The sequence below is a fragment of the Anser brachyrhynchus genome (assembly GCF_964034855.1).
Source record: "Anser brachyrhynchus genome assembly, chromosome: 33".
Taxonomy (NCBI): Eukaryota; Metazoa; Chordata; class Aves; order Anseriformes; family Anatidae; genus Anser; species Anser brachyrhynchus.
In genome coordinates this window covers 171648-309940 of record NC_137726.1, presented here as the reverse complement: position 1 = coordinate 309940, position 138293 = coordinate 171648, and the positions used below count along the sequence as shown (strand labels likewise).

General features: G+C 47.3%; 9 protein-coding genes and 1 long non-coding RNA gene across 16 annotated transcripts in view; 7 read left to right on the top strand and 3 right to left on the bottom strand.

Moving 5' to 3' along the window:
• Window positions 1-10584, top strand: part of LOC308184439 (scavenger receptor cysteine-rich domain-containing protein DMBT1-like) — a 22669-nt gene extending 12085 nt beyond the window's left edge. For both annotated transcript variants that reach the window (XM_080571534.1, XM_080571535.1), the window contains exons 11-19: window positions 1-36; window positions 586-909; window positions 1593-1922; window positions 2750-3088; window positions 4102-4431; window positions 5804-6133; window positions 6418-6747; window positions 7174-7290; window positions 7466-10584. The exon at window positions 1-36 is cut by the window's left edge and continues 294 nt beyond it. In XM_080571534.1, the coding sequence (XP_080427660.1) occupies window positions 1-36; window positions 586-909; window positions 1593-1922; window positions 2750-3088; window positions 4102-4431; window positions 5804-6133; window positions 6418-6747; window positions 7174-7290; window positions 7466-7608 (2279 nt within the window). In that variant the 3' untranslated portion in view covers window positions 7609-10584. The remainder of the gene's footprint in view (window positions 37-585; window positions 910-1592; window positions 1923-2749; window positions 3089-4101; window positions 4432-5803; window positions 6134-6417; window positions 6748-7173; window positions 7291-7465) is intronic.
• On the bottom strand, window positions 9979-17925 carry LOC308184443 (uncharacterized protein). 4 transcript variants are annotated; one of them, XM_080571540.1, is made up of 3 exons: window positions 17699-17855; window positions 15583-15682; window positions 9979-13589 (listed from the first exon to the last, which is right to left on the bottom strand). In XM_080571540.1, the coding sequence occupies exon 3, from the start codon at window positions 13550-13552 to the stop codon at window positions 11864-11866; it is 1689 nt and encodes a 562-aa protein (XP_080427666.1). In that variant the 5' UTR covers window positions 13553-13589; window positions 15583-15682; window positions 17699-17855; the 3' UTR covers window positions 9979-11863. The 4 variants fall into 4 exon arrangements, with proteins under 4 accessions (XP_080427666.1, XP_080427667.1, XP_080427668.1 ...); XM_080571541.1 differs by having other exon boundaries at window positions 15583-15921; window positions 17699-17825; XM_080571542.1 differs by lacking the exon at window positions 17699-17855 and adding an exon at window positions 17169-17355.
• A 1832-nt stretch (window positions 17926-19757) lies between these two features.
• Window positions 19758-23038, bottom strand: LOC308184449 (uncharacterized protein). Of its 3 annotated transcripts, none has more exons than XM_080571550.1 (3): window positions 22885-23038; window positions 22191-22331; window positions 19758-20660 (listed from the first exon to the last, which is right to left on the bottom strand). In XM_080571550.1, exons 2-3 carry the CDS (start codon window positions 22295-22297, stop codon window positions 20150-20152), a joined length of 618 nt encoding a protein of 205 aa, XP_080427676.1. In that variant the 5' UTR covers window positions 22298-22331; window positions 22885-23038; the 3' UTR covers window positions 19758-20149. The 3 variants fall into 3 exon arrangements, with proteins under 3 accessions (XP_080427676.1, XP_080427677.1, XP_080427678.1); XM_080571551.1 differs by having other exon boundaries at window positions 22895-23033; XM_080571552.1 differs by having other exon boundaries at window positions 22191-22349; window positions 22885-23021.
• Window positions 23039-23223: 185 nt separating this feature from the next.
• LOC308184451 lies at window positions 23224-30641 on the top strand. Its single transcript, XR_013942652.1, has 3 exons — window positions 23224-23447; window positions 24374-25125; window positions 25583-30641. It is a non-coding gene; the product is annotated as an uncharacterized lncRNA (long non-coding RNA).
• A 161-nt stretch (window positions 30642-30802) lies between these two features.
• Window positions 30803-34339, top strand: LOC308184446 (sulfotransferase 2B1-like). Its single transcript, XM_080571547.1, has 7 exons — window positions 30803-31284; window positions 31576-31755; window positions 32517-32725; window positions 33119-33245; window positions 33585-33679; window positions 33767-33947; window positions 34200-34339. The coding sequence occupies exons 2-7, from the start codon at window positions 31620-31622 to the stop codon at window positions 34313-34315; spliced, it is 864 nt and encodes a 287-aa protein (XP_080427673.1). The 5' UTR covers window positions 30803-31284; window positions 31576-31619; the 3' UTR covers window positions 34316-34339.
• A 4571-nt stretch (window positions 34340-38910) lies between these two features.
• Window positions 38911-45459, top strand: LOC308184445 (soluble scavenger receptor cysteine-rich domain-containing protein SSC5D-like). The gene is made up of 7 exons (XM_080571546.1): window positions 38911-39083; window positions 40712-40738; window positions 41487-41813; window positions 42254-42583; window positions 42943-43272; window positions 43894-44223; window positions 45162-45459. The coding sequence occupies exons 1-7, from the start codon at window positions 38951-38953 to the stop codon at window positions 45194-45196; spliced, it is 1512 nt and encodes a 503-aa protein (XP_080427672.1). The 5' UTR covers window positions 38911-38950; the 3' UTR covers window positions 45197-45459.
• On the bottom strand, window positions 45153-61824 carry LOC308184441 (scavenger receptor cysteine-rich domain-containing protein DMBT1-like). Its single transcript, XM_080571537.1, has 11 exons — window positions 61453-61824; window positions 60559-60882; window positions 58802-59125; window positions 56794-57117; window positions 56148-56471; window positions 55143-55466; window positions 52765-53088; window positions 50481-50804; window positions 49373-49696; window positions 47884-48207; window positions 45153-47524 (listed from the first exon to the last, which is right to left on the bottom strand). The coding sequence occupies exons 1-11, from the start codon at window positions 61562-61564 to the stop codon at window positions 47514-47516; spliced, it is 3039 nt and encodes a 1012-aa protein (XP_080427663.1). The 5' UTR covers window positions 61565-61824; the 3' UTR covers window positions 45153-47513.
• A 12987-nt stretch (window positions 61825-74811) lies between these two features.
• On the top strand, window positions 74812-87041 carry LOC308184437 (butyrophilin subfamily 3 member A3-like). The gene is made up of 12 exons (XM_080571531.1): window positions 74812-74906; window positions 77294-77368; window positions 78335-78607; window positions 79691-79789; window positions 80455-80481; window positions 81516-81542; window positions 83016-83042; window positions 83636-83662; window positions 84570-84596; window positions 85378-85398; window positions 85688-85714; window positions 86281-87041. The coding sequence occupies exons 1-12, from the start codon at window positions 74864-74866 to the stop codon at window positions 86799-86801; spliced, it is 1194 nt and encodes a 397-aa protein (XP_080427657.1). The 5' UTR covers window positions 74812-74863; the 3' UTR covers window positions 86802-87041.
• Window positions 87042-97227: 10186 nt separating this feature from the next.
• On the top strand, window positions 97228-120564 carry LOC308184462 (uncharacterized protein). The gene is made up of 13 exons (XM_080571571.1): window positions 97228-97248; window positions 100245-100417; window positions 101567-101908; window positions 102901-103164; window positions 103433-103693; window positions 106134-106193; window positions 107434-107487; window positions 111473-111811; window positions 114537-114875; window positions 117544-117588; window positions 117766-117786; window positions 118985-119011; window positions 119758-120564. The coding sequence occupies exons 2-13, from the start codon at window positions 100351-100353 to the stop codon at window positions 120315-120317; spliced, it is 2379 nt and encodes a 792-aa protein (XP_080427697.1). The 5' UTR covers window positions 97228-97248; window positions 100245-100350; the 3' UTR covers window positions 120318-120564.
• An 8867-nt stretch (window positions 120565-129431) lies between these two features.
• On the top strand, window positions 129432-137994 carry LOC308184459 (uncharacterized protein; the record flags this gene model as incomplete). Its single annotated transcript, XM_080571569.1, has 7 exons — window positions 129432-129450; window positions 129547-129609; window positions 130462-130785; window positions 132321-132659; window positions 134870-134914; window positions 135094-135114; window positions 137234-137994. The coding sequence occupies 7 exons, from the start codon at window positions 129432-129434 to the stop codon at window positions 137992-137994; spliced, it is 1572 nt and encodes a 523-aa protein (XP_080427695.1).
• Window positions 137995-138293: the final 299 nt, after the last annotated feature.

Sequence of the window (138293 nt, the reverse complement as noted above, 5' to 3'; positions counted from 1 at the left end):
GCCACCACGGGGAAGATGCTGGCGTGGTGTGCTCAGGTGAGACTTTGGGCTGGGGTGGGCGGGAGGCAGGCTCGCAGCCGGCCCCGTGACCAGAGCTCCTGCACGCCTGGGACAGGGAGCAGGGCTTATAAGAAAGACGGAGAAAGATTTTTCACCAGGGCTTTGGGCGACCTGCTCCAGTGAAAGATGTCCCTGCCCATGTCAGGGCGTTGGAGTGGATGATGTTTAAGGGTCTCCTCTAACCCAAGCCATTCTATGGGTCTGTGACTCTCCCCAGAGGAGATGCTGGGGGTGCAGTGGAGGCAGGTTTAGGCTCCTTTTGCAGATCTCTCCCATTTGCATCTCCTGGATCCTGCGTGCAGCACCCCGAAGCCAAATTTCACACCTGGTGTTTATTCCTTTGGTTATTCCTCAGTGCCTAGCCATAGAAATATTTTTTATATCCTGAACGTTATTTGCGTCCTAACGGAGGTCCTACCCTGCTCTTCATGTAGGATGCAGTCGGTGGATGAGATGGGGGGGGACAGAGGGAGGTGCTCTGCAATTATGCTTGCCTGAGTTCCCCCGGCATCTCTACAAACGCAGGAAACTCGAGCTCAGCTGAACTGCGGCTCGTGAACGGCCCCAGCCGCTGCACCGGGAGAGTGGAGGTGCTGCACGACGGGCAGTGGGGGACGGTGTGCGACGACGGCTGGGACCTGAACGACGGCAGAGTGGTGTGCCGGCAGCTGGGCTGCGGGGCGGTGCTGTCAGCCCCCGGCAGGGCTCGCTTCGGGCAAGGCACCGGGCGCATCTGGCTGGATGACGTGAGCTGTGTCGGGACGGAGGACACCCTTTCCCACTGCCGAGCCAGCCCGTGGGGACGGACTAACTGCAACCACAGAGAAGACGCCAGCGTGGTGTGCTCAGGTAAGTCGCGGTCCCGCAGCGTGGCACATCGTGGGGGCCAGCGCCACGGTTGGGTGTCCCGGAGCTGATCCATGAACCCGGCGCTCTTGGAGTCAACGTAAGGGCGTTCTCCTTCTGAGCTCACTCCACTGGATTCCTGGCAACGGATTTGGACCGAGAGGGTAGATGTAAATGCCATAAAAGAAGGAAATTTTTCATGATGGGGGTGATAAGAAACGGGAACGGGTTGCCCGGAGGAGCTGCGGATGCTCCATTGTTGGAAGTGTTCAAAGCCAGGTTGGATGGGGCTTTAAGCAACCTGCTCCGGCGAAATATGCTCCTGTCTACAGCAGGGAGGGGTGGACCAGATGATGTTTAAGGGCCCCTTCCAACCCAAACCATTCTACAATTCTGTGATCCCACATCTATGACTCTGACCAGCTCTAAGCCTGGGGAATAACTAGCCCGAAGCAGAACGTCCCTGTTCCTAAAGGACAGATCCACCCTAAAGGACGGGTCGTATTATTCCCAGCTGAGCAGCACTGACTGCAGCCCAGAGACAGCTCCATCGGCTGTCCTGGAGCAAACTGCACGACAAGAGAAACTTTATCTGCCTGAAAAAAAAAAAAAACTAGGGTAGGAATAACAGAGGTATGAACTGGCATGAATTTCTCCAAGGGCTTAAACCCTGATTGTGTCTTCAGAGCCGGACACCTCAAAATCCTCCTTACTGCGCCTGGTGGACGGCCCCAACCGCTGCACCGGGAGAGTGGAGGTGCTGCACGACGGGCAGTGGGGGACGGTGTGCGACGACGGCTGGGACCTGCGGGCTGCCACCGTGGTGTGCCGGCAGCTGGGCTGCGGCAGGGCCCAGTCGGCCCCCAGTGGGGCTCGATTTGGGCAAGGCACCGGGCGCATCTGGCTGGACGACGTGAACTGCGCCGGGACGGAGGAGACCCTTGCCCACTGCCGAGCCAGACCCTGGGGACAGAATAATTGCAACCACGCGGAAGACGCCAGCGTGGTGTGCTCAGGTCAGTAAAAATCTGCAACGAGAGGCATCGCCGGGGTCGGGGTGGGGGTAGGGGGGTCTGTTCTGCATCTTATTGCCATTACGGTGATGCTGCAGTGGGCTGGCACTGGATTTCTCTGGCTTCGGGCTTACTTCAGCCGAGGGGCTGATTCCGTCTGGCTGAACAGAGCGGCCTGCGCCAGGACAGAAAATGTCCTGGTCCGAATCCCTGGTGAATGATTCCATTCGGCATCGCCAGGCGCAGCCACCTGCACGATGCCGGTGCGGCGTGCTCGGGCGAGCTGCGGCTGCCCTGTTGCTGGAGGCCAGAGGGTGTGGGACTTGCCCGGGAAGGGCTGGAGCAGGATGGTGTCGGGAGGGTGCAGTCCCTTTGCAGCAGGAAGGGCTCTTTCCCCTCTGACACCCATAATAATGGAAAAAGGGAGCGTCTAAGAGAATTCCCCCCTCTAAGTGGTCCTTGCACACCCTACAAGACAGCAGGATCTCAGGGGGTCACCGAATCACAGAATCATACAAAATAGCTAGGGTTGCATGGGACCTGTGGAGGTCATCTGGCCCAACCTGCCCACCCAAACTGAGCCCCTCAGAACAGGCTGCCCAGGACCAAGTCAGGAGGCTTCTGAAGATCCCCAAGGCGGGAGGCTCCACAGCCTCTCCGGGAAACCTGCTCCAGCGCATGGGATCCCAAAGGATCGCCCTTTTAATGCGAGGGCACCTGGATCCTACGGACCTTGGTCCTGCGGGCGCAGGTGTCGGTAAAACCCTTCCCAGGAGACCCTTCCAGCCCTCAGCACTGCTGACACACGGTCTCCCCGCCGCGTTTTGCAGTGTTGTCGAACGCTGGCACCGCCAACAAGTCAACCGTTCGGCTGGCGGACGGCCCTCACCGCTGTGCCGGCAGAGTCGAGGTGTTTCACAGCCAGCAGTGGGGCACCGTGTGCGACGACGGCTGGGACCTGAACGATGCCGCGGTGGTGTGCCGGCAGCTGGGCTGCGGGGCGGCCGTGTCGGCCACAGCACATGCTTCCTTTGGGCGAGGGATGGACCCCATCTGGCTGGACAGAGTTTCTTGCTCCGGAAGAGAAAACGCCCTCACTGAATGCAGGGCCAGGCCCTGGGGAATCAATAGCTGCACTCATGAAGAAGACGCCGGTGTCGTGTGCTCAGGTGACGCTCATGCCCCAAAACGCAGGGATCTGGAAAAAGCACGGGTTGGAGTCCCCCTGCCCAAAAGCCTTCTCCTCTCCGAACCGACCCCTTCGCTCAGTGGGAGGCAGATTTTCTGGGCGTGGGGGCTCTTCCCTTTACAGACACCCCCCACCCCTTCATCCCCACATCCCCGTAGCCCAGGGCTACCTGATCTCATACAATCATAGAATATTCTGAGTTGGAAGGGACCCATGAGGACCATCAATTCCAGCTTCTGGCTCCACACAAGGAGCTGACCAAACGCTCCTTGGATGGAGAATCTCAGGGCCGTGGTCACTTCCCTGAGGAGCCTGTTCCAGTGCCCGACCCCCCTCCCAACGAAGAACCTTCTCCTCATATCCAACCTGAACTTTCCCTGATGCAGCCTTAAGCCATCCCAGTGAGTCCCATCGCTGATCGCCAGAGGGAAGAGATCACCTCCCCTCCGCTTCCCACGCGGGCCACACCAAGGTCACCACTCAGCCTCCTGTCCTCTAAGCCGAGCAAACCAAGTGACCCCATCCGCTCACAGATCAGGCCCTCTAGTCCTTTCCCCTTCTTTGTTGCCCCTGCTTTGATCACATTCTGGTATTTTTACACCTGTCCTGATTCGATTTCACTTTACGTGGCTGAATGGGACGTTGAAGCTCATTTGTGATTTGGGCTGCGCTGAGACTGTGTAAGACCTGTAGGGGGGTCTTACCAGGGGAAGGGTAAGGCGCCGAGAAAGGGATTCCTTCACCTTCCTGCAAGGCACTGAGCCAGGAGGCTAAATATAGGGATCTTGTGGTGTTTAAGAAGCCCCCAAGTACCATGTGGGCACGCAGCTCCCTGCAGGCATGCCCGGCGAGGGTCTGCTCGCATGTCTCACCACGGCCAGGCATCTCTCCTAGGTTTATGCCCTGGCCACTGCTCACCAAGCCCTGACCTGCTATAAAGTTCCCCACGGGACACATTGCTCTAAGTACTGCATCACCCACCTCTGCTTGCAGACACGGGCACGGCGGCGGAGGCACAGGTCCGCCTGGTGGACGGCCCCAACCGCTGCACCGGGAGAGTGGAGGTGCTGCACGACGGGCAGTGGGGGACGGTGTGCGACGACGGCTGGGACCTGCGGGCTGCCACCGTGGTGTGCCGGCAGCTGGGCTGCGGCAGGGCCCAGTCGGCCCCCGGCACGGCTCACTTCGGGCAAGGCACCGGGCGCATCTGGCTGGACGACGTGAGCTGCGCCGGGACGGAGGAGACCCTTGCCCACTGCCGAGCCAGACCCTGGGGACAGAATAATTGCAACCACGCGGAAGACGCCAGCGTGGTGTGCTCAGGTCAGCAAAATTCTGCAACCAGCGGCATCGCTGGGGTCGGGGGGGTGTGGGTCTGTCTGGCAGGAGTGAGGTGCAAGGCAGAAGCTGAGCCCTGTGCCAGGCCGAAGAAGCCGAGCACCCGCAGATGCTCCGCACATAACCAAAAACCCGTAGGAATCCCCCACGGCACCACGTGGAAGCCAGCCTGAGCGTGGCCATTCCTCTCCATGTGCTCCCTGGAGGGACGCACTCACCCTTCTGAACGGCCAGGTCTGCATTGAAAGGGCTGGGACTTCTGCCTGGTTCGCATACACTCCTGGAAAAACCACCAACATTTTAGGGTCTGACTCTGAAACCGAGTCACCTCCGCAGGCAGGAGAAATGAATTCCTCAGTAAGAGCTGGGAGTTGCACCTCCTGCCAAGGGAGCTTTAGCAGCTCTGCATTTGCTCTCTCCTTTTCCTTCCCTTCCCTTCCCCTTCCATTTCCTTTTTCCCTTTCCCTTTCCCTTCCCTTTCCTTCCTTTCCTTTCCTTCCCTTTCCTTTCTCCTTTCCTTCGCTTTCCTTCCCCTTCCCCTTCCCTTTCCCCTTCCTTCCCCTTCCATTTCCTTTTTCCCTTTCCCTTTCCCTTCCTTTCCCTTCCATTTCCTTTTTCCCTTTCCCTTTCCCTTCCTTTCCCTTCCATTTCCTTTTTCCCTTTCCCTTCCTTTCCCTTCCTTTCCCTTCCTTCCCCTTCCATTTCCTTTTTCCCTTTCCCTTTCCCTTCCCTTTCCTTCCTTTCCTTTCCTTCCCTTTCCTTTCTCCTTTCCTTCCCTTTCCTTCCCCTTCCTTCCCCTTCCATTTCCTTTTTCCCTTTCCCTTTCCCTTCCTTTCCCTTCCCTTCCTTTCCTTTCTTTTCCTTCCCCTTCCATTTCCTTTTTCCCTTCCCCTTCCATTTCCTTTTTCCCTTTCCCTTCCTTTCCCTTCCTTTCCTTTCCCCCTTCCTTCCCCTTCCATTTCCTTTTTCCCTTTCCCTTCCTTTCCTTTCCCCCTTCCTTCCCCTTCCATTTCCTTTTTCCCTTTCCCTTCCTTTCCTTTCCATTCCCTTCCTTTCCTTCCCCTTCCATTTCCTTTTTCCCTTTCCCTTCCTTTCCCTTCCCTTCCTTTCTTTTCCTTCCCCTTCCCCTTCCATTTCCTTTTTCCCTTTCCCTTCCTTTCCCTTCTCCCTTCCCTTTCCTTCCCCTTCCATTTCCTTTCCCCTTCCCTTTCCCTCTTTTCCTTTTCCTTTTTTTTCCTTTTCCTTTTCCTTTTCTTTTTTCTTTTTTTCTTTTTCTGTCGCCGTTTTTCTGTAATGCCACGAGACGACGGTTCCCCCCTTCTCTCCTGAACAACGGGCCACGTATCTCTCCTTGCAGACTCCAACACCACAGAGGGAGCGCGGGTCCGGCTGGTGAACGGACCCAGCCGCTGCGCCGGGAGGGTGGAGGTGTTTCACAACAAGCAGTGGGGGACCGTGTGTGACGACGGCTGGGACCTGAGCGACGCCAAGGTGGTGTGCCAGCACCTGGGCTGCGGGACAGCCGTGTCGGCCCCGGGCAAGGCTCACTTTGGGCAAGGGGCTGACCCCATCTGGCTGGACGACGTGGAATGCACGGGCGCCGAAGCCAACTTCTCCCATTGCAACCTGAACGGCTGGGGGCTGCACAACTGCAACCACGAGGAAGACGCAGGAGTCGTGTGCTCAGGTGACCCCCAAAAAAACGCTCAGAAATCCCTGGCGTCGTTCTGCTGCGCCGGGACGGAGCCGGCTCTGGCTCGGTTTCACAGCAGCACGCGCAGAAGTGTGAGATGATGGGGGGGGTGTTCCTGTAAGGGGGCAGGGGAAAGGCACAGCGGGCACGGGCAGCGTATCGCACGTACACCCGGAGCACGCGGGCATGCACAGCCCGTGTCTCCGTGTCTCCCTGTCCCTGCCCTGCGCGTGGCGAAGCGAAGGAGCCCACCTCACCCCCTCCGCTCCCCGCCGCAGGCACCAACCCCTTGCAGCTGCGGGTCAAGGACGGTCGGAGTCCCTGCGCCGGGCGCGTGGAGGTGCAGTACAACGCCACCTGGTACGGCGTCTGCAGCAACGGATGGGGCTTGCCGGAGGCGGAGGTGGCCTGCAAGCAGCTGGGCTGCGGGGCAGCGCGGTCCGTGCCCACGGGAGCCCGTTTGGGCCGGGAGCACCGCCGCGCCTTCCTGGAGGGGCTGAGCTGCCGGGGCACGGAGTCGCTCCTCCTGGAGTGCCAGCGGAGCAAGATCAGCCCGGGGCTGTGCAGGAACGGGGAGGCAGCCGGCGTGGTGTGCTCGGAGCCGGAAGGTGAGAGCCCAGAACTTCCTACGGCAACCGGCAGCGCAGTGCCTGCGCCGGGGGGTGAGAGGTTTCTCAAACCCCGCAGCTTATCATATACCTACGGACGTGATTATTGGTGGGGTATAAACCCCATTAAGGATTTGCAGCGTCTCACCGTCCTCACACAGCACCGCAGAGACCACAGCACCGCGGGGCAGTGCAAACTGGTTCCAAACTGGTTCAGAAAGGGATCGGTTGCACTCGTGGTGGGAAGGAGGGAACACTTAGCCCTGGCCATTAAAACACAGGTCTTAAATATCAAACATAATTAAGGAAAGCCCTGCTCTGTCACCAGCTGAGATGCTGGAGGGACTGGGTCAAGTTCGGTTTGATTTTCTTCTGTCTGTTACCGGCTGGAAGCAGGATCCTGATCCGGGGGTGCTCTCCCCACAGGCTCTCCGTCATCCTGCTCCGCGCTGGTGGCGCTGCTTGCCCTGGTGATGACGGCGAGCGGAGTCCTGCTGTGGCTCTACCTGAAAAGGAGGTGCATCGGCGCAGACCTAGCTGCAGGTGAGTCCCCGCACCTCATCCCAAGGTCCCCGTCCCCGTACATCAGCCATCCTGAGACCCAGAGACCCGAGATGATGCAGCACCCGGAGACGGGGTCAGCTCAGCTGAGCTTGGGGGATTCCATCACCCCCAGGCCAGTAAATCTTGCGTGTCCCTGTCCCCATCTGCTTTGCAGACCGTGGGCGCCCCAGGCAGCACGGTGCCTCCGCGACGCCTTTCCAGGCTGCAGGGGCCATCTACTACCCGGCCAAGGGGGAGTCTCCCGAGGACGCCGACACGGAGATGGCTCAGCTAATGAAGGAAGACGCTGCCCCGTGATGCCGCCACGATTCCTGGTGCAGGAGTGGCCCCCGCGGCACCATCAGCCAAGCCCTCCAGAGATGGCACAGGCCTCCCCCCTCTCCCCTTCTCCTCATGTACCTCGTTCTTCTGTGCAGGACCTTTCTCCCCCGAGCTCCTGTAGACACGCAGGAAGCCCTGCCGCGCTTTTCCAGGAGGCTGCAAAGCAGCAGCTGATGGGCTGGGTATTTATAAGTTATCCTTTACCAATGACTCATACAGCCCTAAAACAGCTGCCCAAAGGGATGCCAGCCCTCTGAAGGTTATTTAATCCACCTCGGCACTCTCCAGTCAGCCTAAGGGGTTCTCTGGCGGCAGGAGCCAGGCAGAGCAGGACAGTCCGGCGGCCTTGCAGCCCGGCACAGTAGCACCGAACCTAAAACAGGAGGAAAACTGCTAACGAATTAAAGGAGAAGTGTCCCCATCCGTCCCAGGTGTGACGAGTGTGAATGCCATGAGGGATACGTGGTGCTTCGTGCCCATCTGCCACGGAGCCAGCAAGGGCTGCCCGGTGCTTCCTGCAGACCTTGCAGATACAGGCAACCCCCCCCTTTATCGCCCATCCCAGGTGCAAGAGCTACAAAGCTAACCATTCTTGGCTGCATCAGGCAAAGGGAGCACCTCTCCTACGAGGAGAGGCCGAGAGCCTGGAGAAGAGAAGGCTCAGAGGGGATCTTATCCATGCCCATACATCCCTGAAGGAAGGGTGCAAAGAAGACGGAGCCGGGCTCTTTGCAGGGGTGCCCAGACACAGAGGGGCAAACGGGACAAAATTCGCCTTCAGAGACCATTTGGGAAAACAATCTGAGGAATGAATTAACTCAAGGTTAAGCCCAGAATAGATCAGATAAGTACTTCCAAGCATTGGTCTGCTGGCTGAGTAGACCAGAGCACTGTCACGGGTGCGGACAGCCTCCAACGCAGACATTTACAGCACAAACACTTGAACTAATGCAGACAGAGCCTTTCGTGCAGCCCTTGGTGACTTCTGCACCTCTCGAGATGTTCGATGGGGTGGAGACACCAAGTGGGACTGGGCACAGAGAGGCAGAACGCACGGCAACGCCCTGCCTTTTTCAGTCTTGCCAGTCCGTGGGTTTGTTGTGCCAGAACACGTCCAAGTCCTGCCTCCAGCTTCCTGGGGGTGAATGACGCCCCAAAACCAGGAAACGCATAAAATCGAATCGATGGAAGGTGAAAATTCTGTTTTGCTTCCCTAGTTCCCCATGTTTCTCCTTTTCCCCTTGCCACTTCAGAGGGGCTGCTTTCTTTTTAACGTTCATCTGTGCTAGTCTGCCTAGCAGCTCCGTTCATTATTTGCAACAGGTTACAAAACATTTGTAGCAAAATAAAAATCCACTGCCTTCATTACTTGGCCATATGACGAAAAACGGTGGTGATACATGATATCATCGTATATGAATATATTCCATATATACTCAAAGATATACGAATATATATGAAATATATGAAAAACATACAACGCCATATATGAAAAACATGATGAAAACCAGTTTGCACCGGTGTGCAAACGCCAGCCAGCTACACAGACACGTCTGCAGAGGTAAAACGTGGCACAGAGGAGACCTGGAGTGGCACAAATGACACCGTACCTTCTACACCTCCTGCCACCAGTGTCATCGTCTGTCCTCCAAATCCCGGCCCTCAAGTTCTTGTTCATCCAGAGCGCCTCCATCTCCCTAAGGTTAGGGGCAAAGGGCCAACACTGCTGTAACATGCATCAAGCAGGTGCTTTGCGGCTAATGCAGCAGCCTCGGCGTCCCACCGAGCTTTAAATGGTGACACCACCGAGTCCTTCACCTCCCTCACTGGGCAGAGCTACCGTTACCTCTCCCCTTCCCCAGAGACCCGCAGGCTTCAGATGCCGGGCTGGGAGCCCGTTAGGACAAGGACGTGTCCACCGCCAGCTGGGGACAGTTTGCCCAGCAAACAGAGGAGCTGCCCAGACACAACCCTTGAGGCCAAGTCGCAACCCCCTGACCACAGCCCTCCTTACAGCGCATCCTCAGAAGCGCAAACCCAAAACGGAGCTTGCTGGAAAGTTTTTGCGCTGAGTATCTGCGGGCCGCGGGCTTTGCGGCGAGTAGTGAAACCCAGACCTGAGCCGTACGCTAGTAGTGAGGGCTGTGAGTTAGATAGGCCAGCTCCCGAGACAGTTAATGAGACCAAAATAAACCAGTTAACGAGACAAAAAAAAATTAATGAGAAAGACGAAAAAAACCCTCCCCACCCGCAAGGTCGCCAGGCTCACGCCAAAAGCCCGGAGGCAAGCAGGGGCTCAGCCAGACGCAGCAGCGGGCTCGAAGAAGCAACGAGGCAAAGACATCGTTAAATAACTGTCCTGTAATTAGTGTGCAGAGCGCTGAGGAGCACACCCCCCCTCCCGCCCCCAGCGCCACAGGAACCCTACAAAAAAGGGGGACGGGGTGGGACCAGGATCGCCAGGAGTCCGAGGGTTGGCACCTCTGGTCCCACAGCCCGCGACACCGGGCCCCTGCGAGGCGGCTCGGATCGGAGGACAGGGCTGGCCTTCGCAAGGAAAGGTCCGCACGCCGCCCCCCGCCCAGCAGCAGGGGCAGCCATCAGTCAGAGAGAACAAACCCAGGCTTCGGGGGCGGCGGCAGCGCGGGTGGCTCCAGAGCTGGTGCTGCCCTCGGACGTGCCGGGCACGCGCGGCACGGGAGCGAGGAGGATCCAGCGCTGGTTTAGCGTGCTCGCCCCTTCCTCGTCCGGGTCCCACGAGCGGCTAGACACAGCTTACAGCACGGGCTGTCCCTTGACAAGGCTCCCAAGGCAGATCACAGCACGTGCACCCTGCTCTTCTGCTCCCTACCTGCCTTACCGGCACCCTGGGGCGGAAATGAGGGTTAGTGTTTCCAATCCACGACGGGCTCCTTCCTCCGGACGGGCTGGGAGAGGCAAGACGGTGGCTCCGCACCTCTCCCCCACCATCTCCCCAAAAGATACCCCACCGCCAGCGCCAACCGGGCAGCGCCTTTCCCCTCCTCGCTCCGGCTCTCCCAGGGTCGCCCTTCCACTCCCACCCCTTCCCCTGCGCCTCGAGGCCGAGTTTTAACTGAGGACACCAGGGATCTGCAGCCGACGCAACCCCCGCCTCTGCTCCCTGCCCGGGGGGGGGGGCTGAACAGAGGCAGCCTGCGCGGTGCTGTACCCAGCAGAGCGCCCGTGTGGCCCCTGCACAGCAGGGCGGAGGGCACTGCTTTCGTTATTAACCTGATCATCACCAGCAGCAGCGTGAAACGTGGACGGGACGCTTCAAATTCGTCAGAAGGAAAGGGAGGTGCCTGCACGCTGCTGTTCCCCACCGTGCTTTTCACTGGTATACACCCCCCCCCCCAAAAAAAAACACCAAAAAACGGACGGGGCTCCTGCTGCAGGGCTCGGTCACAGGCAGCGGCGGCGCACCCCTACTTCGAGGGGCTCCCCAGGAGCACCCAGCCCACACCTGGCGCTCAAGGAAGGCAGCGGCGTGGCCGCGGGGCACCAGGCAGACACGCTGATGGAGCCGGTGGCGTGGCCAGGCTGAGCTACGCTCACCGGGGCGACTAAATAAGCCCTCCTTGCAGCACTGGGGGGGAGAAGCAGCATCCCTTAGCATCAGCCGAACAAAGGGCTTGCCACGGCCCGGCTGATGCTGCTCTTCAGAGCTCTGGACACCGGCTCTCAGCCGCACCGCAGCCTCGGCCAGCCCAGCTCGCCTCCGGAAGCCACCACGGCCTCCCAGCAGGGCTTGCAGCTGCCCATGGGCGGCGCGCCGCGAGCTACAGCCCGCTGCCACCGGCCAGCCTGCGGCCAGCAGCGCTGACGGACGGCGCGCCACCTCCCCGCGGGCGGCACCGGGCGGGAGGCAGGAGCCCCAGCCTCAGAGCGCAGTTAGGAACCCCCGCGGGATCGCCTCTCCGGGAGGAGGACGGAGAGAACGGCACGCGCCAGGGTTTGGCAGAGAAAAGCCACGCAGCAGAAGCCCCGCCGGGTTCAGGCTCAGGAGAAGAGCTGCAGCAGCACCCGCTTCTCGGGCTCCCCCCTCCAGGGACGCTGCAGCAGCCCCCCGCGCACCTACGGGAAGGCGTGCTGCGGCGGGCTGCCCTGGGGCTCGTCCGTTGCTGCGGGCACGCTGGCAGCACGCTCGCTTATTTATGGCTGCGGGCTTCCCGGGCTCAAAACGCTCGCACCGCGCGCGCCGCTCCGGGGCTCAGCCGTCGCGGTGCACGCGCTGGTGCTGCAGCAGGTTGGAGGGGTGAGCGAAGCCTTTGTCGCAGACGCTGCACTTGTAGGGGGTCTCGCCCGTGTGCACCTTCTCGTGGACGGCCAGGTAGGCCAGGTCCTTGAAGAACTTGTGGCAGAAGCTGCATTTGTAGGGCCGCTCCTGGCTGTGCACGCGGTGGTGCTGCAGCAGCAAGGAGGGCCGGGCGAAGGCCTTACCGCACGCCTCGCACTTGTAGGGTCGCTCCCCGGTGTGCGCCCGCTCGTGGATCACCAGGTAGGAGGACTGCTTGAAGGCCTTCCCGCAGGTTTTGCAGACAAAGGGGCGCTCGCCCGTGTGCACGCGCTCGTGGGAGGAGAGGGCGTTGGACTGCTTGAAGCCCTTGCCGCAGAGCGGGCAGACGAAGGGGCGGTCGCCCGTGTGCACGCGCTCGTGCACCTTGAGGCTGTGCCCGTAGGTGAACTTCTTGCCGCAGACGCCGCAGACGTGGGGCTTGTCGTCGCAGTGCTGCCGCTGGTGCAGGAGGAGGGCGTTGGAGGTGGGGAAGTCCTTCCCGCAGTCGGCGCACTTGAAGGGCTTCTCGGTGCAGTGGGTGAGCGTGTGGCGCTGCAGCTCGTAGGGCGTCTTGAAGCTCTTGTCGCAGCAGGCGCAGTGGAAGGGCCGCTCGCCCGTGTGGATGCGCCGGTGCTCCTGGAGGTTGGAGGAGCGCTTGAAGCGCTTGCCGCAGAGCTCGCAGCGGAAGGGCCGCTCCTCCGTGTGCACCAGCCGGTGGCTCTTGAAGTCCGAGTGGCGCTTGAAGGAGGCCTCGCAGAGGTCGCAGCGGAACGGGCGCTCCTCGTTGTGCACCACCTCGTGGCTGAAGAGCTCCCAGGCCCGCTTGAAGGCCTTCTCGCACACGCCGCACTGGAAGGGCTTCTCGTCCACGATCACCTCGCGGATCTCAAACTCGGCCCCGCCGCCGGCCACGCTGGCGCCCCGCTTCAGGTGGGGCGGCAGCACCACCGCCGCCTCCTCCAGCTCGCCCGCCGCGCCGCCCAGCACGAGTTTGGCGGTGGAGTAGATGCCGCGCTCGTCGATCAGCTGCACAAAGTCCGGCTTGGGACGGGCATCTCCGGGATGAGGCGGCTCGGGGGAGCAGGATCGGGAACCTTTTCCCTCCTCCTCTTCTTCGCTGCTCTGGGGCGCAAGGGGGGCCTCCTCCAGTCCGTTCTCCGAGCGGTTTTTCTTCCGTCGGAAGTCGCCGGCCTGCCCCCAGATCAAGCGCAGCCTCTTTCCCCGGGAGGGCCCCGGCTCTTCGGCTCTCTCCCCGGGTCCTGGAGATGCCGGGGCCGGGCTCGACTTGGGCTTCAGGTAGAGCCGGTGCTTCCGCCGGAACGGCCTGCGCGGCTGCAGCTCCCCCGGCGCCTTGGGCTCAAGGCACAGGGCACCCCCCTCGCCCTCTCCTGCCTTCTGGCCAGGGCCGTCCACGTCCCGAGGGGCGAGGGAACCGTGCCCTTGCCAGCAGCGTCCTGAACGGCGAGGAGAAACCTGCCCGTGCCTCCCTGGGTGTTGCGCCCCGGTGGCGCCCTTCTCTGGAGCCTCCTCCTGCTCTTCACCTTCAGGCCCATCTTCGGGAACGCAGACGCGCCGTGGGGAGAAGGGGGGCTCGCAGGCTGGAGAACCTGGCCGCTCTTCCATGGCTCCGGGCGCCGGCTGCCAAGCCAGACAGGACCCCCTGCAAAAATCAGGAAGGGGAGAACGTGAGAGAGGCGACCCATCGCTGGGCGGGGCCGTACGACAAGGGGCAGGAAGGCAAAGCCACGGGCCGAACGGCACGCAGGGAGGTGTGCCAGACGAGCAGGGACTGCAGGGCTTGCAAAGCCTGCTGCCAGCGACTCCTCTTCACCTTAGGGGGAATCGAGTCGGCTGGGTGGTGCTGGAGGGGCAACGCGGATCGATACCTCTTCGAAACCTTTTTACCGATCAACCTGTTACCAGCAACTGAATCGCGCTGCCGGTAGCTATCCACCCGCGCAGCCACAGCTCGCTCAGCCACAGCTCCCCGGCTGGAGCAGTGGTTAAGCCAGCCTCGGCCCCTCTACCCAGGAGCCAGGGGCCGTACCAGCTCGCCAGCAGCTCCCCGGCAGGGGGTTTGGGAGCTGGACGTCATGCAGAGGAGGGCGTTTCTGCCGGCCTAACGCCGACGCAGAGCAGAAACTGCCGCGAAGCTAAGCGTGAAACCGTCCCACAGGGTCCCTTCCACCTGAGAATGGGCTCTACAGGCTTGAACAGAGAAATAGCTGCCAGGAAGCAACAAGCGGAAGAGGAGCAAGATAGACGCTGGGAAGGCACTCGGTGAAAGCTTCCCCAGGCCCGATGAAGTTGCAGAGACAGCTGGTGCTGCTGAATTTGCAAGAACCGATACACTCCGGACACAAAGACAGCTGAATCCGTCCCAAGGCCATCAACACGCACTGGAACCAACGGCAGGTTGTGAAAGTCAGGCCACATCCCAGAGGGATGCGCCCCCAGCGCCCCTAACGCTGCTGGGGACGGGGCTTCAGCCAGGCGACCGTAAGGGAAGGCAAAGGGCTGAGACGTTAGCCGGCAGGCTGTGCGCCGTGTGAGGTTAAATGCTATTAACAACAGCTCGATTCCATTAACAGTTAGGGCTTAATGAATAAAAGGGTGTTCCAAGAAGCGTTGCTTATTATCTGTGCCTCCCACCCCCACTCAATCTCAAGTTACAAAAAAATAAAAATAAAAATAAAAAATACCGCAACAAAACCACGTGGGTTTCAGCGCGAGATTTGGTTTCATTGCCACGGAGAAAATTCAATCGCACCACAGCTCTGCCAGCCCCTCGCTCACAGCTGCAAACAAGGGTGGGCCTCAAAAGGGCAGCTTCTCCAGTTCAAGAAGGCAGCAAGTTGAAAAGAGGGGCGAAGGAGGCGGCTGTTAAACGCATGGCAAGCAGCAAAGGGTGAAAGGGACGGGAACGTGAATGAATCAGAAGGTTAGAAGCAAAGAAAGCCAGCGAAGGATGAAACCAGCAGAAACCTGTACCTAAGCGAGCACTTTTTGTCTCCTGATGAGATGGGTACGCGCTAGTTGCTTCCCTCACCGCCCAGGGAGCCCGTCCCTCAGTCTGCCACACACAAACGAGGCTGGGAGCAGGGACGAGGGCTCGGGATCGCCCTGCTCCTGAGCACGCTCACCTGGGACGGATCCGGACCTCCCTTTCGAGCCCACAGCCCCTGCTCTTGCATGAAGGCTTCAGAGCCCTCCCGCAAGACTTGGGTTGAGCCCTCAGGGCAACCAGACTCCGAGCCCCACAGCCAACACCTACACTTACCTCCAGGTATCTAAAAAACAACAAAAAAAAAGAAGGAATCGCTTGCCTGTGGGAGAAGAGATGGCGCAGAGGCAGCCGATGCAAGCCTGGCTGCTGCTAAGGGAGGACATGGTGCAGGAGGGCGAGGACAGGTCCCAACGCCTGTGGAAACTCGCTCTAGGGAAAGCCCAAATATTAGGGCTGCCTTTGCTGCCTCTCAGGGAAAAGACGGCAGGCTGGACAGAGACGCCCGCCTGCCGGCTCGTGCAGGCCGCTCCGACACCATAACCTCACGCAGGACAAGGAACCCAGGTCTTCTTGCCCGGCGCTGACGGGAGGCGAAGCGCAGGGGGGCCGTAACGGGGAAAAGGAACCCAGCGAGACACCGACTTACCCCGCGCTGCCAGGGATCCGCCACCAGCGGTCGGGTCGAGCCACGCGGCGCTGGAGAGGTCCGCTCTCGGTGAGACACGCGCATGGTCACAGCGGGAAACCTGGGGGGGGGGTCCACACCAGGCAAGAGGTCACACGCGGGCGTTTCGCGCGCGGAGACGACCGGATTCGCCGCGGTTTTACTGCCCGCCCCGAGCCCTGCCACCCCGGAGCCTGCAGGGGGTGCGGGGAAAGGACCGAGGGGCTGCACCAGGGCTCAGCCCGGCCCAGAACCGGGGGGAGAGCTGAGGAAACCACTCGTAATGCAGGGAAGGACGAAAATGCCTGCTGCCCTCACGAGCTGCGGAGACAGGAAGGGGTGAAACAGAAACGGCAAGGTGAGAAACAGGAGTCTGCCGAGAGGGAGCTTCTGTGTGCCGAAGCAGAGAAGATCTGGGGGGGTTAAAAGTGACCAAAAGCATCAAAACGCCGCGGGAGAGGCGTTCCCAGCGCAGGCAGCGCCGACACCAAGCGAAGTCCTGGTGAAAAGCACTTGGGAGGAGACGGCGCAAAGCTGGTTTTCCAGTCAACGAGCTGGAGAAGCAGCAGAGAGAGTCCTGGGCCCGGCCGGGGGAACCTGTCCTACCCACGGCTACCTAACGTCACCAAGCTGGAGGAAGAGCTAACTGCGGCCGGTAAACGTAACCAAAGATAAAGCCAGAGAGGAAAAACAATAACTTCAGTTGAAGGATGGTGCTGGCGTTAAGAGCAAAGGGGCACAACGCAGCAACGGGTCAAATAATCGGGATGAATTAGCTCCAGTTCAGTAGGAACGGCTGAGCAAAAAAAAATATATATATATTCCTTTTTTCCCCCCCCTCCCCAAGGCAGCTGGAGCGTTTCACTGCTCGGGCTGGGACCAAGGTGCGCTGCCGGGCCCACGGCACCACCTGAGGGAAGGGGCAGGGTTAATTAAGGTAGGGAGAGGACGGTTTTTCCACCTCACGGAGCCAGGAGAAGCGCACAGAGCGCTCTGGCTTGCCCTGGGCGAGCTCGGCAGTCCCTGCGGTGGCCTTTCCTCAGGACCTCGCCCCTCCCCAGCCCACCCCCTCTCCCTTTTCCCACCCCCTCACCACCGCAAACTCTCCTGGTGCGTCCCCCTTTCCCCCTCGTACCTGTGAGGATCCTCTCGCCCCCCCCCCACCGTTACAGCCAGGCCCTCCCGGCACCCCCCCAGTCGCTCCCACGACAACCAGCCCCCTCCCCAGCACACCCCAACCCCCTGATCTCACCCCCTTCCCCACCCCCGTGACAGCCGGACACCCCCGGTACGCAGCCCCCGTCCCTCAGTATCGACGCGGGCACCCCCCAACCCGCTCCACAACCCCTGCCACCCCCCCCCCAGCTGTCCCAGTCCCTCCCAGTCCCTCCCAGTCCCCCCCAGTTTCAACACGGGCCCTGCCAGCTCGCTGCCTCCCCCCTGGCATCACGATCAGGCCCTCCCTGTTATCGCCCCCCGTACCAACGCGGCCCCACAGGACGCTTTGGGACGGAAGGGACCTTAACGATCATTTAATTTCACCCCCCTGCCCTGGGCACGCCTCTCACCCGCCCGGGCTGCTCACAGCCCCAGCCAGCCCAGCCTCGAACACCTCCGGGGACCGGGCGGCCACAGAAATCTCCGGGCAGCCTCCTCCGGCGCCCCGCCACCCTCTGAGGGAAGTTTTTTTTTCCTTACACCTAACCTAAACCTGGGTTTTTTTAGCTTAAAACCATTCCCCTTGTCCTCCCCCCCCCCCCAGCCCCCCTCCCAGCTCCCCCCGGAGCCTTCCCATCTCCAGGCCCAACGCCCCCAGCTTCGGCGGAGCGGGGCCGCGGCCCCCTGCCCACCACCGTGGGCCCCCCCCGGTACACCCCAATCCCCCCCGGTACACCCCAATCCCCCCGGTATACCCCCAGCCCCCCCAGTACACCCCCAGACCCCCCCGGTTCCCACACGGGCCCCCTCAGCCCAGCCCCCCCCGGATCCTCCCGGCCCCCCCCCCCCGACGGGGAAGGCCCCGCTCGGCCCCTCCGCCGCCGCCACCCCCGCGCTCGGCGGCTGCTCCTCGCCCCGTTCCCCGCCCCCCGGTGCTCACCCCGGGGCCGCCCCCGCCGGGCCCCGCCGCCGTCCCCTCACATCCGGCCGGCGCCGCCGGTGCCGCCTCGCGGCGCCTCCCCCGCCGCCGCTTCCGGCCGCGCGCCGCGCCGCGGGTAACGTCACTTCCGGCGGCGGCGGCGGCGGCGGCGGCGCGGGGGCGGGAACAGAGGGGAAGGGGGAGGTGGGAGGGGGGCGGGGAGCGGGGAGCATGCGCAGAAGGCGCAGCAGGCGGGGGAGAGGCAGCGCATGCGCAGAACGCGCAGCAGAAAGGGGAGAGGGAGCGCATGCGCAGAGCGCGGGGGGGCGCATGCGCTGTTAGCGGGGCGCGCAGTGGGGGGGGTGCGCAGGGAAGCGCGGAGTGACAGGGCCGTGTAGGTCGGAGGAGAGCTCCGAGATCACCACGTCCAACCTCTGACCTAACACCAACAAGTCCTACATTAAAACATGTCACTGAGCTCTACACCTAAACGCCTTTTAAAGACCTCCAGGGATGGTGACTCGCCCACCTCCCTGGGCAGCCCATCGCAATGCCTAACAACCCCTTCAGTAAAGAAGTTTTTCCTAATATCCAACCTCAACCTCCCCTGGCGCGACTTTAGCCCATTCCCCCTCGTCCTATCCTTGGGCATGTGGGGGAATAGACCAGCCCCCACCTCGCTACAGCCTCCTGTAACGTATCTATTGAAGCCAGGGATAAAAGAATGGGAGCTCGCTTATCAGATTAATGATTTCTGAATAAAACAATCGTAATTATCAAAGCCAGGAATGAAAAAACGGGGGCTTGCTTAATTGCGCTAAAATAGTTACTGCTGAGTGTCTTTGCTTGCTACTGTGCAAATTAACCGCAACAAGGAGTCTCGGGGGCCCCTCGCGGAGGATAGTTGTTGTAGGAGTTGTAGAGTTGTAGAGGTAGGAGTTGTAGAGTTCTTCCACAAATCACTGTCACCAGGCACGTGGGGGAACAGACCAACCCCTGCCTCGCTACAGCCTCCTTTAAGGTACCTGTAGAGAGCGATGAGGTCACCCCTGAGCCTCCTCTTCTCCAGGCTGAACAAGCCCAGCTCCCTCAGCCGCTCCTCGTAAGACTTGTTCTCCAGACCCCTCACCAGCTTGGTCGCCCTTCCCTGGACTCGCTCGAGCACCTCCACGTCCTTCTTGTAGCGAGGGGCCCAGAACTGAACACAGCACTCGAGGTGCGGCCTCACCAGAGCCGAGTACAGGGGGACAATCACTTCCCTAGACCTGCTGGCCACACTGCTTCTGATACAAGCCAGGACGCTGTTGGCCTTCTTGGCCACCTGGGCACACCGCTGGCTCATGTTCAGCCAACTATCAACCAGTGCTCCCAGGCATGCGCCGTCAGACACGTGGGGGGGGACACTGGGGACGTGTGTGGGGGTGGGACATACGTGGGGGGGACATGTGTGTGTGGGACACGCGTGTGCATGGCAGGGACATGCTTGGAGCACGTGTGCGTGCAAGGCACGGATGTGCCTGGAGCACACGCGTGTGTGCCTCTGCAATTCCTGGTGCTCGGGGATTTCCAGGCAAGCCCATGTTCGTTCCACGCGGAAGCTCTGCGAGCTGTTTTAATCCCCGGCGAGGCACTTTACCCTCCCGTCATGGCCTCAAAAGCCACCAAAACACACGGAAGATGGAGTAAAAAAATACAGAAGTGAGCGGTTGCAGGGAGCGCGTGCCAGCTGCCTGGCGGCCAGCCTTGAAACCACAACAAATCGCCCCAAATTCCTGCAACCCGCCCCCGCTGCAGCCCCGGCAGCAGCTCCCGGGGCAGCTGGGTGCTGAGTTTGTCGGCTGTGACTCACCGTCGGAAAAGCTGGTTTCGGATGTCACCAGGGCAGAATTAACAGGAAAAAATATGCATCGAAAAAAATTTATTTTCCCATACTTCCCCCTCCTCCCCTCCTTTTTCTGAAGGTTGTGCCAAGCAAGACGGGTGCGCCGAGCCGAGGAGCCACGATCCCAGCAGGATGAGCAAGTGCCAGTGCACGTTATCAGGGGGGAATTCAGAACCGAAAAAAAGCCATTGTTCTCCCTCAGTCTGGACAAAAGATTTTATTTCAGGAAATGGAAATTGTGACGGCTGAGAACTTGAGATGCTGGAGCCCTCACCACCTTCTTCCTTCTGCCTTGGTTATTATCAGCCCCAAAAGCACGAGGGGCAGCTCTCAGAGAAACGCGTTGCTTTATTTTTCTTCAGTATTTCTTAATTTCTCAGCTTTGGAGGATGGAGATCTTCTGCAAAACTTCAGAGCGAAATCTGAAAGGGATTTGTTTCTCGGGTTGCTTGCCCAGTTTGGCAGCAGGCTTGGCGAAAAGGGCGTGAAATCGGAGGAAACACAAAATTAAAACCGAACCTGTACGCTTTGTGCAGAAACTGCTGGCTTTCCAACGTGGGGACGAAATCCCAGGACATGGAGCTTTGTCACTATTTTGGCAAGTAGGAGAAAGCCTGGGGGTGCCTCTCCTTGGAGGTGTCCTTGGGGGGAGGAAAGCAGCTGGCTGTGTACTTCGGCGGAGACCCCCGCGTCTCCTCCACCAGTATCTTCAGGACGGCCTTGCTGTGGTTGGACATGGTGGCTGAGATGCTGTAGGTCCCATCGGACACAACGACGGAGGAGGTTTTTTTGTCCAGCACCTCCTTCCTGTAGGTTTGGGACTGGGGTCGGTCCCCGCGCATGGACCAGTAGAGGCTCTCCAGGCTCCCGGAGATGGTTGCCCCCTGGAAGATCTCCACCGCGTACTGGTGGGCAAATATCGTGTTGTTCCTGGGGTTGTAGAACATCACCGCGAAGGAGAAGGGCTCCGAGACGTACAAGAGGGCTCCGGATACGCCCCAGGCGCTCAGGTTGCGTTTCACAAAGACGCACGTCTCCCGGGACTGGGGGCTGATGGATGGTGACGGGGGCGTGAAGATTTCGCCGCTTTGGCAGAAATAGCTGCGGGGAGGGCGGAAAGAGAGCCGTAACGTCAGGCTGGAAGGTTTCCACGTCGCTCTCCAGTTGCCTGAAGGGAGGCTACAGCGAGGTGGGATCGGTCCCTTCTCCCAGGCACCAGGTGATAAAAGAGGAAATGGCCTCAAGTGGCACCAGGGGAGGTTTTAGGTTGGATATTAGGAAAAAATTGTTCACTGAAAGGGTTGTGAGGCGTTGGAACTGGCTGCCCGGGGAAGCGGTGGAGTCACCATCCCCAGAGGTCTTCAAATAACCTGCAGACCTAGAACTTAACAGCGAGGTTTAGCGGTGGACTTTAGTACTAGGTTAAGGGCTGGACTAGATGATCTTAGAGACATTTTCCAACCTGATTCCCTGATCCTGTGTTTTATGATTCCCCGTGCACGGGGCACTGCTGAGAAGCACCTCTGGTATCTCCCAGGACAAGGGGATGCGGCTGCAGGCGCAGGCACAGGTTGCAGACACCCTTGTCCCCATCCCACCCCCCCAGGCACTCCAGCAGGGGCTCGGCGCTGGAGCACGAAGGGGTGCAGGGCAGGAGGGAAGCCAAGGAGTGACATCCCGTGGGGACCAGGCTCAAGGGGTGGTGGATCGGTGGTTGCGAAGTCCAGCCGGAGGCCAGGAACTAGCGGCATACCCAAGGGGTCAGTACTGGGTCCGATCCTGATCAGCATCTTCGTTAATGATCTGGATGATGGGGCAGATTACAGCAAGTTTGCTGATGACGCAAAAGCCCAGGGGGTGGTGGATACACCGGAGGGTCCCACTGCCATCCAGAGAGACTTGGGCAGGCTGGAGACGTGGGTGTCAGGAACCTCATGAAGTTCAACAAGGAGAAGTGCAAGGTCCTGAAGCTGGGGGAAACAACCCCAGGCACCAGGAGGCACCCGGCTGGGAAGCAGCTTGGCCGAAAAGGCTCTTTCCAGTGGCGCCCGGTGACAGGACAAGAGACAAGGGGCACAAGCTGAAACAGGAGAGGTTCCCTCCAAACATCTCAACATCATTTATGGTGACAGAGCACTGGCATGGGTTGCCCAGAGAGGTGGTGGAGGCTCCTTGGAGGTATCCAAAAGCTGTCGGGACGTGGTCCTGAGCAGCCTCCTGTAGGTGCCCCTGCTTGAGGTGGACAAAACGACCTCCAGAGGTCCCTCCCAACCTCAGCCCTTCCTTCGTGTTGTGATCCCAGACCCCGCAGCAAACGGAGGGGTGGGAGTTGATGGGGTTCCCCTTTACCTCGGATAAACAAGCCCCAGGGAACCCGGGCGTTTGTCCAGCCCTGTGTTTTCTCAGGGCTGAGCATTTTCTTTGCAAGGTGTGTGCTACGAGGCTGTGGCACTCCCCTCGTCCCCTTGGCACCAGCCCAGGCCCTGGGCGCCTCTACCTGCCGTCTGCTTCCTTCTTCCCCCTGCAGCTTTTATGCAGCGCCCTCGTGCACACCGAGTTTTGCTGCTCTCAGACTTGTGCCCAAGCTTCGGGGGCCTTGTAAATCTGGGGGCCGGTGGGCGCCGTACAAACCTGGGATTGCGGAGGGTCACGCTTGTCTTGTTGGTGATCTCAATTCCCACGCTGCGGGACTGGGGCGTGCTGAGGAGGATCTCCTCGAGGTCCCTGCGCTTCTCCATGGGGTCGGGCTGCTGGCGCACGGAGAAGGACAGCCTAGAGACGTCGGAGATCCTTAAGTGAGAAGTGCAGCGGGGTCTGTGGGGCGCAATCTGCCTTTGGGCAGGGTCCAGCCCGGAGCCAAGCCCCACCGAAGCAAGCTGACACATCTGTCTTAAAAATAATGGCAGAGGGGACAGGCTTGGGGCGGGCAGCAGAAGCAGGGAGCCTCTGATTTCTTTGCTCTGATTTCTCGTCCTTTTTTTGTGCTCTGATTTCTCATCCGAGCAGCGGGAGCGGGAGAGGAGAGGATCCGACCCTTTGGTGTGGGGATGAGGCAGCACGGAGGTGCCCTAGGGAGCTCGATCCTGCAAGTCCACATCACGTCCCGCTGATGTGCTGGGATATCCCGAGGGCGTCTCGGAAGAAAAAAGGGGCTGGTGTGGGCTGGGCGAATGAGGCAAAACAGAAAACCCCACCGAGACACCCCGGAATGAGATGTCTGGGACGGGAGCTGGGCTCTGACAGCGGAGGTTGAGTGAGAGGGAGAAAAAGCAAGCACAGAAATCACTCTTGGACCCCCAGACAGAGCGGCCAAGAGGCCCCTTACCTGGTGCTGCCCAAGTTGTGGAGATGGGGGGAAGAAACCCGCCGTCTCTTGGGCTCCCGGGGCCGCGGATGGAGCCCTCTGGGCTGCTCTGCTCCTCCCTCGGAGCCCGCTCTCACCCGGGGCAGGGTGGCTGGCGGGAGGCAGGGTGAAGCGGGGGTGTTGCCCTGGGAGATGCACTCCTCTGCCGGTTCTGGCGGGGGCAGAGCTAATTTCCTTCCTAGCACCGGGTACGTTGCCGTGTCTTGGATCTGTGACGAGAACGGCAACGACACGCCGACGTTTTAGTTGTTATACAGGGCCAAGGACTTTCCTGCTTCCGATGCTGCCCTGCCTGCGGGGAGGCTGGGGGTGCACAAGGAGCCGGGACGGGACGGAAGCGGGACAGCTGTCCCCAAACAGCCGAAGGGGTGTCCCATGCCACAGGGTGTCACGCTCAGCAATGTAAGGTCAAGGAAAGGAGGAGAAATCAGGGACATTTGGAGTGACGGAGCTGGTCTTCCCAAGTAATCCTGATGCAGGATGGAGCCCTGCTGTCCTGGAAGCACCCGAACACCTGCCTGCCGGTGGGAAGGAGTAAATGAATTTGTGTTTTGCCTTGCTTGCAGACGCAGCTTTGGCTTTACCAATTAAACTCTCTTTACCTCAACCCATCCCACTCTGGGGGATTCTTTTTCTCTCCCCCGTCCCCATCCTGGGGACAGTGAGCCAGTAGCTGAGCCCGCTGGTGCTCACCCGTGGCAACCCACCCAAAACGCGGGGGCCACCTCTGCCCCCTCCCCATCACACCGATGCTTTCGGGCGGCAGGAACCGGGTGCATCCCTGGAGGGGCTCAGCCCTTCCCTTGCTCAGGGGTAAAAAAAAACCACAACAGGGTGGCCACAGCTACCCAGGTGAGGAAGGACGGGTTTCGAAGTCCAGGGGCAGCGTTTCTGACCGCTAGCCCACGAGGCTGCAGCGCTGCAGGCGCTTGTTTCCCTTGCAAGAAGCGGGTGAGGAAACCAGCCCTCGTGTTTGCTTGCAAACAAGGAGCCGGTGTTTGCCTTCCAGATCGCGTGGCTCTGGTGTAGCTGCTCAGGCAACTCTCGGCTGTCCTGAGGAAGGAAAGGTGGTGGTTTGTAAGGACGGCTGAGAGCGTTTTAGCTGTTCTTTGCATTTATGAACACCCATTTGCGCTCCTTTTATTTGCCCTCCTTTATTTTATTTTTCATTTTTGCATTTCTTGAGTATTTTCCCTTTGCCTTCTTGCTTCCCAAATTCGGGAGTCACTGCAGCCCTTGCTGCACTGTAGGAAACAGGGGCTTCCCCATCGTTTTTTATTGACCTGGGGCACAAACCTGCTTCCAGCCGAAAACCTCCCACCTGGAGGTCAGATGATGGTTGGGGTGGAGGGGAAGGGATCGGAGCCCCGCTGCTCCAGCCACTTGTTTTGCCCCTTTTCTGCTTGGTTTCTGCTGTCGGGAATCCAACACATTTCCTGTAATCGCACAGCTCAGCGCCCGAAGCGTTCAACCGGGAACCCCAAGGTGATCTCTGCTGTGTGGGGGCTGGGATGGACCTTAAGCCGTACCAGGCAGCTTCCTAAAGCTGTCAGAGTCTTGGCTCAAGCCCTGGGTAAATGGTCACGTCTAAGGAGGCGTTATTAAGCCCGGGGCTTTGTCTCAGCACCCACCCCTTCCAGCTCAGGTTCGCCCTTGAAGGTGAGCTGTTTCGGTTTTGCTGTTTGCTGATGTGACCCAGGAACACTTCCAGCCCCTCCATCTCCTCCCTACGGAGCTGGGCAATCAGCTGGGGCTGCCTTCAGGGCGTGTTTTGCTTCACGTCCCTTGTACTCCCAGCACGGGGACAATGAAATGAAAAATATTAACTCAGCAGCTCTCCCTCGAGGTGCAGGGGAGCTATTTTGATCCGGCAGCCCGTGGGCAGAAAGGCGTTGCTGGGGCAAGGCAGAGGGGTCGTGTCCGCAGGGGATGTGGCTTCGTCTCTGAGCCTGAGCTTTGCTGGAGGCTACACCAGCAAATCCCGCCCGTAGGATTTCCCGGTGGGATTTCCTCCCGCTGTGCCCTACGGCCCTCGCTGCTGGAGCCAAGGTACATGGAGACAGCACGGGAGGATGCCTGGTGGCAGCGCAGCTATTGCCCTTGCTGAGGGAGGGTTTCCTGAAGCCAGCGCTTTGAGGAAAGGATGAATTTGAAGCCTTTCGGAGGAGATGAAAAGTAAAAAAAAAAAATCCGAGGTCCGAGGTCAGTGCTGGCCCATTTTCTCACCAAAACCGTCATCCAGGGGTTGCAGGCAAGACTCATGTGAAATAGGGATGTGACTGCTAACCAGATTTACCTTGAAAGTAGAACACCCAAGCTCAAGGGAAAGGACTTAGAGCAGACAAATCAGGTGCAGTTCAGATGCTTAATGCAGCTGTTTGCTCTTCTGCGAAGCTTCTTGTTTTTAAAAACCGGTTTAAGCTGCAATATGCTTTTAAAACACAGTGAGCTGCGCTTGGGAGGAAAAAGATGTATCTGATACGTAGTCCTGGGTTCCTACTATTTTTCCCAGGCAGAGCAATGAGCGTTTTGGAGGCACAAGGGTGACAGTATCAGGGGAGCGGCAGGCACAGGATGTTTCCGTAGGATAGACCACAGGAATCGGACAGCTGCTACGTTGCTGACTGGTCCTAGCATTTGATCCAAATTCTCTTTGCAGTCATCTGGGAAAAAACGTACGCCTCCAGGACTCACCTGATCTCACCTTAAGGAGACATCGGCATCAATTGTGTTGAGTCAGGACTTCTGGTACGTGTTTCTGCACGGTGACAACAAGGGTATCCGCTGCGGCTGGCTTGGCTGAGGCCATCTGCACTCCTCCAGCCATGTGAATTTGGGTAAATTAACCCTGTTCTGAGCTAAAGCTGGTTTTAGCTCTGCCGTGTTCGGTTCATTTACTGCCCCTGCTCCCCATGGCGCTCTCCAGTTTTACAGGACGTTGTCTCCTCGGCAAAACACAAATCCGTACAGATTTGTCTTTAGATCTGTAAGTTCTGCTAATTTAGATAATAAATAACAGCACCTGTTTGGCTGACCTGGCCTCCCGGTGCCGTGCAACGCAGGTCCCTGCACCACGCTCTTTAAGTATGGAGATCTGCTTCGTATCAGCCTTTGTGTCATGTTCCTATGAGTTAAGAAGTAATCCATGTTGTGCCTAGGTCAAAAGTACTGATAATATCGTAAAGTTCTGTGCTTTTCTTATCTCGTAAGTCTGGTGCGGTTATTTACGTGCTGGAGTACTTTCATCTATGTCTTATCTCATATACTAAGGTTGCTGAGAGGTTACAAATTGTTTTCTAAAGAAACACCTCGGGCTGCGTTATCACAGCTTTTTTAATGTTGTTGAATATACTTTGGCTTCTGGCTTTATGACCAAAAGGTCAAGAACAGGGAAAAAAAAAAAATCCTTAACTTCCCCTTTTAGTAGCTTTTCCGCATCAAGGTGAACCTTGGCATGCTGCAGGAAAGAGGCACTAGACTTGCATGAGTTTATGGCACATTGCTTTTTCTTTAAAAGCCTTTTTTTTTCATAAATAAATAAATAAAAATTGCAGCTGCAGCCAGATCCAAAAGTACCCTCCGAAAACAGACTGAAGAAGGGAAATAGGGCGAGAAGCCTTAAAATCCCTAAAAACGCGTGAAGCCAAAAAAATCTGCCCCGCTCTCATCCCTGAACAGACAAACACCTGTGACCTGCTGGGAGCGGGGGGCATCTTGTCTCAGCACAGCTCTTGCTCCTTCTCCACTGTTTATCCTCCAACCCTGAGCTGACAAACAGGGAGAAATGAGCCCAGATCCTTGGGAATTTGGCCTTGGAGAGCTGCCTGGGATCATCCTCTAAAGGGAAAAGACTCACTTCAGCCTCTTCTTTGGAGCTCCTTTCTGCTGCACCTGCTACCCACAAAGCACCAACCCCTTGGTAACCCCCGTCCGCGGCCACATTTATTCAGTAGCAGTGAAGGAGAAAGCCCAGGAGAGAGAAAAAAAAATCTTTTCCCTGCCCCACATTTAGAAGTGATTTTGATTAAGCTCCTCGTCCAACAGCTCTGGAGGAAATTAGAGCCGGGGAATCAAATGGAGAAGCAGGGGGAACCATAGCCTGGTTTGCATCAATCCGTGAAGGCTCATGGAAGGATCATGGAAAGTGTTTTTGGGGGATATGGGAGATATGACGGCGCGTGACTGGAGGTACACGGGGTGGTGCTGGTGGGGAGTATGGGGGCTGTGATCACGAAGACCTTGCAGGCGCAGAAATTTTCACTTCAGCTACAGAGAAAAAAGTCAAAGGTGATGTTGAGATGGATGCATGCGTTGCCACCTCTGCTAGTCTTTAATACCTCCATGGCTACCTTTTCTCTTTCTGTACCACCTGTATGAGGTCTGGGCGATTCCGGAGGTTGTTGAAGGACATTAAGGGGCAAATTAAAATTCCTGCGTACGAGTCCCAGGACCGAAGTTACCGAAAGGGGCAAGACCCCTCACGGTGCTTGTGACTCTGGGGGCCCTGAGCACTGGAAGCAGCGTCTCAGCTCCACTGCAGGGTTATGAAGACGGTTTTCCATCAGCAAGACTGGCAGATGGCTCATCCTCTGTGAAGATGTGATTTGCGCAGTCAGTGTGAATTGCCCGTTCCAGCAGAGCAGCCAACAGTTTTTAGAAATTACGCTTAAATAAGCAAAATAGCTCCAAATAGGTGCAAAAGGTGTGGTTTTTTTGTACAAAAAGGACAGCTTCTTAGGATTATCCTCTGGGCAGTGTCACAGGAATAGCACCTGTGTGCTTTTTTAAGGAGCAGCCAGCCCCGGTCCCTTGGAAGGACAGCCTGTCACACGCCACCTGAAGTCCCCGAAGCCATTTTGTAGGGTCATGACTCTGCTAACCAGACCTGTCCTTCGGCATTCGCTTTGGGGAATCTCTGAGAGGCTTCTGCCGCCTTTTATCCTCATGCCAAAGTTTCGGTACAAGAGGGCTTAGGATAAACCGATAGCACGGACAGTCACCATCAGGATTTCCGTAAACCTTTTCAAAGAGCTCAAATACAAAACTACCCGCGTTGCGTAACATAGCCTCTTAAACCAATCTCCCCGGTACAAGAACAAGGCAGGGAAATGTAAGCCTAATTGTTTGCAAGGGCTGCAAGTGATTCCAAGGACCCACGGATAATCCAGCTCTTTGAATTAAGCTTGCCAAGAGGCAGGGCAAACAAAGAGATACAGAGCTGCATGGAGCTGCCCCAGGCAGGGAATAAAAGAAATGCAGGAGCTGTTTGAAAAGCCACGCCAAAACCAAACAGGTTTGCAAACAGGCACAGTCAGAGGAGGTGAAGGGGTCTTCAAACGTTCAAAATGGGATTTTTCCTTCACGTCTCCCCAAGCTGCTTGGCCTCTGACAACACCTCGGCGCTGCAACGCGCTTTGTTGCCTTCTTGGGAGCTGGGGAACGGCTTGGTTTGGGGCGGCTGGTGTACATGGGGACACGGTGACGTGGTGACACGGACTTCCTTGTGGCTTATCCCAACGGGGACCGCCGTGCTCAGCAGCCTGGAGGACTGCGTTTATAAGCGCCTGATAATTAGCCATGTCAATTTCTTTATGCGTCCCTTTATGTTCGGTGGGGAAGGGCAGAGTATCAGGTCTCAAAGCAGCAGGCATTTGGTGTTCCTCATGATCCCATCCGGACGTGTTGCTGCTCAGCATCACTTATCGCAGGACCTCCAGAGGAGACCCAGAAGCCTGCCTCATGCTGCGACAAATCACCCTTCTGCGGTCTACACCTAATTAACAGCTCATTAGGCACCCAGAGAGGGTAGTGCATTACCACTGTGTCACCTTTAGGTGAGATCTGTGAAAAAAAAAAAGTCTCCTTTCCTTTCAGTTCCAAACCTGACATTGACGTTTTGGGGCTTTATTTATATTTTTAATTTCCACCCAGCTAGGGACTCGGTCTTTTCGGACCCGGAGCAACAGGGTAATTGCACAGGCTGCTCGGAAGTGTGGTGTTTGACTTCTGTTCCCCTTTGGCATGAATGTTTTTTCTTTAATGAGACTTCACTCTGCTATCATAACCTTAATTAGGTTAACTTAAAGTAATAATTTCAATTAACGACTTTAATTGATTTAAACTAATTCTATTTTCCCTTGAATTCGGGTTTCATTGGATATGTTTGGGGCTTCTTTCTTGGTGCTCAAAAATGAATTTATTATTCATACATCCTAATTATATTTTAAAAGACAAGCATGCCTTAATTCTTTCTTAGCTTTTTGTCCTGGTTTTGGCTAGGATAGAGTTATTTTCTCCTCCTAGTAGCTGGTATGGCTCTGTGTTTTGGATTTCGGACGAGAATAGTCTCTATCCTAGCCACAACCAGGACACTTTTAAATACTTCTTACTTTCTATTAATTGTGCTGTAACAAGTATAATTTGAAATTGTTGCATATTAGTATTTTTACTTGACAATCTCGAAAATTACAGGTTTTTCCTTAAAGTTTAACTTAAAACACTTGGTTACATTTTAAAATCCTTGTCCTATCTCTCTCTCTTTTTTTTTTTTTTTCCAGTAGCATGGATGGTTCTATTAAATAAAAATAATTCAACATATCTAAAACTTAGTATCATATTTTTCATTTTTGTCTCTATCTTAACTAACCAAACATTTTATAGTGTTTTACTGCCTTCTAAATAGGATGAGATATATATTTCTAGAATACAGATTATGACCGTATTTTTTAAATAACTATACATCTAAAATAGGGTGTTTACAAACTTATTAATTGCCCATTTTTAAATGATCATTTAGGCTAGTATATTTACTTACTGGAGTCAGGCAAGTCTAGTTATTTATTAACTACTGATTTATTAACTGCTGATTATAAAAAGACAGCTAAATTCTCTTTAGCTCTGTTCTGAAGAATGTAGATTCTACGCTGGATTGCAAGGAAAAAATAAAATTTTGTAATTCTGGGGGGGCTTTCCTTGAAGCTTTTAGTTTTGTTTAACTTGTTTCTTAGCTCAAAGCTAATTTAATTAATTGCATTTCTTGCTTCTACTGTTAATTGATTGCCTGTGTTCGGTTAACATTCCTCTTTGAAGTGTTTAAACATTTCTTAATCCCCTTTTCTCTCCTGTTTGCTTTGAAAACAAGACATGATCAAAAGGGAAACTGCTGTTTAAGTTGTTTGTCTTAAAAACAACTGTCCTATGCACTCAAAGCCAATATTTACTACTGCTCGAACACTTTTCACACACATCATGTACTTCACTTATTTTTTCAGTCTACTTAATCAGAACATTGTGTTACATTAAATTTTCGAAATACCTGTGTTTTTTTTCTTTTCTTTTCAAAAAGCTTCAAGAAAAAGCTTATTGTATTCATCCTTAGTGTGGCATTTAGAAAATACCTCCTTGAATTTCACATCTGACTATGTGGCTGCCTTATTTACTGAAAATATTGTTTGGGGTTTGCTTGCTTCTAATTAATGGCATTAAACATCCCTGTCCTTGGAGTGGAGCACCATATAATGCCTCACCGGAGGAAGAATTTCCCCTATTCCTCTCCCTGTAGTTCAGTTATGAAGGTTTTTCATGAAGAAGAGGAAGAGTAACCAAGAATTACCCCATCCCTTATTGCTGCAGAGGCATCTCTTCTTTTCCCGGCAGGTTATTTTTTAATGTCACAGGTGGATTTGCTAAATCGCTTTTATTTTTTTTTCCCCTTTTCCTTTCCCTGAGCAGCACTGAGGTCTGTTCCCCTTCTTTCGGAGGATACAGCGCTTTTGAGATGCAATCTCAACGTAGTTTGACGTAAGGGAAAGGACCTTCAGCTCATGGGAATAGAATGGGTTTTTCAAAGCAGCTGTGGGAAATGTAAATGGTAAGAAACGCAGGCACTGCAGGAGGACTCCTTGGGTCTTTCTGGAGGCTTTAAATAGTACATTTGGAGGAAAATGGAGCGTTACATGGGAAAACAAAGGGGCATGGGAGAAAAGTGGGATTCTTGCAGGGGGTCTGGGTTCAGGGCAGAGGACGTGGGGGACCAGCTTAGATCCCCGCTGTGTTCCCAAAGCACCTGCCCCCTCTACCCACCCCCTTCCCCCCTGCAAGAAAGGGAGGGCTGCTGGACTTCGGAGCTTGTTAATCATTGCTCCAGAACGGCAGCACAAGGGTAGGAAACCTTTTCCTCTGCTGTTTATTCTCTCTCCAGCTCCTGGAAGCCCCGAGGTCCTTTAGCTCCTGCAGCAGGGTAAAGCTGTGTTTTAGGTACCGGACAGGGAATTTTTGGCTTCCAGCTGCCTCCAGTTCCCCTGGCTGGCCCAAGATCCTGCTAAGATAACTGCTACACACCCATCCAAGCTGTGAGGGCAGGTAAACACCTGGGGCAGCACGGGAGGAAGAAGAGACATTGGTTCATTAGCAGGAATTTAGCCCTAGGGTTTCTTAAATGCCCTATGAGCCAGCAGTTCCCCATCTGGACAACCTGCTGTTGATGTACGATCCCCAAGAGGAAGGATCAGAGAGTATCAGTGTGTGTCACTGCATAATACACCCCTCCCCTGATGTTTGGGAAATGGGATGGATGGGGTCCTCTTTGGGACCTGCTATGTGGGAAGATGTTTCCTGGCTGGGAGTCAGCGCCCTGTCTCTCTCCCTCCCCAGTGCAGGGCTGCAGAGCTGCAGTGCCCCGTCCCTATCCGGGCACAATGTCGGTTCACTACGTGACGTACAAAGGGATTAAATTCCCCCCTGCCTACAACTCTGAGCACAGCTTGAGTTTTGCCCACAACGAGTTCTTGGTGCGGGACGATGATGTCTTCAACGTCACCTACCCCAAGTCTGGTACAGCAGGGGTGGCTGGGGGGGGGAGACTGGGGGAGTGCTCTGTAGGTACTGGGGCAGAAAATGGGTGGGATTGTGGAATCATCTCCAGGTGCTGTTTGGAGGGTGAGTCTTCTCTTGTGGTGGGGAACAAGAATGTTTTGGGTGAGATTTCTCTTCTCTTCTCTTCTCTTCTCTTCTCTTCTCTTCTCTTCTCTTCTCTTCTCTTCTCTTCTCTTCTCTTCTCTTCTCTTCTCTTCTCTTCTCTTCTCTTCTCTTCTCTTCTCTTCTCTTCTCTTCTCTTCTCTTCTCTTCTCTTCTCTTCTCTTCTCTTCTCTTCTCTTCTCTTCTCTTCTCTCTCTTCTCTTCTCTTCTCTTCTCTTCTCTTCTCTTCTCTTCTCTTCTCTTCTCTTCTCTTCTCTTCTCTTCTCTTCTCTTCTCTTCTCTTCTCTTCTCTTCTCTTCTCTTCTCTTCTCTTCTCTTTTCTCCTCTCTTCTCCTCTCTTCTCCTCTCTTCTCCTCTCTTCTCCTCTCTTCTCCTCTCTTCTCCTCTCTTCTCCTCTCTTCTCCTCTCTTCTCCTCTCTTCTCCTCTCTTCTCCTCTCTTCTCCTCTCTTCTCTTCCTCTTCTCTTCCTCTTCTCTTCCTCATTTCACTACAGTGGTTTTGCATGGGCAAGGGAGAGCCTTCTCTTGGAGGGCACAGCCTTGGTGGTGAGGGTGCTGGTGAGGTCCACCCATCCCAACCCCCTGGGCAAGTCCCTGCATCTCTGCTATTCCTGGCAGGCACTGTGTGGATGACCGAGATCTTGAGCCTCATTCGCAGCCGTGGCCACCCCAGCTGGAGCCAAACCGTCCTCAATTCTGACCGTATGCCTTGGTTCTCCACCCGTCTGGGCCTGGAGGCAACCCTCAGCTACCCTTCACCTCGTCTGCTGACTTGCCACCTCCCCAGGCACATCTTCCCCAAGTCCTTCTCCCATTCCACTGCCAAGGTGCGACAGGCACCCACGCAGAGCTTGAAGGGGACTGGGAGGCTGGGAGGGCCACTGCCCGTGATCTGGGAAATCTTAAGTGTTAAGAGTAAAGAGGCCTTGGTGAGTGAGGACTTTGGTGTTGGCCTAGGGTGGGAGTCCTACACCCCCCCCAGATGGAAATATGCAGCCCCCTATCTCACATCTCGCATCCTTGGATATTCTGGGGAAGCTCCTATGGCTCTGTGGAACCTGTGTGTTCACGAACCCCTGCCCAAGGTCTGTGTGATGGGGTCCAGCACAGCGTTGATCCTTCTGTGCCAGACCCCTCAATTTACACAGAGCCAGCGACAGTGCCAACAATTTGCCTTCCCTTGGCATGAGTGTCTCCATCCTATATGCACTCTACCCTAGGTTATTTACACCCTACGGGATCCTCGGGATGTCGTTGTCTCCTACTACTACTTCTCCAAGATGTGCAGCAGCTATGAGGACCCCATGTCCTTTGAGCAGTTCCTGAGGGACTTTCTCAGTGGAGAGTGTGAGTGTGGTTTGTGGCTTGCTCAGAGCATTTGTGGAGGGGGTCTCTCATCACCTCTGACTCAGGGCTTTTTTCCTGTGGTCCACTGATGATGGCTGTGAAGCCAAGCTTCCCCCAGCAGAAGGGTGAATGGCTCAAGAAGAAAAAAAAATAAAAAATACTTCTGGAGAGACACACACAGGCCTGCAAAGCCCTGCTGGGCTCAGCAGCAGACGGAAATTCCATTTCCCTGCCTTCTTCTACAGAGTTCAGATGTCTTCAGGAAGTCGTGGTCAGCAAACCCTATAAAACCCTGGCAGGATCTGACCCATGCCCCTGCTGCCTTTTGTCTCTCATCAGTGCCCCATGGCTCCTGGTTTGAACACGTCCAAGGCTGGATGGAGATGAAGGACCAGGAAAATTTCTTCTTCATCACCTATGAAGAGCTGAAACAGGTAGAGACCTTGGCAGACCCACCAGCTCCAGACGTGCTGATGTGTCACAAGCCCCCGAGCGCTAACAGGCTTCATCTCTTCCCCCAGGACCTGCAGGGCAGCGTGAGGCGCATCTGCCAGTTCTTGGGACAGGATTTAGATGACGACGCTGTCTCCTCGGTAGTTCGAAATGCCTCCTTCTCAGCCATGAGGGAGAACCCCATGTGCAGCTCCGTCCTGCTCCCCGCGGACATCATGGACCAGACGAAGGGCCGGTTCCTGAGGAAGGGTGAGCGGGGAGGGGGGCCATGGTGGGTGAAGCAGTGGGGCTTTGGTGTCCCCAAGGGGCCAGCCAGAGAGAGGGTGTCTGGAGGGCAGCAACATCTGCATTTGGGAGTGTAGAACGGGGTCCATGGGGAAGGTATCTCGTTTTGGACAGCCCCTCAGGGTGGTAACTGTACCCAAGAGCTGAGCCTGTGCCTTTGCGCAGAAAGGGGGCTGCGCGCTGGGGTGTGCTGAGGCAGAAATGTTCCTTCCTCAGACATCTGCGGGGACTGGAAGAACCATTTCACAGTGGCACAGAGTGAGACCTTCGACAGGATCTATCAGGACAGGATGCGGGGCCTGAACATGGCCTTTCCTTGGGACAGACGTTAGGATCCAGACCTAGCTGAAGCCGGCTGAGCACTGGGTATAAACCAGCTATTGGTACCAGGGGTACCTGTGTGCTTTCCTGCCACTCCCTTGGACCCAGGGATACAAACGTCTCAAAACCTCAGTGTGCAAGCAGTCAGTTTGCACCCTTTCTGCTTGGGGATTGAACCTCCTGAGTTGTACATCTCTTGTCTCTTCCATCCCTCAACCCTTTTTGGCCTTGAGATAAGCTCTGGGCACCCTCCAGGGTAGGACACGTCTCCCTGCCCTCCAGCACGTTACTCTCCTGCTGCTAGAGGAGGGTAGCACACCCCTGAGAGCACACAGGTGAAACATGTCCTATCCACAGAGCGCAGCCCAGGTCAGCTTGTTCAGCAGCTGCAGCCAGCTGAGATGTTTCCCTGGGACTTCTCACTGAACGCGCTGTGTTCGCTTCCAGGCTCAGTTACTCAAACTCCTTTTCCAGCAGGAGAAGAGCCCGAAGAAAACAGAGCAAATAGAGCTGTTCTAGCAAAAAATGTTCAGTTCACGGTTACCCTTTCTCCCCCCAACTCATTCCTACATGCAGGGCCCTCACTAACAGGTAGGAACTGAAATCTATGCTCAGGGCGAGTGCTAGGTGCTTTTATAGCCTCCAGAGGGAGAATGCAAACGGAGTACACTTCACTTGTCTTAGCATGCATCTCCTCAGACACACGGAGAGCATCCTTCACGTTTTTATACCCTTACATCTCACCTCAGACCAACCAGCTGCAGTTATTAATCCTACCTTGCAACGGGGCACGGATATCAGGTCCCAAATGAGATATCTCTTTTTACAGTTGTTTCAGTTCAGGCCTGTTCCCTCTGTCTTAAAAATACATGCACACTAATCCTGCCCAACCCTCTCTGCTAGACTGACCCACTTGTTTTCCCCAGGGAAAACCAGAGCACAGCTTTGCTCGCACCAGAGCCCGTCCCAGATGCGCTATGCAGAGTTGTAGCAAACTGCTTTTGCCTCTCAAAGATCTAGCACTATTCCGGCCAGCTCTGCCTCCCTGTGCACACACTTCCCTGTCGCTCCCCAGTACACCCAACACATCTGATCTTCTGATGTGATAAAATATATCTTCTGATATATATCTTCTGATATATCGTCTGATATATATCTTCTGATATAAAATAACACTGTCAGGCTTCAAAAAAATACCCTTTTATCTCAAATATTTCGGTCTGAAAAACACAGCACGTCTATCCTTACCCGTAAAAAAGGCAAAGAGCGTCTCCTGGAGAAGCACTGTGAAAAACACCCAACACAGTAGGTCTGATGACAAAAGGACAAATGGCTGAGTTCTTACTGTAAGAATGACAATGATACTGAAGCTTGATCCTGGCATGTCTGAGAAAGCGATGATATTATTGAAAGACAGCATGAGCACTGATGATCAGGATGATCAAGTCAAACTGCCAAGGCACTTCATGGTAAACTAAATGTTAAAACATACCATTAACGGCACTATCCAAACACCTCCTGCCATGGTTTTGGCTGACACAGAGATAATTTATTTACATAGAGACTCGCATGGTACTGGGTTTTGGATTTTTGATGAAGATAGTGGTGATAACACACCGGTGTTTTAGTTGTCACAGAGCAGTGCCAAGGACATTTCAGCTTCTCATGCTGCCCTGCCAGCAGGGAGGCTGGGGGTGCACAAGGAGCTGGGAGGGGACAGACCCAGGACAGCTGACCCAAACTGGCCAAAGGGGTATTCCATACCATCTGGCGTCATGCTGAACAATTAATATGGGGGGCTGGCCGGGGTGGTGGGGGGCTGCTGCTCGGGGATAGGCTGACAGGAGTGATAGTGATGTAATGTTTGATGAAAAATCATCCCGAAGGACAAAATCATACCAAATTACTAAGGAGAGAATATGACAGAGTGGCTTATTGGGTCATAATTATGAAGTCAACGGTGCAAAATGAAATAAATAAATCAAAGGTTATAGCAGGTAACAAGAATCCATTGCGTAACCACATTTGCAGCAAGGGAAAGAGTAGGGAAAGAGTTTATCAGCAATGCAGGGGGGAAGAGAAGCTAGTGAAAGTGTACGCAAACCACGCTGAAGTGTTTATTTTTTTTCCACTTTCTTCCGTTCTTACTAAAATGTTTATTATTTTGACAGGGCTAAAATAATTACAAGTAACAATAAAGATGGAAGTCGGGTTGAAATACTGAGTGTACACATAGGAAAGACAGATATTTTGCTCTTAATTTGAAATCCCAATCCTTTCAAAAATCACCTTTTAATATTTTCGTGAAATGGCAATGATCACCGTTAACAATGCTTGTAAGATGGGGGAGATTCCAGGTAACTGGCTGGTTTGACCTGGTGTGTATGTTTAGGAAGGAATGAACGAATAAATGGATGAATGAGAGAAGAAGTATGATCATGATGGGAAAGAAGAAAGGGTGGAAGGAAGGGAGGGAGGGAAGAAAGGAAGGAAGCAACCCCAGTATATTTTAGAAGATTCAGTCCAAGTTCAGTTCCTGGAAAAGTATGGAGCAGAAAGCCAATACTTCTATTTGTAGTCACCTAGTAGATAACATGCTAGGAGTTATCAGTGAACACAGGTTTGTTGAGCTTAGCTATCAAGCGAGCAATCAACTGTACAAATACAAATCGGGAACTACTGGCCAACACAGACAGACAGAACCTAAGGATCAGTATCAAAGCACAACGGGCTGCAGATCAATAACATATGGGCGTTGCGAAAAAAAAGCAAACCTCCTCTGAGACATCTATAACGGGGGTTCTCATTTATGGGTAACGTGTGTGACACTCTTATCTTCCCATGGGCTCTGGGGTCCCTGCCACACATCAACGTCTGGGTGTGGGCATCAGCCTTTGATAAAGGTGTTGGCCAGATGCTGGCCTGTTTGAGATAGACCACGAGTGGGGCAGCAACCGCTATCAGAACACAGAAAACAGGGCAAAGATGGAGAGGGTAAAAAGTCTGCTCGATGGACAAACCCTGAAAATAAGCAGATGGATGGGAACAGTCTTCAAACACTAGGATACGAAGCTCAGCTGCTCTGAATTGGATGCAATGCTCTCCTTCACCACACACGGCTTTGATATTAAATTTAACAATAAAATCTGAATAAAATTTGTACTGATGCATGTCTGCAACTGAGAGAGCCATGACCTAGGTAGCTTGATATTTATACTAGTTCAGGTCTGCTTTTCTGGCCTATTACCTTCACCTTTCATCCTCTGGACATGCTGTTGCAATGAAAGGATTTGCTAGCTCTACGTTCATTTGCATTCCCTGTGAGTTGTCACCCGTTCCTACACTCCATCTCTGCCAGAGGTTTTCTCTCCTTGTCTGTCATCTCCAGAGACTGTCTCAGCTTCGCTCTCTTCCTTGGCTTGGGGAAGACAGAGGGGTGTTGCAAATAGCCCCTGGGTTGCACAGTCTAAGCGGAGGAATACATCAAAGATGCTCAAAATCTGCAGCTTTTTCACCAAGCTTTTTCACTGGGGTGAAAGACATCCCTATGTGCTTTCAGCAGTAATATTTTCTATGTGTTCAGCTGAGCTGTTTTGTACCCACCTCTGGGCTTCCTAGGGATGATGCTGAGCAATGGTCGTACTGGTCAACCACACACGTGTTGCTAGTCCAAATGCAAGGAGTATTTTCTGAGCCCCTCTTGTACAGCAGTGGAGGGTGCAGTGTGATTCTCCTAGCATTATATCACTCTCCTTTTAGGATATCCACCTCCTCAGCCAGCCTGGTGGCATTTCCCTGCTTAGACATCTCCGGTACTGGTGTCTGAGTCCAATAAATGAACGCAATCACCTCCTAGGAGTGCTTGATGAGCTCTGCTGAGCATGCAAGATATCTGAGTGCAAGAAGCTGGCACGAGGTAGATCCCACCCATGACAGCAGCAGCATCATATCCCTGCAGCATCATTTCTGTCCTTGGGCATGTGATTATCTGGGTGATCCAGCCTCACAGGGGACCTGGGAGCTTGGCTTTCATTGCCAGCGACAGAGCATCCTGCTGCTTCTGTGTCTGGCATTGTCAAGACTAGGAGAAGTAATCACACTGACAGAAAAATTAACTAAACTGTGAACACAGACAAGTATCAAAACAATATTTCACAAAATTTTCCTTCCCCTTGGAACAAACATAGGAGAAAAAGGGAAAAAAAAATCTCTTCTTAGGATAAAGCCACTGCTTTCAGCACTGGGAGACTTTTTTTTTTCAGACTCCCTTGCTGAATTAATGCCAAGGGATCAAATTAGTTTTCCCATATATTTCCCTATATATTTTCCCATATATTTTCCCTATATTTCCATTAGTACCCTATTCCTGCCTGAAGCCAGTCCTGGAAGGTGAGTTGCAAAACACCAGGTGCCCCCATCCTTGCAAAAAATGGTCCAGAATGATCTGAACTGAAAGGACTTTTTTTTTTTTTGCTCAACAAATTCCTGAAACAGCCCAGTTTCACAATCCTATGGTTTACGGCTTACGTGACACTTATGGCACAAGGGTCACTTCCCAGCAGAGCCCCTTGGCTTCTCGCACTTTGCTGAACACCTGCCATGGGGCACAGAGGGAGGTTTTGGGATGGAGGGGAGGAGCCAGGGCCATGGGGACTTCTCAAATACCCTGTCCCTTGGGTGCATGTCCTGCCTCTTCCCTGCCCTCCTCTCCCGTGGAGACAGAGCACACGTTGCTCCCTGCTGCCGACATGAGGTTTGTCCTCCTGGCATGCCTCTGGGGTAAGTGAGGTGGGATTCTTTTCTCTTCGCTTTTGGCTTGGCATAACTTTACCAACAGTCCTTCCCTTCCATCGTTGCTTCCTCCGTAGCCCATAGCACAAAACAGATGTGACATTGCAGGGAAGTGAAATGCAATTGGTGGTGTCTGCTTTGCAGCGAGCTGAGTCCCTCTCTAGACTACCAGGGCTGCAGTTGGTGACTCGGATCCCCTCTGGCATCCCAGACAGCCACAGGCGGATGATGCCCCATCTAACACCAATACCTAGACACCTTAAGAAGTGTCTGGTTCAGGAACTGAATCCCAACCCTTATGAGATAAGACAGCACTGCACAAAGTGGGTGCCCTTGTTTCTCCCCTGTGGGTCCCCAGGCTTTGTGGGTTTCCATGTGTCAGGGACGGGACCAGACCTGGTGGCGGTGGGCAGCGGATGCTCTGTGGTTGCAGTACGTGGGTAGGCACTGCAGATGAGAAGCTGTCTGAACGTAACTGGAATTTACAGAGAGAAGGAGGTAATTATGAATTTTAAAAGTAGCTAAAAAGAAAGTGAGTGGTAAAAACACCTACCCGGGCAATAGCCCTAATGCCGCTTCTGGTGTCAACAAGTCTGCCCTTGCCTGAAGTTGTTGGCCAGTGCTTGGGACCTTGCCAGACTGTTACATGTAGGAGCATAAACTGTTGTTTGTGTTGAGCTCTTGTTTGCTTCTGACCTTCTACAGTGAGTACAAAGTCTTCTCCTGAGTTTCCAGAACAAACAGATCCTGGCAAGCTTTCCCTTCCCAACTTTGCCTCAGCCTCTAATTAATCCCCAGAGGAAGCCTCTGGGCAGCGATACCACTCATCACAGATTTCCACCTTGAAGACGCTTTTTTGCACAGCCCTATTATTTGGCCCATAACTGTCCCCATTGCATTTCATTCCTACCATTAATGCCTACAGGCCTGGCAGTAGCCCTGGAGTTAGTTTCGTCCAGTGTCTGCCTGAAGTTCAGAAGCAGCAATGCCTCTTCATTGGGTCTGGTCCTGACAAAAAAAAGGAAACAATGCTGCGGCACTTGCAGCTTATCAGATTTTCAGCAGTTTCATCCAGATGTGCACCTCTCGCCCAGCTGTTGCTAAGATCTGCATGTCACATCCAGAGCCTCTATGGAGAGACAAACACATCCAGATGCAGTTCGACCCACTGCTCTGGACACCAGGCTTAGGATGGGCTGTCTGTGCTTCAGCCACAACTCAGGTCTTTCTGCTGACTATTACAGGAGCCTAGGTAATTTAATCAGTCTGCACAAAGAATTTCAGATCACTGAGTATGGACAAGATGAGTCTCAACTGATCTCTTATGATATTTTCACAATATCTGCCCAATTAATTTTTTCCCAGTACACACACACATATATATGTATTTTTTTCTCTCCACATTTTCTCTCCTTATCTGAACTCTGTCACAAATGTCACATGCACTAAGATGGGCAAAACCCGTTGACAGCAGGATTTGGGAAGCTGAGAACAATGATGGGCTTTAGCAGAGCTCACAGGGTCTTGCCTCCTGCCTGGTGTTTTGCTGTCCTGAATCTCTGCACTTTGCAGAGCTGATTCAGACTAACATCCCGTATTTCTTTCTTCTATTTCAGCTTCCCTCACAGGAGTCCTGCTGGCAGGTCAGTATTTGTAGTAGAGTGGATCATGGGTCATAAATACCAGAGTCTGATCTCAGTCACGTGAATGCCTGGTGTCCCCTTGACCTCTATGAGCCAATATGAAGGTGTTTCAGATTTCAGACCCTGGTACTTTCCAGCCACTGAATTATTCCCACTGGAGTTCCCCAGATCCATGCAAAGGGGTGATGGTGTCTAGAGATATTCAGTTCTTGGTATAGGGGTGGCAGGTATTGTGATTAGAGGACTGGTAACTGGGGATGGGTTTTGAGACAGATTTTGTGGCCTTGTGCGTTTAATAACTGGACCAGGACTGAGTCACTGAGACAATCCTTTCCGGTCCTGAGAGCTTCCCTGGGGAAAGGGTGAAAACTTCTCAATTCTCTCTTCCCTTCTACTATCCCAGTGCCTTGCAGCAGTGTTTGTTGGGAGACATTGGCCTTAACCATGGGCAGACTCAGACAGAAAAAGAATGCTGGGGTAGTTTTGGGGTGGCCACACTTCTCCCGTTACGGTTGAAAAATGAACCCTGCAATTTGTTTCTCAAAATGGACTTTTGGTCACAAAGGCACCTGCAGCATTTGGCCATTCCCAACTGGAAACCAGGTTCCCAGACACCAAAGATCTCGGATGCTAGGATACACCGGGCTTTTGTTCCTCCTGGTCTGGCAATAAGGACAGCCTCCTGGGGAGGAACAGCCCTCTTTCTCATTCCCTATCCTCACCCTGGGGTGTTTGTTCTTCCCTGAAGATGCAGACACAACCAAGCTCGAGATCCGTCTGGCGGATGGCCCAAACCGCTGCTCTGGGAGAGTCGAGGTGCTTCACAAGGATACCTGGGGGACTGTGTGTGATGATGGCTGGGATTTACGAGAGGCCAGGGTGGTGTGCAGGCATCTGGGCTGCGGAACAGCGCTGTCAGCCCCCCACGAGTCAAAATACGGGGAAGGGAAGGGCCAGATCTGGCTGAGTGACATGAACTGCAAAGGGACGGAAGGGTCCCTCACCGAATGCAAGGCAAAACCATGGGGAGAGAACGCCTGCAACCATGTGGAAGATGCCAGCGTGGAGTGCTCAGGTAAATTCCAGATGTCTTCTACTTTGTGCCACGTTGTCCCTTCTGCCTCTTGTAAGCTATGGTGCAATTTCCGACTCGTCCAACTAGGAGGTTAGGGATGCAGAGTGACTTTGTTGAGCTCCATCTTCCTATCCACTTTGACCCAGAGAAGCTGCATCACAAGTCCAGCAGAGCTGGGATTAAACACAGACAGTCTGCTCCCTCTCCTAACACCTTCCATGCTGTCTTTTCTTTTCTTTCTTTTTTTTTTTTTTTTCCTTCCATCAACCTTTCTTCCTAAGCCAGAAGGTAGGAAGGGAGCTGTTAATAGGTGTTAGGGATGAGTAGGGCATTTTGGTGTATCATGGGAGATTCTGTTTTCTCCAGGTGATCAAGGACACAGACACTTCTCTAAAACTTCTCCCTGTTTTTTTTTTTTTTTTTTTTCTGTTGATTTTTAGGAACTGACATACCTGAGCCAGGACCTGTTCGTCTGGTGGGAGGCCCAGACCGATGTGCTGGGAGAGTTGAGGTGCTTCATGAAGAGCAGTGGGGCAGCGTGTGCCACGATGACTGGGACATAAAAGATGCCCAGGTTGTGTGCAAACAGCTGGGTTGTGGGGACGCGGTGCTGGCCCCCATTGGAGCCAAATTTGGACGAGGCTTTGACACCATCTGGCTGGACGATGTGAACTGCACGGGGGTAGAAGCTGATCTCTCTGAATGTCAGGCGAGGCCATGGGGGGATCACAACTGTTACCACGGGGAAGATGCCAGTGCAATCTGTTCAGGTAATCCTTGCATCCTCCCCCTTTTGTCAGCTATGTGTTGGGGTGCACTCACAATAACTGCGGGTACAATCATGGGCAGGAACTAGGACTTAACACAAAGCACTCACTAAGGACTTGGGGTCCTTACACCACAGAAGAGGGCTTCAGTCTGCAAGGTTTTGTCCTGTCTGCTCACTGGGGTGTCCTGTGGTCATTTATCTCCAGTTCAGGCTTGAGGTTAAGACCATGAACAAGACCACGGACCATGTCCATGAGCATGGGAGGGAGAGGTTATGCAGGAGGGGTCGGGGGGGGCTACCAAGGTAAAAGTGCACAGCCTTCTGCCTTCCTGAGCATGCTGTCTCTGGATGTCTCTGCAGAATCAGGGATTACCATCTCCACCTCAGTCCGCCTGGTGGATGGCCCAAACCGCTGCACTGGGAGAGTCGAGGTTCTTCACAATGATGTCTGGGGGACCGTGTGTGACGACGGCTGGGATTTAAGGGAAGCGAAGGTTGTGTGCAAGCAGCTGGGCTGTGGGACGGCGCTATCAGCCCTCCCAGAGTCAAAATACGGAGAAGGGAAGGGCCAGATATGGCTGAGTGATGTGAACTGCACAGGAACAGAAGGGTCCCTCACTGAATGTGAATACAAGCCATGGGGAGAGAACATCTGCAACCACGTGGAAGATGCCAGCGTGGTGTGCTCAGGTAACCACCTCTGAGCCCACCCCTGCGCGTGCTGGGCAGTAGGATGAGCAGATCCCACCATGCACAAACCTGAATCAGGTATCATCCCGAGCCCCTGTGAAAGGGGCAGTGCAGCTCTGTGTACGTTTTCTAGTGGAAACAGAGGGACACAGCTGAGGAACTCATCCTACCACTGGGTGCCAGCCCTGTGATGCAGAGCGGGGTTGACCCAGTGGTGACACATGGATGTAGCTGTGCCAGGGTAGCGTTAAATTCTCTCCTACACTGTGGTCCCTTGTCCCACCTCTGTCCTGCAGGGTGGTTATGATCAACAGACTCCTTGAACCAGGTACCCAGTAGAGCCTGAAGCTGTCCATAAAGACCAGGAAAACTTCATCTTGCCCTTTTCCTACAGCCTCTTTTCTCTTTTTGTTGGTTGCCTTTTTTTTCTTCTTTTTTTTTTTTTTTTCTTTCCTTCCTTCCCACCCCAGAAAAGCCCAGGTGTCATTAGGAGGAAGCTGATGGCATATCTTCATTGTGCTCAGGGGCACCTGAGCCCCTGTTGAGCAGGCATGCTTTCCCCAGGTGATGGGGCACATAGGATGCTCCCTTAACATTATTTTTTTTTTGGCATTTGTGCAGAGGTAGATGTTCCTGAGACAGGGCCAATCCGGCTCGTGGATGGCCCAAACAAGTGTGCTGGAAGAGTTGAGGTACTCCATGAGAATCGGTGGGGCAGCGTGTGTGACGACCACTGGGACATGGAGGATGCCAAGGTGGTGTGCAAGCAGGTGGGCTGCGGGTCACCACTGTCAGCCCTGGGAGGTGCCCGCTACGGCCGAGGGCCGGACGTCATCTGGCTGGACGATGTGAACTGCACGGGGACAGAAGAAAGCATCTTTGACTGTCAGGCCAGGCCATGGGGTGAACACGACTGCTATCATGGAGAGGATGCTGATGTTGTCTGTGCAGGTAAGCCACCCCCTGCTGTGGCACCTGAATTGATGCGGGGACAGGGTGAAGCAGTTGTGGCAAAGCCAGCAGGCTGGACTGGATGGGACAAAAGGGAAATCACAAGGCAGGAAGGCTCTTGCTCTCAGGAAGATGCTGTTGGAGGCAGGGAAACGAGTGAAGCAGGGAGCCCTAAGGAATATGGAACATCTGATTAGGGTGGATGTGGTGGGTTAGATGTCATCAGCAGGGCACAGACAAACACACCAGCGACAGTCTGACTACGGGATGGGTTCTGATGGAGAGATGCTTGCAAGGGAGTTTTCTACGGGGCAAGGTTCCTAATGGGCAGCAAAAGGGTAGGTAGAAGAGTTTTTGGAATAGGAAGCAATGACAAACATCTGTGGAAGGCAGGAGGAGGACAGCTGGAACCATGTCTAGGGAGAGACACCTCTCTACCATCTATAATCAAGAAATATCTAAGTTTAACTCTCTGAATCCTCTGTGAGCTTAACTCCTTACTTCTCATGCTCTGTTTCCTGGGAGAGAAGCTTGGACAGGCCCTGCATAGGTGAAGGAAGGAATCCTTGAGTGTCTTTGGTTGGTTTTGTTATGGAGGAAAAGGGCTGTAGGGTCTTGGCAGACCTGCAGGCTTTCACCTGGGGGGCTGCACAAAGTTGTTCTATCAGGACTACATGCTGCAGTCCTCTGGATCAAGCAGTGCATTTTGCATCAGGGTGAGAGTCCGGTCTTCACGCAGCCATATCCTGGCTTCCAGAGGGACCTGTCCAACACTCTGGTGTCCACAGTATTCTTCACCAATAGACCCAAATATATCAGTATAACCTAACATGCAGACCTTCTTCTAGAGCAGAATCCATGTCACTTCTGGGTGTAAATTCTGGTGCAGAAGAATTCCTGAGAGCAGATTTCATTTTACCCGTTCCCTTTCTCTGCAGTTAACAAGAATCTGGAGGAGCTGGAAACATCGTGAGTGCCGTGCTGGCCCCACCAGACCGTGCTCACCTTGCCACAGGAGAAGGGCCAGTAGGATTCAGCTGAGAAGGGGAATGGTAGGGATGCTAAAGAACCATCAGTGTGCCTTAACAGAATTCAGGGTTTGGCAAAACCGTTATCTCATCCGTTGAATGATTTACAAGTTTGTTTATAACTACATTGATAGAAAACACATCTCAACACGTTTTCCCACTGAAAAGCAAACATCAAAAAGTATCAATAAATTTCCCCTAAAACTGATATTCTGTCTGTCTCATAAATTGCTTATGGACCTCTGCTGCCTGAGCATATATCTGTCAAGAAGCTGTTTGTCCTACATGATGAATATTTATACCAAGTTTATGGAAGTATTTGTAAGATCTCTGCTGAGAAGCATTTGTTTTCACTGGGATTCAGACTGGTAAGAAGGACAACCATAAAAGCCTTGGAAAGGGTGTTGGACATTGAACAGCACAAGTTTAGTTTTGTAGGTTTGTCCACCCCTCCTCAGAGGGGACCAAGGGAACTGACCCCGTAGAGGAGGACTCACCATTTTTCCTCTCTCGCTCTTCCTAAAGGCCAAAGCTAGCACATTCTGGGGATGTCCAATCAAGACTTAGGCTCTAACATATTACTGTGTATGTGTGTGTCTGATTTGTTGCTTTCCAAAAAGCAATATGCTTTGTGCCCATCAGTACAACGCGAATGCTTTGTCCCAGCAAAGCAAAGCACTAAGGTCTTCATCTCAGTATTGACATTGGGTGTCTCCAAGTTGGTCAGCCAACTCAAGCTGTTTGTATGGGTGGGAGAGAGGACTGGGTATATCCCAGTTTTGTTTGGTATAGTGTTAATTTCCTTCATAGTGGCTGGTATGGTGTTGTGTTTTGGATTTAAGATGAAAATAATGTTGCTAACACACCAATGTTTTAGCTGTTGCTGAGCAGTGGTTGCACAGTCAAGGACTTTTCAGCTTCTTGTGGTGCCCTGCTGGTGAAGAGGCTGGGGGTGCACAAAGAGCTGTGAGGGAACAGAACCCCACCTGGCCAGAGGGATATTCTGTACGATATGACATCACGTTCAGCAATAAAACTGGGAAAAGTTGGCTGGAAAAAAAAGAAAGCTCCTTTTTATTAAACTATGCTTATCTCAACCCATGAGTTCTTGTACTTTTACCTTTTTCAATTCTCTCCCTCATCCGACTGTGGGGGAGTGAGTGAACGGTTGTGTGATGCTGAGCCAGGTTACAACACAACACCGTCTCCATTCCCCCCTCCTCCTCACGGAACAGTTCATCTCCTCCCCAAGCAAGTCTAAAGGAGCTTGGATCATCTGCTTTTTGGGAAGTGCCTGGTTCGGTGTGGCTCCAAGGAGAGCAGAAATGAGGTGAAGCTGGTGGCCATCTCACTGTGACACAGACCATCAGACAGACTCTCAGAAACATGAAGTTCAGGTCACATGCCTACATATACATATATATTTTTTTTAGATGAAAAGTGAGAAGCAGCACAGAAGTGGTTCAAGGCTTGGTGGAAATGCCGCAGAGAGGGGCCACAAGGTACAATCTGTTTTACTTATCAGAGGGAAGGTTGCATGAGGATTTCATGACAGTAGCTAAACATCTTCTGGGGGTGGGTGATGGCTACCCAAGGGAACCTCAAGCTGTTCGAGCCAATACAGCAAAAGCTGGGTGTTTATATAATGTATTCTACAATCAGCACAAGAAAGCTTTCGTGGGTTAGAGGCATTATCAGCCGAGAAGTTGAACTGGCATGGGAACTGTATGATCTCTTGGGCACAGAGGGCATGATAATGTGAGATGTTGCAGGGATTCAAGCTGACTTCAAATGCCCACTCGTGTTCTCCAGATAATCCCTCCCCCCTGAGAGAATATGCCTGGAAAATGATCTTGTGGCCAAGATAAGGAATTGTGGTCAGTGGGACCATGTCCACTCCAACCATCTGCAGACATCCACAGAGGTACCCAAATCAGACACAAAATCACCCAAGGCTCCTTCTACAGCCAGGGGAGGAAAAAGCTTCTGAAGTGGCTCAGGAGACAGCTGGGCTGACTTGCCCCATGCAAGTGCCTATCTCTCTTCATTAGCTGAAGATTCCTGGGGCAAGCACGCCCCCGATTTGGGCACATTGTTTTTATGTTCGCATTTCAGTGTGATAGATCTGAGCATCAGGGATTTGCTTCTGTACTGCATGCTCTTTGGCCTTCAAGGGTCACTTTGGTTTGGGTTGAATAAACGTCGTACACATGTCAGCTGGCACTATTGTCTGTCTTCTCCACTCTGGAAGATCTGTGAGGTTTAGATCCCACCTGGAAGGAAATGAATGCAATCCAGATCTGTAAAAGTAGCTTGCTTTATCCTGCAAGGCCGCTGAGAGTTAGTAGTATACACATAATATCCTAGTGATATTTCAAAGATGCAAATAGGAAAAATGAGCTGCTATGTGGAGAGATGGGAATCATCCCTCAAAATACCAAGCTCCAACTTCACACCTCCACCTCCCCTTACCCCATGGCTCTTGTCTGAGACATGGAAAGAGATGATGAAAGTGAGACAAGTGGCACCTGTCTGAGACTGAGAAGGGATGAAGGGCCACCAGTGCCAAAACCCAGCTTAGAGGTTTAATAGCTACTAATGTCTAGCAGGATGGGACATGGATGAAGGTTACCTGAACATATGACGCCTGCATCTTCCCCGTGGTTGCAGTTATGGACTCCCCAAGGCCTTGCCACGCACTTGGAGAGGGCTGATTCTCTGCCGGAGCATTTCACATCATCCAGCCAGATACGGCCATAACCTTGCCCAAAATAAGCGGATCCTGGGGCTGACATGGCCGTCCCACAGCCCAGCTGCTGGCACACCACTGCAGCATCACTCAGGTCCCAGTTGTCATCGCACACTGTTCCCCACTGCTGGCTCTGAAGCACCTCAACTCTCCCAGCACAACGAGTGGGGCCGTTCACCAGCCGGAGAGGAGCTGTTTCTGCAATCCCTGCAGATAAAGCAACCCGAAAAGATAAATGCACACATAAACGCCCTGCACCTAAACCCTACTGACAGTAGGTACGTTGTGGTGTCCTAGTGCCAACCAAGACCAAGCTGTCCCATGGATAAAGAGGACCTCCTGGGTGGACAGAGCTCCTCCCAGGGTTACCTCCATACTGTCACAGAATCATTGAATATCCCGAGCTGGAAGGAGCCCACAAATGGCTAATTCATCCCTTCTGAGCAGGCATGTTTCAGACAGTTTATTTGAATCACTGTGTGACACAGCGCACCATACCTGCTCCATCCAAAAAGTAGAAAAGAAAGGCAAAAAGATGAGAAAATAGGCTACCAGATCTTTAAGAAAACCTTGTGATTCTTTAGGATTACCCTGAGGGATGATTATCCTGATGTTTTCAAGCCTGGATGAAGGCCTGCTGGTCTGCCCTCACAGCTGACCTTGCTTTGATCATGAGTCTGGCATAGAGACCTCCCGCGGTCTGAATTGTCCTATGATCCAAGGAACCTCTCAACTGCTTTGACAAAGCAGGAGACTTCTTGCAGGTATGCAAGAGACACCGGAGAGAAAACTGAAAAAGCACTTAGATAAAAGTGCTGTAAAGACACATTCCACATTCTGTGGTTTCAGTTTTCCAAAACTCTCTATAAATCCTGAAATGTGCCATTTTATTACTTCTCATGACAGAATGAAACAGACTTCCCAGTCAGCCAGAGGCAAAGACTTGCTGAAAATATTGCTTAGTTTTACATGTGATCTTTTTGTAAAACTATCAGTCTTAGAGATGACTCTGTTCATATGAGACTACAAACCTGAGCATTGTAAATCAACCAGGAATGGGATATTTATGGTACCTATCCAGCCCTGGTAAAATTCTTGGAGCCTTCAGAAGCTGAATGATGGCATACTAATCAAACTATCAGACTGAGGCTTGCTGATGGCAACTCAGTAATTATGGATCATCTTCCAGTGTTGACTGTTGACCATGGCCAGGGCCATGAGCACTGTATACATCACACAAGACTGGGTTTATACACCACAGTCATTAACAGCAGACATTAGGAGCAGCTTGAGCTCAGAGAAGTCCTTTTACTGAAGGTGAAAATCTTATTTCCATGTTTGTGGACACCATTGAGACTGAGACAGGAATTACCTGAGCATACTACACCAGCATCTTCTTTGTGCTTGCAGTTATGGGATCCCCAAGGCTTGAACTGGCATTCAGAGAGGGCAGCCTCGGTTCCTATACAATTCACGTCATCCAGCCAGATGGGGTCAGAGCCTTCTCCAAAGCGAGCTGAGCCAGGGGCTGACAGTGCTGCCCCACAGCCCAGCTGCCTGCACACGACGCTGGCGTCAGCTGTGTCCCAGCCATCATCACACACGGTTCCCCACTGTTGGTCATGAAACACCTCAACTCTACCAGCACAATGACTGGGACCGTTCACAAGCCGGATGGGAGCTGCTTCTGCAACACCTGGACCAAAACACAGAGCAATCACAGAAAAAGTTCAGGGTGCACTGTATGCCTCAGCGCTCTGTGGAAGAGGGAAAACATCTTTCCTCACAGGGGTCTTGTGCCAAAAAAAGTTGTTGAAAGATTTTCTCTGATAGTGCCTCAGAGCTCATTTGTACCTGTAGAAGATTGCTACTGGACAGAGCACCAAGAGCTGAGCTCTTGCTTTAGCGCCCCAGGGAAAGCAGCAGGTGCTGCCAGTGTTATCAATGGTTACACAACATTCCCCTTTTCTAGGGATCTAGGGTCTAGGATGGCCAGGGTAGTCTGTGTCATCTGTTTCTGCTTCCCACATGCCCCAGTGACTGTGCTATGGGTCTCTGTCATGATGTTGTGCAGTCATGACTTAAAGAGTGCCATTTACCTCATTACTCAACACAACGGTTCTGCACATCACCGGCTGACTACACTCTGCAGCATGTTGGGATACCCTCTCCATACTTGGCCCACACTTCCGATGTGATTTCAGCAACCAGAAAATATCCATTTTGGTAGCCAATCAATGTCATCTGAATTCCAGCTGCAGCTCCGTAGGAACACTGGGCTTCTTCAAATACTATGTCATATCCTCCCGCAATGTGCAAGTGTCTTGAATCCCCTAAGTAATCTAAAATAGCACTGAATTCAATCCTCTTGTAACCCAACCAAGAGAAACATTGGTAAACATGTCCCCCAGGGCCACAGGTACCTCTCCCTGAAAGAGCTTCCATTGTACTCCATGTTACATGGTATGAATTAGCAGTACCTGAGCAGAACACACCGGCATCTTCTTTGTGGTTACAGTTGTGGTCTCCCCAGGACCGTGCCTTGCAATCAGAGAGGGCAGTTTCGGCTCCTGCACAGTTCACATCATCCAGCCAAATTTGGCCAGTTCCTTGCCCAAACCGAGCAGAGCCAGGGGCCGAGATCGCTGCCCCACAGCCCAGCTGCCTGCACACCACTTGAGCATCTGCCAAATCCCAGCTGTCATCGCAGACGGTCCCCCACTGCTGCTCATGAAACACCTCGACTCTCCCAGAGCAGAAGTTCGAACCATTCACCAGCCGGACTGGGACTGGTTCTGGAACACCTGAGCCACAAAGGTAAGACAAGTTAAGTTATTCTGGCAAAGACGTTCCTGCTTGCCACATCAACAAGCATTGCATGCACTCATTGGCTTAGTCTGAATTCCAGAGGCAAGCACCATGGAGAAAAGAAGGATGTTCAATGTGATTGCTTTCCCTGCTTGCCCCAAAGGTCAAGGAAAAGTGCTGCCTGAAACAAAGGAAAAGAGATGTATTGATGATTCAAACCCCCAAATCTGAGGTGCTTGAAACCCTTTTCTCCCTATCTTTGATTAGAAAGTTGTCCATGCCCAGACAGCAAATCCAAGTAACTCCATGACTCAAGGGCAGGGACATTTGCCAGAGTGAGCTCTTTAGTGAACATGGTGGGAACACTGGGGTACGATTCACCTCAGCTAGATTAAGCTTCAAGAAGCTGATTTGCTTTCCTGATTATTGGTACCTAGTGCTATTTGAGATGCCCAGGGAATCCCAGACATCCCAGTGGGGCTGGCAGACTTGATAGAGGATCACGAGTAATTTGTGCCCTTCTGGATCTGCAATCAGAGACTGGGTGGGATATCACAGGATACCTCAGATGACACAAGACAGGTATGTATTGGCAACTGAACCCCACTTTTACAACTCCCCTGAGGACCCTTTGCAGTCACAGAAAGAAAATAAGCTCTGTTGGGTTGCAGTTTCTTTAATCTGCTTTGGGTGTCTGCATCCCAAATGCATCTGGGGCCAAATCCTGCCACAGACTGTGTTGTCTTAGTCTTTGCTGGCTGCAAAGGGACAACAGTACATTTAATTCAGACACAGGCATCTGTGTTTAGTCAGTGAATCCACAGGGTATTTTCAAGTTGTTGGCAAGTAGCCAGAGAGAAACAGGTTATCTCCAGTAAGGGCAATTCAAAAGTGTACCACTTTGGGGAGGTAACATAATTACACATTGGATGAAGAGGAATTTATTACATGGCAATTCTTCACAAAGAGATAAAAAGGATTAAGAGTGGCACTCTAAAGTGTTGTGCTTTTTGAAGAAAGACATAGACAGGTATAAAAGGCAGTGCTAACTACAAGATATCCAAATCAAGCCTTCAGAGCTACCCAGGCCTTCCAAAGCCTTGGCTTGGTAACAGATTAGAAGAAATATGCCTAGTAGCTAAGGAGAAACCAGAGAAGAATGAGGGGAATGCAAGGAAGCTTAAAAACATGTCTCAAGATGGGGATATGAAGAGCCTGAGAAAACTGAGAGGGGATGTAACACACTTAACAAAAGGTAGATGCAAAGAATAAATAGCAATCCACACTACAAAGAGATAAGAGACTGTGCAATAAATTCCAGGTGAAGGTAGTCAGGTCAGAGTTTCCTTCTAGTGGCAAAGAAGTGCAGTGCAACCATTTTGAGGAAATTGTGTCAGCTGTAAAGGTTTCAGAGAAAACGTTGGAAAAACATCGGTGAAAGCAGGTCTCTTGAAGATGGTTCTAGCAAGGAAAGGAGAAGGGAAGGTATATTAACCAGTTTCTGCAACACTTTTTCATGTTCTTCTCTTGAAGAGGAAAGAAAGAAAACAGCGTGTATCTTGATTTTTCAAGTGTGATATGTTCATTGGGGTTGTCACTGACAACAACAGAAGAACCCAAGTGACAGTGTGCTGTTTCTGTACTAGGATGAATCACACCAGTCCTGCAATGCCGTCAAGTTTACCAGTAGCTCATGTGGGAAAGAGTCCCAAATTTAAATTCTTGAGCACAGCAAGTGGCAGGCTGGACTGCAGCACCACAGTGTTATGGTTAGATTTTGAATGGGAAGGAGAGGGGAACACGAATGGATTTACAAACATCCCTGCTTGAAGCACTTTTTCTGTATAGTACTGTGTTTTGAGATGTGTAGGATGGGAAGAGAGCACCTTATGGCATTTCAAGCATCCCTCCACATACCATAAATGTCAATCAAAAAGTGAAACAGAAGAGACTTACCCAAGCACACAACACCAGCATCTTCTCCGTGACTACAGTTATGGGCTCCCCATAGACTGGTCTCACATTTGGAAAGGGCAGTTTCAGTTCCTGTGCAATTCACATCATCCAACCAGATAGGGCCAGACCCTTCTCCAAAATAAGCAGAGGCTGGAGTAGATAGCGCTTTCCCACAGCCCAGCTGCTGGCAGACGACTTCTGCATCTCTTATATCCCAGCTGTCACCACACACGGTTCCCCACTGTTGGCCATAAAAAACTTCAACTCTCCCACTGCAATGATTTGGCCCATCCATTAATCGGAGTGGAGCTACTCTTGGTATATCTGAAGAAAATAGCAAGGGCAGGAATATACATTACAGAGTTGCCATTAGCTTGATTAAAAGTAAGATAGAATACATAATCACAGTGAGTATCTTGTGACATCCAGGATACAGTTATACAGTTGCCTGAAGCTGGGATATCTTCCCCAGTTCAAAACTAAGTGGACAATTGTCTGTGTACCATATTCTGCAGAATATAATTTAGATATACTAAAGTATAAGTCAGAATAATTTAATAAAGGTCTTAAGAGTGTGGAGAGGTCCCTGCTGACTGGAAGCTAGGCAATGTTACACCCAGCCATAACAAGGGCATGAGAGAAGACCCAGGAAACTACAGACCTGTTAGTTTGACCTCAGTACTGGAAAAGTTATGCAGAAGAATGTCCTGGGGGATATCGAATGACATTAAGGAACAAAGGACATTAAGGAACAAAGCTATCATCAGGCAGAGTCAACATGAGTTCATCAAGAGAAAGTCCTGCTTTAGTAAATTGATCTCCTTCTATGACAAAGCCGCCTGCTTGGTGGATGAAAGGAAGGCAGTGGATGCAGTCTTTTAGATTTCATTGCGGTCTATGATACTGCTCCTCACAGCACCCTTCTGGACGAATTGTCCAACTGTGAGATGAACAGGTTCACGCTACGCCGTGTGATGAACTGACTCGATGGTAGAGCTCTAAAGGTTGTAGTGAATGGGGCTACATCTGCCTGGCAGACTATCCCCGGCACTGTTCCCCAGGGCTCATTCTAGGGCCAGTCCTGTTCAACATTTTTATCCATGATCTGGATGCATGAGTGGAGCTCATCCTCAGCAAGTTTAGGATGACACTGAACTGGGAGGTGCTGTTGATTCCCTAGGGGGATGAAAGGCCTTGCAGAGGGATCTAGATGGATTGGAGCATTGAGCAATTAGTAACAGCATGAAGTTCAACAGAGGAAAATACTGGGTTCTACACCTGCAACGGAGCAATGCCAGCCAGGCACAGGCTGGAGATCAGCTCAGCAGAAAGGGACCTGGGGATGCTGGTTGACAGCATGCTCAAGGGCATGAGTCAGCTGTGTGCCCTGGCAGCCAAGAGGGCAAAGCACATTTTGGGATGAATTAAAAGCAGCACAGCCAGCTGGTAAAAAGCGGTGGTTCTCTTGCTATATTTAGTGTTGGTGTGGCCTCACCTTGAATATTATATGCAGTTTTGGTCTCCACAGTATAAAAAAGAAGTTAAATCCTTGAAAGCATGCAGAGGAAGGCAACCAATCTGATAAAAGGGCTGGATGGCATGTCCTGTGAGGAGAGACCGAGGGCACTTATTTTGGAGAAAAGGAGGCTAAGATGTGACCTCATTACTCTCTGTAACTTCCTGAGGAGGGGAAGCACAAAGGGAGCTGCTGGCCTCTTCTCCCTGGTAGCCAATAACAGGATGCATGGCAATGGCACAAAGCTGCAGCAGGGGAGGTTCCGACTGGGCATTAGGAAAGATTTCTTCACTATGAATTTGGTCAATACTGGAACGGGCTTCCTGGTGAGGTAGCTGATTCCCCATGCCTGTCAGTGTTCAAGAGTCATTTGGATAATGCCCTCAATTATATGCTCTAACTTCTGGTTAGCCCTGAAGTGGTCAGGGAGTTGGACTATATGATCTTTGTAGGTCCTTTCCAACTGATCTATTCTTTCTATTCTATTCTATTCTATTCTATTCTATTCTATTCTATTCTATTCTATTCTATTCTATTCTATTCTATTCTATTCTATTCTATTCTATTCTATTCTGCTCTGCTCTGCTCTGCTCTGCTCTGCTCTGCTCTGCTCTGCTCTGCTCTGCTCTGCTCTGCTCTGCTCTATTCTGTTCTTCTAAGCCAAAGAAAACACAGAACTTGTATGTACAAGGACACCTACACGCATGCCAAAAAAAGGAATTTGTAACACGTCTCCAGTATGATGACAGAGAGCTCACAACACATTCAGGAACTGAGGGCACATCATCAAGACAGAGCCTTCAGGTAGGTTGGTACAGAAAACCTTCCCTATCATGCAGACAGAGACACAGGCAGGGGTTACCTGAGCATACCACACCAGCATCTTCTTTGTGCTTGCAGTTATGGGATCCCCAAGGCTGGAACTGGCATTCAGAGAGGGCAGCCTCGGTTCCTATACAATTCACGTCATCCAGCCAGATGGGGTCAGAGCCTTCTCCAAAGCGAGCTGAGCCAGGGGCTGACAGTGCTGCCCCACAGCCCAGCTGCCTGCACACGACGCTGGCGTCAGCTGTGTCCCAGCCATCATCACACACGGTTCCCCACTGTTGGTCATGAAACACCTCGACTCTACCAGCACAATGACTGGGACCGTTCACAAGCCGGATGGGAGCTGCTTCTTCAACACCTGGACCAAAACACAATTGCAAAATGTTCAGGAGCATTGCATGTCTCAGTGTGCTGTGGAGGGGCCAAAACAAAACACCATCACAATGGTCCAGTAGCCAACAGCACCTGACCCCCTGGTGTGTAAAGCTGCAATGGATGGCCTCAGAATTTGCTCCCACACCCTTGGCTGGTACTTTAGCAATGAATATTTTATCTGTAGAGTGTTCAGAGCTGAGCACCCAGATTTCTTCCCCCACAACAGGGCATCAAAATGGGGTTGGGGAGTATTGACAGGCCCAGAGTGCAGGGGGAAACTGTGCCTTTGGGACTGCAGGGTTCCTACTTGTGAGCCTCTATAAATCCAGCCATCAGGACTCACTGTCAAAGTCCATAGCACTCTAGTCCCCGTGAGAGCTCCAAACTGCTCCCTGGAGCATGGCTCCAGGTTCTGGGCACAACGGGTGACACAGTGCCCTAGGCCTCCTCCATGGCTCACAGGGATTATCCTGAGCAGTGGGATCAGTGCAGAAAGAAAAACAACCTTAGCATCCACGTATCACTCTCCTTATATCTCAGCCCACAGATGCATGATCAGCGCACACTCTCCTGGCCCTGAGGGGACTCTAGAGCCACCAGCACCCTTCTCACAAATGCATTCCCTCCATTGTACTCTGCATGTCATGGCATATGTTAGCAGTACCTGAACACTCCACAGCAGCATCTTCTTTGTGATTACAGTTGTGGTCTCCCCAAGGCTTGGCCCGGCACTCTGTGAGAACAGTTTCAGCTCCTGCACAGTTCACATCATCCAGCCAAATTTGGCCAGTTCCTTGCCCAAACCGAGCAGAGCCAGGGGCCGAGATCGCTCCTCCACAGCCCAGCTGCCTGCACACCACTTGAGCATCTGCCAAATCCCAGCTGTCATCGCAGACGGTCCCCCACTGCTGCTCATGAAACACCTCGACTCTCCCAGAGCAGGAATTTGAACCATTCACCAGCCGGACTGGAAACAGCTCAGCAAATCCTGTATTGAGAAATAGTAAAGGCATCATTTTTTTGGGCTTTCAGTAATGTGGATTGAGGACTTGTTAGTGTTAGTGTTAGGTCAGAGGTTGGTCTAGGTGATCTTGGATCTTCCAACCTAGATGATTCTGTGATTCTATGTTTTGGTTCATACTGCTTCTGTGCTGCCTGGATTGCGGCTGTGTGGCATAGGCAGATACCACTCTTTATTTATTATTTATTTATTATTTATTTCTTTGGAATACCTGTTTGCGGTGAAGGACCTGGACCCCAGGGTCACTCACAGATAACTTCCCCCATGATTTAAGGTGAATTAAGGGTACCTGCACAAAACACGCCAGCATCTTCTCCATGCCCACAGTTATGGATTCCCCAGGGAGTGGCCATGCATTCGGAGAGAGTAGCTTCTGTCCCCGTGCAGTTGACATCATCAAGCCAGATGGGGTCAGATCCTTGTCCAAAGTAAGCCCCACGGGGAGCTGACAAGGCCTTCCCACAGCCTAGCTGCCTGCACACGACTTCTGCATCAATCAAGTCCCAGTCATCATCACACACTGTTCCCCAACGTTGGCCATAAAACACCTCAATTCTCCCAGAGCAGGGGGTCAAGCCATCCACTAATCGGAGCGGGGCAGGTTTTGCAAAGCCTACAAGAAAAAAAAATAAAAAAAAAAAGGAGAAATATGCAGATTTTGTTTTATCTGTCTCCCACTTGTCAATGAATATAGTGACTCTCACTTATGGCTTTGCATTTTGTAGATTTTTGACACGGGAAAATATTACATAAAGAAGCAACACAAACTATTCCTCCACCATCACAGCATTGTCTGTTCAGCAGTGCCACCAGTGGGGTTCCAAAGGCATCCATTTGGGGGCCAGTTCTCTCCAATAGTTTATAGATATTCGGGATCCAGGACTCAAATGCAAACTAAGTTTGCAGATGATACTGAATTAGGAGGAGCTGTTGACTCCCTCAAGGGTGGAGAGGTCTTGCAGAGAAGTCTTGACAAGTTGGAGAGCTCATCTCTTCTGTCTGATTACCAGTGATAGGATCCAATGGAAGAGCATGAAGCTATGTCAGGGGAAGTATTAATCGGATTGGAATAGTTTCTTCACTGAGAGGGTGTTTGGGCACTGGAAGATGATCCCCAGGGAACTGGTCATGGCACCAAGCCTGTCAGAATTAAGAAACATTTGGACAAGGCTCTCAACACGTCTTATTTTGGGTGGTCCTGTGTGGAGCCAGGAGCTGGACTTGATGATTCTTGTGGATCCTTTCCAACTCAGGATATTCTATGATTCAATGTATTTCATAAACTAAAATATACTTGGGGTGCCAGAAGGCAATCCCCAGTCTTGTTTAAATGTCGATGTCCAGTGCTATTTGAGATGCTCTAGCCTCTATCTGCCATTACGAGGGGACTTAGCTCTGCTGTATGTTTTGTAGCATGTTTGCCAGCCCCTTGTAGATGTCCAAGGTACCATAATGTGTGTTAAAGAACCTGGATAACTAGAGGTTCCAGAATCACTGTCATACTGCCTCTCTCTCCAACTGCCCCTCAGTCTCATGTTAATACCCTTGTTGTACATGGGTCAATGAAGAAAATGTGGATTTCTCAATATTTAAAGTTCTTACAAACTTTACAAAACTGTATGTGGCTAGAAAGGAGATACTCTAATTAGTGCCTCCTTATAGGAAAGGCAGTTGAGGATCAAATCTTCTCCTTCCAGTGTTGTCTAAGCAATCAGCATATTTTAATAACTGGCCCACCAGCAAATGCCAAAGGGTAAACCAGCTGTGGCATATGCTGCCTCTGCTTTACTAGACAGCTGGTGAATTGGAAAGGATTGAGTGAATCTGGGAATCATGAAGGGAGACTTGAAGGTGGAACCTTGGGTTTCTGGTTGTATTTGAAGACCTGATATTAATACATTTGGAGGGACAAAATGTGCCATGGGAAAAACCTTGCTTAATTCAACAGCTTTGGGGGAAGTTAGGAAGTTAGTAAGTCTACTGACATGGGTGAGATGAAGGGGTGATTGAAGCCACTGCTTTCTGCAGTGAGAAAAGATTCGCTACCAAGTCATACACTGGCCATACGCTATCACATGGGGAGCCTATAAATAATTCCTGCAGCAACACTGGTTTTACCCATGGCTTATGCGGTGGACAATTAGAGAGAAGAGGCAAGAGCATTTTAGTATAAATATTTTTTTACCTTACAGTTCTCCTGGGTGTTTGGGTCAGCTCTACTCTAAAGGGAAAAGGATCCCCTGTAACATCTCTAGCATATCTCCACACCCCAGTAAACCCACTTGTGTGAGAATTACCTGAGCACACAACACCAGCATCTTCTCCGTGCACACAGTCATGGACTCCCCAAGGCTTTGCACTGCATTCAGACAGGGCAGCTTCAGTTCCTCTGCAGATAACCTCATCAAGCCAAATGGGTTCAGAGCCTCTCCCAAAATAAGCCGAGGAAGGAGCAGATAGGGCTGTCCCACAGCCCAGCTGCCGGCATACAACTTCAGCATCAACTATATCCCAGTTGTCATCACAGACAGTTCCCCATTGATGGCCATAAAAGACCTCCACTCTCCCAGAACAGTGACTTGTACCATTCACTAATCGTAGTGGAACTGTTTTATTAAGTCCTGCATTAAAAAATAACAAAAGCAAAAAACAAAAAACAATCAATCCACCATCACTAACAACAACAATCTAACAGGATCAGGGATTGCACGTGGAAAGATCCCCTAGAGACTGAAGGAAAGTTCTCCACTAGTACTGTCCAGGGCTTGAAAAGGTTGATGAGGATAAACTTCTGAACTTTTCTCAGTGGTTTCAGATTTCCTAATTAGAGAGATAAATAGAAAGGATTTGGATTTTCTTATGAAGCAGGACTTCAACTGACGTTGTGAAACTGTTCCAGGGTGGCAACTGGCTGCATATCGAGACACTCATGTCTTATATACATGTTGGTATCTCCATGTGAGATGAATATTGAAATTCTAGTTAGTTGATGGTGTCTCAGCTCACCAAATATTGAGGTTTGATTCAATTGCCCAAAAAGGTGATCAACAGTGTTTGCAATGCTGCACATATTCCTCCCTCAGAGTCCAGCTGGTATCCTATTGGGTCTACCTTAGGGAATGTGTCTCATCTGCTAGTCCCATGCAGTGATGTCAGATGCCCCAGGGCATTTCGAGCTGTGTGGCAACTGTGTGGGGAATGGACTACACTGCTCCTAACAGAAAGACACCCAGCCCAAACTGTGACACCTGTATTTAGACATAGGTAAGTCTAGGTCTTAATATGGAGTTGAGTCCTATTCCAGATCCAACTAGGTGGATGTGCACTTGGAAACCTTGTTCACTGCTCAGTGCTGAGTGGAGCACAGTCTTTGGGAAATACTGCCATGAAAAGGGGCAATGGGCAGCCCATTCACCTCCCAACACTCTCTCTACTGCCTGGGACCTATGGGCCACTTGATTATGCTTTAGTCCCCAGTTAACTGTGATGTAGAAGGGTAAGAAACACCCGCAAGCCTTTCCCACCCAGTTCCAGGAGCTCAGCATTCATCAACACCATGACATCCAGGTCAGAACTGGCTCATAGACAAATGACCCAATATTGGTCATCTCTCATCACAGTGCCAGTCTGGAGAATAAACGCATCCACCAGGAGCATTGTCACAAAATACAAATGGAACAAAAAAAATACAAATACAAAAATAGGAATGCTCAACTTCTAAGTCATATTTAAGCCATGCATGCATGGAAAGCATATGCATCCAGGCGGTGTTCCTTTCAGGTTTTTTGCCCATTAACTGTATGGGGATGGAGTAAAAAACAGAACAGCACAGACAGAACAAATCACTGCTCTATCATACACACTATTTAACTGACAACAGAACTGAGCTTGTCCTTGGCATAGTACAGGACAGTTCTGAAGAACCCATCTCCAATCTGAGTCCTAAGGGTGGCACTGACTGAGAAATAAAATCTTGTAAACAGGCTTAAAAACAACCCTCTACACAGCACCAGCATCTTGGTGCCTCATGAGGAGTGGTGTAAACACAAGTTACCTGAGCACACAACGCCTGCGTCTTCTCCATGATTGCAGTTGTGCTCTCCCCAGGGTCTGGTCCTGCATGCAGAAAGGTCAACTTCTGTACCATTGCAATTCATGTCATCCAGCCAGATACGACCAGTTCCTTGGCCAAACTGAGCCAAGCCAGGAGCTGACAGTGCTTCCCCACACTCCAACTGCCTGCATACAACCATGGCATCGGATAGATCCCATCTGTCATCACACACCGTTCCCCACTGCTGATTCCAAAGCACCTCAAGCCGCCCCGTGCAGCGGTTGGGGCCATTCACGAGTCTGATCGGAGCTGAGTTAGCAACACCTGAATCACAAAAGAAGACAAGATGGGAAATAGGCATGAACCAGGTTTTGGCTGACAGTGGAGAATGTTAACGTCTTGCTCTTGTAGGTGTGAGAAACAAAGTTGTGTTTTTGCAGCAGAGAATTACTTTTCTGTATTCCAAGGCAGTTGTGTAGTCATAATAAGGAGAAATGCTAAGTAGATAAGTGGATAGTAGAAGGCCTCACTGTTCAAAATAAGGTAGAAGCTTGAGAAAAACAGGATGAGCAGCGTGAGAACAGTAAAACAAAGATCACAAGTTCTCAAAACATAAGAAAGGAGAAATTAAAGGGTTGAAAAAAAGAAAAATTGTACATATGTGGTATAGAGGAGCATCAAGTAGCTTGTGAACCTGTAGTACTCAGCCAGTGAGGAAACAGGGGAGGTGATCAGGCGTCGGGTAATAGGGAATAAAAGGTTATGATTTGTTTACTAAAATGTGCTCCTGATTGACAGGACGCCCGCCATTGCAGTCGCGACTAAAATAGCTTCACAGAAGATCCTGTCTGAAGAAAATTATTTGATTCTCCAGGAGCAAAGGAGGAAACTTACCCCAAAGCCATGCCAGGAGGAAAAGCACAGTTTCCATCCTCATTCCACCAAAGGCAGACAGACCCCTGCTGTGGGAATCCTGGGATGGGAGAAGACTTCCTGGTGGTCCCATGGTAGCAGCAAAGACCTTGTACAATCCAGTCCTTGAAGGCCTGGACAAGGTAGAGCTGGAATAACGTCCCTTTTAGGAGAGACAAAGAGCTCAGAGTCAGTGACTGGCTGGGCAGGAAGGAGAGAAGACAGTAAGGACCAAGAGTTGAGGTAGATGACAAATATTCCTTACTCTGACTCCTCCCCTTAATTGGCCTCTCCCTCTTCACCCACCAGAGCTCTGGCCACCTCCCTCTGCTTCCCTGCATCTCCCTATTACTGTTTCCCTCCTCCCATGCTCTTCTGTTTGTCAAGGTAATCAGGAAAAATAGCCCATGCTAGAAAGTAATCTTTTGTCCTCTGTTGTTTTAGCAAAAATCAAACTGTTTCTGCTACTTCTCTAAAAGTATCATTCTCCTAGCAGGACAAGGTTGTGAATAGGCAGTGCCCTTCTTGGAAAAGGCAGGAATGATGTCTGGAATAATGTCTGGGTCTGCCTATTTGATCAGTTCTTAAATGCTGTCTAGGAATGGGGAGCATATGGAAAACAAGAAGACACTTTTTTACTGTGAGGGTGGCCAAATACAGGAACAGGCTGTTCACAGGTGTTGTAAAGTGTCCATCCCTGGATATCTCCAAAACCGACTTGACACAGCTTTTGACAGCTGCTCTAGCTGACTGTGCTTGAGAAGGGGGTTGGTCTGGATGAGGGACAACAGGCTTGTTCCTACCTCAGTGGTGTTGTGGATTAACTCTTGCTTGAGCTGGGGGACAATGAAACTCTCCAGGTAGTGGGGGTGAGGAGGAGTCACTTGGGAATTGGATGGGGCTGCACTGATGAAGTCACTGTAAACCAATTGCAATAATAAGAACTTCAGGATCAAAGAGTTCAATATGAGATACTGTCCCATGAAAGGGACGTTGCATGCACACATACGAGAGTAAATTAGGGTGCACAAAATAAACATGGCCTGCAGAGGAGATATGGCTTGCAAAGAGTTTGCTTAACATCAGCTGAAATAGCACTCAGTTGTACTACTGGTGATTAAAATAAACTTTGTTTTCAGAAAACAAAACAAAACAGAACAAAACAAACAAACAAACAAAAAAACACAAAAAACAACAAACTTCCAGCTAGCCTGCAGTTCATGATTTTTCAGGAAACAATTTTTCTTTAAACAAGTGTTTTTCATTGGTGCAACTCTTTAGAAGAGCTATCTCTGAGGCCTGCAGGGCTAAACTTTGTTGTTGTTGTTGTTATAGATTTTTTTCTTCCTTTTTTGATTCACCTTGATGATATTTTTGATGTCACAGCCCAGCTATTTTCTTGGACATAGATCATGGATGAAGTTTTGGGCAGGGATTTCTGCTCACCTGGAGGCATGAGAAGCAGTGGAAGCTGCAGGGGCTGCCTCATAGATAAGACAAACATGGGCATTTTGAGTTCAAATAGCACAGCTAAAGGCTACAGGATGCTTAATTTTGGTTCTGGTTTAATAGCTTATGAGTCACAGAGGTGTTGTTGAGAAAGTGCTTTTACTGATTTCTAGTCAAAACACTGATCAAAGCACTACTACTGCTTCCTCTAGGTCAAATTCACTGCAGCTTTGTCCAGCTACATCTTGAAAAACTCCACAGTCTCTCTGGCAACAGCCTGAGGACTGAACCACCATTCAACATTTTTTTTCTTAAATTCCAACCTCCCAAGCTGCAATTTGTTGTTGCTCCTTGTTATATTTCCTGTCCTTGTCAAAAACCTTCTGACTCCGTTCTTTGCTGCTGACTTGCAGGTGATTATAAGCTGCTATTTCATCAACATTTGCTTTCTCTTCTTCAGAAGAAACACACAGCTCTTTCAACCTCATCTTATTGAACATGCATTCTAGGTCCTTTTCTATCCTGGTAGATCCTTTGAGCTAAACCATGGCACAGACCAAGACTGAATGCAGAAACTCTTTGATTCATGCAGATAGTCAGGAGTTTCAATTTATTTAGTCCAGTGTTAGTTCCGTATTTTTCCCCTCTCAGCATATGGGAGTATGAAAGACCCCTAAATGGAAAAGGAAGCATATATGCACAGAAAATTGTTAAGAGGTGGACCTTACTGAATCACACGCCACAAAGAAAATTGAACAGATGAGCTTGCTACTTGAAGGAAGGCTTGGAACAGAGTGGGCTGCAAGAGGGAAAGGGACAATATTGAAGAGACCATGAGCCAAGAGAGGAGATCCAATGAGATATCAAAACAACGATGAACAAGCCTTTTCTGCTGCAGACCAACTATCAGCAATGCCTTCTGTGTCTCTGAAGGGAGCCACAAAGTCCTCATGTGCAGATTTTTGTCAGAGGTGCCAATTAGACTCCCTGCTCTACCTTATTACTTCACATTTTCAATCAAGTTGTCTTTTTTCAAGTAGCCATTGTTCCTTCAGCTTGTGTTCTGAGCCTTCTATTTACTATTTGCTTCAACTTCAATTGGTTTTGTAGTTCCTTGTTTACCCTTCAGTCCTATTCCTTTTGACCTTTAATATAACCTTATATATCTTCCTTGTCCTCACTTACTGAAAACAATAGGCCTTCGGCCAAGTAGTGGAGCAGCTCTGCATTCCCTTGTTCCTATATCTCCCTTTGGTTTTGGAAGTATGCAGACTGGTCTTACCTCCCCTCCCCATATTTGAAGGAGGGGAGTCTGTTGCATTGTTCTTTCCTAAACTCTTCTCAGAAGCATACGACATAATCTGTTCAAAGTGCTGCAGCACTGATCTGTTTGCAGTATTAACAGGATGGGAAGGAGCATCGTGCTAGATGTTGGATGAGACACAGTTGGCTTGAATGCAAGTGTTTAAACAAGGCATGCAAACATTTGGAACACAGCATACAAGTAAAGCCATTTGATTGTAGTATATAAGAACAGAGTCATTCTCTAAATGAAGAAAGCCGGGAGTTGAGGGCAGGCTCCACACAGGTGCTGGTGCACCTCACCCACAGGGAATAGTCCCACAACACCAGAAGCAGGGAAGCAGAGCAAGGTGATGATAGCAATATGCCCCAACCACAATAAAATGAACATCAAATGAAGACAAAGACTAGGACTGAATAGACCAGGCAGTATCTTGTCAAGCTTGGAGCCGTGCCCTGCTGCCTCTAGCTGGATGTCCCAGGAAACAAAGCTGTGTTTTTTTTACAGGCTGTACTTTGGCAGCTGTGAAGAGATGGGTTTCCTCATAGGCTCTGTGGAGGCTTGGGGATACATAAATAATAGAACCATCTCTAAGCCAAGTTCCACAAAGAAGGACCTCCTTCCTTGATTCCCCAAAATCTTTCCGTGGGGTTTGACATAAGATGTCTATAAAAGTCTGACTACCTGCAAAGCTCTTGGCCAGGTTGGATGGGGCTTTAAGCAGCCTGGTCTAGTGGAAGGTGTCTCTGCCCATGGAACTAGATGATCCCTAATGTCCCTTCAAAAACCAAACCATTCAATGATTCTTAGGGAGTTCCTGTCCTGTAATATAATGTTTTCCCTGTGCAAAGACTAGGCTATACTTCTAAATCCCCATGAAATAGTGTACAACTCGTCTTGCTTCATTAAAACCCATCACCTGGTTTAGTCTCTATTAGGCTGGATCAACAGAGGTGCTATGTCTTGTCTGAACACCTTTTCCTAAACTCTTGTAAAGCACCCTTGGCTCTGGACCTGATAGTGCATGCTGTGCTTGGAGAAGTCTTCTGTGTTTGAAATTTCCTTTTTTTGGCTGGGAAAGTGGAACGGATATTCTAACAGCACACAGTCATACCAGTGGGTATTTGTATTTTGCAGTGTAGTCTTTTTTGTAGCTTTGTAACTGCAAGAGGCTTTTCTAACCATGTCTCTCTTTTATACAACCTTCATAGTCAAAAGAAAGTACCTCTCTTTCTTATAAAAACCTAGACACTTGAAATCGGGGTGATATTACACCACTGAATTTTATTGTCTGAGCTATCCTCTATACAAACTTTTATTTTGTGGAATCTGTGAGGAGTTTCTCTGACACCTGCTCTCTCCTGATGTACTTGTAGGTCTATGATCTCTTCTGCTTGTGCTGATGTCTGGGCTCCCTTTCCCCTCCACCTAGGGGTGCTGTCAAGGCTGCTCAATATCTCCCTTACTTCTCCTCTAAACACTTTAAGACTGAGAAGCACCTCCTAGGCTGACCCCCATAGATGACTATTTGTGGCATTGTTCATGGTGACCTGAACATTCAGAAACCCTAGAGCCAATGCAGGCAACTCCAAACTTTAGCGCTGCATTCTTCAGCATTGCTGGTACCAGTTTGCTGGCAGGCAGCTAAGGACACTGCTGCTGAAACAGAAATTGCTCATTCTGGGTTTGCTGGAGCCTGATCTCACAGAGGAAAACTATATTGGAGATGTGGGACAAACACGCCATACAAATTCCATTGCTGGCTCACCACAATTCCTGTGGACAGGTTGCATATAAGTGGGATTGTCCTTCAGGTATTTCCAGTCTCTCCCTGCTGCAGATGCTGAGGTTCTTGCAGAGCCCTCTGACACTCATGTGAGCTTAGGGAGCAGATATGCTGGGGCCTGCATGCCATATCGTCCTACTGACAAACATCCCTGCCACTGTGTGACCCTAAAGCTGTGCATTAAATCAGCAAACACCACAAAGAGGCTGAATTCATGCAAACAGAAACTATTTCAGTGAAAGGTCAGGGTGGCCTCATCACAAGAAAGGTAGTTGAAGCCAAGCTCCAGCAGCCACCTCAAATTTGGCTTAAAACGTGGGAAGCAAAGGCATAAGTAATAATAACCTTAATAATATCTTTGTAGTTTATTATTATTATTATTATTATTATTATTAGGCTCGTATCTGGGATGCAGGATGGAAGGAAGACATCAGATTAAAAGTAGGATTACTATTAACTAATATATTTATGACCTTATCAGAGACAGCTTCACCACCAAATATGAGTGTGGGGAAAGAGCAGGAAGATTTCAAGGCACAGGAACAACTTTTTATTGTCTCTCCTATGATCTCAATTCAATGTCAGCCTTTATAAGGCATAATTAAAACATGCGAAGGTCCCTGAGGACATGTTCTCTTGCTGGGACTTAACAAGTCTCAGATTAGTGGAGTAGTGGAGTATGCCACTTAACTCTTAGTCAGCTATGGTATTTTAAGAAGGCATTAAAGTTAGCAATACAGATAAAGCATCAATGAATGTGGACAGAACAAGAACTGTGCATAGTGTAATACAGGACCAAACCCTCCTGAAATATAATTCCTTTAAACACCTCTGAAGAACATATTTGAAAGTGAGTTATTGAGCTACCGAGATAGTTACACCACTGTCTTCACCTTGCCACAGCCCTGCTGCAGATATGTGCATGTTGAACCAATTCTGCCATAATTTTTCAGCTTCCGCATCAGTAATTCTCATCTCAACAATTTTACACCTGTCTTTCACCTTTCTTCCCTTGCTCAGTGTTAGCTGTCTGGCAGCTTGGCAATGTTCTCATGCAAAGGGAAGCAGGAGCACTGCTGTGTTGTACCAAACTGCTGGTGTGCATCAAGGGCTTCAAGCTGTAATATTTTTCTGTGTTGTGTTGTAGAAAGAATGATACAAGTAGAAAGGTAAATGATATAACCATTAGCAATTGTGATGTTTGACCTGCTTCAAACTGGAGCGCTGCTTGGAAAATCATAACAGCTCCTGGGTCTGTTTAATTTTTTTGTTTGTTTGTTTGTTTTCGTTAGTAACTAGTGGCCTTGTTACAATTTGTTGAAGGCTTTGCCTACCTTAAACCAGGCATGCTGCATTAGATTTGAGATTTGTTCTGCAACTCTGACAATATGATCCATTAAACAGTGCATGAAGGAGTTCAAGAGCTATGCTGTAACTGCAAAAACAACTGTAGAGGTTAATTTACTTAAAAAAAAACTTTGCATACAGAAAGTTGTTTGATTTAGCTTGAACGTTCATATTAAAACATCGTGTTCTAATGCATATACATTTTTGTTTGACATCAGTCACTGCAGACATTATAGCCCTCAGGCAAAGTATCTTAGGAAACCATGATCTCTACAAACATCAGCAGTCTGTAGGGGTGATGAAAGGCACAGGAATTAATCATCAAAAGTTTTGACATATGATGTCTGTTAATGACTAGAATTTGATGAGCCTGCTTAATCTGTGACTGAAATAATGCACTAGTACAACTTTGCCAAGGGCTAACAATGGCTCAGCTTTTATGACATATAAAGGCTGCATTAATAATTACAACTTTGTTTCTTTTTCAGACTGTACAGGTCATTTGTCTTTTCAGTTGTAAACATTTTTTGATCAATATTTCCTGCCAGGTTTTGATAACTGACATCTTTCTTCTAAGGTCAGGTGCCATCATCTTCAACTGGGGATGAAGTAAAAAATGAAAAAAAAAATACTTGTTTTTCTCTTCCATTTGAGGAATTTACCCGTTGGACATATTGCTCATTATAAAAAATAAAATAAAATAAATCTCCAGTGTAAGTTATTCTAATTGACACATGTATTTCCTGCTTCAAATATATAACCTGTGATTTTTTTGAAAGTTAACTCCAGTTCCTTAAGCACTGATACTTCTGTGTTGTTCTGCTTGAAACATTTTCCCACTATTGCTACTGAATTTGCTTCAAACGTATACACTCCACCTACATTCCCTTTAAAGAAATAAACATTTTCTCAAATGCTTTTTTTTTTTTTTTCCGACTGCATGGCTTCTCCTCCTCTTGATTTGGTTGAGGTATCTTCCTACTACCTTAAGTTTCTGAGAGCAGAACAGAATTGGACAGGGTTATTTCAGGTGCTCAAATAAGTAAACGTTTTTCATGGTGAATAGTGTGTGAATTCCTCCCTTCTCCCAGCACCCACCTGATGGTGTCTCTAGCTGTTGAGGTGCCTCAGACTTTCTCTGCTGCAGAACAGACCTGCCATTATTTATTACAGGTCTTGGAAAGTTTCCAGCTATTTAAGGCAAAACAAATCTTTGCCATGTACAGAACAACTCTGCAGAAACAGAGTGTGCTCCTCATTCTTGAAACATATCTTAGGGGAAATCAAGTGCCACATCCTTCCCATGCATACCTTTCTTTGGGTGAGGCTTTGTGGCTTGTGCCGTGCAACACAGAATCAACTTTGCTTAGGCTTCTAGTTCCTCACAGTGACATCGAAACCTTTCTTTCTCCTCCTGCTCAGAGAGCTTTCATCCTCAAAAGAATACAGTGTGCATTTATAGTCAATATCTTCCTGGTGGTATATTTGGATGATAGCTAAGAGGAACCATAGCTGATATCAGGGCATGAAGCAGAAAGTTGCTAGCAAGGAGAGCTGTTCAGAGACATAACTGTGGCCAGACAAGTGATTTTTTTTTTTTTTCTCTGCAGGGACATCCTGACTGGCATGGTGTCACTCCCATTTCCATTGTCCTGCACTAAACCAGCAATGAGATGTTCTGTGTTGTAGCTGTTATGCTAGAAGTCTCATGGATGACATCTTTGTGTAAATGGAGACAGTGAGGACTCACCTTTGACAAGGACTAGGACAAGGACAAGACCGGTGAGATCTGCTAAACACCTGAAAATCCTGGAGGTAGATGGACATCTGTGATGAGGACGATACCAGAAAGGAACTCTGGTTCTGAGATATGGCCAAACTAAGGCACAAAAATAAGATGCATATGCAGTGGAGGCAGGGATATTCTTCCTGTGAATATTATAGGCCTGGGAGTGCAGGAAGGGGATGAGGAAAGTCACAGCACAGCTGTAGCTGAGCTTGGCTAGAGATGTAAAAAAATAACAAGAAAGGTTTCTTCAAATACATATGTCAACAAAGGAAGTTAAAAGAAGCTGTACTCCCTGTGATGAGTGAAGAGGCAGACCTGGCTAAAACTGACATGGAGAAGGGTGAGGTACTCAGTGAATATTTTGCCTCAGTCCTCACTGGCAAGAGCTCGAGCCACGTAGCCTTGGCCCCAGAAGAAAAAGACAGGGACTGGGAGAATGAAGCACCATCCACTGCAGGAGAAGATCAGGTTTGAGACCTTCTAAGGAATATGAAGGTGCACAAGTCCATGGTATCTGAGGAGAGGCATTCATGGGTCCTGAGGGAGCTGGTGGATGTAGTTGCTAAGCCACTGTCCCTCGTATTTGAGAAGTCGTGGCAGTCTGGTGAAGTTCTCACTGACTGGAAGAGGGGAAACATAACCCGCATTTTTAAAAAGGGAAGAAAGGAAAACCTGGGGAACTACAGGCCAGTCAGTCTCACCTCTGTTCCTGGAAAGATGAAGGAGCAGATCCTCCTGGAAACTATGCTAAGATGCATGGAAAACAAGTTAGTGATTGGTGACAGCCAACAGGGCTACACTAATCATAGAATCATAGAATGGCTTTGGTTGGAAGGGACGTCAAAGATCATCTAGTTCCAACCCCCTGCCATAGGCAGGGATGCCACCCACCAGATCAGGTTGCTCAGGACCTCATCTAACCTGGTCTTGAACACCTCCAGGGACGTGTTCAACTTCTGTGGGCAACCTGTTCCAGTGCCTCACCACCCTCTGAGTGAAAAATTTCCTCCTAACCTCTAATCTAAATCTCCCCTCTTTTAGTTTAAAACCATTCCCCCTCATCCCGTCAATATCTGACTGAGCAAAGAATTGCTTTCGATGTTTTTTACAAGCCCCCTTCAAGTCCTGAAAGGCTGCAATGAGGTTGCCCCTGAGGCTTCTCTTCTGTATGCTAAACAGCTCCAGCTCTCTTAGCCTGTCTTCGTAGGAGAGGTGCTGCAGCCCCTTGATCATCTTTGTGGCCCTACTCTGGACTCAGCTGTCAGCTGAGGCTGACCCCCAGCTCCTCACAACTTCTTTTCAGGTAGCTGTTGAGAGCAATAAGGTCTCCTCTGAACCTCCTCTTCTCCAGACTAAACAAGCCCAGTTCCCTCACCCGTTCCTCACAGGACTTGTGTTCCAGGCCCTTCACCAGCTTCATAGCCCTTCTCTGGACATGCTCCAGGGCGTCTATGTCCTTGATGCTGTCCTCCCTCATCCTGCTGGCCACACTATTCCTGATACAAGCCAGGATGCTGTTGGCCTTCTTGGCCACCTGAGCACAGTTGAGGCAAGAAGGCCTCATCCACAGGCTCCCCTTGATCAGGCAGCCTGTATTAGACCCCAACCACAAGCTGTCATTTGTTGATGCAGTCTTTGACTTTCACCCACAAGCTCTCAACCTGTCTGGGGCTGTTTCTCAAAGGCAACAGTTCACAGTCAATTCCTTCCCTAATGTAGAGGGCAACACCCCCTCTCTTCCTTCCCTATCTATCCCTTTTGAAGAGCTTGTAGTCCTCTGTTCCAGTGTTCCAGTTATGTGATCCATCCCACCGCGTTTCTGTGATAGCAATCAGGTTGTATTTGTCTAATTGCACCATGGTTTCCAACGCTTCTTGCTTGTTTCCTATGCTGTGTGCATTGGTGTAAAAGCACTTCAAGTGGGCAGTCGGTTGTATTGCTTTTCTAGAATCCTCTTGATTGCATTGGGACAGTTCACAAGTATTTCCCTGTTGTTAGAGTGACAGTGTTGTCAGGTATGCTTTCTTCACACAAAGGTTCATCCCCTTCCCCTACTGCATCTAGTTTAAAGCCCTCCCGATAAGCCCAACCAGCTTACTTCCCTCAACACTCTTGCCCCACCTGGACAGCTGTGCCCCATCTGGCATCAGCATGCCTGGTCCCTCAAACGTGCGTCCAAGGTCATAGAACCGAAAACATTAGGCACAGCACCAGCCTCTCAGCCAGTCATTCACCTGGCTGCTCTTTCAGTCCTCAGGAGGTCTGTTTGAGTGGAGGCATCTGTCGGGGAGGCTGTGGCCCCACCATCTGGGTTTCAGCTGCAGACCGGCAGGCTCGCCAGACGGACACCATTTCTTCAGCAGAAGGTCCTTCCCAGAACACAGATATGACTGACCCTGCTCGCCCTGCCTACGTGAACTCTTGTGCCACGTCCTGACTACCTGCCCTGTTTGCCGTGCTCCTGGCTGCTCGTGTTCTCGATGCTACAGAACACATCTGCCCTGGAGCTGATCTTGCACGCAAAATTAATGTAGTACTTCAAATAAAAGTTTTGCACTGGAAAGAAGCTAAAGAGCTCCTACCAACTGAAAAGCCAGAAGCTCCTAGGTTACTCATTCAAGCTCAATTTCCCGTGCAAGGGCTATCTGCCTTGTGACACAAACCAGATCTTCTTGCAGATATCCTGCTTGTGAATAGCCCAGCACAGCCTGGAATTACCAAGGCAGAAACCCGTGGACAAGGGGCTACAGACCCAAGTTCCCAAATCCTGTCAGAGTGTTTTTCTTCTAAGCAGCCTCTTGGCAGAGACACGGAGGTGTTTGAGCTTGTCTTTTGGCAGATGTCCAGATACAACTAATTTTTCCAAATTCCCTTTTCAGCACATTTACACATGTATATGTATTGTAGCATTAAAAAAGAATTAATGGTAAGAGATGTAATGACATTGTAATTTTGACACATTGTCATAATTTTTGGTACTAAGGGTTTTTGGAGGCAGCCAGTAATATAATTCCAAATGCACTTTTGATCAAAACCAAAAGAACACTATAAAAATTCATGCTTAATAGACAGCAGCATTTATTATCTTGGTCGTCAGGAACGTCCAGTTGGTAGTGGCTGAGGCAGGAAAGAGTATTCTTAATTTCTACATCCAGACAGAGAAAGGGAACCGAGTATCTCTGGGGAAAATGTACTTTCTAGCATGGTTTGTTTGTTTGTTTGTTGTTTTTTTTTTTTTTGGTCAGATAATCCAAATGCTTCCAGTGGTCTGTAGGAGGAAAAGGAGGCTCTTGGTTTCCAAATCCACAAAAAGGAGAAGTATCGGTTGAAGGAATATAGCTTGCCTTTTGGTTCACAGCAAACTCAAAGTAGCTCAACTGAGGTTTCAACTCCCTCTTGTGGGATAACACTGTCGTTTCATGAAGTGTTTCGTCAGACACAACAGAATGAGTTTATTCTGTTTGACTTTCTGTCACCATGTCTTTTTACTTGCTAAAAATCCTACTCCGCATGTTTTCACTGAAGGGATTTTTTTAGTGCATAGAAATAACGAAATAACATTTTAAACGGGACCTCGCCAACAGGACGCGCCAACAGGACGGACTTTGGCAGTTAGCGCAGGCAGCTTGCACGGGGCAGGGAGGAGTGCGGGGAGGATCCTCTCCTCCCTTTCACACACCCCTTTCTCTTCCTCTCCTCTCCTCTGGGAACTCTACCTTTTATAACTTACAATTCGCCATGGCGGGCACCTGTCGCAGCAGTCGGGCTGATGCGGCAACCCAAACTGAGGGGACACGGCCTCTCTGGGCTCCTGTGGGCACCCAGGTGGATCCCCTGAGGGGTGATGTGGCAGTCCAGGCTGGAGACTGTGGGGAGCTCTGGAATCTGGAGGCCCCCCTGGGCGGCTGTTGTGGGTGCAGGTGTGCCCTTCTCAAGGAACTGCTTGAGAAGATGGCCAGGCTGAAGCGAGAAATTGGCAGCCTGGGAGGCTCCTGGGAGACACTGAGGGAGATGGAGAGTCTTTTGAGGAGGTGTAAGCCTGCCCATACTGAGGCCCGGCAGCTCCCTCCAAAGTCCCTGCAAGGGGCAGTAGCTGATCCAGCTGCTCACCTGCAGGACAGAGGGCTTGACTGCCCACGAGAGGAAAGAGAATTAAGGGGCCGGCTGGTATGGGTGACACTGTTGTGCGGGTGTACTCGGGGTCACGACAACACCTCCTGCAAGCAGCTGGAAGTAGCCTCGTGATCCTGGGCACTGGTTCTCATGGGGGACTTCAATTATCCAGATATCTGTTGAGAAAGTAACTCAGCCAGGCATGTGCAGTCCAAACGGTTCCTTCAATGTGTTGAAGATAATTTTATGATGCAGGTGGTGGAGGAACCAATGGGGGGGGGGGGATTGTTTCTGGACCTTGTTCTTACCAAAAAGGATGGGCTTGTTAGGAATGTAAAGGTTGGGGGCAGCTTGGGATGGAGCGACCATGAGATGGTGGAGTTCAAGATGGAACTTGGTGGAAGAAGTAAGGCAAAAAGTAGGATTGCTACCCTGGGTTTTCAGAAAGCCAACTTCGACCTCTTTCGGGACCTACTTGTGGGTATCTCATGGGCTAGATTGCTAGAAGGCAAGGGTGCTTGTGAGACCTGGGCAACATTTAAACAGCACTTCTTCCAGGCTCAGGATCTGTGCATCCCTAAGAGCAGGAAATCGGGGAAGGGGGGCAGGAGACCTGCGTGGATGAGCAAGGAGCTCTTTGATAAGATCAAAAGGAAGAGGAAGGTCTATGAAATGTGGAAAAATGGCCTGTCCTCTTGGGAGGAGTATAGGAGTGCTGTCAGGCCCTGCTGGGATGCGATGAGGAAGGCTAAAGCCCACCTGGAGATGAAGCTTGCAAAAGAGATAAAGAATAATAAGAAGGGTTTTTTTTAAGTATGTAAACAGTACAAGGAAGACTAGAGATAACGTGGGTCCCCTGCTGAACGAAGGGGGTGTCCTGGTAACGGGGGATGCTGAGAAGGCAGAGACACTGAATGCCTTCTTTGCTTCGGTCTTTCTTTCAAGGACTCGCCCCCCTGGGACTCCTGGACCCTGGAAGGAGGAGAAAGAGTCTGGGAAGTGGAGATCTCCCACCTGTTTGACGAGCGAATGGTTCAGGAGTGTCTGAGTGGGTTCAACGCACACAAATCTGTAGGTCCGGATGGGATGCATCCACATGTGCTGAGGGAGTTAGTGGAGGTGATCGCTGAACTGCTCTCTATCATCTTTGAAAGGTCCTGGAGAACAGGAGAGAAGTCCTGAAGACTGGAGGATAGCCAATGTCACTCCGGTCTTCAAGAAGGGCAAGAAGGAGGATCCGGGAAACTACTGTCCAGTCAGTATAAACTGGCCAATAATGGCCAACCCTAGTAGTTACTTGGATTCATTTTCCACAACATTATAGAAAGCTTCCATTGTCTGAAGTTTTCTGAGGGCACTTTACACTTCTTTTTACCTACCGTAGAGTATTTGACCCCAAATAGCAGTATAAATCCCCAACCCCACTCACAACCCCATTTTTTTTTTCCTTTTTCATCCCCTCCCTTATTTTACTGTTGCATTGCAAAGGTTAATGGGTAACTTATGGAAATAAATGAATTAGTTTTATGGTCAGGAAAGCTGTTGCTGTCAGGGTCCAAAGGTACCAGCAACCTTCTGAGTATCACCAACAAATGTAAGCACCTGCATGCAGATTTCTTTAGGGTACAGCTGCATTTGTGGAAATGCAGGTTTGTATTTCTCATTAACAAATACGGTGGTTTCTTTAGCTGCTTATGTAGGGAGGACTTCTGAATATTTTCTTAGCTCTCTGTTTCTTGCAGTTGTTGTGTTGTGTTGCATTGAGTTGTGTTGATTGGTAGATATTTCAGGTATTGTCTTGAAAGATTTCTTGGGATTATGTCTGGGAACTGCTGAACTCTGTTTTGTATGTATTTCTGAATGGTGAGCTGCTACTTGCAAGAGACGGTAAAAACTTCAAACATACTATCATATCTACGTGTCTTGAAGCCATACTTTCTTTTAGATTTGGCTTCAGGCTCAAATAAGATCAGATTTAGCAGAGGGAAATCCACACTCTTGAAGTGAGATGTGGATGTACAATCCTTTTGGTAAGACCCAGATGAGGTTATGCATTAATAGCATGAAATGGGAGCAGATCCCTTAACTCACTCCGCCATTTTGTCTTCTTTCTTAGGTATAAGGCATTACTTTCATTTTTGATGTTCATAATACTCTTTGCCCTTTGCTCCTGCTTGTAGCTGGTGCACTCAGTGTGCGGTGTTTTTCTTCATTTTCAGAGTGTTCATTGCTATCTTTACAATGACAATGGCACAACAAATGCAGTCAGACTGCAGACACTTTAATTTTTTGATCCCATTTGTTTGTTTTCCTTTTTTTCTTTCCTTTCAATATATTATGCTTTTTCCTTTCCTGTTTCCTCAAATCCCAGGCATCTCAGTTCTTGTATTTCCATCAGAATCTTAGCTATGATTAAAAAAAGTGAAAACTTTTCTCTAGGTACCTTGCCAGGAAAGGAAGACCTTAAAATGTGTAAAGGGTCAAAAAATAAATAAAAAATAAGTAATTTTTTAAAAGGTTAAAAAAAAAAAGTTGATAAAGCCAATCATAAATTTGTCAGTGTCCCACATTCCTAATGGCTTTAGGAATAGACTACAATGCTCCTCAAAAAGTATAAAAAGTAGAACTTATACTATATGTTATATATAATTTAGTTTCCTGCTCTCTTTTTACAGTCAGTGAAGAAAAATAGGCATCTCTCAGTCATGGTATATGGATTTTTTCTCCTGTGAAAGTGACCTTACTGTGTGTTAAGTGATTAGTTGTCTTAGTCATTATAACCAGAGGAAATGCTGAAAATGCTCAGAGAAGTATGGATGGGCCAAAAGTAATGAGAAGTTCCATTTCACATTGCAATCAAACAAGCAAACAAAAACAAAACAAAGAACAAAATATATATAGATAGTGCATGTGGTGGGGAAGGGAGAAGAAAACACATAACCTACCAAGAAATATGGTGGTCTTCAAAGGAGAGCATTGTTTGTTTTACGAGGTTAAAGGAAGATCTATCTTTTCCCTCCCTCCATCCTTCCCTTCATCCCTTCCTCCCTTCTCTCTTTTTTTAAATTATGATTTTTTAAAAGTTACTTTTTACTGTTTCCAAAGTGAAACATTCTTATTTGACTATATATACAGAGTTACATTTATTCTAATTATATTTATTTATAGTTTTATATCTATCTATACATACAGAAAGCAAGAGAGGGTTTGGTTATATATAAATATTGGAAACTTCTGCTTTAAATTCATGGTTAATTTACTTAAAATATTTATTTAAACAGTTTCATTTAAAATATCTAAGGAAAATACGGTTATATTGTTTCCAAAGTGAAATATTTAATTTAGAAAATACCAATCCCAATATGCCTTTTTATTTAAAGAGTGTATTTATTTATGTGTTTTAGATTATACTTTGTCAGGGATATTTATGGAAATCTATAATTAGGGATGGCCCCTCAAAACAAACAAAAAAAAAGATGCTGGGCTTGAAATTTTAATGTCTTGAAAAACTGTTGACTTCATTTTCAAGTTTTAGTTTCAATAGCAACCACAAGAATCACAAGAGGGAGCCACAGATCAACAGCACTGCATCAAACTCAATTTGGGATTGCAGAGATTAGTTGGCATGAAAAAAAAAAGACTTTTCAGTGTCCATAACATAGCTTTACATATCCAAATATGGCAGATTTTGTGTTCTGTTTTGTACCAATATTGTCTTCGCCCTTAACTCAAAAGAGTCATCCCAAGTCCTTTCACTAGTAATGAGACACATGTCTATCTGGCTCAGGAACTCCTTAGTTCATAATCATCAACTGCTATCAGCATTGGAGCGTCTCCGTGCAGCTCACAGGAGCAGTCATAGGACTGCTCTGGCCACTGCTTCGCTTGGGTTGCGGTTAAGCATGTAGGTAGTGTACGTGAGCAGTCGACAAGATCTTAGAGTGAAAGAGTGAATTTGGGGATGATGTAATTCAACTATGCAGACCCCCACATCCTTTATTTTACCTTCAGATTTTTTTTTTTTTCTACCGTATAGGCATGGGGCTTTCAGTCCAGCTGACGGCAGTCATCTTCATCTTGGTGTTGGTATCTACACACCAGCCCATTGAAGGTAATTGAGCTCTGTAATAATTTCGCTCTGTACTAAATTTGTTTAAGAGACTATGAATACATTTGAATAGATGCCTCCTATGACTGTCTTCTCCTCTCCAGGAGGTCCAGATTTAGATGATTTCTTTGGATTTCAGGGAGCACAGGTGCGAATTCTAGAATTCAGTGTGCTCAAGTGCAGGCATTAAAACTGAGCATCTGAGAGCTCAGTTTTATCTAAGGTACCTGTACAGTGAATAGGAGAAGACAGGAGCTCAAAAAGTATAACAGATCTTATGTTACCATCTTCCAAAGGAATGAAACACTGTGTAGTAAGTTCTGTTTCTCCACATTTTCTCTATAAGATAATTGCGTCCGTGAGGTACGTATCTTTTAGATGGCTACGATTTGATGAGATGAACATACTCAGATAACCTAGTGTTGTCAGTACTGGGAACGGAGGTGTCAAGGTAATTTTGACTGGCAGTTGCATGGCTGTGCTTGTTGCTGGTCATTTAAAATAGGGACTTCTTTTAATGACTTGTGCTTCAAAGGCATCCATGATTTTTTTATTTTATTTTATTTTATTTTATTTTATTTTATTTTATTTTATTTTATTTTATTTTATTTTATTTTATTTTATTTTATTTTATTTATTTTATTTTATTTTATTTTATTTTATTTTATTTATTTTATTTTATTTTATTTTATTTTATTTTATTTTATTTTATTTTATTTTATTTTATTTTATTTTATTTTATTTTTTTTTTTTTAATCCTCAGACTTGTGCTTTACAATCTGTCTGCTGCTTCTGATCAGAGCTGTGGGAGTACATGCTGATGTTATCTGATAAAGGCTGCATCTTCAGTGGAGAAAGTGCTGTTAGGGCATTATAAATGCAAAACTTCTCACAGTCTTCTTCCCCTTACCCTGTAGAACCACTGAGATTGCTGTGTGTGGCTCACCTGTTCATCTATCTCTTCTGTAGGTGCTGGCCACGATCCCTTGCTTGTTGTGGATGATTACGAGGATGATGGTATTCGACTCAAATGTTTCTCTGAAAGGTTGTTTTCTCAAGTTCAGATGTTGTGGACAGACAGTAGAGGAGATAATATCACTGGAACTCCTCTCACTACTGGCACCAGCACTGCTAATGTCAGCAGCTCCATCATTTTGAAACCAGGATCTGGAAACTCTGTGTCCTGCAAAATAATAGATAAACTGCTGAAAACATCAACAGAATCTTCAGTTGTCATTGCAGGTGAGAATGAGCTTCAGGCTTGGGAGGGAAAATAGTGAACTAATATGTATAGACCAGATTGCTCCAGAAAAACAAATTTCCATTGGAACAGAATTATCAGTTTCACAGAAGTTTTCTTCTGTAATTTATGTATAAATATATATTTAACAAAACTGAACAGCTATAAGCTTCTGTAGGTCAGTGGAAAACTTTGTAAAAATATTAATGAAAATACCCTTCCATGGGTGTGATCATGCCTGGTGGAAATGAACTCTTGTGATCAGGTGATACCTGGTCTCCCTTACAGGGATGGAGGAGGATACAGTTCCCTTCCTCTCCCTCTCTATTTTCTTCCCTTTATTATTCTATTAATATAATACCTAATGCAGTGGTTTGGTCAAATCTTTGCTAACACAATAAAATAACCCAGGGATAAAAAAGTCCTGGTGAACTGCTCCTACAGGTGTCTAGGAATGAAGCATAGATCCAAATTCATATTGTTTCACTTTAGGCATACAATCAGAGTATAAAGTTACTTTTTTACGTTCAGTGGAGTAAATAGGCTACTCCAAAAATTATTCAGACTGTAGTATGTGAAGTTCCAATAGTAAATTGCCAGTTGTTGACAGATGGTTGACTAGTTTCTTTGGAAGAAGGCTAATCCTAGTAATTTTTCTACTGTGCTTTCCAGTAAAGTGAAAATGTGGTCACAACAGACAGCTATACTTTTATAGCACGAGTAACTATCAACTATATCTTTAGCATCGTTCATTTGAGCCTAAGGATACAACTTCTGAAAGGTGTTGAGATCTCACAGAGATTTGCTCTTGAACTTTTATTTTGATAAGACAGGAGGCAAAGCCATAAACATTTATTGTTCTGGATTCTGATGCACTTGAGGTTGTTTCCAGGCTCATGCTGATGTTCTGCCTAGTTGAAACTGGTCACTAGCCTATTGAAACCAGGCATCAAAGACGAACAGAGATAGCTACTGCTCTTCCTAGTGCTTTACAGACAATGTTCCTTACCCATATGAATCTGATAGAATGCTAATAGTCAGTTATGCGAATAAAATGATAACTGATCACCTTAAATAATTTGCAGATGTCTTCTTTCCTGCCACCTCCCCTTGGATGGCAGCTTTTGTTGTGATCCTACTCCTGAGTGTATTCCTTGTTGTTGCTGCATTTTATAAACTCAGAGGTAAGTTCTACTCTTAAAGTGATGAATGCTTAGTACAATCTGGTTGAAAGACTGTCACCATGTCCAGAGTTCTCTGGGGAGTAAACAGCATTATGAGCAATCACACTTGTGATTTTTCAGCCATGACTTTTTAATGTGTTTTTGATTACCTTACATATTCATTTTTAAGCAACTGTTAACTACTCCAACATCTTGGGCTATAAATCTATACAATTACATTTGACAATATGAATCAACACATTACTGTAGTGAAATCATTGTTTCAACTTAATCTCATTACTGAAATAAAGCAACACTCACAAAAATATATTAGTGTACCCAAATGTATCCACTGGCTTCATTTATTTGCAAGTCATTTTATTGCTTTATATGCTGTTTCTAGGACAGTTCTACAACATAAATCTGTTGCCAAGGAAGTTTGCGAAGTCTGATATTTTTCTTTCAATATCACTAGTTTTATTCATTAAATTATGTGTGATTTCTCATGATTGTAATGGAAAATATATGTAAATCGAGATATTTTGAAGATAATTTGTGGATTTACCAAACAGTACCCATGACAACTATAGAATATGAAAAGTTTCATTTGAAAACATAGAAGTAAGCAAGGAAGAAAGCTAGATAACATTTTCTTTCTCCCTCCCTCCCCCTTCTCTCTCTCTCAGTGAACAATAAGGCTACAACTCGTGCATGTAAGTAATGTTAATGCTGCATTTCATCATGAACACCTTGATACATACAGCAGTATAGAGTTGGCCAGTGGTATAAACAATGGGGCTAATTACCTGTATTCCTAAAGCTGTTTTTGTTTTTTAATACTTCTGAGTTACAGAAGAGAATAAGAATAAATCCAGTGGCTGTTTTATATTAATCGTAACTCCAGAGAAAAGAAAATACTCCTCTGCCATACTTAAGGGTTTTTCTGCTACCCAGAAACTAAACTTAGAAAACTACATACAAACAAAAATGTTTTGGATGTTTAAAATTGGGAATATGTCTACAGAAACTTTTAATAAAATTTGTATTTAGTCCTTGCTGAAATATTTTTAATCCATTTTGCCAGTTTTCAGATGGTAAGTTAGTATGGCTTGTGAAATAAAACTCAGTATATGCTGACATCAGAGAACAACCAAAAAAAGCCTTTTTATTGTGATGGTGTATGAATACTGGAAACCATAGAGGTTGTCGAATCTCCTTCCTTGGAAACATTCAAAATGCAGTTGGACACAGCCCTGGGCCAAATTTGTTTGAACAGGTTGGGTGGACTAGGTGGCCTCCAGAGGTCCCCTTCCAAGCTCAGCCCTTTTGTGACTGCAAAAAGTGTCATTAGCTGCTGGTCCCTGAATTGCCATGAGTTTGAAAGAGCAGAGAAAACAAGGTTAGATGTCAAAATCTGTTTTGCCCTTGATCTCTACTATTTTTGTTTCAAATATCGCAAGAAACAGGCTTAACTTGAGGAAACAAGGTTATTGTTTTTGTTCCAGTCAATGACACTACTGAAGTTGTTTAAATGTGTCTATGAAAAATAATTTATTTTTGAAGGCTATTCTCTAGCATTCAGATACAACCAACAATTTATGTATATGTACAAATATGCATGCAAATACATACATACAAATATACATGCAAATTGTTGTGGTTTAATCACTTCTGTGTAGTCTTTAAAACTGAATGTTTAGTGCTTGAATTATTTTTAGGATTCAAACATATTTCTCTCTGTTCACAGTAAATGCACAAAAAGACATTCAACAAGGTAAGTGTAACAGCTTTTTTATCTGTGATTTGTACCTATAAATCTCTCTGATCCTTTATAAACAGATAAAGGCTGAGCTCAGGAAACATTAGTAGCTGTATTGCTTTTGCAAAGTAAAATTTAGAAATCATTAAATTAGCTTTCATATTGTACATTTAAAGATAGTTGATGCCTACTGCAAGGACAATGATTAATTCGTTGAAGTTTGATCTGATAAGTATTTTCGGTCAGTCTTTGAGCTTGCAAATTATTTGGTCAGTTAATTCAGACAAATCGATTTGGGATTATGTTTCATGGTGAATTTCAACTAGTAAGGAAAGGTTTAAGCTTTAGAGCCTCAAAAATAAATTACTTTTCAGATCTCTTTATGAAAAACCTACGAGCTTTTTTACTAGGACTTCATTGTACAAATGTAGAGCAAGAAGATTGTTTTTGCTCTTAAGAGCAAGTGTGGCGGGCAAGCAAATTGTGCCAGAGATGTAGTAAAGTCAGCAAATTTTTGAGACTGTTTTAGTACTCCTTAAGGTACCGTGGAGAAACATCAGTTATACCTTTTATAAAACCATATTTAACATTATCTGAACATGGTTCAATTGTTTCAGTATAAGTACCAAGAACCATCCCTTAGATGCCTGTGGTAAGGCTGTTCAATCCCATGGCCATCAAAGGATGTTTTATTTATTTTATCCCTCCCCTTCTCCCCTAGTTAAGTCATCTTAAAAACTTAATTTTACTTTGGTGATTTTCTTGAGCAATCTTTTTGCTCCCACCTCAACATAATGCAGCCAAAATCTCTGGCTGTCTTGTAGCAGTTGAACGTCTGGTGTTTTTACAAAGATCAGATCACTTCATTTTATCTGTTGCCATGGAGAACACAGTGAAACAGTGTCCTGGTTTCGGCTGGGATGGAGTTATTTTTCCTCATAGTGGCTGATATGGACGGTGCTCTATTTTGGATTTTTGATGAAAATGGTGGTAATAACATACTGATGTTTTAGTTGTTGCTGAGCAGTGCTTGCACAGAGTCAAGGACCTTTCAGCTTCTCATGCTGCCCTGCCAGCAGGGAGGCTGGGGGTGCACAAGGAGCTGGGAGAGGACAGAACCAGGACAGCTGACCCAAAGTGGCCAAATTCCATACCATATGATGTCAAGCTGAACATGGGGAAACTGGGGGGAGTTGGCTGGGAAGGTGGGCTGCCACTGCTCAGGGACTGGCTGGGCCTCAGTTGGTGGGTGGTGAGCAATTGCATTTTGCATCACACTTTTTTTCCTCTCTCTTTTTTTTTTTTTCTCATTTCTTTCTTACTAAATTGTAATTATCTCAACCCACAAGTTATTACACTTTTCCCATTTTCAGTTCTCTCCCCCATCCCACTGTGAGGAGTGAACAAAAGGTTGTGTGGTGCTTAGCTGGTGTTTAAAATAAAATGGAAAGAAATTAGTGTTTTAATACTTAACCATTTTTTTTCCAGATATAAATGTTCTCAATCATCAACTGGGTAAGAGCATATTTTGATTTCTCTTTGTTACACTACCTGTCTCTCTGTTTCCTTATTTTGTCAGCTAAAAGACTACACAAGCTACAGAAAGTCTACACAAGCTACAGGCCTCTCTATTTTCTTCAAGGTTTCCTTGTTTATTCCCATGCTGTTTTTGAATTTTGGTTTTGAGTATTCCTTGGTTAGAAGAATCCTCTATATTTCAAAAAAATCTAGTATCATGAGAGAGGGCCCATACGGAAAATGTCCTTCTATTTGAAACCCAGTGTTTTCAATTAAGTTGAAGATAATAATACCAGATGTCATTAATTCCATCTGTTTTTAGACAATGGATTTTACATATCTAGACTAAGCTAATCATCTAGACTCCTTCTGCAGTATACAGAGGAAGATGGGTGTCTCCAGAGGACAATTTATCCCATCTCCTTTGAAAACCTACTTGTGTACCTTAAATTTTATTCTTAACTTAATGTTAAGACCCACTTCCCTAAATGAACAAATTATTTAACATCAAAATTCTCAGTGAGGTTTTGTGAGTTTTCCTCTTGAGAAATGTATAGTTTACTGCTATTTCTGCTTTGTTTTCTTTTCAGATGAGAGGCAGAAGAATTTTCAGAAGGGTAAAATAACATTTTTTTTCTACTCTACATTTACTATGACACATTATTCTTTTAACCATATCCTGAAAGATGCATTGCAGATGACCTCTCTAATAAAATAGTGGTGTTTTATGCAATTTTGAATTGGGAAATGCTCTTAGAAGTTATTGTTTGCAAAGATTAACTCCCCTACTACAACCAAAATATAATTTAAAAGTTGTGTTATGTTTGTATGTGTACGTACAGTCCCTCTTTTTATCTATAGGTATATAACTATATATCTATATATAGAGTTAGAGAGTATATGTAAATATCTACCCAGAAAGAGACAGAAAGTGTTTTTTCCATTGCTAGAAAATACTTAGGTAGAACTTTTTTTAATTATTACAACTCAAAGCAAAATAATGACTAAACCATCTGATCAAAGCATTAAAAAGAACGTAATAAGAAAAATCTGATGTAAGGAAAAAAGAGTTCTCAAAAAGTAGCTGTGATAAGGTGTGTCCCCAAGTGAAACTAAGAGCCATAAAAAGGATAGCATTGTGTGATAACATTGTGTACATGAGTGAATATCATCTCAGGCTTGGTGTTATTGAGAGAGGCTTCGCTCTACTTCTCTTCAGATGCTCTCTGAACCCTAAATGTCCTTGTTAGCTATTTGTTCTAAATCAGTCCCTGATGGTTTCTACTTTTTTTTTTTTTGCCTTTTTTTTTTCTGTTGTTCATTTTGTCATGTTTTGAGTTTGGGAATATTTATCCAGCACATTATTTAATACTAGAGAAAACTTACATACGCAGAATAATAGAGGCATTATATGAACAGATTAATCCTATATATAAAGTATTCTATAATGTATGATAGTAGCATAATTCACCTGTTTTAGTCTTCCTAGCTTTTCATGGACTTTTAATTTTGTTTTTTTTATAGAAACTGAAGATGCAATGGACAAAATTGGTAAGGATAATAAGTTAACTTTGAAATATCCTTAAAAATCATTTAAGTTATTTATGTTCAGAAATAATATTTTAGATCTGAACTGTGCAAATTTCTGAGGTCTTCCCCAGGTTTGAGATCTGTCACAGCACTGAACTCTCTCTTTCACACTCTGAGGCATACTTGTCCCTAAAAAAGTGTTTATCTGGCACAATCTTGGACTCTGGAATGTCTGTTTCCACATCATGGGAATTTCATTTCAGTCAATTAAGGGTACAGTTTTTGCTGTTGCTGAACAGAAAACAGATATTCCTTCCTAACGCATACTTCTGAAAACAGGAATAAAACATATATACGTATTTATATACAATTTGACTCTTGGACATGTAAAGCTCCTGTTTGCCATCTGACAGGATGTGGAAGTATGCCTACAGCTCCTAACAAGCAATTCAGCTCACCTAGCTAGTTATTTAAATTCTGGACATCAAGACTGAATCAGTGTTCTTGGCTTTCTTATTGAGAGATGAAGATAGAGATACCACCAAGAGATAGGTGGTTGAAACTCCAAAGAAGAAACACTTTCTGATGTACCAGTCTCTTTCTCCTTACTTTACACAGACTGCAGGTGACTAGCATGGATTTAGATAACCTCTACACACGCAAAGTTACTCTAGCATCCCCTTCTGAGTCCTAAGCCATGTCATACTTTAGCAATGTAGTATTGGAAATACTCATATTAGCAGATACCCTCCAGAAGAGCTTTGCCTTTCATAGGGATAATATAAATTTCTCTATTTTTCAGAGAAAACACGGAATGAACTGGGTGAGTTGAAATCTGAAAATTAATTTCATCAAATTTTAAATATTATCAAATATTTTTTATCAAAATGGAGCACTGGACCAGGTTGCTCAGAGAGGTTGTGGAGTCTCCCACCTTGGAAATATTCAAAAGCCCTCTGAACATGGCTCTGGCTACCTCTCTTTGAGCAGGGGGTGTTGGACCAGATGGTCTCCAGAGTTCTCTTGCAACCTCAACCACCACACGGCTCCACAATCTGGCATATTAACACTCTGCAGTAATTTAAATTAACCACTCCTTTCTCTTCTTACAGAGTTCTGGAAAGCTCGTAGCAATGCAGGTAAGCTGAGTCTTGCCTGCCGTTAACCTCATGTTCTTTCATGCACATACAAGAGTCCATCATTTGTGTTATGAAAAATTCACAGGCTATCATAATTTAGAGAAAATTTTAAGCTTGTTAGTCAAAATGAGCACATAGGCTTTTGTAGGCATCCCCATTTACACAGTTCTCAGTGTCATGAGTCAGGATAAATAATTTCTGTGCTAACTAGGACCTTTTAAAATGTTATGTAGCTTCAAGAGGTTCAGTCTTGCATTCTATTCAAAAAGCCATTTGCCGGAAATCTGACCAAAAGACCTTGAGCCCCTTACTCTGAGTGCAGATGGTTTCATTAAGTCACAGTAAAACCAGAGAAAAGGTGTGCCCTGCTGGATGTTATTTTTCCCATTGAGTTTTTGTGTCACAAAACCACACTGTATATTCCTGGGTGTATATATATATTTAATTATTTTACAGTTTCTTTTCTGTATTCATTTCCTTTGAGATTATTGTTTGCTTTTCTGAAAATCAGAAATAACTTAGTTGGTTTTTTATTTCTTTTCTTTTTTTTCTTTTCCTTTCTCAAGTTAATATCACTCTGGATCAGAAATACAAGCACCCCAGCCTCTGCATTAATGAGGAGAAAAATAGGGTGAAGTCCTCCGTCCAGAAAGAGAATGCCCTCAAAATGATGGTGGCAGCTACTGAGGGTTTTTCAGAAAATGAACATTACTGGGAAGTGGAGGTGGGAGACCAATCCGAGTGGGAGCTGGGAGTGGTGAGTGAGGAGATTAGGAATGCACTTATTAGCGGCACAGTGAATTCTCTCCCAGGGGAGAGCTTACTTAGTCTACAGTTTTCTCAGGGGAAATACGTCTTAACTGATGAGGAGAATGTAAGAAATTGCAAGCAGTGCAGTGTGGTGGGTGTTTTCCTGGACCAAAAACGTAAAAAACTTTCATTCTATGATGTTGAAGAAAAGAGCTCTCTTGGATCCATCTATTACAACTTATCGGGGAAGCTGTACCCATTCTTCAGTCCAGGCTCTGACGGCAAATGGTTGGGAGTACGTCCTGTAAAGACTTTAAACCTATTACCCTCTCTTTGATGCTCTTCCACAGGGCCAGGAGTTTAATAAATTAATAATGCGGTAAGAGAGAATGAAAAAGAATAAAGGAAGAAAAAAATAATTTTCAGCTTTTAAAAACCTGGCCAAGAAATAAATAGTCCCCGAAGTACTTCCTAGTGAGACATCTTGCAGTAAGAATGAATTTTGTAAAAACCCAAGCCTATCAAATGTTGCAATTACTGCCTGAATAAAATATAATATATATATAAACAAAACAAACCATTATGGATTTATTGCAGTATTTATTGTAAATTCATTTTTAACTAATAACCCCATTTGTTCAGTTTACCAGGAAGGGTATTAATACAAATTTCAAATTTTATACAGAACCAGAAAAGTACAAATATAAAACAAATTGTGAACTATGAAATGCAAGACCCCATTTTGGAATTCTGCTTAGAAGTAATATTAAGTGATGAATACATACTGGATGTGATAAAACTACTGGTAGTGATGAAATTCAGACGCAATTGCTTGTATGTTAACAATTGGTTAGGATAGTTTGACCTAAGGAACAGCAGGCAACAGTTAGATTCAGCTGTCTGAATGTGGAAGCCTAATGCAATCTGATTTCCCATGGGGCTGTCTGAACGTAAGATTTATGGGAATCTCTCTCCTGGAGTAGCAGCTGAAGATGAGGGAAGATAGAACATGGCTTGTAAATGGCAATAGATATCTGTCTTCAGGCAAGTGAATGACATCGCATTCCAGTTACAATCAGTAGAGAATGTAGGCACCTAGAATTAAATGACCAAATTTGCAAGCTCAGTATCACCTCTAATTCAGAGTGGGGCTACGTCAACGTTAAAAAAGAGGGTAGCTCAGTCCTAATACTTAGTTCAGTTTAAAACTCTCATGAATAACATTTGTGTGAATAATTGAAAGGTCAATCAGAGTATTGCGTCAGTGTCGTGAGATGTTTCCAGGTAAAACAACATGGCCTTATTACTTGAAGTCACCAGTGCCTAGAAAAATGACCAACTGAGAAATGAGAAATATACATTAAAGCAGAGGAAAAGGACCAACCTGTGAATGGGTTGTTATCCTCTCATTGCAATTACAGTGATGTGGTGGGACAGCTCACATGACTGGAACGTTGTCATGGAGGACTATATTTTTTTTAGGAAAGACAGTCTGAGGAAACATGGGGGAGGAGTTGCCCTTTATGTGAGGGAGCAATTAGAGTGTGCCCAGCTCCACCTGGGGGAGGGTTAAAAATGAGTAGAGAGCTTGTGGGTGAGAATTAAGGGGCGGACTGGTATGGGGGACACTGTTGTGGGGGTGTACTACAGCTCACCAGATCAGGAGGAGGAAGTCAACAAGGCCTTCTACAAGCAGCTGGAAGTAGCCTCGTGATCCCGGGTGCTGGTTCTCATGGGGGACTTCAATTATCCAGACATCTCTTGGAAAAGCATCTCGGCCAGGCATGTGCAGTCCAAACGGTTCCTTCGATGTGTTGAAGATAATTTTTTGACACAAGTGGTGGAAGAGCCGATGAGGCAGGTTGTGCTTCTGGACCTTGTTCTTACCAAAAGGGATGGGCTTGTTAGGGATGTGAAGGTTGGGGGCAGCTTGGGATGCAGCGACCATGAGACGGTGGAGTTCAAGATGGAACTTGGTGGAAGAAGTAAGGCAAAAAGTAGGATTGCTACCCTGGGTTTTCGAAGAGCCAACTTCGACCTCTTCCAGGACCTACTTGTGCGTATCTCATGGGCTAGATTGCTAGAAGGCAAGGGTGCTTGTGAGAGCTGGGCAACATTTAAACAGCACTTCTTCCAGGCTCAGGATCTGTGCATCCCTAAGAGCAGGAAATCGGGGAAGGGGGGCAGGAGACCTGCGTGGATGAGCAAGGAGCTCATCAACAATGTCAAAAGGAAGACGAAGGTCTATGAAATGTGGAAAAATGGCCTGTCCTCTTGGGAGGAGTATAGGAGTGTTGTCAGGGCCTGCAGGGACATTACAAGGAAGGCTAAAGCCCACCTGGAGGTGAAGCTTGCAAACAAGATAAAGGATAATAAGAAGTTTTTTTGTTTTTTTGTTTTTTTTTTTAAGCATGTAAACAGTAAAAGGAAGACTAGGGATAATGTGCGTCCCCCGCTGAACAAGGAGGGTGTCCTGGTAACGGGGGATGCTGGGAAGGCGGAGACACTGAATGCCTTCTTTGCTTCGGTCTTTGCTTGAAAGCCTCCCCCCAAGGACTCCTGGACCCTGGAGGGAGGAGAAAGAGCCTGGGAAGTGGTAAGCTCCCCCCTCATTGATGAGGGTGTGGTTCAGAAGTGTCTGAGTGGGCTCAACGCACACAAATCCATGGGTCCCAATGGGATGCATCCAAGTGTTCTGAGAGTTAACAAATGAGGTTTAACAAGAGCAAGTATAGAGTCATGCACCTGGGAAGGAACAACTGCATGTATCACTACAGGCTGGAGGATGGCCTACTGGAGAGGAGCTCTGTGGAGTTGTGGGAGTGTGGCCATGGGGCCACATGGGGCTATCACCAACAAGCCCCATTGTTGGTGATAGCATCGGACTCTTAATGATGAGGCCATGAAGAATATAAAGAGTTTAGAAGGAACAAAGGAGGGTGATTCAGGAGACACCTTGCTGTTTCTGACTGGTTGTTCTCCAGCTGTTAAGACATGGAAGTTGCTGGGTGTTTGCTGTTGCTGGGCAAAGCTGTTGACCAATGAAGAGTTAGTGGAAAAATACTGCTGTAGAGCTAATGGTATAAGAAGGGAGCCCATCCTCAGAAAAGCTGGAGTTGAAGTTAGGCCCTTAATAAAGTAATAGAAGTTATGGATCCTTAAAGAACCCTGGCTTCCGTGTGGTCTTTACACCACAGGTAATTATCTAAATAGCAAAGAGCCAGTTCCGACATTCTGAATCATTACCAGTGCCATGGTTAATTTTATCAATCCAGCTAGAAATAATAACATTCAGGATTTCAACAGCAATCTTACTAAGAATATTTATTAATGAATATTAGTATTTACTAGTATTTCTGGGCTGAGAATTCATTTGTTACCGTAGGATCTTAGAATACTCAAAGGTTGTCTCTACCCCAGTGGCTTAGTGGCCTAAAGTCCACTTGGTCCAGGTCTTCCCACAGAAATGGCTCACAAAAGGATTAGCAACCAGTGGTGAAAGCATCCTTAATGTTCAGTTTTCATTTGGTGACATACACAGTGTAGTTGGACCTCAGGCTCTGGATTTCAGTCGTACATTAACCATGCATTCTCACTTCATCCCTTCACTTCTCATCATCATGAAACCCCTGTGCTATTCGTAGAGGCTCAGTGTCAGCCTTTATTGCAGTGGAACCTGTTGAGAAGAATGGAAAAAGCTTCACATCCTGTCTGTGGTCACTATCAAAGGTAAAAGTGTACAAAGCTTTTTTCTCGTGGACATTGTAAAATGACAACTTCTTGGCAGAGATGTCCAGGAAGATCCCAATCTTTTGTGGTCTACTGCTCACAGTCAAACGGGTCCTAGGATTATGTTTATTATGTTAATTATGTTTATTATGTTAATTATACTTTGTGGTATCCATGCAACCTTCAGGGGAGGCAGGAACCTTAGATTCCATGAGATATTTCCATGAGATATTTCCTAAAATACACCACTTATTTGTCGTAACATCCATTTGCTACACAGTAAAGGTAGCATGGTACTTCACCCAGTTACAGCATCAAATGGGAAGGAAAATTTTAAAGAAATCCAGTCCCAGAGGATGCAAATTCAGAAACTTCCTTGATCTAAAAAACAAGTGATTGAAATGTACAATGTGTGCATATGAGCAAACACATAAGACACAGGGCAGCAGCCCACAAGTGTGGTTTTATTGAAGGGTGGAAAATGAACCCTGAAGAAGAGCCTCCAGAGTCCTACTGTGACTACTTCAAGGTGATCTACATCCCTCACCGCACACCTTTGGCTGAGCTGACTAGCTCCTCTAGAATGCAAGCTAAACTGAATAGCACACATGTAGATCACCCCAGCCTTGGGTACTGAAATGTTTGTCTACAGTTTATGCCAGCATTGGCGTTTGAAGTGGGAACTCCACAGCAATGCCTTCCTTGGAAGGGAATCCTGTTCTGGGTTGTGTAGTGCCACTAGCTTAACTGTCTGGATTTCTGGTGTCTGGGAGGTGTTGGTGATGCCCTTCATCATCTCTCCCTGCTCTTCTCCAGCAGCTGCCACACGAGGGCCCAGGTCTCACTAAGTACTGACTCAGAACTGCCAAGCCCGTAAGGAAGTCTCCAGCAACCAAGGGCCTCCCGAAAGATGCCAGACCCCATGGTAGAAATATGAACTGCACCCCTGCAGGTGAGGTAGTGGGTCTGCTTGCTCTAGTGTGTAAACCTCTGCACATTGTCCCAGGAAGGATAACCCTGTGCAACATGTTCTCTTCATGCCTGTGCAACTATGAACTCTGAGTGACTCAAGCCCTGTGGAAGGACCCTCAGCCCTAGCAGTGGATCTTTAAGTCCCAGGCTTGGAGACATAAGTCCTCCTCTCTCAGGGCAATAAATGCCCAAAGTTACCATGCTAGAAAAAAGCATCACAGAGATAAGATACTTCCCATCTCAGTACTTCTGAGAGCAACAGAAATTGCCACAAACAGCTGAGAAAAAGACCTGAAAGAAACTTTATGGAAACACAGTTTCAAGCTCAGTATTCCTTCTGCACCCAACCTGAGCCAGTGAAACTTTTCTACTAGTTGAACTGGCACTTGGAGAGAGAAATCTCTTGAGAGAAATGGAGCAAAGAATTGTTCCCCTCATTGATTTTGCAGACAAGACTTGCCATATCTTACTTTTTCTCATGGCTAAACAACTCATGATAGCAACTCTTTGTACTTCTGGTTGTCTTTCTTTTCACCCCAGAACAATACATTTCTCAAACCTGAATTTCAAAATGTCTTGAAATCCTATTAGTTGAAATATGTATGTGTATAATTACATATATAAAAATGTATATACTATATATTATATATTAAATATATCATGCTTTTCTATGATTAACAAAAACTCTATCCCTTTAAGCTACTAACTTATTTGTTTATTTTCCCATAGCAACAATGAAGGTAACCTAGAACACTCTACATTTTCAGGGATTTTTTCCTGCCAACAGTACAATAGAGTGATATATTCTTAAAGAATAACTGTGGATATATACAAAAATGCAGTAACTTACCTTCAGAGAAACCTCACCTCATCTGTGTCTCTCCTGAGCTGACTGACTTTCACTTGCTGTATGATGGTGCAGATACGTGCAGCCTTCAGTATCATTGGACTTTACACTGTTACAGGGAAGAGGGCTCTAAAAAAATATTGAGACCTTCACACTAGGCCTTTCACTGACTGGCAGAAGGGATTTTATCACCCTTGGAAATCTCACCCTTGGATAAGATTTAGTGTTGTGGCTCTCTTTAAGGAATGCCTGCAGGTAATCTGAGGAAGAAAGGTTGCAGGACATACATGATGTGTGCACTTGGAGTTATCTTTAATATGCCTCTGGTACAGATAACATATGAATGGCTCCTACACAGTGAAGGTTGGTCACTAAGAGAAAGACAGCTGTACTTTCAGGAATGGGTTGCCCCACTGATTTCACAGTAGGAGACAATTTACTTTCTTGAAAAGGAAGCCTTTTATTGTGCATTGTTAGGGATGCTTCTGTTGGCCAGATCGAGCCATATCTGCCTTTTTCTATTGTTCCCTTTACAGAACATTGTAGGACATTCAGTGGTGAAAGGGACCTTTTAGATTCAGAATAAGTTGGGAATCAGGTTTAAGAAGCTTTGTCTTACCTATGAAAGTAGTGATTTCCAGTAGTAGCATGTCAGCAGACATCTTCTAGATGTCTACTCTAAATAACAGAATCAAAGAATCACAGAATCATTAAGGCTGAAAGTGGCTTCCAAGATCTTCTGGTCCAACCACCCCCCTATCACCAATGTCACCCACTAAACCACGTCCCTAAGCATCATGTCCAATCTTTCCTTAAATACCCCCAAGGACAGTGACTCCACCACATCTCTGGGCAACCTGTTCCAATGCCTAGCTATTCTTTCTGAGAAGTGTCTCCTAATTTCCAACCTGAAACTCCTCTGGTACTACTTAAGGCCATTCCCTCTTGTCCTATCACTAGGACTCCAAGAAGATTCTCCTCCTCTGAAACGGACAAGAGTTCCCACTTGTAAGATTTTATAGCCCTATCTGAAACCTATTTTATTGCCATATCATACCTCCTCTTGATAAGCTATTTAAAGTACAAAAGTCTTTTGTGAGTCTTATCACGATTTTTTAGATTATTTTTTATGGACTTTTGATGTGAGCTTTATGAAATATTAACTTGTATTGTGGTTTAACCCAGCAGAGAGCTAAGTACTACACAGCTGTTTGCTCACTTCCCCCCTGTGGTGAAACAGGGGAGAGAATCTGGAAAAAGAAATGTAAAACTCATGATCTGAGATAAAGTGTAGTAGGAAACAATAAGGAGGAAGAAAAAACGAAAGAAAATAATACAGAAAACAAAAGCTCAACTGGTCCCTAAGCATCAGCAACCCCCTTTGAAAGCTCCCCTAAGATTTTATTGTTCACCATGATGTCATGGAAATTCCTTTTGGTCAGTTTGGATCAGTTGTCTTGATTCTGCCCCCTTCCATCTTCTTGTGCACCCCCTGCCTCCTCATGGGCAGGGCAGTATGAAAATCCAAGAATTCCTTGATTTGGTCTAAGCACTGCTCAACAACAACTAAAACATTGGTGTTTTATCACCATTATTCTCATACTAAATCTAAAACAGCACCATACCAGCTACTAGGAAAAAAATTAGCTCTACCTAGGCAGATTTAGTTTCAAGAGTTCTACTTAGTGTCTCATTACTTCTGCATTCCTAGCTGTCATTTGTACCCTATGGGAGTACTTCCTTCACTAGACCACTCTGCATGAGGCAAATAGCAGAATAATAGTAAAGGGATTCTGATTACATGCTGCTTCATAGAACAGGATTTACAGGCAGCTATTCTTTCAGGCCTTTCACAGGCTGATGGGAGAGAGGAACATAGATGCATGGTGACGGAAACACACTTCTGAGTGTGTGCAGTTTTATGAGGGTTAGTGCTAGTAGCAAAAGGAAATTTATCTAAATGCTCCTGAAGAATTGTCTTGTTTTAGGTGAGATTGGATTGCTTATTTGTTATTTTCTTCTAGTTTGTGTTTCTAGGTGATATTTTGTGAGTCAGCTAGTCTCTTCATTTGCTGCTTGCCTACTAGAAGTCGTTGTATTTAAAACCCATGGCCAAGGTTTTCCCTAAGGGATGTCAAACTGCTGGCAATTGCCCTGATTTGAGTTTTCAACACTGAAAGAGGACCATGAGATTGTGTTTTGAGATGTTGGTGGATACTTACAAACTTAGAATCCAGTAAATTCTTCATTTCCTCTTGACTGGATCTAATCTCAGCCATCATGTGTTCTTTGATATTCTTTCCTAAGAGTAAGTAACAAACCACAGTTAACAATTGGTAACCTTTTGGTTATTGAAAATTATTAGAAACCTGTGTTGAAAATAAGAGGTAAAAAGATAACTAATACCTAGGTCTAGGATTTCATGCATATCATTCTGAAAAGACTACAGATGTGGTAGGAGGGGCTGAATTCCCTGTTTTTCCCAGTCCAATGAACACAGAAAATGCAATTACTAGAGCTCAGAATGACAGGAATTAGTAAAATGCTTAACATTTCAGCTAGTCACAGAGAATATAACAAGCTCTCCATTTTCATCATGGGGGAGTTGAATATATGACTAGATTTATCCAAAAATAATAGTTATGTGAAGATTCCCTGAATCTAGCTAAGATAGCAAGTTCACAAATTCAGGTTTATTCTTCAATAAACTCTGGAATTGAGTTGAATTATAATTATAATTGAATTGAATAATTATAATTATAATTGAATCATCTCTGGATACAAGACAAGATACAACAGCTGAGGTGACATGATGTTCAAATGGTGAGTTTCCTCCCTTAGTTGCACTCATCAGCCATCCTGATCAGGGTCTCTCTTTCATCAGTTTTAGTGCTCCCCATAGCTGAATATCTGTCCAAAACCAGGTCTGGATTTCTTTTGGTAAATTCAGAGTTGCTTTCCTCCTTTATATAGATCTTTATAACAGGGAGTGATCTACCTGCTCTGTTCACTTGAGAAGAAACAGAGGAAGTACTTCACTATGGTTTTCCTTTCCCATTATTCTCCAGAATAAGCAGTCTTCACATGAACCCAAAAACTCAGTGCTTCCCTTTCCCATAACTGTACAAAAGCCCCTGAAAAAAAAAAATAAAAAAATAAAAATTAAGTATTCTTTTTACCTTGATTGGTCAGAAGACTAGTACTGACTAGCATAGCTGCCCACCCAGATCTGTTGCTCCTTGTCTCATGGGTGAAGTGGAAATTGGTCGACATCTTGGCCATAGTGACCATGAAGTAATTGAGTTTAAAAACTTTGGTGATAGGAGGAAAACTGCCACCAAAATGTCAATGGACTTGGGGAGAGCAGACTTCAGGCTACTCAGGGAACTGGTTAACAATGTTCCCTGTGAAACTGGTTTTGAAGACATCAGGGTCCAACAGTGCTGGTCACTTCTGAAGAACCACTTCTTAAGAGCACAGAAACAGGCAATTCCAAAATCTCAAAAGTCAATCAGGAAGGGCAGAAAGTCATTTTGGCAGGGCAAGTATCTTCTTCTAGAGCTTAGGCAGAAAAAGAAAATGCATGGCCACTGGAAGCGTGGACAGGTGACATGGAAGGACTACAGAGATGCTCTTTGCTGTTCTAAGGAGAAAATTAATGCAGCCAAGGCTCAGTTAGAGTTGAAGTTGGTCAGTACTGTGGAGGATAAGGAAAGGCTTTTAAATATATATATTTTAATATATATATTAAAAGCACAAGGAGGACCAGAGAAAACATTTGTCTGTTACCTATGAGGATGTCCACTTCACAAACAGGGACATAGAGAAAACAAAGACATTTAATGCCTTCTTCATGTCTGTCTTCGACATTGACGATGAGGCGCCTTGAATTGGAGGACCCTGACTGTGAAAATAATAAACTTCCAGCCAACACTAAACTTCTGTGGGATTTTCTGCTCCGGATCAATGTGCATAAGTCTATGGGTCCTGATGGGATTCATCCTAGGGTATTCAAACAGCTTGCTGATGTCATTACAAAACCTCTCTCAATTATTTTTCAATGGTCTTGAGAATCTGGAGAGGTCCCAGCTGACTAGCAGCAGGCAAACATTGTTCAAATTTTCAAGAAGGACAAGATAGAAGACCCTGGTAATTATAGGCCTGTCAGTCTCACTTCAGTGCCTATTAAAATTATTTTTATTATTTTTTATTATTATTAGAAGATTATTCTGGGAGTTACTGAAAAAAACTTGAACGACAAAACAGTCACTGGTCACAGCCAACACAGATTCATGAGGGGAGAGAATTGTTTAATAAATTTAATTTCCTTTTATGATAAGGTTACCCATCTAGTTGACCAAGTGATGCCAGTTCATGTAACTTTTTTGGACTTCAGCAAAGCTGTAGATATTATCTCTCAAAGTATCCTTCTGGACAAAATGTCCAGGTGGATGAACAATTGGCTGATGGGTTGGGCTCAAAGCACTATAGTAAATAGGGTAACATCTAACTGGTGGACAGCTACTAGTGGGGTTCTGCAGGGCTCCATTTTAGGGCCAGCTGTCTTAAACAATTTCTTAAATGATCTAGATACCTGCCCCTTTCAGTGTGGATATCCGTTCCAGAGTGGTCATCCACAGGCTGCAGGGACACCTGCTCCACCACGGTCCTCTCCACAAGCTGCAGTGTGGATACCTGCTCCTCTGTGGTCCTCCCCACGGGCTCCTCGTCCTCCCCCTCCTTCTTTGATGACCTTGCTGTCTACAGAGCTGTTTCTCTCATTTATTTTCTTCATTCCTACCTGTCATACAGCATTTTGTCCTTTCTTAAATATGTTTTCCCAGAGATGCCACCACCTTGACTGATTGATTCATCTTTGTCCAGCAGTGGATTCGTTTTGAAGACTGCTGTATCCAGCTGTGTTCAACATGGGGGCAGCCCTTCACCTTTTCTTAAAAAGGTCACCACTGCAGCCCCCCCAGATGCCAAATCCTTTCCACAGACGCCCAATACACCCAGAAAGGAAGAGGTTTTTTTTCTTTCTTTTTTTTTCCTATAATTACCTGTCATGTTATACTAGTCTTCTCGACTTTACTTTCTAGCAGCAAGTGAGAGGCATTTCTCGTCCTTTTCCTATTAGTGCAGAATTGCTCCTCCTACTTCAACCTGGAACATGAGTCATCTTTTTTCTTCCCGCATTTTTAGTAACGGGCGGTCAAGAGGTTTCTGCTGATAGGTAAGATCACAAGATTTTTAAAGGCTAAAAAGGAAGCACAGTGAAAACAGCAAAATAATATATTCTAGATGCTGTTTTGTCCAAGTATATTCTCTTTACTACTTCACAAGATATATCTTGGGATTGCTATAATGATAAGAAATATAGTAGAAGATATCTTAGTTTTATGAAGGAAAGAGTGTTTTGATAACTAAACCTCTGAGTATTTATGTAAGTTAATCAGGTGTTGTTTTGAGATTTATATTGTAGTTTAAATTATTTTATTTCATTGAACTAATTTGTAAACATATGTAGTGTTCTGATGTGAATTATTGAAAATGTAACACTCTGCTTTGGAATGGTAAAAATCTGTTAAAATGATCATAATATAAGTGTAAACATTTATCTTAGCAAGGAATTAAGGACTGCAGGAGAAATGTGCAAAGATATGGAATGACAAATACATATTTTGCTGTTTTCATACTTTTTTATTCTTGAATGGTTTAGACATAAATGTTAATAGCCTGTCCTTCAAATGGGGTATTATGGAAAGAGCTTGTAAGTGCAAACTTGCAATCAGAATGTGGATTAATGTGCATTTTCATACGCAGTTCATCTTTTGTAACATGCAGCTTGTCACAACTTTGTTGCTTGGAAAAGCAAAGGGAGGTGACTTACGTGTAGACTCATTATTCTCTAACCTCAGTTTTGAGTGATTAGAACAATATCTTGTGTTTTCCTGCACTGTGGTTGAATTGCCTCCCTCTTATACTCTGCGTATTTAGAGTAAATGCCGGACTCTTGAAGCCATGATATATTCCCCAGGTGCTTCCTTACAACACCCAGTTTCATTGCCCTGCAGAACAACTCTTTTACTACACTTCAGTGGTTCATAGTGATCAAGGTCAAGAGTACAAGCCTGTTGGAATTAAGATGGCTTGCAGGTGCAAGGTAACACCCACAGAGATAAGGAATGGGGCATGCTGGGAGACAGGCAGATTGATTTAAAAAGGCTGTGAGAGGAAGTGAAAAAAAAAAAAAAAGGAGTGCCTGGTGGTAGTTCAGTCACAACAGACTAGGACTGTATGCACAGATGAGGTCCTGTGTTGCAACCCTGTGGAATGCATTGCTAGTCTGAAGTCTTCTGAGATGGGACCCCAGAGAAGTTTCTAAGGAGGTTATGGGAGAACCAGACCAGGCCATCATTCCCTCTCTCAGTTATGCATAGACTACGCATGCTAGTCTGTTACAAAGTGAAAGCAGGATTTTCTAGGTCACGTCCACTTCCAGGATGTGTTCTTACATTGTGCCTCTTGCACCAGGATGTGACACACCATTGTACAAACAAAGTAGGTGGGGAAGTATTGAAGTACAGCCCAGTTTCCTAAAAACAACGCAACAAGAGCAGGTGCTCTTGCATACATTGCATGAGAGCCCAGCAATGTAAGTAGAGGGCTGACAGAGGGCATCCTCTACTCCTGGCCTGACATCAAAATCAGTTTTAAGTTGAAAGTTACTATGCCCCATAAAAGGGATGGTTAGGAAACAGTGATGGACAGCAGTTCCCTCAGATACAGTGAGCTATGAGCTGTGGAAGCATAATTCCCGCTTTGGCCAAATGACCCAGCAATGCCACAGGGTCTGAAGACAGCAGGCAGAGCCAGGTGCTGCTGATGGAGTCCATCAGCAGCCCTACACAAGGCAAAGCGATGAATCAGTTGTAGGATCCATCTAAGGGGTCCAGTCAGGAGCAAAAAGGAGACAGGGCTAGAGACAAGCTCCAACATGAGACCAAAATCTCTTCAGGACACAAGGTCCAAAGTCTGTCAAGGAGGGAGATGTAGGCACAGGCCTGTGGTCCATGACACAAACTTAAATGAATTTCCAAGAGCAATAAGCAAAGAGTTTGGTTGGAAGTGAGGTTGATCAGGGTTGTTAAGGCTCCTTAGTGCACTTAAGGCACTGACAATGACAAAACTGAGAATGCCATGTGATCAGATCAATTCCTCGTGCCAAGAGAGCAGGCAAGAAGGACCCCAGTGGTTACACAGTATGATGCTGGCTGGAGAGAAACAAGGGTCTGTCTGTGCTCCCCCTGTTGCTCATGGATTTTACCCTAGGCTAGTACAGGTCTGCAAGAATCAATACAACAGAGACAAGATGTATCTGCATTTTATAACAAAATAAAATAATACTCAGATACAATGAGGGCAAAACTAGATCAGTTCTAAGAGCTGTATATTTTGTTTGCTCTGTTTAGAAGTAAAGAAATATTTCCTAAACATTTCCTTAGAAATTACTAAACCTTCAGGAAATGTAGTTGTTCTATAGAGCAGTTCTATGGTTGTCAAGTCCATCCTTGACAAAGCAAAAAATGCTTCCATGTGGTGGCCTAAATGCTCTTCCCAGCCCAAGAGGGAAAATATGACAGCGTTTTATCACAATTTAAATCTACTAAAATATTTCATGAGTCCCATGTTGTGGTTTAAGACCAAGTCAGAACTATGTCAGGCAGTAATAATCAACATGGCTAGAAATATGAGCTTAGCTAGGAGGGAAAGATTTTTCCAACCTGCATGTGATTCTTTAACTGCTGTTTCTTTATTGTCTGTTGGAAAATGCTTGAATAGATGAGGGGGAAAAGGCCCATATTAGAGCCTTAAGGAATATTCTTTATGTGGCCTCTGTTCAAGCCACACATTTTTCACTTAGGATAAATATCATCAGGACGTGTGCTGGGTATTTCCCACTTATGATATTCACAGCATCCTCTGGGTTGCCACCTCCACTTACCACCCTACCCCCTCTAATGGTGACCTGCTAAATAACTTCCACCCAGGATGCCAAACATCTGTGCTAACTGGTCCATCTCTTCTTCCCAGGACTCACCTCCCCAAAAGTTGCCCAGTCAAGCGGAGCCTTTACATGCTGAAGAAAAGTGAGGATTTCTATGCCTTGCTTGAGAAAGTGTTTCTGTTTTACTGAGATTATGTTTCATTATGTTTTATTCCCTTCAGGAATTCTTCCTCTTTCTCATGGTACATCAGTCATTTCCAGGAGGATTATTAGCAATTTAACTTGATCAACATATTTTTGGAAGTTTTTCAGAACGTGTGCTCAGAAATGAATCTCAGAGCAATCCTGTTCTTAGCTCTTCCAAAATGTTTTTTAATTTCAAAGTGGTTTACAGGTAAGAAACTCCTTACTATATGCAGCAATTCACTTTAGCTATAGAATAGAAATAAATATGATGAATTCTATGAAAGATCAGTGCATGTAACGAAATGAAGAAAGCAGGATCCATGGAGGAAGTTGGAACAGACAAGAAAAAACCTTTCCTTTCCCCTTTTTCCTGTATTGGTAGAAAAAAGAAAGTACCACCAAGTTAAGCATATCTTTTGTGGACTATTTTAGTTGCTGATTACCAAGGGGTTGTTGTTCAGGGTGAAAAGCCCCTCAGAGAGAAACAATTATTGAAATCTAACTTCGGTGTAGATGGACACTCCTGAATGAGATTACTCTGGACTGAGATGCCAGTCCCTGCCTGAGTCACCTTTAGGATACTTGTTTTAATCCCGTGCCTGGCACTTCATGATCAGGAGCTGGCTCCAAGTAGTTCTGCTCATGTCTTAAGCATGACTTAGTATTCAGTTCAGCTAGCCAATTTCCTAAGATATCACACTTGCACTTCTGTTCATATTCCCGTTCCCTGAAGGAATAAAGGTACTGTAGATCCTGTGTAACGTCTGACAACTCCCGAGGGTGGGATAACATCGGCCATCTCAGATGAGGTGAGACACGGCAGTCCTGATCTGGAGCGTTGGCTATCTCAGGGACTAAACGTAGGTGTATTATCTTACCACACAGATGAAAGAGGCCTGGTCGGTCTTTCACAGGTAGTACAGCCAGGGTCAGTGGAGAGCAAGAACCTACACAGATTGCTTTCAGGCTGATCAGATTGTCAGCTCCTTGCAGCTCATTTATGGTAACTTGCTCCTAGCTCAGTGAGCTTTTTTTTGCAATCCTCCCACCAGTGTACCTATGGTCTTCTTGAATAAATTGCTGCCCCAATACCCGTCTTCTCCATGAACATATAACATGTATATGAAACCTGGAAATGTGGAAATCCATGCATGTATGTGCCTGAAGGAGGTGGTAGCATTGACTGAAGACCCTGTCCTCATTTTTGCAGGGGACTAGACAACTCTAGCCTAAACCTCAGATTTCTGTTTTGCATTAAAGTAATGCATAACTTTCTGCCTTATTGCTTTCTCAGTAGAAAAAGTATATTTGCAGAAAAAAAAATAATAGTGCATTTGGTCCCACCTCTTCCTTGCAGGTGAAGTTCCTATCACCATCAGCATTGATCCTTCAGTTGTCTGTGTTGGTGAGCAAGTGACTCTGTCTTGCCAGCTGACACACAGTGTCCCCACCAACACAGGCTTGCTTTGGTACAAAAAGGAAGAGGAAAAGGATACTCCACTGTGCTTTTCCTCCAGCCTGGGTGGTGTGGTGGAGCAGTGCCATGACGAAGAATGGTGCAGGATTAAGGGGCGCTGGGAAAGAAGATCACTTCTCCTGATTATCCAGCAAGTGCAAGTAGCTGATGAGGGGGAATATGTTTGTGTGGTGAGTGGCAGTGCTGGCTCACAGGAGGCTGTTACTCACCTTGATGTTACAGGTAAGCAGGGAGATTGTCACAGTGAAATGTGACCTGCTATTACCATCCTGAGTTCAATTCCCATCAGGGCTCTCAGGCTCTGCCTATTCCTTGCTCAACAGTTGAGATCTTCTCCTGGGGAAATATGCAGAGACCCATGAAATAGCTGGGAAGTCTTGCTTCAGTTCTGAGTATCTGAAGACAGGGTACTGAAGGGCATGGGGCCTGCAGCTTGTCATGTGAGAAAATAGTGCAATGGGGAATGGCTGATTATCCTTGTATGAGTACATTTAGTGTTTTTCTACTATGGAATTATCGATATTCAGCTTCTCCAGTTAGCTTTGTAAACTTAAACTTTATTTGCCTTTGTAAAATGAAAAAAAAAAAAAGGACTCAGATCTACTAGGGATTTACCTATGTGTAGTGAGCACGATGATATGTTAAGGACCCCTTTTCTCTCCTCATTTGAAATTTCCCATCATGGAAGACCTGTCCTAAATGTAAACCTGGAAATGCTGCCAGAAATCACTTTATCAAGTCCGACCTTCTGTTGGACAAGTCTGATTTGATGTCTCGTATTTTGGTATTGGATAAGATGGAAGAATTCCTTGCTCTTTGTCTCCAGAGCATTCCTTTTTATGGCCCTGTATCATATTCCCCCTCAGTCATGTGGAGACTGCTCACTCTTGTTTTGCAAGCTCCCAGATAGTTTTTCTTGACTTAATCATCATCCAGGCTCACTGGGGTTCGCTGTCTCTGTATGATAAGATGCCCTAGTATGTTTCCTTGTGGGAGTCAAATTAAATGGCCCTTTTGATCTGACCGAGTATGACCAATTTCTATGTGCTATGAATATTTAGAGCTGTGTATTAACAAACAAATTGAAACAAGCCAGAACAGAAAAAATCTGAAAGCATCATCTTTCTGTAGTTATTTTTTTATTTACCTATATGTTTGTCTTTATTTTTATATAACTCTCATGTTTCATCCTTATTGCAATAACTCCATTACAGCACTCGGAAATAAGCCAACTTTGGAAAGAGATCAGCAGGAGGAGGGCATGTGTCGCTACACATGTAAGTCAAAAGGATGGAACCCAAAACCTGAAGTCCTTTGGACAAACTATGGAGGAGGCAATAAAAATGTGGAAGCCAAGACCTATGTAACCTGGAATAAGAGAGACCTTTTTGCATTGCAAAGCATCATGACAGCGCCTTGTGATGATGTAGATGTGAAATGTGTAGTCACACTCGTCAAAGAAAAGATAAGCCGAACTGGTAGGTAACATTTTAACACTTGCATCTGCATTGCTGAGGGAATCAGACCCCTTCTGGGCAGGAAGTTACACATTTGTGAGTGGAAAACAAAGAGAAGTGTTCCTGCTGTTTTTGAAATTTTTAAAATGAAATGCTCGAAAGCCAGATGGTTTTAACTGTCGATGAAATAGCAACGAAAGTGCAGGTGTTTTGTGAGATCTCTCCCATGGCATAGTTGGCATTTCTTTGTTGTGCCCAATACAGTGGTGGTAAGTTGCCTCTGTTGCAGGTTCCCTGAATGGAATGATTCTGCAAAAGCCGAACACTTGTATGTACGAGAGCCGAATAAGAGGTTCCTTTGTAAAGCCCAAAGCCACGTGGGTTAATCCCCAAGGAGAAGATCTATCTTCACTGGCCCAGACAAGCATTCTACAGGAGAAGGACAGTGTTTTTGCAACAGAAAGTTCCACTGAGATACCCTGTGGAGAACCACCTCCTTCTTTCTTGACCACTAATGTGGAATCCAGTCTAACCTTTGCTCAACAGTCAGGTATGCAGCAATTAAGACCGATTTATTGCATTTTTACATTCTCTGAGGAAGTGAAAGTACCTGCTTTTAACATCAACCTGCACTAATAAACAGGATGGGCCTAATGCTGTGAATTATTTTACTTGGTTTCCAACAATGCTCCATAGTTAACTTTGTTCAGGAGCATGTTGCTCAAAACTTTGATGAAGTCAATGTCTCTGCAGTAATGGAATCCCATCCTCCAGGCTGTGGCTGAAAACTGGATGCATGGGGGAACATGGCTACTGAAGATAAGGAAAAGACTGAGGTTCTTAATGCCTTCTTTACTTCAGACTAGACTTCTTTACTAGCCACCACTTATCCTTGGGGTACTCAGCCTCCCAGCCTGGAAGTATGGGACAGGGAGCGGAAGAAAACCCCCACAGTTCATCTGGAAACAGTTAGAGACCTGCTGCTCCACCTGAACTGTCACAGGTCGATGTGGCCAAATGGGATCCACTTGAGGGTGCTGAGGTAGTTGGCGGTTGTGATTGCTGGGCTGCTCTCCATCATCTCTCAGCAGTCATGGTAATCTGGAGAGGTCCCAGTTGACTTTAGACTTGCTAATGTGACACCCATCTGTAAGAAGGGTTGTAAGGAGGACCTGGGGAACTACAGGCCTGTCAGCCTGACCTCGGTGCCAGGAAAGGTGGTGGAACAGGTCATCTGAATGCAATCACACAGCATATGCAGGACCACCAGGGGATCGGGCCCAGTCAGCAATGGTTCATGAAAGGCAAGTCCTGCCTGACCAACCTCATCTCCTTGTATCGGGTGACCCTCCTGGTGGATGAGGGAATGGCTGTTGATGTAGTCTACCTAGACTTCAGCAAGGCCTTTGACACAGTATTCTCCTGGAGAAGCTGGAAGCCCATGGCTTGGACAGGTACACTTTTTGCTTGGTTAAAGGCTGGCTGGATGGCCGGGCAAAGAGAGTAGTGGTGAATGGAGTGAAATCCAGCTGGCGACTGGTCACCAGTAGTGTTTCCCAGGGGTCCTGCACTTTGGTTAAAACAACTCCATGCAGCTCTACAGGCTTGGGACAGAGTGGCTGGAAAGCTATGCAGAGGAAAAGGATCAGGGGGTGCTGGTCAGTGCTCACTGAACATTAGCCAGCAGTGTGCCCAGGTGGCCAGGAAGGCCAACAGCATCCTGGCTTGTATTAGGACTAGCGTAGCCAGCAGGACCAGGGAGGTGATCATCCCCTTGTACTCTGCACTGGTGAGTCCGCACCTCGAATACTGTGTTCATTTTCGGGTCCCTCACTACAACAAGTTCATCGAGGCCCTGGAGCGTGTCCAGAGAAAGTCTATGAAGCTGGTGAAAGGTCTGGAACACAAGTCCTATTAGGAGCAGCTGAGGGAACTGGGGTTGTTTAGTCTGGAGAAGAGGAGGCTCAGGGGAGGCCTTATTGCTCTCTACCACTACCTGAAAGGAAGTTGTGGGGAGCTGGGGGTCAGCCTCTTCTCACAGGTAACTGTTGATATGACTAGAGGGAATGGCCTTAAGATGTTCCAGGGGAGGTTCAGGTTAGAAATTAGGAGGCATTTCTTCTCAGAATTTGTCAGGGTTTGCCCAGAGAGATGGTGGAGTCACCATCCTGGGGATGTTTAAACAAAGGTTGGACGTGGTGTTTAGGTACATGGTTGAATGGGTCACATTGGTAGCAGGGTGATGGTTGGACCAGATGATCTTGAAGGTCTTTTACAACCTTAATGATTTTATGGTTTTATGAAAAGGGAAGAACATCTGATGATGCCAGGAAAGCCAGGAAGACAGTGGGCTCCTGAGGTCAGTGCTTCTAGCCTTTTACTAGCATGGACCTCTGTTTTGATTTCGGCAGAGAAGTTTCTCTCACAGATCTTTAGACTGTCAGATGCTGAGATTTGCACCAGCAATGAAATACTTTGGTGTTAGGCTCTTAAAGAATTATTCTGGCTGAAAGGTGTTTTCAAGCAGCAAGACTAAGGCTGAGCTTTCCTCTGTAATTTTTACTTGTTTAAAGCTTTGAAAATCAACTTAACTTAAGCTAAAGTATTTTTATGATATCACTTAGAGCAATATCACTCCATTCAGAGGTCGTGTAGGAAATAGGTATGCTCTTGAATAAAAATAGAGACATAATATCAAGGTAAAGTATAATTTAAAAATTCCTCAGGGGAAAAAAAATACTTCCTAGTTTATCTCCAGTTTGTTTGAGCAGTGATATAAAATGCAAATATCAAGGCTGTGTCTAGACTTTCTTTAAAACTTTTAGTGTTCCTCACCACTCTTCCATATAAATAATTATTTTGTAAAATGTTCTTCTGCTAACCATGTTCAAAAGGGACAGACTGTGTGACCCCACTGCCATTCTATGTCTGTGTTATATTGCAAGGAATTTGATGTCATTTTTTAAAATTGTTTTTTCTCCATTTTTCAGAAAACTGTGACTGGTTCTGGGTTCTTTACCTCTTTTGCCTCCTCCTCCTTATTTTAATAGGTAAGCTATTCCCCCATGCTAGACTCCCCATTTTCCAATTCTTCTTTGCAGTGAACTTCTAAAAACATTGTAACCCACAGTTTCCAATAATTTATTGTCCCTCCAAAGTGGCATAGACATCCCATGCCATAGATAACTCATTCTTCTCAAGAAGCTAGCAGCTCTGGATTCCTTCAGAAGAATCCTTTTGTAGGTAAATTCACTCAAGAATTTACCAAGCCTTCCAAATGTACCCCAAAGCTCTTCAACTCCACAAATCAACATTTTCCAATGTAACCCCACAAAAATATCCTTCTTTCCCTTCCCAGATCCTCTGTGTTTCTAGCACCCAGACTTACTGAAGTTGGTTTTCTTCGATACAAACACTTGTTTTTTTCATCACCTCATCATACCTGTTCATATTAACTTTTTATTTATCCAGTTAGTTAGTTAGTTAGTTTGTGTGTGTGTGTGTGTGTGTATCTTAGTATATGAACTACTTCCTCACGAGGGGGAGTGGAGGGGCAGGCGCAGATCTATTCTCTTTAGTGACCAGCGATAGGACCTATGGGAATGGTGTCAAGCTGCGGCAGGGGAGGTTCAGGCTAGACATCAGGAAGAGGTTCATCACTGAGAGGGTTTTCATGTGCTGGAACAGGCTCCCCATGGATGAAGTCACTGCACCAAGCCTGTCAGAGTTCAAGAAGCATTTGGACTGTGCTCTTAGTCATACGGGCTGAATTTTTGGGTAGACCTGTGTGGTGCCAGGAGTTGGACTTGATGATCCTTGCAGGTCCCTTTCAACTCGGGATATTCTATGATTCTATGATTCTACAATAAATATTCTTTATTAACTGGACATCAATCAGTAAAGATGTTAGGAATCTGGTGTCCACATTTTTTTTTTCCTTCACAATGCGTAGAATTCACCAAATCGACCTGCATTTGCTAGTACTTTGATGCAATTGAGATGATATATTTTGGAAAATTTAATATTACTTGGGGAAAAAAGAAAAATTAGCTCTTGTGAGCATCAGAAGTGAGAACACGGTTTCTGCATATTAAACATGCCAATGTCTCAAAGCCTCTGGGGCATTTCTGTATGAAACAAAATCCTCAGCATTTGTAGAAAACGAATGGAAGACTTCAGATTATGATAAAATGAATACCAATCTGTCCTCTCTGGGGTGATGGCATTCCAAATTTAATTGTTCATGCTTTATGTTCTCTCATGATGATAATAATATTGTCTTGTTTTTAGCATTTGTACTACAGATTTTCAAGTATATCATCTGGCAGCCATCCATTGACACAAGTGAGTTTTCTTGATTTTTATTTATGGCTTCTAAGTACAAATATATATTTCACATTTAGGTGTTATGTCTTTTGGCTGGGAGCAAGGTTTCTGTTACTTTTCTACTGTCTTTATTGTTTCAATGGAAAGCAATTAGCAAATTGTAGGATTGATAAATTCCAAAATTGTAAGAAATATGCTTTCTTGTGAGATGATCCTTTCTGTGGAAAGGAGATGTGGGTTTGTAACGCAAACAGGATGCTGAGAGAGGTCTGAATTTAAGAAAATCTCTCACAGCTTTCCCTCGTCTTTCTTCCAAACACTGTCCAAACAGACTGCTTTGAGGGAGGGAGCTCCATGGTACTATATGCAAGACAGGTTTGCAGTTGCCAACAGACCTTCTCCCCTTACAGAATATGTCCTGTCCTTCGCTAGGAGTGGTCCTAGAGGAAGTTGCCACAGGGAACGGGAATGCCATGCACTGAGATAGATACAGGGTAGTGCCAGGTTGAAATCCTGGTGGGAGGCAGCAGGAAGGTTTAGGGGTGCTGTGGTAGGGGTACTGCTGATTCTGGTGTGCAAGGGTGTGGCCAAGGAGAGGTGCTGTGTCCCTCAGCACCTCAACTGCCAACCCAGGCATGTGGCTGTCATGAGCATGGAGACATACACATAGAAGGCCGTGTGTGTCTGGCAGAGCTATTTCCCCAAGGTGTGTGGAGACATGGGTGGGCGGTGGAGGTCTCCCAGTGTTAGCTTGATGGCGAATGACCTAGAGCCCAGGGAGCCCTTGTCCTCCGTGCTGGCAGCAGCTCCTGCCTGGCACAGCCCTCATGTCTCTTCCTTCTCCCCACCTGTCTTTTGCAGAGGAGCTGCAGGCGCAAGGCAGAGCGCAGGGGGATGTGGAGAAGGGTAAGTATGTGCAGAGACCTGACCCCATGCCTCCGTGCATGGGGAAGCCATGGCTGGGTGTGGGTGCTGGTGGAGGATGTGTGCCTTGCTGAAGGCTACTCCTCTGAGCAAGTTACACACAGAAGCTCTTCCAGACCAAAGCAGAAATCTTAGCCTTTGGGAAGGGATGGATTTCATGCTAGGGGCACACCTCACTGAAGCCAATCACATCCTACTCAAGAAGAGTGTATTGCTGTGGTGGGGTGTGGAAAGTTTTCAAAGAATGGGCTCAGAGGAAGATGCTGGGAGGGGTAACAGGTCATTGTGAGATTTCCTTCCTTTGCTGTACGGTAAGGAGGAGTGTCTCACCCCTTTGTGGAACTTCCCTGTGACAAGTACGGCAAGACACCAGGATGTGTCTTCCTCTGCCTAGGGAAACAATGGGCATTCTTTACCCCAAACTCTCTTGCAGGTGCTAGCTTTGCAGCTCCTCAGCAGACCTGTCTCAAAGGTAAGAGCTTCCCAAATGTGCTGCTATCCAATAAAGTCTGGGAATGACTCATCTTGGTTGTGTTTTAACCCTGCTTGGCAGCTAAACACCACATAGCCACTCACTCACTCTGCTCAATTGGGATGCAGGAGAGAGTCAAAAAGCTAGAATCATAGAATGTCTTGGGTTGGAAGGGACCTTAAAGATCATCTAACTCCAACCCCCATGCCATAGGCCGGGATGTCTCCCACTTTGTCAGGTTGGCCAAGGCCCCATCAAGCCTGGCCTTGAACACCTCCAGCAATGGGGCATCCACAACTTCTCTGGGAAACCTGTTCCAGTTCCTTACTACCCTTACAGTAATGAATTTCTTCCTAATATCTAATCTAATTCAATCCTGTTTTTGCTTAAGACCATTCTCCCTTGTCCTATCATTATCTACCCAAGTAAAGAGTCCCTCTGCATCTTTTATATAAGACCTTTTTATGTATTGAAATGCCACCACGAGGTCTCCCCAGAGCCTTCACTCGTTCAGGATGAACATCCCCAGCTCTCTCAGCCTTTCTTCATGGGAGATGTGCTCCAGATCTCTAATCATCTTTGTAGCCCTTTGTAACCCCCAAGTTCTCTCCAAAGGGTTGTTCTCAATGAGTATTCCCAGCAGTGATAAGCTATAGGAGTGCGTGCCAATATTTGAGGGACTGCATGCTACTGAGAGCCTTCAGTCTGCCCCACAAGTGGCTTGGTTCAGTTGAAGACACCTGAAATGTTTCTATACAAATGCACGCAGTGTGAGAAACAAGGAGCTAGAAGCTTGAGGAGCTAAAAGTGTTGGCCCAGTCCCAGAACTACAGCATCATTGGCATGTGAAACCTGGTGGGAAGAGGCTTGTGACTGGTGTGTTGTAGTGGATGGTTTACAGGCTCTTCAGAAGGTACAGAGAGGGCAGCCAAAGTGGGGGGGTGGCACCCTATATAACAGAGGCACTGGACTGTATGGAGCTTGCAGTCAGTGACAATGCACCTCTGGGTAAGGATCAAAGGACAAGCAAATAAAGGGGATGTCGTTGAGGTAGTCTTCTATAGACCACCCAGCCATGACAATGACACCGATGAACTATTCTTTAAAGAACTGAGAGATACTTCTAGATCAGCTGCCCTTATCCTTATGGGGGACTTCAACCTGTCAGATGTCAGCTAGGAATATCACACCACTGAGACAAACAAGTCCAGGAGATTCCTGAAGCACCTTGATGAAAACTTGGTACAGGTACTAAGGGAGCCTACTAGGAAAGGTGCCTTCCTGGACCTGTTGCTTGTAAACAGGGAGGGTCTGGTGGGTGACGTGGCGATAGGTGGTCACCTTGGCCATAGCAACCACAGCTAGTCAAATTCAAAATCTTTTGTGATAGGAGGAAAACTGCCACCATAACTTCAGCACTGGGTTTGGGGAGAGCTGACTTCAAACTGCCCAGGGACTAGTTAGTAAGGTCCCTGGGAAACTGCTTTTAAAGACATTGGGGTCCATCAGTGCTGGTTAGTTTTTAAGCACCACTTCCTAAGAGAACAGGAACAGAAAATTCCAAAGTGTCAGAAGTCAAGCAAGAGGGGCAGAAGGCCGAGTTGTCTGAGCAGGGATCTTCTTCAAGAGCTTAGGCAGAAAAAGAAAGCGTGTGGCTTCTGGAAGCAAGGTCAGGAGACATGGGAGGACTAGAGGGATGCTGCTCACATTTGTAGAGAGAGAATCTTGGCTGCCAAAGCTTGATAAGAGTTATCGCGGTCTATAACTTCCTCACAAGGGAGAGCAGAGAGGCAGGTGCTGATTTCTTCTCTCTGGTGACCATGACAGGACCCGTCTTGAGGCTTCAACCAGGGAGGTTCAGACTGGGTATCAGGAAAAGGTTCTTCGCCAAGAGGATGGTTGGACAGTGAAATAGGCTCCCCAGGAAAGTGGTCATGGAACTGAGCCTGCTGGAGTTCAAGAAGCGTTTGGACAATGTTCTCAGATACATAGTCTGATTGTTTTGGTGGTCCTTTGGGGACCCAGGAGTTGGACTTGAGGATCCTTGTGCGTCCTTTCCAATTCAAGATATCCTTTGATTTTATTGTACTAGGGTAATTCATATGCTCTGTTCAGCCCAGAAGACTTTGACAAGCCTTCAGACAGGATCATGGGGCCTGAGTTCTTTCCCCATCACTCAGGTGTCACTCCATTAAAACCAATGCAAGGGAGGTGGAAGGATCTTCTCTTCTGTACGCTTCTATCCAGAGCCTATGTAGACATTACTGCATGGAGGGAGCTTGGGCTCACAGTTCTGGAAACCTCTACTACCCTTCCATTGGATAAGGAGTACACAGTCCTTGTGTGGATTTCCTCCTCCCATCACAATCTTACCCCCAAAAGTGCCCCTCTACTGGAAAAAAAAAAAAAAAAAAAAAAAACAGGATAAACATCATTGGTCTTGTGAAGGAATTATGGAATTATGCAGGGATGGGTCTGCCTTGGAACATAAGTAGAGATTTTTCTTTGTCTTTTCCAAGAGCAACCCCCTTTCTCCATTAGAAAGACAAGGAACCACTTCCCAAGAAGCGATGTCAGTTTCCCAATGGTTCTTCTCTTTCTTTGCAGGAAATACTGTGGAGGTCAACACCACGAGTGCCCTAGAATCCATGCGGGCAGAGGTGGAAAGTGTCCTAAGTGAGAAGCTGGCTGTGTTGCAGAGCCAACTGGAAGTTTTACAGCATGCAACCCAATGTCTGGAGGAAGTGGCCAACAAGCAGACTTCCCTCCAGGCAATCTCTGAAAAAATACAATCTCTGATGACATCTTTGCAAACCATGGAGACATCTAGAAAGCAAGACTTTGAGATCCTCAGGGCAGAGATGGCGGGACAAATAAGCAAATATATGGAGGCAGCAAAGAGGTCTTGGACTGAGGAGAACCTGCTGGAGATTGACAATAAACTAGGTGAGCACAGCAATCCCCAAACAAGTCTTCATCCTGTGGTTTAACCCAGGTGGGCAGCTAAACACTACATAGCTGTTTCGGCATGTTCCTCTAAGAGGGTGGGGGAATAGGGGAGAGAAGTGGAAAGGAAATAGTGAGAAAGCAGATGGGTTGAGATATAGATAGTTTAATAGGCAAGGCAAGACATATTCTGCAAGAACAAGCAAAGCAAAATACAGAAGTCATTCACTGCTTCTAGTCAGTGGACAGATGTTCAGCCATCACAAGGAAATCAGGGCTCCATCAGAGGTGATAATTCCTGGGGAGACCAATGCCATAACTATGAATGTCTCCTCTTCCTCCTTCTTTACCCCAGTTTTTATTGCTGAACAAGGTGTCATAAGGTATCCCTTTGGGCAGCTGGGGTCTGCTGTCCTGGCTGTGCTCCCTCCCAGCATCTTGGGCACTGCCAGCACCCTCCCTGGCAGAGCCTCGTGACAAGCAGAGGGGCCCTTGACTGTGTGGAAGAACTGCCCAGAGCAACTAAAACATCCAGCGGTTATCAGCATTATTTTCAGCACAAATCCAAAACACAGCATCATACCAGCTCCAATGAAGATGTTTAACCTATCCCAGACAAAAGCACGATGGCCTCCTGAAGGCAAATGGTGTCATTCAGTGACTCCATTGTACGATCTAGTCTCCGGAGTTTCCTCCATGGTAGTGAGAAGGACAGCCCTTTCTCAGGGAGAGGTCTTGTGTCCCACTCCACTGAGACAGCCCCATGACAGGGTAGTGCCTGCTGGTGGTAAGGGTGTTTCTTCTCTCCCTCCCCTTTAAAGGGATTTGGTTTAGTAGTCTATCTATGATGCTTGCAAGTGGTGAAAGTTCCAGGTGGGGCTCTAGGAACAACCACCTTCAGGTTCAAATACCATCTCTGTCACTCACATTGCTCATTAACAAAGAGTCATCTCTCCCACAGACAACAAATCCTGCCTGGAGAGATGCAGTGGAGCAATTCCTACCCTCCATCCCACCCAGCAGCACTTTGACAAGCCTTCAGGCAGGATCATGGAGCCTCTTCTCCTTGTCCATCCCTCTGGAATTCAATCTATGCAAACCAAGGCTTGGAAGGTGGAAGGATCTTCTCAGTTCTGTCCTCCTCCATCCAGAGCCCACTTCCCATGGACTATGGGGAAGGAGTCACTTATGAGGGGGAATTGCTGTGAGGGACTGAAAGGCCTAGAAAGCGATTGTAGGGGAGGGAACTAGTGTTCAGGACTTTGGTAAGCCCCACTTCACTTGCAGTAGCTAAGTAGTGCCCTCTCAGACCTTGTGTGGATTCCCTCCTCCCACCATAATCGATATCCCTTGCCTGGAAAAAACATCTCAGGCATGGAACCTTTCATGCTACAGTGAGAAATCCACCTTCACACTGAAATGAGAAGAGCATTTTCTCTGACTTTTCTAAGAGGAAGTGCTCTCCCCCTTTAGAAAGACAAGAATAACGGCTGTGGATGTGGTTTACCTTGATTTCAGTAAGGCATTTGACACTGTTTCTCACAACATTCTCCTAAAGAAACTGGCTGCTCACGGCTTAGACTGGCGTACGCTTCGTTGGGTTAAAAACTGGCTGGATAGCCTGGCCCAAAGAGTTGTGGTGAATGGATTTTAATCCAGTTGGAGGCCAGTCACTAGTGGAGTCCCCCAGGGCTCAGTACTATGTCCAGTTCTCTTTAATATCTTTATCGATGATCTGGATGAGGGGATCGAGTGCACCCTCAGTAGGTTTGCAGACGACACCAAGTTAGGTGCATGTGTTGATCTGCTCAAGGGTAGGAAGGCTCTGCAGGAGGATCTGGATAGCCTAGACCGATGGGCTGAGGCCAACTGTATGAAGTTCAACAAGGCCAAGTGCTGGGTCCTGCACCTGGGACACAACAACCCCAAGCAGCAATACGGGCTGGGAGATGAGTGGTTAGAAAGCTGCCTGGCAGAGAAGGACCTGGGAGTATTGGTTGATAGTTGGCTGAATATGAGCCAGCGGTGTGCTCAGGTGGCCAAGAAGGCCAACAGCATCCTGGCCTGTATAAGAAGCAGTGTGGCCAGCAGGCCTAGGGAAGTGATTGTCCCCCTGTACTCGGCTCTGGTGAGGCCGCACCTCGAGTACTGTCTTCAGTTTTGGGCTCCTCACTGAAGGAGGGACATAGAGATGCTTGAGCAAGTCCAGAGAAGGGCGACGAAGCTGGTGAGGGGTCTGGAGAACAAGTCTTACAAGGAGTGTCTGAGGGAGCTGGGGTTGTTTAGTCTGGAGAAGAGGAGGCTCAGGGGCGACCTTATCACTCTCTGTGTGATTAAAGGAGTTTAGAAGAGGCTGTAGCGAGGTGGGGATTGGTCTATTCTCCCATGTGCCTGGTGACAGGACGAGGGGGAATGTGCTAAAGTTGCGCCAGGGGAGATTTAGTTTGGATATTAGGAAGAACTTCTTTACCGAAAAGGTTTTAGGCATTGGAATAGGCCACCCAGGGAACTGGTTGAGTCACCATCCCTGGAGGTTTTAAAAGATGTTTAGATGTAGAGCTTAGTGATATGGTTTAGTGGAGGACTTGTTAGTGTTAGGTCAGAGATTGGACTAGGTGATTTGGAGGTCTCTTCCAACCTAGACGATTCTGTGATTCTGTGATTCTATGACCCAGTTCCCAGGAAGCAATGTCAGTTTCTCTGTGGCTCCTCTCTTTATTTGCAGGAAGGACTGTGGACAGAAACACCGCGACGGCCATAGAATCCATGCGGCAAGAGGTGGAGAGGATTCTGAGTGAGAAGCTGACTGAGTTGCAGAGCCAACTGGGAGTCTCACAGCATGCAGCCCTACCTCTGGAGGAACTGGCCAACACCCGGACTTCCGTCCAGACAGTCTCTGAAAAAATGCAATCTCTGATGACATTTTTACAGAACGTGGAGACATCTAGAAAGCAAGACCTTGAGATCCTCAGAGCAGAGATACAGGGCAGAAGAAGCAATGATTTGGAGGCAGCAAAGAGGTCCTGGTCCGAGGAGAACCAGATGGAGATCAACAAGAAACAAGGTGAGCACAGTAATTTTCCAGCAGGCCTTTGTCTCCCTAAAAGCCAACATTATGCTTTAGAGACAACATCCATTGAGCATGCCCTTAGGGTCTCTTAGAATGTGCTAGAGAAATACAGTCCTTTTTTGGGAGAGAGTGTTCCCAAGTTCCCTCACTATTGAGACAGTTCCAATGATGATGTGGTGTCTGCAGGTTGTAAAGGTCCTTCTTCTCTCCCTCTTCTTTGAAGGGAGTGCGTTTGATGAGCTCTCAGTGATCCGTATCATTGGTGAAGGTCCCTGCTGAGGCTCTAGGAACATTGACCTTAACATCCTACTACTGTTTCTCCCTTTCACTGTTGTGGTTTAACCCGGCTGGCAGCTAAACACCACACAGCCGTTCGCTCACCCTCCCCCCTCCCTCTCTGGGATGGGGGGAGAGAAACGGGAAAGTGAAGCCTGTGAGTTGAGATAAAGACAGTTTATTAAGACAGGAAAATAATAATAACAATAATAATAATAATAGTGATAATGGTAATAGTATTAACAATAATAATGTGTAAGAAAACAAGTGATGCACAATGCAATTGCTCACCACCCGCTGACCGATGCCCAGCCTATTCCCGAGCAGCCGGCCCCCCCACCCCGGCCAGCCACCCCTATATATTGTTTAGCATGACGCCAGATGGTATGGAATACCCCTTTGGCCAGTTTGGGTCAGCTGTCCTGGGTCTGTCCCCTCCCAGCTCCTGCTGCACCCCCAGCCTGCTCGCTGGCAGGACAGAGCAAGAAGCCGAAAAGTCCTTGGCCTGGTGTAAACACTGCTCTGCAACAATTAAAACATCAGCATGTTATCAGCGCTCTTCTCATCCTAATCCAAAACATAGCACCCTACCAGCTACTATGAGCTACTTAACTCTGTCCTAACTGGAACCAGGACATTCACTTACTCATCTTCCTCATCAACAAAGAGTTTTCTCTCCCACAGCCCACAAAACCTGCTTAGAGATACAGAGTAGGGCAACTCCTACTCTCCATTTTAACTAAAAGACCTATCAGGCAGGATCATAGTGTCTGCTTTTTCCTCATTACGTTGGCATGCAATTTATACAAGCCAATGCAAGGGAAGTTGAATTTTGTTCTGACTTCTATCCTCTTGGACATGTCCTCTTGTCCACCATGGGGTGGTGGGCTGTTCTCAGAGTGATTACCACAGGAGGCTGAAAGCATCAGAGAAAGATCTAAAGGGACAGAGCCTGGGCTCAGGCCTTTGGCAAGCTCTGCTTCTTTTCCATTGGATAGGGAGTGCTACATCTGTCCTTGTGTGAATTATGTCCTCCTTGCACCATCTCACCCAGAACATTGTCCTTCTCAGGAAAAAGAAAACAAAACAAACAAACAAACAAACAAAAACAACAAACAAACAAAAAAACCACAACAACCATGATCTGCATGGTTTATGCTACAATATGCTGTGAAGCTGTGTTGCGTTGTCACTGAAACAGAACTGCCTCTTCCTGATGCTTTCTAACAGGTAACGCCCTCCTCCATCAGACAGACAACTCCATTCCTCATAGGAGGCAATGGTAGTGTAACAGGGGTGGTACTATAAGCAAGACAAGTTTACAGTTGCCCACAGACCTTCCTCCCCTTCCTTCCAGAAGATGTTCAGTCCTTTGCTAGAAATGGTCCTGATGGGTGTGATACCACAGACCAAAGCAGGGAGAATGGGATAGAACAAGTGGATTGGTAAGTCTGAGTATATAGCACACACGTATAATTGATGGACCAAAGGGAGAGCTCTGACTGGGAGAGGGGACTATGCAAGTGTTGTCCTCACCTGTGATGAAAGGCTGTTCTCCTACCACAGTATACATTCAGCAGGGATGGTAGGAATTTCTGACAAGAGACAACAGATCAGAGAAAGGTTGACTTCTGAATATAGATTGTAATTAATGCCAAATTAACTGGTGAAGCAGGACAATTGATGAGAAAAGAACCTCAGGGAAAGAGAATACCATTCCCTGGGAAGTAGGGAACTTGGAAACACTATTTTTTGTTGGTGGTGGTTTGTGGTTTTTTTTTTCAGTTAATGCTCGGAGGAAGATTGGTAAGTGTGAGTGTTCAGAGTATAAAGCCCATGGATGCCCATGGAGCAAGCTCCATAGTGGAATAGGGACAGTGCAAGGGCTGGGACTCTCCTAGACACCTGGGCTCTCTTGTGCCCCAATGTGCATTTGGCATGGCTCATGGGATGTTCTTGTGAAATTAAGGATGCTGATTCAGAGGGGGTTCCCTTGTGAAAGCTCAATGGTATTGCAGCTGAGACAAGACTATAATCATGTGACTCTGAGACAAATCAAAACCGGGGAAGGGGATCACTGTCCCCTGGGAAGAAGGGAGCAGCCCAGATGCACTCCAGGTGTGAGACATAAGGAAAGTGTAGAGAGGTTTTAGTGGGGATGCTGGTCCCATGCCTCAGTGCCCAGGGTAGTCCTGCCTCTGCACAGGGTTTGGTAGAGGGTGAGTGTGGAGAGCAGCAGCAAGGAGAGTAGGTTGAGGCTCTCCCAGTGTTGGGGCTGGAAGCTATACTGCCCAGAGCGCAGGGAGCCCTTGTTCCCCCTGCTGGCAGCAGCTCCTGCCTGGCACAGCCCTCATGTCTCTTCCTTCTCCCCACCTGTCTTTTGCAGAGGAGCTGCAGGCGCAAGGCAGTGCACAGGAGGATGCGGAGAAGGGTAAGTGTGTGCAGAGCACTGCCCCCATGCCTCTGTGCATGGGGAAGCCATGGCTGGGTGCAGTTGCTGGTGGCGGACGAGTGTGGTTTGCTGAAGGCTTCCCATGCTCTCCCATCAGTCCTTCTGTGGGACGGGATACTAAGCAATGTGTCTTCCCTTCTCACTCTCTTCTTACAGAGTCCCTGAAGAAGGAGAATGGTGAGTGTGGCTGTCTGTCTGGAGGCCAAACATGCCAGCTGATGCGGAGGTTTTTGGGTCATGGTATAGTGATCCTGTACGGAGGAGTCCTTGGAACAGGAGCAAGAGTGGGGGAATGTGGAGGGAAGCCTGAGAAGTGGTGGCTGGAGCTGGAGAGGCTGGTCCACTGAACAGCCCCGTTTCCTTTGGGTGGAGTGCAATTCCTGGCAGAAACTGGAGATACTCGCTTGGAGAAAGCTCTTTGCTCCCATAATCTTAATGTTTAATTTTTGAATCCTTAGGTTTTTTTCTTTTCTTTTTATTTTTCATTGACCCTGACTGCATGTATTTGGAAAGACTAAAACTGTCACTAAAGTGGAGGGAGGAATGTATCAGGGACGGGGCACTCCTGGTCTCCTTTTTGTCTCAGCATGCAATCAAAGCAGATGCTGTGATGGTCTTATACCATTTGGGACCCTGTTGCTTAGTGGGCTCCCTTGTGAAAGCTCAATGATCTTGATGCTGAGTCAAGGCTTAAAGCAGCACCTCAGGAGAGGAAGTAGCCCCAAGGAAAGTGAATGCCGAACTCTGGGCTGTAGGGAACTGCCAGCTTGAATTTGCAGCGGGAGGTAGCTAGAAGGTCTAGTGGTGCTGTGTTAGGGCTACTGCAGCTTCTGATGTGCAACAGTTTGGCCAAGGAGAGCTGCTGTGTCCTTCAGCACCTTAACTGCTAGCAGAGGCATGTGGCTGTCGTAGCCTTAGAGGCAGCAATGTTGCAGGCTGTGTGTGCCAGTCAGGGCCATTGCCCTGAGATATGGTGAGCAGCCTGGACAACAGTGGGGCTCTTCCAGTGTTGGTCTTGATGTTGTACTGCCCAGAGCCCAAGGAATAAGAAGTGTCTTTCAGCTTCTCCACAAGTTTTCTGTGTGTTTTCGTTCACCTTTTATTTTTGGTGCTGCAGGGCTCCACTATACAGAAACTGTGGACTTCCTGTTTATCTATGGCTGACTTATACATAAACAATTGTTTTCCTCGCTTGATTTTTTCTTCTTTAACATGGAAGGTTATATGGTCTTCTGATTAACTTTCTGACCTGTAGACAAGTCATTCTACTGTAGAAGAGCATGCTCTTCTACTAACAGCATGGGCTGTTATTTAAGTCACTGGATGATTTGTATCCTGAAAAACACCCTTTGCATTCTTTTCTTGTTTTCCACAGAACTGCTGCATGCACAACGGTACAAAGGTAAGAAATGAAAACAAAACTTGCTGAACTACTTGGATCTTCAACACAGTTGTGTAAAATTTTTGCCCTTCTCAGGTAACAGTTCTGAAAATAACAGGGAAAAAAAATTGTTTCTGAATCTCTCTTTTTCATTTGATGTCCTGGAAACTCTGCAAGGCCTTTGTTTACTGCTTCTGGTATGTAAAACAACCTTATTTCTTCTCCAGATGAAACTGGAAGAAGGAGAAACTCATTTCAGGGTGTTTAGCTCAAGCTTTTCTACTGCCAAGTGTATACTAACGTGGTGTATGTGCCAGTCTTGGCCAATGGAATTTCTCCCCATTCTCATACAAGAGGATTTTGTGATCCTAGTTTTACTCAAAGACAAGATCTGTGCATAAGCATGCCTCTTATCCTCTCGTCACTTCAGTACAGTTTCCGTGATTAAGGCAAAGGCTTATCATCTCCTTACATTCCTCTTTGAAGCTACATGCCATTTTCAGGGAAGTGTCTCTATGAGTTGTGTTAAATTTGCTGAATGCTGGCCTCTCTCTCAGTGTGCCATAGACGGGACATAGATGGGACATAGGATATCTGGGATGGCAGAAGGCGGAGGGAGCCTGGTCAAAGAAACTTCCTAGGGCTCATCAGTGTGGAGATCAAGGCATGGCAGGGGAATAATAAATGCACAAGGTCAACAAATAGAAAGTTTCAAAGTACTAACCTCCTTGCCCTTTACTACTTAACTAATTACTTGATTATTGCAGTTGATATCGCCCTTGATGCTGACACAGCTCATCCGAGGCTGCAAGTGTCAGAAGATGGGAAGAGTGTGACTGATACTGGTGAAATCAGAAGGGTGCCCAGCAAGAACGAGAGATTTGATTCCCACACTTTTGTGTTGGCAAAGGAAGGTTATGCATCTGGGAGACTCTACTGGGAAGTGGATGTTGGAAAGAGGAGAAACTGGATCTTGGGTGTTGCCCAGGAGACTGTGACACGCAAAGGAAAAGTGGTTCTGTCTCCTCAGAATGGCTTCTGGGCCATAGGGGTGGCAGATGGGAGAGACTATTGGGCTTACACGGATCCTTGGACCCGTTTGACTGTGAGTGGTAGGCCACGAAAGATTGGGATCTTCCTGGATATCTCAGCCAAGAAGCTGTCATTTTACAATGTCCACCAGAAAAATGCTTTGTATATTTTTTCCTTTGAAAATGACTGCAGCCAGGAAGCGAAGCTCTTTCCTTTCTTCTCGACAGGTTCCACTGCAACAAAGGTTGACACTGAGCCTCTACAAATAGCACAGGGGTTTGATGATGATAAGTGAAGGGACAAACTGAGAATGTACAGCTAATGTATGTCTGAAATCCAGAGGCTTAGGTCTGACCAGACTGTATTTAACCCCATGCTTTTTGCCACCAAATTAAAACCAAACAGCTTATTCATAAAAGATGCTTTCACCACTACTTGCTAGGCCTCCTGTGAGCCAGTTCTGTAGGAAGACCTAGACTTCAGGCCACAAAGTCACTTGGTAGAGACAACCTCCAGGTATTCTAAGAACCTGCAGAAACAAATGAATTATCAGCCCAGGAAATTAAAAGTATTATTCTCTTTATATATCTTTGTTTACACATCCTTATGTCAGTGTGAACATGACGTATTTTTGACATTTGTTTCTGCAGACTAAACATCACAGGAAATACTTGTGATACCTTTGTGCAAAATTGGGCTAATATTCTAGAGATGGAGAGCTTTCTGATGAGCTGAAACCACCCCTCCTAAAAATACCTCTGACTTCTGTTTCTAGATGGTCACCAGTCATGGCAGGTCCTTCTATGTCATTTGCAAGTATGCTCTGCTTCCTGAAGGCGACTTACCTGACTTGTCATCAGTGTTTCTCAAGAAGCTGCAGAAACCCCTTTCATTTGGAAAGGGTGTGAAACAGTCATACACCCCTGGTTTGGGGATGCAGTCCAAATAACGTTCAGGGGAATTTGAAAAGTATGAATATCCTCCATTTTCGAGTCCATTTTCCACGTCAATGAGTTTGCTCTCAAGCTCTCCTGTCCTTCCTGCCATTTCTAGATTCATGCGTTTAATCCTTTTCTCTCATCAAGAGACAATGAATACATCCGCAAGAACAGTGACAATTTACAATGCCTGTACAAATTATCCCATGCACAGTTTTCAGAAGAGCTTCCTGCACAAGGAGAATATCTTTCCCTTCCTCTCTGTTCAGGCTTTCTCCTGCTAGAACTCTCTCCTGGCAAGTTCATCATGAGCCCAGGATGCACTGCACACACAGTCAGATGTCAGGAAGCTGAGAATCCTTTTGATCAGACCTAACTCCTGGCAGACCATGATGGCAAAGTGGCCAGAAATCACCTACCTCTCAAAACATTTGAAACCCCACAATGGTTTTGACATTAAAAACCAAGCCTGGTTACTGGTCATTTTTATGAAAGTTAAATTTACTGTCAGAGTCAAAGCAGTGAAGACACACATTGGAAGCAAAGAAGCAGTGGTAAGCAAGGAACTGAAGATATCTGAAAGGATGATGCTGGGAAGCACTAGATTAAGAGTGCTAATTAAAATCTCATAAACATAAACTAGTGCCAAGAAAAACTGGTTTGAATGGGAAGTCTTTTGCAAGTAGGAAAAAACAATTTTATTTTAGATTAATGGCAGTTGCAACCTGTGGTATTTTCTGGCTTGCTATGGGTGGCAAAGCAGATGCAATGTTACAGCTCAGGCAATCATAGAAGCATTGAATCAGAGAATGGCTTAGGTTGGAACGGATCTTAAAGTTCATCAAGTCACAGCTCCTGTGCCAAGGGCAGAGATGACACCCACTAGATCAGTTTGCCCAGCGCCGCATCCAACCTGACCTCAAACAAACCTTTTATGAAGATATGGTCCTCATTCTGCTTTACGTGGACATGCTTGAGCACCAGCTTTTGACCAGATGACCTCCAGACACCCCTGCTAACATCAACCTTTCTGTAATCTGTCATTTCTGTGGCAAAAACTTGTAGAAACTTCAAAGCCAAAAACTGGGCACAGCTTCCATTACAGGTAACAGGATTAAGTGAAAAACAGTTCACCTACATCCAACCCCCCTGACATAAGTAGGGACACTTCCCACAAAGCCCCATCCAAGCATGACTTGAACTTTTCCAGGGATGATGTATCCATAGCTTCACTGGGCAACCTCTTCCAAAGTCTTCCCATCTAATTCCCTCCAAACATCTAAACTAAATCTCCCCTTTTTTTAGTTTAAAACTATTCCCCCTTGTGCTATAACCATCTGCTCATTTAAGTCCTGAGAAGCCACAACAAGAGCCTTCATTTCTACAGGCTGAAGAGTTGCTCCAGCCCTATTATCATCTTCATGGCCCTCCCGTTCACCTACTCTAATAGATCCAAAACTTTCTTGTGCGGGGGGCCTGTCGCGTTAAGTGATGTAGCTGATTAACCATTATGGGTCCGGTTGGATTCAGGGTACTGAACTATCACAATCACAGATTTACCAATGACGCATTAACTGATATGGGTCTGGTCAGATTCAGAGCACTGAACTACCACGGTCACGGATTCACCAATAACGTATAACCACCCTTACTCTAGTCGCATTCAACGAGAACTATCACGGCTAGGAATAATGCAGTGAAGTGAAATTTATTACAGCAACAGATACACAGGTTCTTTGGATTGCCAGCGATAATTTACTGTCTGCAAAAGCAAGCTAGCATGCATGAAATACACAGGTGCACAGCCTGGAAATTAACGCGTTAAAAGACACAAAGACTCTATAGAGATTTCTAAGTTTCCACAGAGACACACAATACAACCAAGTGTTCAAATCGCACCCAAAGGCATCCCAATGTGGGGGGGGAGGAAAGAAAGGCTCAACCCGTCGACTGATCCCAGGAGTCAGGAGGTCGAATCATGATGGTATATTCCCTCATAATGGTATCTCCCCTGACAATGGTATCTTCCCCAACATCCTCTCTTCTGGACTTGTTCTAATACTTCTGTGTCTTTCTTGTGCTGGGGGCCCCAGAGCTGAACACACTGCTCCAGGTGGGGCCTCACAAGAGTAGAGTAGAGGGGGAGAATCCCCTCCATGACCTGCTGGCTATGCTTCTTTTGATGCAGCCCAAGATACGGTTGGTTTTCTGGGCTGCAAGTGCACATTGCCAGCTCACACCAAGCTTCTCATAATCCAACACCACCAGGTCCTTCTCATCAGGGCTGCTTTCAATCCATTCTCCACCCAGCCTGTATAGTTGTACTTAGGATTGCCCCAGACCAGATACAGGACCTTGCACTCGGCCTTGTTGAACTTCATGTTGCTCAGTTGCTTTTCCTCTATCCTCCAGTGTTGTAATACCACAGCAGAAGGCCACCAGATTTGTCAGGTACGATATGCTTGTAGTGAAGCCACGTTGGATGTCACCAATCACCTCCTTGTTTTCTGTATGCCTTAGCATAATTTCCAGGAGTATCTACTACATGATCTTGCCAGGCACAGAGGTGAGACTGAAAGGCCTGCAGATCCCCAGGTCTTGGCTTTGTTTTCCCTCTTCCAGTCAGTGTGCACTTCACTGGATGGCCACGACTTCTCAGATATGATGGACAGTGGCTTAGCAATTCCATCTGCCAGTTCCTTCAGGACTCGTGGATGCATCTCCTTAGGTGCCATGGACTTGCGCACCTTCAGGTTCCTTAGATACTCTAGAACGTGATCTCCTACATTGGGCTGTTTAAGAATCTCCAATCATTACTGTTGGTGACAGTAGAAGAAGAGATAGAAGAAGAAGTAGGAGAAGAATCTCCAACTATACTGTTAGTGACCTGCTACTCCACTGAGATGTACGCAAGTCTATCGGGTCAGATGGGATCCACCTGAGGGTGCACAGCCAGGTGGCTGAAGTGCTCAACAAGCCTCTTTTCATCATTTATCAGCAGTCCTGCTTCTCAGGGTACGTCCCAATTAACTGGCAGCTAGCAAATGTGACACCCATCTACAAGAAGGGCTGGAGAAATGATCCCTGAAACTACAGGTCTGTCAGTCTGACCGCGGTGCTGGGAAAGCTCATGGAGCAGATTATCTTGAGTGCCATCACACGGCACTTGCAGGGCAATCAGGCGATCAGGCCCAGTCACAGAATCACAGAATCATCTAGGTTGGAAGAGACCTCCAAGATCACCGAGTCCAACCTCTGACCTAACACTAACAAGTCCTCCACTAAACCATATCACTAAGCTCTAATGAAAGGGATATTCGGCAGCATCATGTTGAACAATGTAATCTGGAGGGAGTTGTCCAAGGGGGCTGCAGTTGCTCGGGGGCTGGCTGGTGGTAAGCAATTACTTTGTGCATCACTTTTTTTCCGTCATTCTTTTATTTCCTATTAAACATCATTTCAGCTCATGAGTTTTGCATTTCTTTTTCCAGATTCTCCCCCCTGTCTCACTTCAGGGAGGGACGGAGCAAATGACTCTCTGTTGCTTAACTGCCTGACAGACTAATCCACAACACAAGTTAATATTTCATAAAATTACCATCAAAAGTCCAGGAAAAAAAATCTAAGAAATCCTGATAAGACTTACAAATGACTTTTGTACTTTAAATAGTTCCTCAAGAGGAAGTATGATATGGCAATAAATACCAGTAGATTTCAGATAGGGCTATAAAACATTACAAGTGGCAACTCATGTCAGTTTCAAAAGAGCACAATCTTCTCTTATTTATGGAGGACATCTAGAACAGAGCTGCTGACATGCTACTACTGGAAATCACTTCTTGCATAGGCAAGACAAAGCTTCTTAGACCTGATTCACAAATTATTCTGAATCTAAAAAGTCCCTTTCACCAGTGAATGTTCTACAAGGTTCTGTAAAGGGAACAATAGAAAAAGGCAGATATGGCCCTATCTGGCCAGCAGAGGCATCCCTAACAATGCACAATAAAGAGGTTTCTTTTCAAAAAGTAATTTGTCTCCTGCAGTGATATCAGAGGGGTAAGCCATTCCCAAAAGTACAGCTATCTTGCTCTTAGGGACCGGTCTTCTTTGGGTAGGAGCCTTTCACATGTTATCTGTACCAGAGGCATATTCAAGATAACTCCAAGCACACACATCATGTATGTCCTGCAACCTTTCTTCCTCAGATTGCCTGTAGGCATTCCTTAAAGAGAGTCACAACACTAAATCTTATCCAAGGGTGAGATTTCCAAGGGTGATAAAAACTCTTCTGCCAGTCAGGTGCCAAGGTGTCAACATTTTATTTAGAGCCTTCTTCCCTGTAACTGTGTAAAGTCCAAGGGCACTGAAGGCTGCCGGTGACTGCGCCGTCATACTGCAAGTGAAAGGCAGTCAGCTCAGGAGAGACACAGATGAGATGAGGATTTTCTGAAGGTACGTTATTGCATTTTTGTATATATCCACAGTTATTCTTTAAGAATGTATCTCTCTGTTGAACTGTTTCCAGGAAAAAAAAAAAAAATCCCTGAAAATGTAGAGTGTGCTAGGTTACCTTTGCTCTTCCTTTCTGGCTATGGGAAAATAAATAAATAACTTGATATTAGGAAGAACGTCTTTACTGAAAGGGTTGTTAGGCATTGGAATAGGCTGCCCAGGAAAGTGGTTCAGGAACCATTCCTGGAGGTCTTCAAAAGACGTTTAGATTTAGAGCTTAGTGATATGATTTATTGGAGGACTTTTTAGTGTTAGGTCAGAGGTTGGACTAGGTGATTTTGGAGGTCTTTTCCAACCTAGACGATTCTGTGATTCTGTGATTAATTATTAAGAAGTTTAAAGGAATACAGCTTTAACTAGCTGTGTTAATGCATGTCTAGTGTTTATACATATTGGATTTCAAGACATTTTCAATTTCAAGTTTGAAAATGAAAACGAAAGAGTGAAATGAAAGATGAAAAAAATAAAATATTTAATAAATATATAAAATATTTAATAAATATATAAAAATAAATATTGGGAAAATAAATAAATAACTTGATTAATTATTAAGAAGTTTAAAGGAATACAGCTTTCACTAGCTGTGTTCAAGCATATCTAGTGCTTATATATATTGGATTTCAAGACGTTTTCAATTTCGGGTTTGAAAATGAAATGAAAGAGTGAAAAGAAAGACGATCAGAAGTACACACACACTTGCTATCATAGGTTGTTTGTCCATGACAAAAAGTAAGCCAAGGCATGGAAAGGCATGAATGCAAAATCAATGAGGGGAACAACTCTTTCCTCTATTTCTCATAGGGGATTTCTCCCTCCAAGTGTCAGTTCACCTTGCAGACAAGTTTCACTTGCTCAGGGTGGGAACTCTGGTTGCAGAAGAAGATACTGTGCTTGATACTGTGTTTCCACAAAGTTATTTTCAGGTCTTTTTGTCAGCTGTTTGTGGGAGTTTCTGTTGCTTTCAGAAATACTGAGATGGGAAATATCTTACCTCTGTCATGCTCTTTCCTGTCATGGTTACTTTGAGCATTAATTGCCCAGAGGAGGACTTCTGTCTCTGGGCGTGGGACTTAAAGTATCTCCATGGGGAGAACATGTTTCTCAGGGTGTCCTTCCTGGGACTGTGTGCAGAGGGTTACATGCTCGAGCAAGCAGAGCCACTAACTCACCTGCAGGGGTGCAGTTCATATCTCTACCATGGGGGTCTGGCATCTTTTGGGAGGCCCTTGCTTACTGGAGACCTCCTCAGGAGCCTGGCAGGTCTGACTCAATAATCCACGAGACCCGGACTCTGGAGGCTCCTCTTCAGGGTTCCTCTTCCTCCCTTCAATAAAATTACACTTGTGAGCTGCAGCCCTGTTTCTTCTGTGTTTGCTCATATGCATACATTGTACACTTTCATCACTTGTTCTTTAGATTGAGGAAGTTTCTGAAATAGCATCCTCTGGGACTGTGCTGTCCTCTGGGACTGGCTTTCTTTCAAATTTGCCTTCCCATCTCATGCTGTAACTAGGTTGGATTCTGTGCTGCCTTTTCTGTCTGGAAAATTGATGTTATGACATGTAAGTGGTGTATTTTAGGAAATATCTCACGGAAGCCAGAGTTCCTGCCTCCCCTGCAGGTTGCACAAAGCACATATCAGGGAATCAGAGTTCAGACATGACACAGAGAAGGTTCTTCTGAGATGGCTCCATACCAGTTGCCTACATACAGACACATACATTCAATTTCACAAACACATCCTTTGAGTTTGATTCATTGTTAGGAATTCCACCCCTGCAGGGAATGTGGGGGTGGCCTCTGAGGGATGAGACCAGTGTAGGCCTTTTTTCAGACAGAGCCTGTTCCAGCCAGCTACAGGTGATGGAAACTGAAGGCCATGGAGAGGAACCATGATGAGCAGTTCTGGGAGAAGAGCTTATTTTATAATCAGCTAATTATGAAATCAGAAGAGATCAGCTTCCATCAGAACAGAGACGACCATGTCTTTGAGCACAGGTTATTGTTGTTTCTTCACAGAAACGAAAGTGGCGGCAAACAATAGGAGCACACTTGGATTGATGCAGGAAGTTGAGTGGAGAGACCCTTTTCTGTGAAGACAGTGAAAAAGATGGAGAAGGAACTAGGTAAGCAGAGGAATCCCCAAGCAGGCCTTCAACTCCCTGAAAGCAAAAGCTGGTCCACAGGGAAACCATCCTGTGAACTTCTCGTAAGCGTGTCCTCAAACAAAGGAGCAGCATGAGCCCCCTGAAACCTTCCCAGCAAAGACCATGGAATGCTGCACTTGGTCTTTGGGGCAGCTGAGAGAGCCTCATGGCCTTGAGAGCATGAGTGGGTCTCCACAGTAGGAAACATTGGTCCAAACCCATGGCATTGCTATCAGGCCCACGTTTCCTGCCAACGCCATATGTTCTTCCCCAAAAGCTGTGCTAATCATTTCTTGTTCTTCCTTTGGGAAAGGTCTTTGCTAAATTGCCTCTTTTATCTCTTTTCATTTGAACATTATGCTAAGAACTTGGGACCGAGATCCGCGATGTCCAAAAGCTAATACAGATTCATCAGCATTTAGGTAAGTATGCAGCATCCCACTCCTCTTGACTGCAGTCATCTTTGGGAACATCTCAGGTGGGATGTATCGCTGTGGAGAGAAGTGAGCTCCTCTGAGTCTACTCCTCTGAGTTAGCTCCCCACAGAAGCCCTTCCAGTCCGCAGCAGACTGAGACTGAGTCCACTGAGACTTTGGGAAGGGATGGGTTTTATCCTAGGGGCACACCTCAGTGATGTCAGGTGCGTCCTACTCCAGCAAAGTGTATAGCTGTGGTGGGGAGTGGAAAGCTTTCAAAGAATGGGCTCAGAGGAAGATGCTGGGAGGGGTAACAGGTCATTGTGTGATTTCACTCCGTTGCTGTACGGTAAAGATGAGTGTCTCACCATTTTGTGAGACTTCCCTGTGACGAGTAGGGCATGAGACAAGGCTGGGTCTTCTTCTGCCCAGGGAAGCAATGAACATTTTCACCCTATACTCTCTTGCAGTTGCTATCACTGGAGCTCCTCATCTTACAGTCCCTGGTGGAAAAAACATGACTCCCCAAGCAGGTGAGAGCCTGGTTATGCTGTGTGGAGACAGAGGGCCTGGGAGCAGTGCACTTGTCTTGGGATGAATTAGAAGGGCACTGCTGGGTCCCTTCCTCTGCCTCCTGGGGTCCCATCCTACCTCGAAATCCCCAGTGCTGCTCCAGAGATCATACGTAACTGCTGGGAAGGTCTCCAGCAAGGGCAGAGTGTATAGCTGTGGTGGGGAGTGGAAAGCTTTCAAAGAATGGGCTTAGAGGAGGATGCCGGGAGGGGTAACAGGTCACTGTGAGAATTCCCTCATTGCTGTATGGTAAAGAAGAGCATCTCACCCCTTTGTGAGACTTCCCTGTGACAGGTATGGCAAGACACCGGGCCAGGTCTTCTTCTGCCCGGTGAAGCTATGAACATTCTTCACCCTATACTCCCTTGCATTTACCATCTCTGCAACTCCTCAGCTGGCAGTGACAGGTGGAAATATGATGACACCCCATGCAGGTGAGAGCCTGTCTTCATGCATGCTGTCTGGAGGCAAATGGAGGCAAAGAGACTGGGAGCAGTGCACTTGTCTTGGGATGAATTAGAAGGGCACTGCTGGGTCTCTTTCTCTGCATTCTGTGGTCCCATCCTCCTTTGGAGCCTCCACTGTTTCTCAAAGTTTGTACTACAGAGCCAGGAAGGTGTCGAACAAGGACAGCTCTCTCAGAAATGGCATCCTCATAAGGGCTTCTCCAGAGATTTTAAACTCTCTGGCCATGCTTTGGTGCAGGTGAAGTCTGCCATGTTCAATCTAAATTGTTCTAGCTCTTTGAGCACGGAGGGCTCGGGTATCCTCAGCCCCCTCCATTTCACTCCAATGGATTTCATTCCATTGCTGTACGGTAAAGATGAGCGTCTCACCATTTGGTGAGACTTCCCTGTGATGAGTAGGGCATGAGACAAGGCTGGGTCTTCCTCTGCCCAGGGAAGCAGTGAACATTTTCACCCTATACTCTCTTGCAGTTCCTGTCTCTGCAGCTCCTCATCTTACAGTCCCTGGTGGAAAGAACATGACTCCCCATGCAGGTGAGTGCCTGGTTACGCTGCCTGGAGGCAGAGGCTGGGAGCAGTGCACTTGTCTTGGGATGAATTAGAAGGGCACTGCTGGGTCCCTTCCTCTGTCTCCCGGGGTCCCATCCTACCTCAGAGCCCCCAGTGCTGCTCCACCGATTCTACTTCAGGGCTGGGATGGTCTCCAGCAAGGGCAGCTTTCTATGAAGTGGCATCTTCATAAGGGCTTCTCCAGACATTTCCACCTCTCTGGCCACACTTTGGGAGAGGTTACGTCTCCCCTGTCCAATGCAGACAGCTCTAGCTCAGTGGGCACACAGGGCTCGAGCATCCTCAGCCCCCTCCCGGCTCTCTTTGTGCACTTGCTGCTCCTTCTGGGCTAGCAGCTGGTGTGAGGCATTGTCAGAGAGGAGGAATGTGTGGACGTTTAAGATATAATATCTAGCCTTCATACTGTGGTTTAAACCTGGTGGGCAGCTAAACACTACACATATGATAGACTGTAGAGGAACTAAACATGTTCCTTTAAAAGGATAGGGGAGAAAACTGGAAAGGTAATAGTGAGAAAGTACATAACTTGAGACAAAAGCAGTTTAAAAAGCAAGACCTCTGCTACAAGAACAAGCAAAGCAAAATACAGAAGTTATTCACTGCTTCTAATTGGTGCGCAGTGGCTAAGTAGTGCCCTCTCAGACCTTGTGTGGATTCCCTCCTCCCAACACAATCAGTATCCCTTGCCTGAAAAAAAACATCTCTCGATATTTCTCTGATTTTCTAAGACGACGTGCTCTCCCCCTTTATAAAGACAATGACCCACTTCACAGGAAGCAATCTCAATTTACCGGTGGCTCTTCTCTTCCTTTGCAGGAAGGACCGTGGACAAAAACACGAGGGCACAGGCAGAGTGGAAGAGAAATATGAATGAGAAGCCAGATTTGTTGCAGAACAAACTGGAAGTCTCACAGCATGCAGCCCCACCTCCAGAGGAACTGGCCAACATCCAGACTTCCCTCCAGGCAATCTCTGAAAAAATGCAATCTCTGATGACATTTTTGCAGAACACTGAGGCATCTAGAAAACAAGACCTTGAGATCCTCAGAGCAGAGATGCAGAGTGGAATAAACAAATATTTGGAGGCAGCAAAAAGGTCCTGGTCTGAGGAGAGCATGCTGGAGATCGACAATAAACTAGGTGAGCACGGCAATCCCCAAACAAGCCTTTGACCTGTGGTTTAACCCTGGTGGGCAGTGAAACACTACATGGCTGCTCCCTCATGTTGCTCCAAGAGCATGGGGGAGAGAAGTGGAAAGGTGAGAGTGAGAAAGCACATGGGTTGAGATATAGACAGTTTAACAGGCAAGCCAAGACATTCTGCAAGCACAAGCAAAGCAAAATACAGAAGTCATTCACTGCTTCTGATTGGTGGGCAGATCTTTAGACATCACAAGGAAAGCAGGGCTCCATCAGAGGTAGCATTTTCTGGGAAGACCAGTGCCATAACTATGAATGTCTCCCCTTCCTCCTTCTTTACCCCCGCTTTTATTGCTGAACACGGTGTCGTATGGGATCCCTTTGGGCAGCTGGTGTCTGCTGTCCTGGCTGTGTTCTTTCCTGGCATCTTGGGCACTGCCAGCACCCTCCCTGGCAGAGCATGATGAAAAGCAGAGACACTCTTGACTGTGTAGAAGTACTGCCCAGAACAACTAAAATGTCCACCGGTTATCAACATTACTTTCATCACAAATCCAAAACACAGCATCATACCAGCTCCAATGAAGACAATTAACCTATCCCAGACAAAAGCACGATGGCCTCCTGAAGGCTAATAGTGACTTTCAGTGACACCATTGTACGAGCTAGTCTCCGGAGTTTCCTCCATGGCAGTGAGAAGGACAGCCCTTTCTTAGGGAGAGGTTTTGTGTCCCTCTCCACTGACACAGCCCCATGACAGGGTAGTGAATGCTGGTGGTAAGGGTGTTTCTTCTCTCCCTCCCCTTTAAAGGGATTTGGTTTGGTAGTCTATCTATGATGCTTGCAAGTGGTCAGGATTCCAGATGGGCCTCTAGGAACATCCACCTCCAGGCTCCGATACCGTCCCTCTCTTTCTCACTCCCATTGCTCATCAACAAAGAGTCATCTCTCCCACGGACCACAAATCCTGCCTGGGGAGATGCAGTGGAGCAATTCCTACCCTCCATCCCACCCAGCAGCACTTTGACAAGCCTTCAGGCAGGATCACAGAGCCTCTCCTCCTTGTCCGTCCCTCTGGAATTAAAACTATGCAAACCAAGGCTTGGAAGGTGGAAGGATCTTCTCCATTCTGTCCTCCTCCATCCAGAGCCCGCTTCCCATGGACTATGGGGAAGGAGTCACTAATGGGGGGGAATTGCTGTGTGGGACTGAAAGCTCTAGAAAGAGATGGTAGGAGAGGGAACTAGTGTTCAGTCCTTTGGTAAGCCCCACTTCTCTTACAGTGGCAAAGTAGTGCCCTCTCAGACCTTGTGTGGATTCCCTCCTCCCAACACAATCAGTATCCCTTGCCTGGAAAAAACATCTCAGCAATGGAACCTTTCGTGCTACACTGAGAAGTCCACCTTTGCACTGAAATGAGAAGAGCATTTTCTCTGACTTTTCTAAGAGGAAGTGCTCTCCACTTTTAGAAAGATAAGGACGCACTTCCCAGGAAGCAGCATCAGTTTCCCACTGGCTCTTCTCTTCCTTTGCAGGAAGGACCGTGGACAGAAACACCATGAGGGCGCTCGATTCCATGCGGGAGGAGGTGGAGAGGATTCTGAGTGAGAAGCTGGCTGAGTTGCAGAGCCAACTGGGAGCCTCACAGCATGCAGCCCCACCTCCGGAGGAACTGGCCAACACCCAGACTTCCCTCCAGGCAATCTCTGAAAAAATGCACTCTCTGATGACATCTTTGCAGAATGCTGAGGCATCTAGAAAGCAAGACCTTGAGATCCTCAGGGCAGAGATGCAGGGCAAAATAAGCAACGATTTGGAGGCAGCGAAAAGGTCCTGGTCTGAGGAGAACCTGCTGGAGATCGACAATAAACTAGGTGAGCAGAGCAATCCCCAAACAAGCCTTTGACCTGTGGTTTAACCCTGGTGGGCAGTGAAACACTACATGGCTGCTCCCTCATGTTCCTCTAAGAGGATGGGGGAGAGAAGTGGAAAGGTGAGAGTGAGAAAGCACATGGGTTGAGATATAGACAGTTTAACAGGCAAGCCAAGACATTCTGCAAGCACAAGCAAAGCAAAATACAGAAGTCATTCACTGCTTCTGATTGGTGGGCAGATAGTTAGACATCACAAGGCCTTTGTCTCCCTAAAAGCCAACATTATGCTTTAGAGACAACATCCATTGAGCTTGCCCTTAAGGTCTCTTAGAATGTGCTAGAGAAATACAGTCCTTTTTTGGAAGAGAGTGTTCCCAAGTACCCTCGCCATTGAGACAGTTCCAATGTCGATGTGGTGTCTGCAGGTTGTAAAGGTCTTTCTTCTCTCCCTCTTCTTTGAAGGTAGTGTGTTTGATGAGCTCTCAGTGATCCATGTCATTGCTGGGGCTCTAGGAACATTGACCTTAACATCCCACTACTGTTTCTCCCTTTCACTTACTCATCGTCCTCATCAACATAGGGTCTTCTCTCCTGCAGCCCATAAAACCTGCCTGGAGATATGGAGTAGGGCAACTCCTACTCTCCATTTTAACTAAAAGACCCATCAGGCAGGATCATAGTGTCTGTGTTTTCTGCATTCCATTGGCGTGCAATTCATTCAAGCCAATGCAAGGGAAGTTTAATGTTGTTCTGACTTCTGCCCTCTTGGACCATGGGAAGGTGGACAATTCACAGAGGGAATTACCACAGGAGGCTGAAAACCTCAGAGAAAGAGCTGAAGTGAGAGAGCCTGGGCTCAGCTCTGCTTCTTTTCCATTGGATAAGGAGTGACGCATCAATCCTTGTGTGGATTTGTGGACTCTGTCCTCCCTGCACCATCTCACCCAACAAAGTGTCCTTTTCTGGGGGAGGAGCGGGGGGAAAGGTCACGATCTGCATGTTTTATGCTACAATATGCTGTAAGGCTGTGTCGCTTTGGCATTGAAATAAGAACTGTCTCCTGTCTCTTCCTGGTCCTTTCTAAGAGGTAAAAGTCAAGTCTGTTCCTCAGAGGAGGCAACAGCAGTGTAACAGGGGTGGTACTATAAGCAAGACAAGTTTACAGTTGCCCACAGACCTTCTTCCCTTCAACAAAATATCCAGTCCTTTGTTAAAAATGGTCCTGATGGGTGTGATACCATAGACCAAAGCAGGGAGAATGGAATAGAACAAGTGGATTGATAAGTCTGAGTATATAGGACATGTGCATAATTGATGGACCAAAGAGAGCACTCTGACTGGGAGAGGTGACTACAGAAGGGTTGTCCTCACCTACAAGGCAAGGCTGTTCTCCTGCTACAGCATGCATTCAGCAAGGATGGTAGGAATTTCTGACAGGAGATAGCAGATCAGAGAGGGGTTGACTTCAGAATATAGATTGTAATTATTGTCTAAATAACTGGTGAAGCAGGTCAACTGGTGAAAAAAGAACCTCAGGGGAAGAGAACAGCATTCCCTGAGAAGTAGGGAGCTTGGAGGTACTTTTTTGTTTGTTTGTTTTTTCATTTCAGTGAACACTCAGAGGAACATCTGTAAGTGTGCATGTTCAGGGTATAATGTCCATGGATGCCCATGGAGCAAGCTCCATAGTGGAATGAGGACTGTGCTAGGGCTGGGACTCTCCTGGGCACCTGGGATCTCCTGTGCCCCAGTGTGCATTTGGCATGGCTGGTGGGATGTTCTTGTAACATCAAGGATACTGATTCAGAGTGGGTTCCCTTGTGAAAGCTCAATGGCATTGCAGCTGAGACAAGGCTATAATCATGGGACTGTGAGGGAAAGCAAAACCTGGGAAGGGGATCACTGTTCCCTGGGAAGTAGGGAGCAGCCAGGATGCACTCCAGGTGTGAGACATAAAGAAAGTGTAGAGAGGTTTTAGTGGGGATACCGGTCCCATGCCTCAGTGCCCAGGGTAGTCCTGCCTCTGCACAGGGACTGGTAGAGGGTGAGTATGGGAAGCAGCAGAGAGGAGAGTGGGTTGGGACTCTCCCAATATTAGGGTCGGATGCTATACTGCCCAGAGCCCAGGGAGCCCTTGTTCCCCCTGCTGGCAGCAGCTCCTGCCTGGCACAGCCCTCATGTCTCTTCCTTTCCCCACCTGTCTTTTGCAGAGGAGCTGCAGGCACAAGGCAGAGCGCAGGGGGATGCTGAGAAGGGTGAGTATGTGCAGAGCACTGCCCCCATGCCTCTGTGCATGGGGAAGCCATGGCTGGGTGCAGTTGCTGGTGGAGGACGAGTGTGGCTTGCTGAAGGCTTCCCATGCTCGCCCACCAGTCCTTCTGTGGGACGGGATACTAAGCAATGTGTCTTCCCTTCCCACTCTCTTTTTTTGCAGAGTCCCTGAAGAAGGAGAATGGTGAGTGTGGCCATCTGCCTGGAGGTCGAGCATGCCAGCTGATGTGGAGGTTTTTGGGTCACGGTATAGTGCTCCTGTGTGGAGGAGTCTTTGATGGAAGAGCAAGAGTGAGGGAAAGGAATGTGGAGGGAAGTCTGAGAAGTGTTATCTGGAGGTAGAGAGCCTGGTCCACCGAGCAGCCCAGTTTCCTTTGGGTGGAGTGCAATTCCTGGCAGAAACTGGAGATACTCGCTTGGAGAAAGCTCTTTGCTCCCATAATCTTAATGTTTAATTTTTGAATCCTTATTTTTTTTCTTTTATTTTTATTTTTCATTGACCCTGACTGCATGTGTTTGGAAAGATTAAAACTGTCACTAAAGTGGAGGGAGGAATGTATCAGGGACGGGGCACTCCTTATCTCTTTTTTGTCCCAGCATGCAATCAGAGCAGATGCTGTGATGGTCTTATACCATTTCATAGAATCATAGAATCATAGAATATCCTGAGTTGGAAGGGACCCTTAAGGATCATCAAGTCCAACTCTTGATACCGCACAGGTCTACCCAAAAGTTCAGACCATGTGACTAAGTGCACAGTCCAATCTCTTCTTAAATTCAGACAGGCTCGGTGCAGTGACCACTTCCCTGGGGAGCCTGTTCCAGTGTGCAACCACCCTTTGGGACCCCATCGTTTAGTGGGCTCCCTTGTGAAAGCTCGATGATCTTGATGCTGTGTCAAGGCTTAAAGCAGCACCTCAGGAGAGGAAGTAGCACCAAGGAAAGTGAATGCCAAACTCTGGGCTGTAGGGAACTGCCAGGTTGAATTGCCAGTGGGAGGCAGCTAGAAGGTCTAGTGGTGCTGTGTTAGGGCTACTGCAGCTTCTGATGTGCAACGGTTTGGCCAAGGAGAGCTGCTATGTCCTTCAGCACCTTAACTGCTAGCAGAGGCAAGTGGCTGTCGTAGTCTTAGAGGCAGCAATGTTGCAGGCCGTGTGTGCCAGTCAGGGCCATTGCCCTGAGATATGGTGAGCAGCCTGGAGGATAGTGGGGTTCTTCCAATGTTGGCTCTTGATGTTGTACTGCCCAGAGCCCAAGGAATATGAAGTGTCTTTCAGCTTCTCCATGAGCTTTCTGTGTGGTGATACAGTCTTTGGAGATCATGAGGAGGGCTATTCCAGGTGCCTGCCAGTACCCCAGTCTCTCTGTTCCAGCTGGTGTTCTTTAGCTTCGGCTTTGCCAAAGTGCCCCTTAGCCACTTGTAGACTGTCCTTCACCTTTTTTTTTTGGTGCTGCAGGGCTCCACTATACAGAAACTGTGGACTTCCTGATTATCTATGGCTGACTTATACGTAAACAGTTGTTGTTTCCTCGCTTGATTTTTTTTCGTTACCATGGAAAGTTATATGGCATTCTGATTATCTTTCTGACCTGTGGGAAAGACACTACTGTAGAAGAACATGTTCTTCTACCAACAGCATAGGCTGTTATTTAGGTCATTGGACACTTGGTCTCCTGAAAGACACCCTTTGCATTCTTTTCTTGTTTTCCACAGAATTGCTGCATGCACAACGGTACAAAGGTAAGAAAAGAAAACAAAACCTGTTGAATTCCACTATTTGGATCTTCAATGCAGTTCTTTAATTTTTTGCCATTCTCAGGTAACATTTCTGAAACTAACAGAAAAAAAAAAACAGCAAAATTTGTTTCTGAATCTCTCTTTTTCATTTGCTGTCCTGGAATCTCTGCAAGGCCTTTGTTTACTGCTTTTGGAATGTAAGACAACATTATTTCTTCTCTGGAAGAAACTGGGTTGAACTTTGAAAGAAGGAGAAGCTCATTTCAGGGTGTTTAGCTCAAGCTTTTCTACTGCCAAGTGTGTACTAACATAGTGTATGTGCCAGTCTTGACCAATGGAATTTCTCCCCATTCTCATACAAGAGGATTTTGTGATCCTAGTTTTACTCAAAGACAAGATCTGTGCATAAACATGCCTTGTATCCTCTGGTCACCTTTATACAGTTTCAGTGATTAAGGCAAAGGCTTATCATCTCCTTACATTCCTCTTTGAAGCTACATGCCATTTTCAGGGAAGTGTCTCTATGAGTTGTGTTAAATTTGCTGAATGTTGGCCTCTCTCTCAGTGTGCCATAGTGGGACACAGGAGATCTGGTATGGCAGAAGGTGGAGGGATCCTGGTCAGAGAAACTTCCTAGGGCCCATCAGAGTGGAGATCGAGGCATGGCAGGGGAATAATAAATACAAAAGCTCAACAAAGAGAAAGTTTCAAAGCAGTAACCTTGTTGCCCTTCACTACTTAACAAATGACTTGATTATTGCAGTTGATGTCACCCTTGATGCTGACACAGCTCATCCGAGGCTGCGAGTGTCAGAAGATGGGAAGAGTGTGACTGATACTGGTGTGATCAGAATGGTGCCAGTCAATAAGGAGAGATTTGATTGCCAAGCTTTTGTGTTGGCAAAGGAAGGATACGCATCTGGGAGACGCTACTGGGAAGTGGATGTTGGAAAGAGGAGAAACTGGATCTTGGGTGTTGCCCAGGAGACTGTGACACGCAAAGGAGAAGTGGTTCTGTCTCCTCAGAATGGCTTCTGGGCCGTAGCATTGGCAAATGAACAGGACTATTGGGTTTACACGGATCCTTGGACCCGTTTGACTGTGAGTGGTAGACCACGAAAGATTGGGATCTTCCTGGATATCCCTGCCAAGAAGTTGTCATTTTACAATGTCCACCAGAAAAATGCTTTGTACACTTTCAATTTTGGTAGTAGCCACAGCCAGGAAGTGAAGCTCCTTCCTTTCTTCTCAACAGGTTCCACTGCAATAAAGCCTGAAACTCAGCCTCTACAAATAGCACAGGGGTTTGATGATGATGAGAAGTGAAGGGACATCTTGAGAATGCATGATTAATGTATGACTGAAATCCAGAGCCAGAGGTCCGACTGCACTGTATGCGCCAACAAATTAATACGGAATAGCTAGCTCATAAAATATGCTTTCACCACTGCTTGCTAAGCCTTCTGTGAGCCATTTCTTTAGGAAGACCTGGACTTTAGGCTGCTAAGTCTCTGGGCAGGGACAGCCACCACGCTTTCTAAGAACCTACAGAAATAAAAGAATTTTCAGACTGGGAAATGAAGAATATTCAGTGGTGTTTTTTTTCGTTTGTTTGTTTTGTGTAC

What these genes read in the sequence shown, in the direction of transcription:
- LOC308184443 (XM_080571539.1), bottom strand. Translation starts at nt 17,910, where the DNA reads ATGCTCCCCGCTCCCCGCCCCCCTCCCACCTCCCCCTTCCCCTCTGTT. An exon ending in CCGGCGGGGGCGGCCCCGGG is followed by an intron (nt 13,590 to 17,698) that starts GTGAGCACCGGG and finishes TGATTTTTGCAG; the next exon opens with GGGGTCCTGTCTGGCTTGGC.
- LOC308184449 (XM_080571550.1), bottom strand. Translation starts at nt 22,297, where the DNA reads ATGGAGAAGCGCAGGGACCTCGAGGAGATCCTCCTCAGCACGCCCCAG. An exon ending in GTGACCCTCCGCAATCCCAG is followed by an intron (nt 20,661 to 22,190) that starts GTTTGTACGGCG and finishes CCCTCCCCGCAG; the next exon opens with CTATTTCTGCCAAAGCGGCG.
- LOC308184446 (XM_080571547.1), top strand. Translation starts at nt 31,620, where the DNA reads ATGTCGGTTCACTACGTGACGTACAAAGGGATTAAATTCCCCCCTGCC. An exon ending in TCTCCCATTCCACTGCCAAG is followed by an intron (nt 32,726 to 33,118) that starts GTGCGACAGGCA and finishes ACTCTACCCTAG; the next exon opens with GTTATTTACACCCTACGGGA. An exon ending in GGACTTTCTCAGTGGAGAGT is followed by an intron (nt 33,246 to 33,584) that starts GTGAGTGTGGTT and finishes GTCTCTCATCAG; the next exon opens with TGCCCCATGGCTCCTGGTTT.
- LOC308184445 (XM_080571546.1), top strand. Translation starts at nt 38,951, where the DNA reads ATGGGGACTTCTCAAATACCCTGTCCCTTGGGTGCATGTCCTGCCTCT. An exon ending in CCTCCTGGCATGCCTCTGGG is followed by an intron (nt 39,084 to 40,711) that starts GTAAGTGAGGTG and finishes CTTCTATTTCAG; the next exon opens with CTTCCCTCACAGGAGTCCTG. An exon ending in TGCTGATGTTGTCTGTGCAG is followed by an intron (nt 44,224 to 45,161) that starts GTAAGCCACCCC and finishes CTTTCTCTGCAG; the next exon opens with TTAACAAGAATCTGGAGGAG.
- LOC308184441 (XM_080571537.1), bottom strand. Translation starts at nt 61,564, where the DNA reads ATGGGACCACCAGGAAGTCTTCTCCCATCCCAGGATTCCCACAGCAGG. An exon ending in TGCTGGTGTTGTGTGCTCAG is followed by an intron (nt 57,118 to 58,801) that starts GTAATTCTCACA and finishes TTTTTCTTGTAG; the next exon opens with GCTTTGCAAAACCTGCCCCG. An exon ending in TGCTGGTGTAGTATGCTCAG is followed by an intron (nt 48,208 to 49,372) that starts GTAATTCCTGTC and finishes CTTTATCTGCAG; the next exon opens with GGATTGCAGAAACAGCTCCT.
- LOC308184437 (XM_080571531.1), top strand. Translation starts at nt 74,864, where the DNA reads ATGCAGATTTCTTTAGGGTACAGCTGCATTTGTGGAAATGCAG. An exon ending in TACACACCAGCCCATTGAAG is followed by an intron (nt 77,369 to 78,334) that starts GTAATTGAGCTC and finishes TCTCTTCTGTAG; the next exon opens with GTGCTGGCCACGATCCCTTG. An exon ending in GCAGAAGAATTTTCAGAAGG is followed by an intron (nt 83,663 to 84,569) that starts GTAAAATAACAT and finishes TTTTTTTTATAG; the next exon opens with AAACTGAAGATGCAATGGAC.
- LOC308184462 (XM_080571571.1), top strand. Translation starts at nt 100,351, where the DNA reads ATGAATCTCAGAGCAATCCTGTTCTTAGCTCTTCCAAAATGTTTTTTA. An exon ending in CCTCCTCCTTATTTTAATAG is followed by an intron (nt 106,194 to 107,433) that starts GTAAGCTATTCC and finishes TCTTGTTTTTAG; the next exon opens with CATTTGTACTACAGATTTTC. An exon ending in GCAGCCATCCATTGACACAA is followed by an intron (nt 107,488 to 111,472) that starts GTGAGTTTTCTT and finishes CTTTCTTTGCAG; the next exon opens with GAAATACTGTGGAGGTCAAC.